We start from the raw sequence: 113,366 nt of genomic DNA, 5'->3' as shown, positions 1-113,366 counted from the left end.
TTTCTTTCTTTCTCTCTTTCTTTCTTTCTTTTTCTTTCTTTCTTTTCTTTTTCTCTCTCTTTCTTTCTCTCTCTCTTTCTTTCTTCCTTTCTTCCTTTCTTTTTCTATCATTTCTTGCTCATCTTTTATAAATAGAACTTTCTCATATATCTGAATCTCCTAACCTTCCCTTCAAAGTATTAAGTCTCTACTATGTGCTAGGTGGTACAGTGAATAGAGTACCAGGCCTGGAATCAGGAAGACTCCTCTTCCTGAATTCAAATCCATCCCCAGACACTTACTAGCTATGTGACTCTGGGCAAGTCACTTAACCCTGTTTGCCTCAGTTTTCTCATCTGTAAAATGAGCTGGAGAAGGAAATGGCAAACCACTCCAGTATTTTTGCCAAGAAATTCCCAAATGGGGTCACAAAGAGTCGGGCATAATGGAAACAGCTAAATATGTGCCAAGTACGTTGCCTGGTGCTGGGAATACAGGGACAAAAATGAAATAATTCTTTCCATTAAGGAGCTCCCAGATATAAGGGAAAGTTTGATGTCTATCCCTAAGTCTCCATTTATTCATTCATCTATTCGCTGAGCATCTGACTGGTCTGTGCTAAGGAAGCACTACAGTGTTTCAGGGATTATAAAAAGGACTAAGACATGGTCATAGAATCAGAAAATCATATATCAGTCAGAGCTAGAAAAGGAACACAGAATGTTAGGACAGGAAGGGGCCTTAAAGCAGGCAATGCCAGGGTCAGAAGGGACCCTGGAATTGCATTTTTCCCTGGGGTCAATGGCATGACTCCAAGGGGTTTGTGATCAACCAATAGGCAAGTGGGAAGATGTCTCGTTCCCCTACCCCACAATAGTCAATTATGGGGTTTGTCTACAACACAACTCCAAATACCTTTCACCATTATAGTGCAACAGTCCTCTACTGCACTCCTTCCCTCTCATCACAGCTCCTGACGTTCCCCCTTCTTAGCTGAGCCTTGGGATGGGGCTGTTAGAACCTAACCCTGATCTGGGCACCCACACCAGCAACTGCTAAAGGGCCATTGGGAAAACTATGCCTTCCCACCCTCAGCATCTTTGCCAGGAAAGAAAAAAATGTGCTGATAGGGGTGCCCAGACCAAAAAAGGTTGGAGATCACAGCCTTAGAACATAGAATGTTAGGGAGAAAGGAGCCTTAGAACATAGAACAGCAGGGAGAAAGGAGCCTTGGAACATAGAATGTCAGGGAGAAAGGAGTCTTAGAATACAGAATGGGAGGGAGAAAGGAGTCTTAGAATATAGAATGGCAGGGAGAAAGGAGTCTTAGAATACAGAATGGGAGGGAGAAAGGAGCCTTAGAACATAGAACAGCAGGGAGAAAGGAGCCTTGGAACATAGAATGGCAGGGAGAAAGGAGTCTTAGAATATAGAATGGCAGGGAGAAACGATCCTTAGAACAGAGAATGGCAGACATAGGAAGAATCTTATAGTTCCGAGGAATCAAAGTAACCCTGAAAGTAACCTTCAAAACTCCGGAGTCAAATGTAATTGGGAAATGTTTAACAAAATAAATAAAATGCAATACAACCGAAAGTTAATTTGTGATTTTCTAAGTCAATATGCTACTGCAAGGAACTGTTTCTATAGTTGGACCCCACTGCTTTAGTCCATCTCCCTCATTTTATACATAAGGAAACCAAGACGACCTGTCCAAGATCCCACAGTGAGTTAACAGCAGAGCCAGGCAGGGCCGTTCAGAGGCTCACCAAGAAGGTCATTTGGCAAGGGCCTCCAGCACAAAGCGAGCTTCCAATTTCGGATAAGAATGCTGGAATGATCTTACCAAGCTGATTTTCAACTCAGACAGTGCATGAAATCGAATGTAATGCCCGGGGTGTCAGTGCTGATATGGAGACAGGAGAGTGAAGCAGATGCTATCCCACAATTCACCACTTTGGCAGTCTCTTTGAGCTTGGCTTTGCAGGCTTCTGGAAGGAGGAAGTCAGAAAAGAGGTTTATCCTCCATCTTGAGAGTCACGAGGAAGCTTGAGGCCAGGTTGTAGGAATGAGAGGGGCATAACCTGGCACAGGGTTCCCTTCTCCATATCCAATGACCTCAGACGCACTGAGACGCTTGCAGACCATTGTTACAGGCTGTGTCCCGAGATACCAAAAGAATTAGCAAGAGCTAAGAGTGATGGTTGTTGAGACAATGCATGAACCAAACCTGCGACAGTTCCTTTCTCTCCTTACCCCCAACCCCCAAGTGAGAGAGTAGCTTCTTGCTAACTGTCCTACTCGTTCCAGTTTTATCTCTCCTTTTTTCTGGAAAAGAGAAGGAATATAAGTAAAGCAAGGTTCATTCTGCCTCTGTAGCTGGTAATACAAGCCACCACCTTCTTTAATAATAACCAGAATATAGATGTATATATGCATATATGCATATATACATATGTGTGCATATCAGCTAGGTTGCATAGTGGATAGAGTGCCGGGCCTGGAATCAGGAAGATTCTTCTTCCTGAGTTCAAATATGGCCTCAGACACCTACTAAGCTGTGTGACCCTGGGCAAGTCACTTCACCCTGTTTGCCTCAGTTTCCTCGCCTGTAAAAATGAGCTGGAGAGGAAATGGCAACCACTTCAGTATCTTTGCTAAGAAAACCGCAAATGGGATCACAAAGAGTCAGACATGACTGAAAAACAGTTGAAGAACAACATTAACATACAAACGTATATGTGTATAAGCACATATATGTACTTTTAAGGTTTACTCTACAAATGTCATCTCATTTTCTCACAATCTTGTTAAGGTATGTCAATTATTATCCCTATTATGCTAACAACTTGGTCTGTTTATGTGTGCCAGTGGTTCTCAAAGTATGGTCTGGGAGTCCCCAGCATCCTTTCAGGGGGGTTGCAAGGTCAGAACTATTTTAAGACATTTTAATTTCTAGTAGGATAAATATTGATAGATATAGCTCACATGAAGACAAGTTTGGAGGGAGGGTCCTTAATAATTTCTAAGAATGTAAAGGGGTCTTGAGATCAAAAAGTTTGAGAATCACTGCACACAAATGCTTAACATATAGGTGACCAGCAAGGTGAACAATAGATTTGCAAAGAAGGAAATTTGACCTCATAGGTATCACTGCAACTTGGTGGGATGAAAGTCATGATTATACAAAAAGTACAGAACTAGTAAAAGGACCAGTGGGGTGTGTGTGTGTGTGTGTGTGTGTGTGTGTGTGTGTGTGTGTGTGTGTACGCTTATGCATATGCATGAGCAAGTACTAGAATATATTAAGAAGATGTATTCAAGGGGCAGCTAGATGGCTCAGTGGATAGAGCACCGGCGCTGGAGTCAGGAGTACCTGAGTTCAAATCCAGCCTCAGATGTATAACACTAGCTGTGTGACCCTGGGCAAGTCACTTAACCCCATTGCCTAGCCCCTCCCCCCAAAAAAGACATATTCATAAGAGGGAATACAAGAACCAGAGTGGGGAAGCATGGTGAAAAACAATTAGGTGAGGATCATCAGAGACAAAAACAGAACTGATCCAGCCATCGGAGTATGCTACAGACCACCTAGACCGAAATAGGAAAAAGATGAGGCATTTGAGAAACAGACCCCAAGTGTGGCATACAGGCATGACATAGAAGTGATGGGATAATCTTGATTATAACCAGCATCTGGCTGGAACTCTCTTTCTGCTAAAAACAGGGCAGTTCTTATTTCTTGACTTGCCCAATGATAATTTCGCTCTTTAAAAGGTAAAGGAACCAACCAGGAGAACTATTCTACATCTGCTTCTCACCAACAAGGAGAAACTAGTTGCTGAGATGAAATGATGGAGAACTAGGAGCACAGTGGCCCCTCAAACCTAGAACTTGCAGCTGATTTTTTATGGCTATGAGATTTATTAAAAACACAACAAAGTTTAAAAAAAGGAAGAAAGGAACCATTAACCCTAAAGAAGTGGTCAGTCTTGATCACCTCCTTAAACCTTTCAATCGTCCTTACCATTCCTAGGGGTAGGGAAGAAGAATCAGGGGAAGAATTGCATGTCTGGGACCTTGGAGTTGAAATTGAGAGGCAAGGACAGAATTGAGAGAAAGGTCTTTGTCCCTGCCCTCTACTTGCCCACCAATCCTCCTGACTCTCCACAAATGAGTGGGCTGTCCCTGGCACTTTGGACCTTGCCCGGACAGATCTCAGCTGTGCAGTGACCCTCCCAGTCACTGCAGACAGTGCCATAGCAGTGGCAGAAATAGTATCAGCTGACAGTCATATTCCACTACCAGCATTTCTCCACCTCTCCTTCTCTTGGTTTTCTGGCACCAGAACCAGCACCTAAATGAGAAAGAATGGAAGACTTGTCACAAAGAAAGAGTCAGATGCGATGGTAGATAGGAACTCTTTCTCAAAGGGGAAGCCTTCATGCAAAGCAGTCAAGGAGAAAGGTCTGAGCCCTGGGAAAGCACACAGTGTCTCACCCTGTCTTCCACCTCACCCTTTCTCCTGACCCCTCGCACAGCTTCATTTAGTTCCTGAATTCATGCTCTGCTGGTCTCACTTTCTGGATGGCTTGTGGGCTCAGTTTCCCCTTTGGCAGGTCTCAGGGCCCCTCAAACTTCCACAGAGATGAAACCCTTTGCAAGCCCAGCTGCCTTTCTAAAAACTATGGAAACAAGGGAAAATAATGAAGAATGAATACTAAAATGTGGCACTGTCTCATAAGAATAGTTTTAAAAATGCTGAAGTTCAAGACAGTTGACAAAAAGGTATTGGGCTTTGTTTTTAAAGTCTTATTGGGGGAAAAGAGGAGGTTCACAGAATGGGCAGGATTACATGTCATCTATGTTTTTATCCAAGTCACTGAGAAAATTTTAAACAGCACCTTTGGGATATTCCATTAGAGACCTCCCAAGCTGATTTGCCAACATTAGGCTCTTAGATCTGGAAGGAACCTCGGAGGTCATATAGTCTAAGACCTTCATTGTACAGATGAGAGACCCAAGGCCCAGGGAGGCTGACAGATTTGCCCAAGGTCATACAGGTAGCATCATCAGTAGGATTTAAACCTGGATCCACTCACTTCCCGCAGCTAGGTGATGCCATAGTGGATAGAGTGCTAGGCCTGGAGTCAGGAAGACTCATCTTCCTGAGTTCAAATCTGACCTCAGACACTTACTAGCTGTGTGAGCCTGGGCAAGTCGCTTAACCATGTTTGCCTCAGTTTCCTCATCTGTAAAATGAACTGGAGAAGGAAATGGCCAACCACTCCAGTATCTCTGCCAAGAAAACCCCAAATGGGATCACAAAAAGTCAGACATGACTGAAACAACAATAATGAAACCTATGACTTCAAAACCAGAGCTCTTTCCACTGTACCACACTGTCTCTGGGCCTGGCCATTGAACCAATTCTGTATCTTCCTAACAGTACTTTAACCAGCCCACGTATCTCCATCCCATCTACCAGAAGAGCATAAAAAACTTTGTCAACTCATTCACTAAAATCTGGGTAAAATTTATCTATAGCATTCTCCCAATCTACTAGTAACTGTCCAAAAATGAAACAAGCATAGTCTGGCATGGCCTGTTCTTGATGAAGCCACGCTGATTCTTTGTGTTCATCAATTTCTTTTCCAGATGTTCACTCACCATCTCCTTTATAATCAGTCAGTCAGTCAGCAAGCATTTATTAAGCACCTCCTGTGTGCCAGATACGAGGCTAAGACAACATGCCAATGAGTAGGTACAAACAACATAAAGACAGGATAAAGTAGAGCTAATCTTAGCAGGGAGGCATTAGCATTAAGGAGATGGGGAAAGGATCTATGAGAAAGTGTAGGCAATGACAGTTACCGACAAACCCTGTTTACCTCAGTTTCCTCATCTGTAAAATGAGCTGGAGAAGGAAATGGCAGAACGCTCTAGTATCTCTGCCAAGAAAACCCCCAATGGAGTCACGAAGAGTCAGACACAACTGAAAAATGACTGAAAAACAACAAAGTTTTGACTTTAAGTCCAACAGTCTTCTCCTAAGTATAGGAATGTACTTAATGCTCCATTCTGCTGTCTGCCTCCGATTGCTGTAGAATATCAGTCCCCTGGAGGGGAGGGTGAGGACTTGGGGGGCAGGAGAGCCCTGGGGGAGGGGATGAAGGGCTAGAAGACAGAGAAAGGGAAGGTTGAGTTTGAGGACCTGGAATACACAAAAAGGATCACCAAGGGGATGAAGCCAGCCAGAGGTGAGGGGGGGGGGGACGAGATAATCTCGAAAAGGCTCTTTCCAGTTTAAACTCTTAGGAGTTTAACATCAATGCTTTTCTTCCCAACCTGCTCTTGTTTGTCCTTAGCTTGATTGGGACTCATCCAGGGCAGAGCTACTGCTGCCACCTGGTGGCGGCATTAACACATAGCATAAAGTACCAAGGGAATATTGGGAGCCTGACAATGGGGGAGTCTGGGCTTGAAGAAACAACGTTATCCTTTAGGTAAAAGAATAAGGAGGATTTTTAAAGTGCTAGAAACCCACAGCCATGGAGATATATTCTGGTTTTTTTGGCTAGACAATGGGGTTGAGGCCCAGGGTCACAGAGCTAGTGCGTGTTATGTGTCTAAAGCTGGATTTGAACTCCAGTCCTCCTGACTCCAGGGCCGGTGTTCTATCCACTGCACCACCTCGCTGCTCCTTTGGGATATGTTCTGGCTTGTGGTTGGTGACCAAGAAGTTATCCACAAAAAAAAAAAGAATATAATTTATAGAGTGCTTTAAGGTTTGCAAAGCACTTTGGGTAGGTTAACTCATTTGCTCACCACAGCAGCCCTGTGAGGTAGGTGCTATTATTAATCTCATCTTACAGACAAGGAAACTGAGGCACAGAGAGTTTAAGTGACTTGCCCAGAGTCACACAGTTAAGTAAGTGTCTGAGTCGGGATTTGAACTTGGTCTCTCCTGATTCCAAGCCCTGTATGCTATCCACTGCACCACTTAGCTGCCTAACCAGTTCATTTATAGACTGTTACAGGTCGAAGGAACTTTAAAATATAGACTATAAAACTGGAAAGGACCTTAAAAGTTTGTGAATGTTCAGCTTTGGAAGAGACAGAGTGTAAAATCACAAACTGTCAGAGTTGGAAGGAATTTCAAAGGATATCTTGCCTGAATCATTTCTCAAAAAGAATTTCCTCTACTACATCCTAACAAAAAATCATATATCTTCTATTTGAATATCTTCTCTGATAAAGAAACTACTATCTATCAAGCTAAACCACTCCACCTTAGTTTTTTAATAGTATTTTATTTTTTTCCAATTACATGTAAAGACAATTTTTGACATTTCATTAAAAAAAATTTTTGAGTTTCAATTTTTCTCCCTCTCTCTTCTCCCTCCCAACTCAGTAAGCAATTTGATATAGATTATCCATGTGCAGTCACGAAAAACATATTTGCATATTAAGTCATGTTGTGAAAGAAAACACAAGACCAAAAAAATAAAGAAAGCAAAGAAAAAGTATGCTTTGACCTGCATTCAGATTCCATCAGTTTTTTCTCTGTGGATAGCACATTTCATTGTGAGTCCTTTGGAATTGTCTTGGATCATTGTGTTGCTAAAAAGAGCTAAGTCATTCATAGTTGATCATTACACAATGTTGCTGTTACTGTGTGCAATGTTTTCCTGGTTCTGCTCATTTTACTTTATACCAGTTCATATATGTATTTCCAGGTTTTTCTGAGAACATCCTGCTCATCATTTCTTATAGCACAGTAATATTCCATCACATTCATATACCACAACTTGTTCAGCCATTCCCCAGTTGATGGGCATCCCCTCAATTTCCAATTCTTCACCACCACAAAAAGAGTTTCTATAAATATTTTTGTACATATGGGTCCTTTTACCTTTTTATGATCTCTTTAGGATAGAGACCTAATGACTCCACCTTTGGAAAGCTCCAGTTGTTCAAAAGATTTTTGGTTTGTTTTTAATGGAGTCCTAAACTGGTGTCTCTGGACCTTCCATCCATTATTTCTGGTCCTCCCTTGGGGGCCAAGCAGAATAAGGCTAATCCTCATGTAACAATTCTTCAAATACCCAAAGACCACTATCTTGCACCTCCCAAGTCTTCTCTTCTTCAGGCAAAATGGGTTCTTTCAACTGATTCTTTTCAAACAACCCTGGTCTTGAGGCTGCTTTCTTCTTCTTCTTCTTCTTCTTCTTCTTCTTCTTCTTCTTCTTCTTCTTCTTCTTCTTCTTCTTCTTCTTCTCCTCCTCCTTCTCCTTCTCCTCCTCCTCCTTCTCCTCCTCTTTCTCCTCCTCCTCCTCTGCCTCTATCATCATCATCATCATCATCATCATCATCCTATTTGCCCTTTTGTAAATGCTTTGCAGTCTATTAATGGGCTGCCCAGAACTGAACACAATTCTCTAGCTGAGGTCTAACCAAGGCAGGGCACAATGGGACCAGCATCTCCTTTGTTCCAGCACAATGCCTGAGATTTCATTAGGTTTTTTTTTTTTGCTGTCATGTCAGTCAACCAGTCAGTCAATGCCATACTTTTGACTCCTGCTAAGCTTTCAGTATATTAAAAATCCCCAGATCTTGTTTACACAAACTGTTTACTTTTGTCATTCTTGTCTTGAACTTGTGTTATTGATTTTTTTGAATCTAAATGTAGGTCTTTACATTTATCCTTATTAAACTTTATCATATTAGCTTTGGTCCATGACTCCAGCCTACTGAAGTCCTTTTAGGTCTGACTGTTATTTAGTGTGTTAGCTAATCTTCCTAGCTTCCCAGATTTGATAAATATTCCATCTACACTTCCATCCATGTCAATGATTCAATTAGATCCAGTTCAAGAAATGTTTAATCACCTACTATGCATAATAATAATAGCTAGCATTTTTAGTGCATTTTAAGGTTTGCTAAAGGCTTTACCAATATCATCTCATTTGATCCTCACAACAACCTGGGAGCTAGATGCCATTATTATCCCCATTTTACAGATGAGGATATTGAGGTAGGCAGAGATTGAGTGATTTTCCCAGGGTCACACAGTTAGTAAGTGTCTGAAGTAGGATTTGAACTCAGGTCTTTCTTATTCCATTGTTCTACATACTTGGCCGCATAACACATTGTCCTAGGTGTTTGGAATACTCAAACTAAAATGACATAGTATCTGACTTCAAGAGGTTGACTTTATACTCTGGGATAGTAGTGGTAGGGTACTTCTCTGTACCTTTGGGACGTGCACATAAATACATATAATACAAGGTAAGGTGTCAACTGGGCAAAGGAAGGAAAGTGACAAAGTGGCCTCAAAAAAAAAGAAAACTCTTTTAGATGGGGGAATCAAAGACTGCTTCAGGGAGATGAAGAGAAAGGTTCTGAAAGGCAGAAATGAGGAGAGAGTGCATCTTGGACATGCAGGAGGGTCTGCTCAAATCCAAGTGGCAAGCGATGGTAAACTAAATTTAGGGAGGAAAGAACTCTAGTAGTATAATTTGGCAGGAATGTAGGGAAAGAAATCATGAAATAAAGCTGGAACCAATCAAACTACCAAAAATTATTTTACAGAGCTAGAAAAATAATAACAAGATTCATTTGGAATAACAAAAGATTCAGAATATCAAGGGAACTGATGAACAGAAATACAGGGGAAGGTGGTCTAGCCATTCCAGATTTTAAATTGTATTATAAAGCAGTAATCATCAAAACTAGTTGGTACTGACTAAGAAATAGAGTAGTGGATCAGTGGAATAGGATAGGTATGCAAGACACAGTAGTCAATGACTCTACTAATCTACTTACTATTTGATAAACCCAAAGACCCCAGCTTCTGGGAGAAGAACTCACTATTTGACAAAAACGCCAGGGAAAACTGGAAAAGAGTATGGCAGAAACTAGGCATAGACCAGAATCTCACACCATATACCAAAATAAAGTCAAAATGACTTCATGATTTAGATATAAGGGCTGATACTATAAGCAGACTGGAAGAGCAAAGAATAGTTTACCTGTCAGATTTATGGAGAATAGAAGAATTTATGACCAAACAGGAGATAGGGAACATTATGAAAGCAAAATGGATAATTCTGGTTACCTTAAATTGAAAAGGTTTTGCACAAACAAAGTCAATGCCACCAAGATTAGGAGGGAAGAGAAAACTGGGAAAGAATTTTTACAAGTGTCTCTGATAAGGGCCTCATTCCTAAAATATATAGAGAACTAAGTCAAATTTGTAAGAATACAAGTCATTTTCCAATTGATAAATGGTAAAAGGATATGAACAGGCAGTTCTTAGATGAAGAAATTAAAGCCATTTACAGTCATATGAAAAAATGCTCTAAATCACTATTGATTAGAGAAATGCAAATCAAAATGACTCTGAGATACTACATCACACCTATCAGATTGGCCAACATGATAGAACAGGTAAATTATAAATATTGGAGAAGATGTGGGAAAATTGGAACACGAATGCATTGTTGGTGGAATTATGAAATGATCCAACCATTTTGGAGAGCAATTTGAAACTATGCCCAAAGGGCCATAAAAATGTGCATACCCTTTGACCCAGCAATAGCAGTTCTAGGGCTGTATCCCAAAGAGATCATAAAAATGGGAAAAGGACCCACATGTACAAAAATATCTATAGCAGCTCTTTTTGTTGTGGCAAAGAATTGGAAATTGAAGGGATGCCCATCAATTGAAGAATGGCTGAAGTTGTAGTATATGAATGTAATGGAATACTATTGTGCTATAAGAAATGATAAGCAGGCAGACTTCAGAAAAACCTAGAAAGACTTGTATGGACTGATGCTGAGTGAAGTGAGCAGAACCAGGAGAATGTTATACATAGTAATAGCCACGTTGTGTGATGACTAACTTTGATAGACTTAGCCCTTCTCAGCAATGCAAGGATCTAAGATAACTCCAAAAGTCTCATGATGGAAAATGCCATCCACATCCAGAGAAAGAACTATGGAGTTTGAATGCAGATTGAAACATACTATTTGCTATTTTTTTCTTTTGTTTTAGTTCCTCTTTCTTGTGGTTCCTCCTATTGGTTCGAATTCTTCCTTACAACATGATTAATGTGAAAGTAAAAATAAAAAAAGAAATAAGGCTGGAAAAGTAGAGTGGAGCCAGACTATAGAGGACTTTGAATGCTAAGTTAAGGTGTTTTATTGTATTATTGATTAATTCCTCCCTGGATAATGCTTCTTGGACCTGAGTCTCAAAGCAACCCTGTGACATAAACATTAGGGTAGTCTCATAAAGCTGGAAGAGACAGCAAAGGCCAATGTTCTTGTTTTACAAATGAGAAAATTCTTAGTCTCATTTTACAGATGAGGAAACTGAGGTACAGAGAAATTAGATAACTTGTCCAGGATCACCCAATTTAAGAACATTGGAGAATGTGATTTGAACACAGCTTTTCCTGACTCCAAGTTCTATACTTTATCCAGTATATCCCATTGCTTCTCCTGCTAATTGTTCTTTGGGGATGTTGTAGAATAAAATAGCCTCTGAGGTCCCTTCTAGTGCAGAAATTCTCTGATTTTGTGAAATGATGTGGTGAGAGAGGCAATGATTTTCTAAGCAACGTCTCCTCCAGCCTCGTGGCATCGGCCAGCTCTCTCTGAGCAGGGCTCCATCTAGGAGGGGCAGTGTGGTGTAATGGAAACAACACTGACCTATAAGTCAGAAGACCTGAGGTCTAGCCTTGACTCTGCTAGGTGGGCAGTAGTCATGTGGCCCTTGGGCAAATAAGTTCATCTCCGTGGGTCTTGATTTCCTCTGTAAGACAGAGAGGCCTAGGTGATCTCTAAAGTTCCTTAGCCCTTCCAGCTCTAATACTTCAATGTTATAGGATTCAGAGCAAGAAGAGGGAAGTGACTTGCCCAGGGTCACACAGCTAATAAGGAGATGTAACTGAATTTGAACCCAGGTCTGCCTCCCCATTCAGTCCTCTCTTTCCACTACTTTGTCCAAACTCTGATATTCTTTGTTTTAAATCCACTTCTAACTCCGTCTTTCTATGTTCTAAGGCCCTTCCCAGCTCTGAAATCTACTATTCTAAGGTTCCTTCCCATTCCAATGTTCTATATTCTTTTTTTTTTTGATGTTCTATATTCTAAGCTTCCCTCTAACTCTGACTTTCTGCATCCAAAAATCTTTCCCAGTTTTAGCTTCCTTTGCTTATCCTATTCTAGAAGGTCATTTCTTTACAATCTGAGTTCCCTTTGAGGTTGGGGAGAGGTGGGTATTTAGGGGTCAAGGTGGGATAAAATGAGATAACATATGTAAAGTGCTTTGTAAACCTTAAATCACTACATAACTGGTAGCTATTATAAGGAAGTCCTTGGGCAGAGAGAGTCCTCAGCATGAAGAAAACTCAGCAAGGACTATTGCATCAGCCTTGGCCATAGTGAAGGACAGTCACTCACAAAGAATTCTGGGTATGCCATCATAGCCAGCCTTGGATGGGAGGTCCGGGGGAGGACAGCACCTGGGCCCTTCCTGGCTCCCATGAACCAGCCCCAGCTGATCAAGGGAGGACAGTGAGGACCAAGCTTTGGGGCTGAGGCTGAGTACTGGTTGGGGATCCCCGGGGTGGCCAGGTGATTGTTTCGGATTCAGTGGCAGAGTCACCCTTAATTTTCAGGGAGCCCCCATAGGAGTTTCAGAAGTTGGGAGTTTGGGGGGAGGAATAAGAGAGCGGACTGACCAGTAGTTTCATCAGTGAAGCAAACACCTTCTGAGATATTAGCAATTTAGAAAGCTGTCTGAGACGCTGAAGTTTAAATGATTTTGCCAAGATAACGTAACTAAGCTAAACCGGAGATGGGACTTGAATCCAGGCCCCTCTAACACAGAAGTCTGCTCCAAGCTAAGCACAACTCCAAAGCTGTCTCTCAACTTCAGAATGCCCCAAAGAAACCCTAGCTCTCCCTCCAGCGAGCGCTGGCTCTTAGAACCATAGATGCAGCTCATTCAACGCCCTCATTTTACTAGACCGTATGTTCTTCAATTACTGGGACAACTGTCACTGCCATTGCCAAGTCAAGGCCCTCTCTTCCCTCTCCTCTCCTGCCTGGTAGTTTCTCCCCCAAAGGGCTTTGCTAGACTTCTCTCTCCTGCCTCTACTGGCTGACCCCTAGGATGTGGCCAAACCTTCGAAGCCAAAGTATCATTGAAGAGGCAGATACCTGTCGAAGGGGACTATTGTTGTTCGTCCTTGAGGACCAATGGCATCGGCCGAGTGATGTCTTGACTTGCGATTGCATTGGATTTAAGTGAGGCAGAGCTGTTCAAAGTCATCAGCCTCACCCTCTCTCTCCTCCAGAGTCATTCGGAGTCCAGTCAAGAGGACTGGCAATGGCTCCCTCAAAGGAATAAAGTCTTGGACTTGGAGTCATGGACCCGTGTTCAAATAGCTTAATAACCATGCCTCAGTGACTTTAAGTTCTGTCAGCCTCAGTTTCTTCATCCGTAAAAAGCGGATAGTAATAGCACCGACCTCACATGACTGTTTTGTTGTGAATTTCAAAAGAGGGAACATATGTAAAGCGTTTGGCGATATATAAATGCTGGCTATTATTTAAGCAGGGTCAACTGACTCAATGATCCGCAACCTTACATTACAGAGGAAGAAACTGAGGACCAGAGAAGGGAAATGATTGGCTCAAGGTCACACAGGGAGCTAATGGCAGAGCCAGGACTAGAAGCCAAATTCTTAGAGAACACTCACTCCCATTCCACTCACTCCACTCCCACTCTTCTGCACTAAAGGTTCCACTTTTTTTTTGGCAGTGTTTCTGAGATTTGATTTGATTTCTTTACCACCACCCCCTACATATGAAGTCATGCAAAACATATTTTTACATTTAGCCATGTTGCAAAAAATAAAAAGCAAGGAAAATTAAGAAAGTGGAAAAATGTGCTTCAGTTAGCATTCAGAGTTCATCAGTTCTTTCTCTGCAGGTGAATATTATGGGTCCTTTGGAGTTGACTTGGATCATTATATTGATGAGAGCAGCTAAGTCTTTCACAGTTTATCATTGTAAAGCATGGCTGTTACTGTGGACAAATTCACTTTGCATTAGTTCTGCTCACTTCACTTTGCATCAGTTCATGTAAGTCTTCCCAGGTTTTTCTGAAAGCATCCTGTTCATCATTTCTTATAGCACAATAGTATTCTAACACAATCATATACCACAATCTGTTCAGCCATTCCTCAACTGATGGGCATTCCCTCAGTTTCCAATTCTTTGCCACCACAAAAAGAGCTGCTATAAGTATTTTTGTACATACAGATCCTTTTCTTTTTTCTTTAATTTCTTTGGGATACAGACTTAGTGGTAGTACTGCTATATCAAAGGGTATGCACGGTTTCATAGCCTTTTGGGCATAGTTCCAAATTGTTCTCCAGAACGGTTGGAACAGTTCACAATTCCATCAGCAGTGCATTAGTGTCCCTACTTTTTCCATATTCCTCTAACATTTGTCATTTTCCTTTTCAGTCATGTTAGCTAGTCTGGTAGGCATGAGGTAGTAGCTCAGAATTCTTTTAATTTTCATTTTTCTAATTATTAGTGATCTAAAGCATTTTTCATATAATTAGTAATAGTTTCAATTTCTCCTGAAAACTGCCTGTTTATGTCCTTTGACCACGTATCAATTGAAGAATGGCTTTTTTTTTTATAAATTTGACTCAGTTCCCTATATATTTGAGAAACTAGACCTTTATCCAAGAAATTTACTGAAAAAATGTTTCCTCCCGTTTCCTACTTTCCTTCCAATTTGGCTGCATTGGTTTTGTTTGTGCAAAACCTTTTTCATTTAATGTAATCAAAATTATCCACTTTTATCTCCTGTGATCCTCTCTATCTCTTGTTTGGTCATGAACTCTTCCCTTATCCATAGATCTGAGAGGTTAATTTTTCCGTGTTCCCCTAATTTACTTATGCTATCATTCTTTTTTTTGGGGGGGGGGCTAGGCAACGGGGTTAAGTGACTTGCCCAGGGTCACACAGCTAGTAAGTTTCGGGTGTCTGAGGCCAGATTTGAATTCAGGTCCCCCTGACTCCAAGGCTGGTGCTCTATCCACGGCACCACCCAGCTGCCCCCTGATATCATTCTTTATGTCTAAATCAGATACCCATTTTGAGCTTCTCTCTGTGTACTTTGTGAGATGTTGTTCTATGCCTAGTTTCTGCCAGACTACTTTCCAGTTTTCCCAGCAATTTTTCTTTCAGACACCATACAGCACTGCATAATTGTCACACCCTGTTTTTTCAGCCCCAAAATTAGTTTATATCCTTTCATCATATAATCGTTGCATGGTAGAATTCTGTTTGTCACCCCGCTTAAAAGGTAAACAGAGCAGCAATGCATTCACCAGTGGCGTATGGATACACATTTATCTCTTGAGCATTTCAAGCCAGGAGCCTAGAATTCTCAGTGCACACACATTGTCAGTAGTACTCCGTGCATCCTAATCTCCCACTGAAGACAGTTTAATAATATTTTTTTCTTTTTGCTAGGCAATTGGGATTAAGTGACTTGCCCAGGGTCACACAGCTAGTACTTGTGTGTCTGAGACCAGATTGAACTCAGGTCCTCCTGATTTCAAGGCCAGAGCTTTATCCACTGGGCCACCTAGTTGCCTCTATAATAAATTATTTTTAAGAAATACCAGCACAGGGGCAGCTAGCTGGCACAGTGGATAAAGCACCGGCCCTGGATTCAGGAGGACCTGAATTCAAATCCGGCCTCAGACACATAACACTTACTAGCTGTGTGACTCTGGGCAAGTCACTTAACCCCATTGCCTAAAATAATAACAACAACAAAAAAAAGGGGCAGCTAGGTGGCTCAGTGGATAGAACACCAGCCTTGAAGTCAGGAGGACCTGAGTTCAAATCTAGCCTCAGACCAAACACTTGACATTTACTAGCTGTGTGACCCTGGGCAAGTCACTTAACCCCAGTTGCCTAAAAGAAAGAAAGAAAAAGAAATACCAGCACGATTTTTAAAAAAGCTTCAGCTAATGGTCACACCCTACTTTTTTTGCAAAAAAAAAAATTGGCATAAAATTTGTGATTAAAAAAAATCTGCAATGATTATGCAGTGAAATACGGTCATGAGTTCTTTTCCCAATAGCTGGGATCTTTGGGTTTATCAAACATTAGGTTGCTATGGTCATATACTTCTGCATACTATGTACTAAATCTATTCCATTGATTAACCACTGTATTTTTTATCCAGTGCCAGACTGTTTTGATGATTACCACTTTGTAGGATAATTTGAAATCTGTTACTGCCAAGCCACCTCCCTTCATTTTCTTTTTTACAGTTTTCCACTAGAATTTTTCCCCAGTTCCCTTGATATTCTTGACTTTTTGTTCATCTACATGAATTTTGTTATTACTTTTTCTAGCTTCATAAAATAACTTTTTGTTGATTTGGTATGGCACTAAATAAGTATTGTCATTTTTATTATATTGGTTCAGCCTACCCATGAGCAATTAATATTTCTCCAGTTGTTTACATCTATCTTTATTTGCATGAAAAGTGTTTTGTAATTGTCCTACAATTCTTGTGTGTGTCTTGGCAGGTAGACTCCCAAGTATTTTATACTCTCTGAAGTCATTTTAAATGGAATTTTTCTTTCTAGCTCTTTCTGCTGGACTTTGTTGGTAATATACAGAAATGGAGATGGTTTATGTACATTCATTTTATATCCTGTAACTTTGCTAAAGCTGTTGTTTCAAGTAGTTTTTTGTTGATTCTCTTGGGTTCTCTAAATATACTATCATATCACCTGCAAAAAGGGATAGCCTTGTTTCCTCACTGCCTGTTTGTACTCCTTCCATTTCTTTTTCTTGTCTTACTGCTATAGCCAGCACTTCTAGTACAATATTGAAAAGCAATGGTGTTAATAGACATCTCTGTTTCATCTCTGATCTTATTGGGAAGGCTTCTAGTTTAACCTCATTATAGATAATCTTTGCTCTTGGTTTTAGATAGATACTACTTATCATTTTAAGAAAAGTTTGGGGGGGCAGCTAGGTGGCACAGTAGATAGAGCACCAGCCCTGGAGTCAGGAGTACCTGAGTTCAAATCTGGCTTCAGACACTTAACAGTTACTAGCTTGTGTGACCCTGGGCAAGTCACTTAACCCCAATTGCCTCATCAAAACAAAAAGTTTCATTTGTTCCTATGTTTTCTAGAGTTTTTAGTAGAAATGAGTGTTGTATTTTATCAAAAGCTCTTTTGAAATTTATTGTTATAATCATATGGTTTTTGTTATTGATATGGTCAATCATTTTTATAGGTTTCCTAATATTGAACAAGCCCTGCTTTCCCGGTGTAAATCCTACCTAGTCATAGTGTATGATCTTTGTGACATATTGCTGTAATCTCTTTGTTAGTATCTTATTTTAAATTTTTGCATCAATATTCATTTGAGAAATTGGTGTATAGTTTTCTTTCTGTATTTTTACTTTTCCTGGTTTATATATCAAAACCATATTTGTGTCACAGAAGGAATTTTCTTTATCCATTTTTCCCCAAATAGTTTATATAGTATTGGGATTCAATATTCTTTAAATGTTTGGTAGAAGTCACTTATAAATCCATCTGGTCCTGGTTGCTTTTTTTTCTTAAGGAGCTCATTTATGGCTTGGTCAATTTCTTTTTCAAAAATAGGGTTATTTCCTCATCTGTTAATCTGGGCAATTTATGTTTTGTAAATATTCATCCATTTCACTTAGATTGTCAGTTCTACTGGCATATAATTGGGCAAAATAGTTCTTAATAATTGCTTTAATTTCATCTTCATTGTGCATTCACCCTTTTCATTTTTGATACTAGTAATTCGGTTTTCTCCTTCTGTTTTAAAATTAAATTAACCAATGGCTTATCCATTTTATTATTTCCCCCCATAAAACCAGTCCCTAGTTTTATTTATTAGTTCAATGGGTTTCTTTTTAAACTTTCAATTTTATTACTCTCCCCTTTGATTTGCAGGATTTCTATTTTGGTGTTTAAATGAGGATTTTTAATTTCCTCTTTTTCTAGTTTTTTTAGTTGCATGCTCAAATCTGCTCTTTCCCTTTTATTAGTGTAAGTATTTAGAGATATAAATTTTATATTAAGTATTGCTTTGTTTGCATTCCACAAATTTTGATGCGTAATAAAGGTTCCTTAATCCTTGCCCTTGTCCTCCCTAAAGCCTTCCCGGCTAGACTGCCTACAAATTCTCAACACCTCAGTCCTCTCCTCCTCTCTGTCCTGGTTCTGTCCTCATTGTATTCCTCTTCTTTTCCCTCCCCCCTTTCTTCCCCATCCTAGGATCACAAATACAGCATCTGGTACATCTGGTATACTGTATCTGAGGTGGCCATAGAAAGCAACATATGCCAGACAAGAGGAACCAGCACTCCCATATTGACCAGCATCTCTCCTCAGACTCTTATGGAAACAGCCCACCCTATACACTCTCTGGATCAAAACAGCCAGCTCTTAGAATGCAAATGTTACCTGGAAGGGTGGTTTTTAACCATTTACAGCCATTGGAAGTTATCAGTTTATCAGATTATCTAATACCCTGACAGGGCACCTATTTGAAAAGGAGTTGGTTGGGGAAGAAAGTTTAAAGCATCGCTGTCTCAGGAGCTGATTGAGGTAGAGTGATACAGTGAGGATTCTGGGTGCCATGGAGCATATGAGGAGTTGTGGTCTCAGCTGATATGATAGCAATGAGGTCTCAGAAACATTTATAGGGCACCTCAAATGTGCCACCTCCTGAGGGATGGAAGCCAGAAGAAGACTTCCAACAGGGGCCCTGTCTGGAGCAAGCACCAGGTGAGGCCAAAGAGAAAGGTTTAGAATGATGGCAGCGTGGATGGAATAAGTGAACAGACTTCAAGTGGACCACTTTGAGAGAGACAATCTGTGTTTGTGGGTTTAAATTCTGGTCTGGTTGTTATAAAAACAGATCTCAGAGGCAGTCTACTGGAGTGGGGGCACGGCGGAGAAGCACAAGACTAGAGACATCTAGATTTTAGTCTTGACTCTGCTGCTAACAGCTGTGTTAGACAAAGACACTGTCCCCTCTCTGGGCTCTCTTTTCTTCTGTAAAATGAGGTTAGAAAAGATAAACCCTAAGGCTCCTCCCAGCCCTGACATTCTGGGTTCTAAGGGCCCTCCCAGCCCTGACATTCTGTGTTCTAAGGGTCCTCCCAGCCCTGACATTCTGGGTTCTAAGGGCCCTCCCAGCTCTGACATTCTGGGTTCTAAGGGCCTTCCCAGTTGTGACATTCTGTGTTCTAAGGGCCCTCCCAGCTCTGACATTCTGTGTTCTGAGGGCCCTCCCAGCTGTAACAATCAATGTTCTGAGGTCCCTCTCAGTTCCTATTTTCTTTAGTTGACATTTATATAGTGATAGGTAGTATACATATTCTCTTTCCCATTTTTAGGTGAGAAAATGGATTCTCAGAGAGGTTCAGTGACTTTCCCAGGGTCATACAGCTTGTGAGTGGCAGAGGTGAGATTCCAATCCAGCTGCTGCCACTGAGTCCAGCAGCCTGGCCACCATCCCTGCCAGACCTAATGTGATCCTAGGCCCTAGACCTTCCTGGGAAGTTGGAGCACAGGATTTTTGGCTGTGATAGGGCTGTGTCATCAGAGAGAAGGAAGGATGGAGATTAGATTAGAGATGAGATGGGTGGAAGTCATTACCCATTGACACTTCACTGGCTTGAGGTTCCTCAACAGGGACAAGTCAGAGACAGACAATGAACTTTTTGGTGAGCAGATTTATTCAGTTTATTCATCCAGAACACTAAGCCCATTTCCTTGCTGGTCAGCAAGGTTCATATGGGCTCTGATTGTCTGGTTAGAGTTACTGGTAGACATCTGCTCCTACTCACCCCCTCATTCTCACATTTCTTTTGGCATATGAAATTCTGATGGACCTCATAGCCAGCCTTGGCTCCCACATCAGGCTGGCATAGTGGTGTTCACCCCAGGCCCTGGAAAACAAGCCCAGAGTTCCCAATGGGGTAAGGAACTCAGAGATGGGGGATCCATTGCTAGGGGCAGAAAGGCCCACCCATGAAGGCCTCCAGGAGAAATGTGAACCTTCTGCTTTAGTAAGAATATTCTTTCATTCCACAGTGAAAGAATGTTATTCATTCTCAGTCTAGTGGACCATATGGCCTCTGAGGGTCCTTCTACCTCAGATTCTATAGTTCTAAGGTGGTACCTTGAAGAGAAACAGAGCTATGGACCCCACAGAGTTCATTCTGGTATACGGAGAGGTAGAGGGGAGAGCCCTAGACTTGAGTTTTCAGTCACAGGTCTTGCCACAATCTGGCTGTGCAACCTCAGGCAATTTACTTCCCTTTTATGGACAATGGATGCAATCCCACTCCTGGGCCTAGAGGGCCCCACTTACCAAGGATGGTATAGGATGGCCACAAGCCCACTGGCTGGCCCAACACCACCATTCATCCCTGCTGATCAGAACTGTCAGTGATGCCCATGCCCAGGGCTGGAAGGCCAAAGGCCAACAACCCTGCAACAAAGAGGAGCTGAGTCAGGTGAGGGGTCCATAGGTGGCGGCATAATGAGGGTGGTCATGGCCTCCATCCCCAACACAGGCATCTCTCATTCAGCAGATCACAGAGGTGAGCCGGGGTGGAAGGGACAAATAACTAGTGATGCAGGACCCAAGTCAGCTTTCAGTTGGAAATGCAAAGCCATTGAATCTGACTCCCTCATTTTACTGCTGAGGAAACTGAGGCAGAGAACAATTAAGTGACTTGCTCAGGATTACACAGCTAAGTACCTAAGTAAAGATTTGAACCCAGGTCTTTCTGAGTCCAAATTAAGTACACTATCCACTATTCTATTCTGTTCCTTGTCTGATTTCCTCCAATAGTCTTATGAAGTGCTACGTAAGTATGAGAAACAAGATGGGGTGGTGGATAGACAGCCAGCTTTGGAGTCAGATGAAAGCAAGTTCACACCTCCTGCCTCTGACCCATCATGGCTGTGTGACCCTAGACAAGTCAATCAACTTAGTGCAATCAGTGATTCCCTTGGACCCTAGGTTTCAAATGACCTGCAGATTTAAAGAAGCGGAGAGTATATATATACTAGGAGTTCCCCAAATCAACCAAATCACTGGCCTGGACCAAAAAATAAATCTGAATTATCATTATGAACCTTACTGTACACACACAGAAGTGGAGCCGTGACCATTGGCAGGACCATCCTGCAACCAAAGGACTAAAGACCTACTGTGCTTGGCTGGCTGGAAGCCATCATACGGATGGTGAGGGGCTGAGGGGAAAGTAAACTATTTCTTCCATCTTACCAACTGGGAGAGAATGATGAGTAGGAGAGGTTACTGCAAATATTTTATGTCTTCTGATTCATTGTGCACATCTTTTCGTCTTAAGATTTTTCTGTGGTGGAAGAAATAAACTTGCCTTATACCTGATACCCATATTATACACTGAATACGTTTTCTAGGTTGAGTGAGCAAGCTAACATAACAAGAGAGCCTGGACTTCCGCTTCCAGGAGCCAAGATGGCAGAGTGAAAAGGTAGTCACTCTCGCCCTCCCCTATCAACCTCGGAAAACCCAGAAAATATCACCCCAGAAAAAACCCTGGAACAGCTGAACTAGAAGAAAGACGGGGAACAGCAGTACAGCAGCCCAGCAAACGGGTCTCCCGGTGCCTCAGCAAAAATAAGGGAAGCAGAACTACAAAGGGCCCCAGGTAGATAAGCACCCTGCAGCATTCATCTAAAAGGAGGTGAAGAAAGCAACCTAAAGTCTTTCCAAAGCCCCAGCCTTGCTGATTTCAACCCAACACCAGGTAAGCTCTCAGAACCCCAGGAAGAGTTCCTAGAGCAGGCAAACACCAACACCTGGACCTCCAAGTGCCTCAGTGAGGGTGGGGGAACCGATGGAGACCAGCTCAGAAAACCACCAGGTGCCTCGGCACTCTAACGCAAAGGAATCTCCCAGTGCATTAGCAGAAATGAGGGAGGCAGCATTGCAAGGGGCCCCAGGCAGATAAACACCCTGCGGCACCCATCTAAAAGGAGCTGAAGAAAGCTAAAGGAAAAGAAAAGCAAGCAACCTAGAATTGCCTGAAAGTTCCAGCCTTGCTGATTCCAGCCCAACACAAGGTAAGCTGCCAGAACCCTACAGCCTCCAATTGCCAACATAAGAGGCCCCAGCACACAAAGCCAGTGACCAAGACCTAGGCTCCCAACATAAGAAGCTTGGGTCAGTGCCCTCTGTTCCCCAGCAGGAGAGCTCAATCTCTTTAAAGGCCAGGGAATAAAGAAACCATGAGTAAAAAGAAACGTACCATAGATTCACATTATGAGAAGAGTAGAGATCAAGACAGAAATTCTGAAGAGGACAACATTGTCAATGAACCCACATCTGCAACAACAAAAGGGAATATGAACTGGTCTGAAGCCCAAAAAATCTTAGAAGAGCTCAAGAAGGATTTTAAAAGTCTAATGAGAGAGGCAGAAGAGTCCTTAAAAAATACAATTGGCCAATTGGAAAAAAAGTACACTGAAGAAAACAAGTCCCTGAAAAATACAATTGGCAAACTGGAAAAAAAGTATACTGAAGAAAACAAATACCTTAAAAATGCAATTGACCAATTGAAGAAGGAAGTACAAAACTAATAGAAGAAAATAATCTGTTAAAAACTAGAATTGGACAAATGGAAACTAATGACTCTACGAGAGAGCAAGAATCAGTCAAACAGAAACAAAAAAATGAAAAAATGATGAAAACATAAAATACCTCATTGGTAAAACAACCAACCTGGAAAATCGATCCAGGGGAGACAATTTAAAAATCATTGGACTACCTGAAAATCATGATGGAAAAAAGAGCCTGGACACTATCTTTCAGGAAATCAGAAAGAAAAACTGCCCAGAAGTCCTAGAACCAGAAGGAATACACCGCTCACCACCTGAAAGAGATCCCAAATTGACAACACCAAAGAATATAATAGCAAAATTCCAAAATTACCAGATGAAAGAGAAGGTGCTGCAAGCAGCCAGAAAGAAACAATTTAAATATCATGGAACCACAGTCAGGATTACACAGGACCTTGCAGCTTCTACATTAAAAGACCAGGGCATGGAACATGATATTCGTAAGGCAAAGGAGCTTGGATTGCAGCCAAGGATCAACTACCCTGCAAAAATGAGCATGATTTTTCAAGGGAGGAGATGGATATTCAACGAAATAGGGACTTCCAAACCTTCCTGATAAAAAGACCAGAGCTCAACAAAAAATTTGATCTTCAAGTACAAGATTCAAGAAAGACATAAAAAGGTAAATGGGACAGAAAGATACAAATGTTGTTAATAGGGTGGACTGTTTACATCCCTACAAGGGAAGATGACACTTGCAACTCTTGAGAACTGTATTGTTATTACACCATGTTAAAGGAGTATACATAAAGGGGGTGGATATTAGTTGACTTTGATGTAATGATAAAAAAAAATCTAATCAAGTGGGTTAAATGGATCCAAGTAAGTGGATTAGTCTGATCTTAGAAAATGTACTGAGAAAGGAGGAGGCAGACAAGGGTAAATTACATTACAGGAAAAGACACAAAATCCTATTACAGCAGAGGGAAAGAAGGGAGTGGGGTGAGCATTGTTTGAACCTTGCTCTCATCAGATTTGGCTCAAGAAGGGAATAACATAATCAGTTAGGTATGGAAATCTAACTTGTCCTATGGGCAGTAAGAGGGAAAAGGGAAAAGAAAAGGGAAGGGGAGATGGAAGGGAGGGAAGACTGAAGGAGGTGGTGGTCAAAAGCAAAGTACTGGTGAGGGGGGGAAGGGAGAGAGGAGAAAGAAAAGCATAAACAGGGGGAAAAAAGGATGGAGAAAAAGACACAGATAATAATCATAACTGTGAAAGTTGAATCACTATCTTTTTTTTTTATCTTCTGTCGAGTTTTGTTTCCTCTTTCTGATGGTTCTTCCTATTGGTTTTAATTTTTTCTTACAACTTCACTAATGTGAAAATACATTTAATAGGAATGTAAATGTATAGCCTATATCAGATTGTACACTGTCTTGGGGAGGGTGGTGGGGAGGAAGGGGGAGAAAAATTTTAAACTCAAAAGCAGATGGAAGTGATTGTTGATAAATCAAAATAAATTAATAAATTTTTAAAAAAAGAGAGAGCCTGGAGGCAGGGGGATGGCCTGGTGGGGTTGATGCCACCTCCCCCTCTCTTTGTGTGTCTATATATGTGTACATGTTATAGGTAGATAAACAGAAATATATAGATATAGATGGACTAATCATCTGTGATTTTAGCAGCATCAGGAATCCTAGGTGAGAACACATCTTGACTTAGGAGCAGCTAGGGGCCACCATAGTGCACAGACTGCTAGACTTGGAGTCAGGAAGACCTGAGTTGAAATACAGCCTCACTTACTAGCTGTGGGACCCTGGGCAAGTCACTTGACCTGTTTGCCTCAGTTTCCTTATCTGTAAAATGGGGATAATAATAATAACACCAACCTGCCAGGGCTTTTATGAGGATCAAATAAGATCATAACTGTAAATCGCTTAGCATAGTGCCTGGCATATAGTCAATGCTGTATAAATGTTAGCTATTTTTAGCCATAGTAAGTTAGTAGGTAAGCCCCAGGCAGTTGCCTGAGGCACAAAAAGGCTGAGTCACTTGCCCAGGATACCATAGCTTGTAAGTGTCAGAGGCAGGATTTCAATTTGACTCTTCCTGACTCCTAGCTTAGACTCTATCCCCTATGACAGCCTTCCTTGTGACAGCATATATTGTAATTTATATTCTATATTATATGTATATTCATGTGTATATAATTTAATTAATAATTATTTTCATAACAATTAATACGATCACATGTTTTTGGTTCCTGGATCTATACCTAATCCTGGTCACCCCTTCCCTCCAGTTTCCACTTTAAACCCCCCCACAGCCCTCACACTGTACCAAAATGAAGGAGCTCTCTTGGCAACCCTTTTAAAGGCTACTGACACCATTGCTTTTCCTCCCAAACCTAAGCTTTTGGAAAAGGGAGAACACACAAACCCTGCTTCCACAGCATCCTCCCTAGATGGTCTCCCCAGGAACCAGCCCACTCAGATCCACCCCCCCCACCCCAAATCACACAGAACTACCTCCTCCTCTCACTATATATGCAAGGGCATCCCAGATCCCCCAACCCTCATTGGATTCATCAGAGTATCTCCTTGATGTCATTGGAAAAGCAGAGGTAAGAACAGGAGCTGAAGCACTGGAATTCCTTCAAAATCCAAAAAACACGTATCTTTCTAGCACTTCTACTTTTTTTTTGGGGGGGAGGCAATGGGAGTTAAGGGACTTAACTATCTGAGGTCACACTTGAACTCAGGTCCTCCTGACTCCGGAGTCAGTACTCTATCCATTGCACCACCTAACTGCCCCTGATCATAGTTAGGGATGTTTGTTTTATCTCCTGCCTCTTAGACTGTGAGCTCTTTGAAAACAGGGACTTTTGCCTTAACTACATGTTGCCTCCCCTCCTTCTTTGCTCTTCCTGCTAAAGGTTTGTTTGTTTTTGCTTTTTTTAGTGAGGCAATCTTGGTTAAGTGACTTGCCCAGGGTCACACAGCTAGTAAGTATCAAGTGCCTGAGGTCACATTTGAACTCAGGTCCTGTTGACTCCATGGCCCAAGTCCTATCCACTGTACCACCTAGCTGCCCCTATTTGTTTTTGTTATTTGTTTGTTTTCTAGCTTTTATACAGAAATATTTATTTCAGAAGGCATAATCACAAATATACAAACTTACTCCTACAACACACAGAAGGCCTAATTCCCCTCCTCCTTTGTACCTCCTCAATACCTGGGGAGAAAAGGGGGACTAGGTTCACAGCTTAGCTTGGTTCCTCTAGAACACACTCTCACTTCCAAGTCCAAAACCCCCAAATCCCAAGCACCCTGGCTTCTCAGGGCTTGCAGGTCATGTCTCTCATGGGCTGTTAATAAACATCTGCAGAATTTGAACTCAGAGAACATCTATTCCAACCCCTTCTTTGTGCATATGAGGAAAGCAAAACATGGTATAATTGATAGAGGGCCAGAATGGAGAAGAGACTCGGGTTCCAATCCTGGCATAGGCTTTCAGAAGCTTTGGTTCTGAGTGGATACAGACCCACAGAGCACCCAGAATAGGAAGCAGCCATGTGGCAAGTGCTACACTTGGATTTTCTCTCATTTTTCTGAATCTTTCTGTATGCCTTATTTCTTATGAAGCAATAACCATCCCTCACTTATTCACATAACCCCAGTTTGTTCAGCCATCCCCCAATTAATAAGCACTCACTTTTGTCTTTTTTTTTTGTTATTACAAAAAGTAAAAGACACAAACTCTTCCACCTATAGCATCCTCCCTAAGTGAATATTGTCATAATAGCTGATAAGATGCTACCTCATTTTAATCTCACTATTCTGGGAGGTAGGTGCCATTTTGGGGACCCCATTTTACAGATGGGGAAACTGAGGCAGATAGGTTAAGTGATTGACCCAGGGTCACACAACTAGTGAGGCAGGATTTGAACTCAGCTCTTCCCGATTCAAGGTCCAGAGCTCTGTCCATTAGGTCGCCTAGGCTTGTTTAACTTAGTCAGTTTCTTATATGATTCTAAATTGTTTTCAAGCATGGTTGGACCAATTCACAGCTCTTCTAACAGTATATTAGTTGGGTTTTTTTTTTTCCCAAAGCCTCTCTAACTTGGGCTACTTCTGTCTTTTCTCATCCTTGCCACTTTGACACTGGTCTTTTTTTCTCTGTGCCAGGTGGTAGAACCAGCTTCACTGCTGGTGTGGTGGGGCACAGTGTCTGGACTGGAAGCAGCAGAATCACAGGTTTAGATGTCATCGAGAACAATGGCCTCATTTCTCAGATGAGGAAACTGAGTCAGAAGGGTGTCAGTCCTGACTCCAACACTCATGAGCTAGCCATGGGATGCAACCTCTCCCTGCTTTAGCTTCCTCTTCTGCATAATGGGGCTAATCCTATTTGCCTCACAAGGTTGTTGAGGGGAAAGTATTTGTTGAACCTCCAAGCTCCCTAGAGATGCCAGCTATTATCATGATGCCTTCCAGAGGCATAGCTCTGCCACTCATTTGCAGAAGCCTGTCGAGACCACTCCTTGTCTTTCAGCCCCAAAGGTACTGGGCCCAGGGAACACACTCTGCACCACCCCCAACCTTCAGATCAATAATAGTTAGGGAGGGGTGATCACAGCTTTTCCCGAGGGCACAGAATTTGGAAGGAAAAGACAGCAGCATTTACCCTGCTTCAGTGGCAGAGAAACAGTAGAGTTTAGCACCTGGTTAGCAGGAATAATTAGTCGAAATAGGATACAGATGGTGTTGTGCAAGGAGGGGTGGTTCCATCCATAATCCACTCTCCTCTTCCCCCGCACCCAGTGTTCTGCAGTCTGAGTCTTTTCCCGTGGATTCCTAACCTTCCACTGAGCTGAGGGACTCATTTCATGTCAATTTCCCTGGTACAAACATGACCAGTCAGGGTTCTGCCTGCTTTCCTCCCATGCCAAGCCATTCTTTTTTTTTTTTAATCTTTTATTTTTTCCCCCAATTACATGTTAAAAACAATTTTAAACATTTTTTAAACATTTTACATTTCAAATTCTATGCCTCCTTTCTTGCCTGCCCTCCTTCCTCCCTGAGACGGTAAGTCATACAATATAGGTTATACATGTGCGATCATGTAAAATATTTTCATATTAGTCATTTTGTACAAGAAGACTCCAACAACAAAAAGGATGTGAGAGAGAGAAAGAGAGAGAGAGAGAGAGAGAGAGAGAGAGAGAGAGAGAGAGAGACAGAGAGAGACAGAGAGAGAGAGAGAGAGAGAGAGAGAGAGAGAGACAGAGACACAGAGAGAGAGAGAGAGAGAGAGAGAGAGAGAGAGAGGGAGAGAGAGAGAGAGAGAGAGAGAGAGAGAGAGAGAGAGAGAGAGAGAGAGAGAGAGAGATAGTATGCTTCAGTTTGTATTCAAACACTATCACTTCTTTCTCTGGAGGTGGATAGCATGTTTCATCATGAGTCTTGGATCCTTGTATTGCTGAGAATAGCTAAGTCATTCGCAGTTCTTCATTGTACAATATGGCTGTTACTGTGTACAGCATTCTCTTGGTTTTGCTCACTTCACTTTGCATCAGTCCATGTAAGTCTTTCCAGGTTTTTCTGAAATTATCCTGCTTGTCATTTCTTATAGCACAATAATATTCCATCACAATCATATGCCACAACTTGTTTACCCATTCCCTAATTGATGGGCATCCCCTTGATTTCCAATTTTTTCACACCACAAAAAGAGCTGCTATAAATATTTTTGTGCAAATAGGTCCTTCCCCCCTGCCTTTTTTTAATCTCTTTGGGACACAGACCTAGCAGTCATATTTCTGGATCAAAGGGTATGCACAGTTTTATATAGCCCTGTGGGCATAGTTCCAAATTGTTCACCAAAATATTGGATCAGTTCACAACTCCACCAACAGTGCATTAGTATCCTAGTTTTCTCACATCCCCTCCAACATTTATCATTTTCCTTTTTTGTCATATTAGCCAATCTGATAAGTGTGAGATGGTAGCTCAGAGTTGTTTTAATTTGCATTTCCCAAATCAATAGTGATTTAGCACATTTTTTTCATGTGACTATAGATAGTTTTGATTTGTCTGTAAACTGTCTATTCATATCCTCTGACCATTTATCAATTGGGGAATGACTTGTATTCTTATAAATTTGACTCAGCTGTCTATATATTTGAGAAATGAGGCCTTTATCAGAGACACTTGTAAAACTTTCCCCCAGTTTTCTGCTTTCCTTCTAATTTTGTTTGCAGTGGTTTTGTTTGAGTTTTTAATTTTATGTAATCAAAATTATCTATTTTGTATTTCATAATGTTCTCTATATTTTATTGGTTGCTAAATTCTTCCCTTATCCATTGCTCTGACAGATAAACTATTCCATGTTCTCCTAATTTATTTATAGTATCACTCTTTATGTGTAAATCATGCACCCATTTTGACCTTATCTTGGTATACAGTCTGAGATGTTGGTCTGTACCTAGTTTCTACCATACTGTTTTCCACTTTTCCCAGCAGTTTTTGTAAAATAATGAGTTTTTATCTCCAAAGTTTGGATCTTTGGGTTTATCTTATCTTAGATTACAATGATCATTTACTATACTGTATTGTATACTTAATCTATTTCACTAATCCACCACTTTATTTCTTCACCAATACTAGATTGTTTTGATAGTTATCATTTTACAATACAGTTTGAGATCTGGTATGGCTAGACTACCTTCCTTCACATTTTTTTCATTGATTCCCTTGATGTTCTTGAACTTTTATTCTTCTACATGAATTTTGTTATTATTTTTTCTAGCTCTATAAAATATTTTTGGTTGTTTGATTGGTATGGCACTAAATAAATAGATTAATGTAGGTAGAATTGTCATTTTTGTTATATTGACTTAGCCTACCCATAAGCAATTAATATTTTTCCATTTGTTTAGACCTGACTTTATTTGTATGAAAAGTGTTTTGTAAAATATGTTCATATAGTTCCTGGGTTTGTCTTGTCAGGTAGACTCCCAAATATTTTATATTGTCTAATTTTATTTTAAATGGAATTTCTCCTTCTATCTCTTGCTGTTGGACTTTGTTGGTAATATATGGATTTATTTTGTATCCTGCAACTTTGCTAAAGTTAATATTTCCAATAATTTTTTAATTGATTCTCTAAGTATACCATCATAATCATCTGCAAAGGGTGATAGTTTTGTTTCCTCACTGCCTATTCTAATTCCTTCAATTTCTTTTACTTTTCATATTGCAATAGCTAGCATTTTCAGTACAATATTGAATAACAGAGGTGATAATGGGCATCCTTACTTCACCCCTGATTGTATTGGGAAGGCTTCTAGCTCATCTCCATTACAGATAATGCCTGCTGATTGTTTTAGATAAATATTACTTATTATTTTAAGGTAAGCTGCAATTATTCCTTTCTAGTGTTTTAAATAGGAATGGGTATTGTGTGGTCAAAGGCTTTTTCTGCATCTATTGAGATAATTATGATTTCTGTTGGTCTTGTTATTGATATGGTCAATTATGTTGATAGTTTTCCTAATATTGAACCAGCCCTGCATTCTTGGTATAAACCCCAGTAGGTCATAGTGCGTGATCCTGCCCCCAGGATTCGTACCAGCATCCACACAGCAGTTAAACAGCGCTCTGGCTCTTACTAATTGGCCAACAATTGGTCGGAGCACAAGCCTCATTTAATCATTGTTTGGGTTCTGATGGTTCAGAGTGAGTGGAAATAGCAATTGTTCTGTTTGGTCAGAAACCCTGAGGGTCTTCCCCTCTCAGATAGCCATTGCCCTACTAGTATGGGGCTCATGGGACTTGGACCCAGGATGGTAGCATGGGGAAGGCATGTTTCCTCTCCATAGCTTCCCTTGCAGCTCTCTGGTAGGTGACACGTGACACAGCCATCACCAGGACCCTATTGCAGTGGCCCCTTCCCCCCCAGGGTCTCCCTTCCCTGGGTCTTCTTGTGTTCTGGCATAACTATACCATTGGCCTGTCTTCTGTGCTGATAACAACATCCCCCTTCCTCCCTCTTGCAACTGAATTTACCCCCAAATGCAAGAATTCTTACATGGAGATCATCCTTTGTGGCCTAATGACAATCCCACGATATAAAAGGCAGTGTTGGAACCATCCTTAGACAGAGAAGTCTCTGGTTGGATTAGACTTTAGAAGTAGGTCCCTTGCAGTTGTGGGCTCCTTTGCTCTACCAAGCTATCTCAGAGCTGCTGGGGAGCCTGCCTCCTGAACTCTGCTTGGAGATGGTTCAAACTAGAAGGGGCTTTTAGAGACCACTGAGTCCAACCACCCCCAAAGAGTCCAACCCCTTTTTTTAGAGAGGGAGAAACAGATGCCTAGAGAAGGTTAGAAGGTTTCTTTAAGTCACCCAGCCCGTTAGTGGTGAGATGGGGACTAGAACTCTGTTCCCTTCCGTGCCCAATCCAACTCCCACAACTATCCCAGAATCTAAAGGGCTGCAATGGACCTAAGAAGTCCAGCCTCAGTTGCTGCCCTCACCCTTGGGACTCCCTGCATGATTCATTCCCTTCTCTGGCATCCCTGACTGATAACCATCTGGCCATTTGTAACACTCCTCTCAAAAGAATTCCAAAAAACCAAAACTCCCACTAAATCAAATTCATTAGAGTGGAGAATTTAAAGGGGAGAAAAAGCCATTTTCCTTTTACCTTGGCGTGAGAAGCCCTGTTGAAAGAGCCTTGGCTGGTCAGATAGGACACCACCTGGAGAAGTGCTCTGCGTGGCCACTGGTCCCCATTTGATAATAATCCTTTCCTTTGGCTCTCCTCCAGTGATGCTCGGTCAGTTTCTGTTTCCCTGGTAAGGCTCAGTTTCATTTTCTCTGCTCTGCAGCACACAACAGTAATCCACTGGAGGCATTCATTGTGGAAAAGGAAACAGTGGCAAGTGGAGCTGGGAGTGGGTGTGCTGGCGCCAAGGAGAGAGTTTGGTGGTCAACAGCATCTAAGTGGGGCTATATTCAGGAGAAGCTGTGATGGCCCCTGCTGCTGCTGCGGAACAGAAATCTAAGAGTTGGAGGGAGTGTGCTTTGGCAGGATGAGTATGGGCTCCAGAGTCAGACGACCTGGGCTTACATTTGAGCTTTGCCACTTACTGCATAGCAAGTCTCATTTCTCTGTGCTTCTGTTTCCTCATCTGTAAAATGAGGGCTTCTAAGGTTTCCTTGCAGCTGTGAATCTATGGTTCTGTGAAAGTAAAAATTAGAGCCAGAGAAAGAAGGGAGGCAGGAAAGAAGCATTCATTAAGCACCTACCATGTGCCAGGCACCATGCCAGGTTCTGTACAAATATTATCTCATTATATGTAATTGAGGAAAAAAATAAAATAGAAATTAAATGTACAGATATTATCTTATTTGATCCTTTCAACAACTGTGGGAGGTAGGTTCTATTCATTAGCCTCATTTTACAGATGAGGAAACTGAGGTAAACACGTTAAATGACTTGCTCAGGGTCATGTGGCTAGATAGGAACTCAAGTCTTCCTATCTCCATGTCCAATGCACTATCCACTGTGCCACCTAGTAGCTGTGAGGCTTTACGGATCATCCAATCCAACCTTTTCTTTTTTACAGATAGGGAAACTGAGACCCAGAGAGACTAAATAGGTCACCCAAGATTACACCGTAAAAAGTAACAATGCTGCCAGGACTCAAACTTAGGTCCAAATTAAATTTTTTTTCCAGGCAATTAGAGTTAAATGACTTACCCAGGGTAACACAGCTAGTAAGTGTCAAGTGTTCGGATTGAGGGCGGATTTGAACTCAGGTCCTCCTGACTTCTGGGCTGGTGCCCTGTCCACTGCACCTCCTAGCTGCCCCCCAATTTAGTTTTGCCTGGAGAAGGGAAGACTTAGCAGAGCAGGAAGACCCATGCTTGCTGCCTCCAGATAGGATCAAATCTCCAGATCCTGCTGTACTTCAGAGTTTACAAAGTGCTTTCCTTATGATAGCTACATAAGGCAGGTGGTATATAAGTACTGTTATTCCCATTTTATAAAGGAGGAAACTGAGTCACTCTCTGAGTTTAAATGATTTGCCCAAGGTCACAGAGCCAGGACCCAAACCCAGATCTCCTGATGCCAAATCCAAGGTTCTCCCTAGTGTACTAAGGTTTGTCCTGTGGAAGGGGCAGCAGACATAGCTTGCGTTGCTCCCAAGTCCAGAAATGCGAGATGATGGTTTTCCAGTTCTCTGCTCTGGTCATTCAGTACCTAGAGTATTGTTTTCAGTTCTGGATGCCACAGTTTCAGAAGGATGCTGGAGAAGGGGTATGCTGGAGCCAGCCTGAATCACCTCCAGAGAGCTGGTTGTTAAATTTTCAGTTTGAGTTTTGACACTTTGGAAATGGCAAATTGATACAAATCAGGGCTTGATCTGTCGTTGTATTGATTGGAGACCTAAGAAAGTGTAGGAGACAATGTTAACAATGAAGTTCAAATGGGGCAGCTAGTGGATACAGTGCTGGACCTGAAGTCAGGAAGACTCATCTTCCTGAGTTCAAATTTGACCTCAGACACTTACTAGCTGTGTGGCCCTGGGCAAGTCACTTAACCCTGTTTGCCTCAGTCTCCTCATCTGTAAAATGAGCTGGAGAAAGAAATGGCAAACCACTCTAGTATCTTTGCCAAGAAAACCCTAAATGGGGTCACAAAGAGTTAAGACACAACTGAAAAAATAACTGGACAACAACCAAAACTCTAATAGTGTTTCAAAACATCCCCCTGCCCTCCACCAGCCAGCTGTTAAACATTTATAAGCACTCCACTGAATGCCGACAAGATAGAGCATGTCTAGTGGAGGGTGGGCAAGAAAACTTAAAAGCTGGTCCCTATATAAAATAAGCACTTAACATTGCACATTATATTGTACAAGCATATGTTGAAGGAAGTAGGATATTTCACATGAAGAAAAGATCTGAGGGGACATGCTGGTTGTCTTGAAGAATTTGGAGGGCTTAGAGCACTGGCCCTGGCATCGGGAGGACCTGAGTTCAAATCCAGTCTCAGACACATAACACTCACTAGCTGTGTGACTCTGGACAAGTCACTTAACCCCAATTGCCTCACCAAAAAATAAAAAAGAATTTGGAGGGCTGCACTGTGCATGAGGAATCGGACTTTTCCTGTTGGCCCTAATGGAAGCAGTCAATCAGTACTTTTTTTTTTTTAGTGAGGCAACTGGGGTTGAGGGACTTGCCCAGAATCACATAGCTAGGAAGATCTGAACCCAGGTCCTCCTGACTGCAGGGCTGGTGCTCTATCCACTGCAACACCTAGCTGCCCCTCAACAAGCATTTATTAAGCATTTATTAAGCCAGGCACTGTGCCAAGTATTTGAAATACAGAGACCAGAAAGAAAGACAATCCCTGCCTTCCAGGAGCTTACACTCAATCCTAGGAAGACCATGGGATGGGGGGGGTAGTTGAGGGAAGTACCCAATGGTGGGAGCATGGTAGAGAATTCTAGAGTGCAGAAGTGGAGAGAAACGAAGACATGGCTAGCCTGGGTACCTTCCTCAATGGAGGTCTTGGGAGAAGCCATCATGTAGGAGAGAGGGGCTTCAGGGACAGGGTACTCTTCCAAGGTATGAGTTCCAGGATAAAGAGGTTTCTGGGGCATGATGGAGAAGGCCTGAGATATAGCCTGGTTGGCAGCAGGAAGGGGAGCGGGGAGAAGCAGCAATTGCTGCTGGGGATTGGGGTTGCTCACCCTCTACTAGACTCTCTCTACCTTGTCAACATTTGGTGGAGAGCTGGTAAATGATTAACAGCTGGCTGGTGGAGGGCAGGGGGATGTTTGGACCCCTGCTCCAAGAACAGTCCTCAGGAGGCTGAGCTGTTGAGGGAAAAGGAGAAGGAAGCAAGTAGCAAAAGCTGCAGAAATCAGATTTGAGGCCAATATAAGGGAGAAAAATGGGAGGATTTTTGACCTAGAAGTAACCTTAGACAGCATCTGATCCAATATTTCGAGGTGTGCAAAGGCGGAATGGGCTGTCTCACAAAGAAATGAATTCCCCATCTCTGGGGTTCTTCAGGCAGAGGCCAGAGGACCATTAATAAAGAGGGTTATGGACACAATTCCCTGCTTTAGGGACAGTTTTAATAGAAATTCTCCGAGCTCTCTTCTGACTCTGAAATTCTGTAATTCCATGAACTAAAACTTAACAGGCAGAAGTTACAGGGAAGTGGATTTTAGCTTAAAATATGGAAAAAGTTCCCAACAACTCAAGCTGGCTATAAATTGAGTAGTCTGTTTGGGGAGGTGGTGAGATCCCCATAAGTGGTCAAACAAAGTAGCTGGTCAGTAAAGGCCCCCACTTTTTTTGCCATTTTCAGAAATTACTATCCACAGAGAGTATTGCCCCAGGCAGGAATACCTGTTCATATGCTCTGGAACTTTCACTGGTGATGGGGACCCAAGAGAAAGCCCAGTTTGACCAAAATGTCATGTATTTCTCTCTCTGTCTCTGTCTCTGTCTTTCTCTCTGTCTCTGTCTGTCTGTCTGTCTGTCTGTCTGTCTCTCTCTCTCTCTCTCTCTCTCTCTCTCTCTCTCACACACACACACACACACACACACACACCACTTTATAAACTCCGGTGGCTTCCTATTGCCCCCAGGGGCAAATACAAAATGCTCTGTTTGTCATTCAAAACCTAATCCCTTCCTACCTTTTCAGTTTTCTTATACCTTATTCTCTGACACCCACTCTTCCATCCAACCATGCTGGCCTCCTGGATTTTCCATGAACAAGCCAATCCCTCAGCTCCAGGCATGCTCTGGATGTCCCCAGTGCTTGGAATGCTCTCTCTCCTCTCCTTAGACTAATGACTGGCCTCCCAACTAAAACGCCTTCCCTGACCCCCTAGTACTTTCCTTCTGTTAATTATTTCCTATTTGTCTTGTATATAGCTTGCTTTGTATAGAATTGTTTGCATTTTGTATTCCCCATCAGATTGTAAATTTCTCAAGAGTACGGACTGTTTTTTGACTCTTTTTGTTGGCACTTAATAAATATTGATTGAAAATCACAGAGTTGGAAGGGACCTTGAAGCCCTGTTAGTCCCCTGAATATACAGAAATCCCCTGTACCACCTAGCTAACAAATCTTTGCTTGAAGACCTCCAGGATGGAGGACGCCACGGCCTCCTGAGGCAGTTCATGCTACTTTGGATAGTGCTAATTATTAGGAAGGGGTGTGTGTGTGTGTGTGTGTGTGTGTGTGTGTGTGTGTGTGTGTGTGTGTGTGTGTGTGTGTGTGTATGCGCGTGCGCACATATGTGGATAGCATTAGGCTTAAATCTGCTTCTACTTCTGCCTTCAAGAGCCAAACAGAAAAAGCCTCATCTCTTGTCCACCAGACAGCCTTTCACATATAGCTTTTGTAGTACCCCCCCTCAATTAAATTTTCTTCATTTCTTCAACCCCATTGTTCATATGGTAAGGCCTTAATGCCTTTCCCTTTCACCATCCTACTTGTCTTCTAAAGGCTCTGTAGCTCAGCTCTCTAGCTTTTAATCTTGAGTCTGTGAACTTGTTTTATTTTGGTATTTTTACAACTGTTTCAATATAATTGGTTTCCTTTGTCATCTTGCTATTTTATTTTGTACGTTTAAAAACATTATTCCGAGGCAGGATCCACAGGCTTCTCCAGACTGACAAAGGGGTCCAGGACCCCAAAAAGGTTCAGAACCCGTGCTCGAGTTGGTTAACATCCCTGATAAAATGCAGCCCTTGCAACTGAACACACTATTTCAGACATAGCTTTGTCATGGAACAAACATAGCAGATCCCCTCCCTAGTCCTGGACAGCATTCCTCCCTCCCTGCTGCCCCAGTGGAAAAGTAATATCTCAAGATGACAGACAGGGATAGTCTGGTATAGCTGTTTCCAGGATACATATCCCAGAAGGCTGGTCAGAGTATCTATCTCCTAGAGCAGTAGGGAGGATTATTCCAGGCTTAGAGGGTATAGTACCCTAAGGACCAGGGCCAATTTCTGATTAAGATGGCATGGCCTGGGTATGAATAATGATAGCTTATATTTACATAGAGATTCCAGACATTTATTTGGTTGAGGAAAGTGTGGCTTTACTACCTCTACCTACTCTTTTCAATATTGCTCTTTAGATGATTTCCATGGCAACTAGGGGCATCATAGGGTTGAGATGTCTTCACCCCACGGCCATTCAGCATCTTCACAGTTTTTCAAAGTGAGGTTCTTTGGGTGTTTTGAAGGAAGCACAGCTCAGCAAGCCCAGAGATATGATAGGAGGCCAAAGGAACTTTGATTTGGTGTTGATGTTCAGTTCTTTTGGTCACGCTGACTCTTCAATGACCCCGTTTGGGTTTTTTTTTTTTTTGGTAAAGACACTGGAGTAGTTCGCCATTTCCTTCTCCAGCTCATTTTACAGATGAGGAATTAAGGCAAATGAGGTTAAGTGACTTACCCAGGGTCACACAGCTAGTAAGTGTCTGAGGCCAAATTTGAACTCAGGAAGATGTCTTCTTGACTCTAGGACCAGCACTCCATGCAATGAACTTTGATCAAAACTCAATAAAGAGTTTGGACTGAATTTGAGCAGTCACAGAGGCAAGTACAGTTCAGATGACGCTTTTTAAAAAATTAAGCCTTATATCTGAAAGAGATCAAACAAATGGGAAAAGGACCCACATGTACAAAAATATACATAGCAGCTCTTTTTGTGGTGGCAAAGAATTGGAAATTGAGAGGATGCCTATCAATTGGGGAATGGCTGAGCAGGTTGTGGTATATGAATGTAATGGAATACTATTGTGCTATAAGAAATGATGAACAGGCAGACTTCAGAAAAACCTGGAAAGACTTACATGGTCTGCTGCTGACTGAAGTGAGCAGAACCAAGAGGACTTTGTACGCAATAACAGCCACGTTATGCAATGACTAAGATTGTTAAACTGAACTTTTCTCAGCATTATGAGGATCTAACACATTTCCAGAAGCCTCGGGATGGATAATGCTGTTCACATCCAAAGAAAGAACTATGGAAGTCGAATCGCTCTCACTTATTTTTACCTTCTGTTGAGTTTTGTCTCATCTTTCTGATGGTTCCTCCTATTGGTTTTAATTTTTACTTACAACTTCACTAATGTGAAAATATGTTTAATGGGTATGTAAATGTAAAGCCTCTATCAGAATGTGTGCCGTCTTGGGGAGGGTAGGGGGGGAGGAAAAGGGAGAAAAATTTTCAACTCAAAAGCATATGGAAAAAATAAAAAAATTTAAATTTAGAAAAAAAAATTAAGCCTTTATTGATTTTTTTTTACATCACCATTGTTTTCCCTGATATCCCTCCTCCCCTCCCATAGATCCATTCTATGTAACTTTTTTTTAGGATGAAAAGAAAAACAAGGGGGAAAAAATTAGCATAACTGATCAATAAATTGTAAAAGTCTGAAAATAAGGGGTGGGTAGGAGCTAGGTAGCATCCTCAGCTAGCTGGGGTATATATCCCAGAAAGAAATATAGTTCCTGGGACTATAGTCAAGAGCTGAAGGACCACCCCTGCCCAGTAGAAGCCATATCACAGCTGACAACCAGCAGATGGCAGCAGCAGCTTAGTAAAGAAGATGCATTACAGTTCAAAACCAGCAGATGGCAGCAGAGAATAGCAGCAACTCCAAACGCCCAGCGGATGACGTTTGTGGCTCTGCTGCATCCACGAGCCTGTGAACTTTGGTATTTTAATATTTTCATAACTGTGTTTCAATATAATTGGTTTCCTTTGTCATCTTACGTATTTTATTTTGTGCATTTAAAATATTATTCTGAGGCGGGATCTACAGGCTTCTCCAGACTAAGAGGTCCAGGACCCCAAAAAGGTTCAGAACCCCTGCTGGAGTTGGTTAACTTCCCTGATAAAATGCAGCGCCTGGAATCGAACACACTACCTCGGACACAGATTTGTTACGGAAAAACATGGCAGATCCCCTCCCTAGTCCTGGACAGCATTCCTCCCTTAATGCAGCCTGCTGTCCCAGTGGAAAAGTAATATCTCAAGATGACAGAAGGGACAGCCTGGAATAGCAGTTTCTCGGATACATACGCCAGAAGGTTGGTCTCTGTATAATCCATCCATCTATCTATCGATCGCCAAATGCGCTCCTTGGTCACACCTCTGGGAGCAAATACGAAACGGACTCTTTGGTGTTCAAAGCCCTTCACAGCCTACCCCTCCCTTGCAGTCTTCTTCCAACTTACTCCCCCCCATACTCTGCTCCCGTGACCCTGACCTCCTGGCCGCCCCATGAACAAGACCCTCCATCTCTCAGCCCCAGCCGTTCTCTCTGCCTGTCCCCCTATCCCTGGAGCATTCTCCCTCCGCATCTCTGCCTCTTTCAAGTCCCAGCTAAAATTCCACCTTCTACAGGAAACCTTTCTCCCTTCACTCCAGTACTTTCCCTCTGTTAATTATTTCCTATTTTTCCTGCATATAGCTTGCTTGGTATATATGTACTTGCGTGTTGTCTCCCCTATTAGACTGCAGGCTCCTTGTGGGCACTTAGCATAGTGCCTGGCACATAGTAGGAGCTTACTAAATGTTTCCCGATTGACATGCGTAAGGTGACGCCTATATAGCACTTTACACACAACTGTATGTGGTCCTCCCACCACACCAGTCAATCAGTCCATCCATATCTTGGATTGGTCAATCAATGCAAGTATCTTGGGATAGGGCTGGTGAAAGGACTGAAAGAGGCAGATAATCAAGTGTTCACACATCAGACTAAGTGCAGCTACACTGTTATCCCTTGACAAAGTTTGAAAAGGCATCTCTGATTGAATGGAAGTTGGCAAGAGGTGGCTGAAGATTGGCCGTGTGCCTGCTGGGGTTGCAACAGCTAAGCCTGTCAGCCCTGAAAGTAGCCAAGAGCAGACGTGGGAAGTGGGATCCCTGAGCCTTTACCAGACAGCATTTGGGGGTTGGAGGGAGGGAAGTGTTATCACCCTTGACCACGGCACCTTGCAGCAGAGCTGCTCAGCCAGTGTGACGTGCTCAGGGCACCCAGCAGGCAGCACAAACTGACAGAATTGGGAGAAGGACAACTTCAAGGAGCATGACTTCTGGCTGACTATGGCAGGGTTCAAGTCAAGACTAACCCTGGCAGTAGAAATCTGGGCTAAGGAAAGTAGCTGGTCCAGGGAGTCCAGCTGAACCGATCCATCCAGCAAAGATGCCATGTCCAGGGTAGAACAGCAAGTGTGTACCACGAGAAGGGGAGGAATGCTGGGGCCCGGTGCTATAGGAGGCATGAACTACCTTGACTATGCGTCCCCTATGAGCACCTCACTACCACAGTGAGCAAATGCCCACTCTTTCTAGAGATGTCGTATTTGGGGAGAGAGCTCCCAGGTTTATGGGGAGCAGTGTTTTACAGCTACTGCTCTTTCTAAGCTACATTAGATTTTACTTTGAGCTGTGTTTATTGTCTGACTATGAAAGGTAAACAAACTGGTGGGGGGTCCTGAGCTATGATTTTAGGGTGCAGACCCAGAGAGCACCTTTGAATCTGACACCATAGTCAACCTCTTCAGAACCCAATTCGTAAAACTGTGAATGCCAAATTGAGAAGTTAATTCCCAGAGGGGTGTATCTGGTTCCATGTTTTCCCTCCCCATGATGTCGTGATAACCTGTGGGAGAATGTGGCCCTTGTCCACTGATAAGATGTGGGTTCCAAATAGTGGGGAAAAAGAAGGAGGGAATATTTCTTGTCATTTATCATGCCATTGTATTACATTAAATGCCTTTTGTTTTGAACTAACAGGTCCTCTGGTTGGTCTAGTGAAAAATAAATACACGGAGGGTCTGGTTTTATGTTGAGCCAAGAAGAGCCTCAAATCTCGGGCCTTTCTGGGGGCCCATGGCGGGGGACAGGGGAGCCTAGGTGCTTCACTGATATGACTTAAGAGCTCACTAAGTGGGTTCCTCACAACAGTTCTGCATAGCAGATGGTGAAACTTATTAGCACCATATTACAGACCAATTCATTTATTTAACAGACTTTTTGTTAAGGTCAAATTACCACATAAACTACTTCACATCATTACGCTGAATGAAATGTTGGACATGGTTGCTAAACTACTGTCAGTGATATCAGAAAGTTCACAGAGGATGGGACGGGTGCCTCAAAACTGAAGAGCAAATATCTTATTAATTGGGGGGGGGGCAGGGAATGACATCTGCAAACCACAGGCTAGTAAGCTTGACTTAGATTCCTAGAAAAGATTTTGAGTGTATGAGGAAAGGAATAGTTAATGATTATGTGAAAAAAAAAAAGGCAGAGATCACAAAGCGCTAACAGTGTCATCAATAACAGGACACAGCTTCGAATATAAAGAAAAGTGGAAAAGTCATTTTTGGGGTAGAGGAACACTAAAAATCTAAGGAAGGGAACTCCGAAGGAAGCTAGGGATTCTGACTGGGCTGTGAAGTGGCCAAGTGGACAGAGCGCTGGGCTTGGAATCGGGAAGACTCATCTCATCTTCCTGAGACACAAGCTGTGTGACCCTGGGTAAGTCCTTTGCTTCAGTCTCCTCATCTGTAAAATGAGCTAGAGAAGAAAATGGCAAACTGCTCCAGTCTCTCTGCCAAGAAAACCCCAAGCGGGGTCATGGAGAGTCAGACACGACTGAAACGATCAATCAAACAAGAACAAGGAATTCTGAGGGGAAGATGTAAGAAGGGAGAAAAGTCCAGACTTGGAGGGTGGCTAGTGCAGCAGCATGGAGGGGTGAGGAGGCGTCATGGATGGGGAACACCATGAAGGCCAGGAGAGTATGGGAGGGGAAGCAACTGAAAATTATTCCCGAAAAATAGACTGGAACTATATTTCGAAGAATGTCAGAGAAGTTTATACTTTGTCTTGAGTCAGCCTCCTGAGCAGGAGAGTGACAGGGTCAAACCTGTGCTGACTTCATGTGCTTTTTTTTGAGAGGGTTCCAAGATTATTAGATGATGAGAATTCTACCTAGCTTTTAGTAAGGCACCTGACAAAGTCCCTCATATTATTCTTGTGGACAAAAAGGAGGGATGGGGCTCAGATATTTATACAATCAGGTGGATTTAAAATTGGTTAATTTGCCAGACCCAGAGTAGTCATCAATGATGTGATGTCAACTTGGAAGGTCTTTGGTGGAGTTCCTCAGGAAACTATGCTCCTTAACGTTTTTTTTTGAGGACATATCAATAGCATACAAACACACACACAGATACACACCCCAAGCTATATACAGGATAAATAGGAAATAATTAGCAGCAGGAAGGCACTGGAATTGAGGGGCTGGGGAAAGCTTCTCATAGAAGGTAGGATTTTAGTTGGAACTTCAAAGGAAGCCAGGGCAGTCAGTAATTGGAGTGGAGGAGGGAAAGTGGTCCAGGTATGAGAGACAGCTTAGAGCAGAGAGACAGATGGTCTTGTTCACGAATAGCCAGGAGGCCAGGGTCATGGTATTGAAGAGTAGGTGTTGGGCAGTAAGATGTAAGAAGACTGGAAAGGTAGGAGGAGACTAGGTTATAAAGAGTTTTGAATGGCAAACAGAGCATTTTGTATTTGGCCCTGGAGGTAATATGGAGTCACTGGAGTTTATGGGGTGACATGGTCAGATCTGTGTTTTATACTTTAATGGCTGAATGGAGACTAGACTGCAGTGGGGACAGACTTGAGTCAGGCAGACCCACAAGCAACCTATTGCAGTAACTGAGGCATGAGTTGATAAGGGCCTGCACTAAAGTGGTGGAAGTGCCTGGAGAGATGGGGACATATTCAAGAAATGTTACAAAGATGAAATCAGCAGGCCTTGGCAATAGCTTGGAAATGTGGGGTGAGAGGTAGTGAGAAGTCCAGGATGACTCTTAGGTTTCTAACCTGAGGGACTGGGATGATGGTGTTACCCTTTATCGTAATAGGGAAGGTGGAGGTCAGGGGGATTTAGGAAGAAAGATAATGAGTTCTGTTTTGGACAGACTTAGTTTCAGATGTCTACTGGATATTTATGGAGATATCTGAAAGGCAGTTGGAGATGTGAGATTGGAGGGCAACAGAGAGATTAGGAGAGTTAAGGTAGATTTGAGAATCATCAATGTGAAGGTGGTAATTAAATACATGGGAGCTGAGGAGATCAAGTAAATAGGTACAGAAGAAGAGAAGAAGGCCCAGGACAGAACCCCGAGTTACACCTATGGTTAGAGGGGCATGATCTAGAAGAGGATCCAGCAAAGAAGACTAAGGAGGAATGGTCGGATAGGTAGGAGAAAGACCAGAAGAGAGTGGTGTCCCAAAAACCTAGAGAGAAGAGAGTGTCAGGGAGGAGAGTGATCCATAGAGGCTGCAGAGAGGTCAAAGACGATAAGGATGGAAAAAAGGCCAGAATAAAGAGATCACTGATAACTTTGGAGAGGGCAGTTTCAGTGGACTGATGAGGTCAGAAGCCAGATTGTAAAGAGTCAAGAAAAGACTGAGAGGAGAGAAAGTGGAGGTACCTACTGAGGTTTAGCTACAAAGGGCAGAAGAATAATAAGATGATACTTAGGGACAGCAGAATCAAGAGAGAATGGAGGAGAGATATGGGCATGTTTATAGGTAGCAGAAAATGAGCCAACAGATGTGCAAGTGAATTGGATTTTAGTGAGGGAGGGCTATGCAAAGTCACCAGCCTCACCTTCTCCTCCAGGGCCATCTGGGTCCAGTGACAAGTTCTAGATCAGGATGTTGGGCCACAGATTCTCTTGCAGGGATGCTACTGCTCCTCCTCTCCCCTGACTGGTCTCTGTCTCCACCCTTCCTCCCTGCCCTGCCCCCTAGTTACCTCCCCTCTCTTCTAGAGCTCCACCCCTCCCCTCTCCTTCCCAGGCCACGCCCCCTCGTGCCCATCTTCACGCCTCACCAAACCCCGCCCCTTTCCTTGGAGGAGGTGCGGCACTCGCGCAACGCCTTTCAACTTCCCTGGGAGCCACGGCAGAAGACTCTCGCGAGACTTGAGGGTTTGTTTGTTTGTTTGTTTTTTCTCCACCCCCACCCCCCAGGGGTGGTTGGCAACTGCGGGGAGTGGGCGGGCAGAAAAGAAGGCAGTAAAAAGGGTGTAGGCGCAGCCCAAAAGCCAAAAGCTCGTAGGGGCAGAACGAAACCGTCCACCGTGAGCCCCGCCTCTCTCGACCGCCCTCCCGCGTGACCCAGCTTTTACATAACCGCGGTTTCGTTGCGTCACCTACGGCGTCTGTCCGGTCGGCCCAATCGGAACGTCCCAAGCCGCCGGACTCCGCCTCTCCTATTGGGATGGACGTCGGGTCCGGCCAATGAGCGGGCGGGAAACGTCACCGCGCCCGCCCCGCCCCTCCCCGCTGGTGCCGCCGCCGCCTGCGGTGGCTACAGGTTGAGGCTGAATCTGTCAGGGGGGAAGCGAAGCCCGAGGCGAGGCGAGCTCGGAGCGCGGCCAGAGGCTGAGGCCCGGAGCGGGACATGGCGGCGCTCTACGCCTGCACCAAATGCCACCAGCGCTTCCCCTTCGAGGCGCTGTCCCAGGGGCAGCAGCTGTGCAAGGTGAGCGGCGGCGGGCGGCGGGCGGCGGGACGTCCGGGGCGGGGCTGGGCGGCCTCGAGGGGGCGGTGGCCGTTGGCCGCCCGCGCAGCGGGTGGCGACGGGGGTAGGTGGTTCCGCCAGTTCGCGCCTGGCGCGGGGGGGCGGGGGGAGTGAGGAGAGGGGGCGAAAACAAAGAGTGCGGACACCCCGGCCTGGCTTCCGCCCGGCCCCGCCCCGGCGGGGCTTCCCGGAGGCCCCCAAAGGCCCGCCCGCCCCCGGCTTCCTCCGGTGCTTAGCAACGGCCCGGGGCTGGTTCCACGGCCCGGCCTGGGGGGAGCAGGGCACCCGCCCACCGCGATATCTTCGCGGGGGGCCCGCTGCTGGCGTCCGGGGATCGTCTGCTTGGATAGAGCTGGAAGGGTTGGAGACCAGCTCCCTCATTGTGCCCCTGGAGAAACTGAGGCCCAGAGAGGTGGAGGGACTTGTCAGGGCTTCCCCAGCTAGCAAATGACAGGACGCGAGCCCAGGTCTTCCTGACTGCAAGTTCAGCGCGCTCGTCTCTGGCCCCGCTGCCTCCTAAGGGAGGGGCAGGAATCGCCCCTTTTCCGAGGTGGTCTTCTGGGAGGAGCTGATGATGCCCAAGGAGAGCTTCAGTGAGGGACGTACTGGGAATCAGGAAGATCCTTCCAAGCTGCGTGACCCCGAGCCTCTGTTCTCTTTTTTATAATTCAGGAAATAAAAATAGCTTCTGCCTCACTTCAGCAGGTGAATAAAGTGCTTTGTAAACGTTAAAGCACTTCTGCCGATATCAGCTGTTTATCATTATTGATGCTGTTATTAATGGGAATTCAAAGAAGCATCGCTTGCCAGAGGCAACATTGAATAGGGTTTTGGCCGAAAAGCAAGACAAGTGGAAGAAGTCAAAAGATTTTCAGCCTCAAAATTAGCATTCTGTCGCATTTCCCTGCTGCTTTCTGGCATAAGTGGTGTAGTGGGAAAAGCGTTGGATTTGGGAGCAGAGGAATTAGATTTGAATCTGACCTTTACTACTTGAATATTTTGGTGAGTTTGGCAAATTATCAACCCCTTAGGGCCTCACTTTCCTCAGTTAAGGGGTCTGGCCTGGCCTAAATAATCTGTAAGGTCCCTTCCAGCTCTAAATCCTGTAGTGCTTGGTCAATTACTTCATCTCTCTGAGTCTTAATTTCCACATCTCTAAGATGAGGAGATCAAAAAAGATCGTATCTAAGGTTCCTTGCCCTTCTAACTTGCTAATCCTCTGACTGACCAGTTGCTGGTAATTTTCTTAGACTTGCATTACTTTTATATCAAGATTTCCCACCGGGGCAGCTAGGTGGCAGCAGTGGATAGAGCACCGGCCCTGGATGCAGGAGGACCTGAGTTCAAATCCAGCCTCAGACACGTAACACTTACTAGATGTGTGACCCTGGGCAAGTCACTTAACCCCATTGCCTAGCTTAAATAAAAAAAAATTTTTTTAAGGGAAAAAAAAAGATTTCTCATCGATTTCCCATTGTCTCCAGTTTTCAGGTGAATTGAGCATAGAGAAGGGACATCATATTAGTAAGTCACCTAGCCAAGCAGGTATCTTGGTGACTATTTCTGGAGTGTGACACATAAATATTCTAAAGTAAACAATAATCTATCTTTCCTATTTTGGCAGTAAGTTTTTTACATATTACTGCTGAGAGTGAGGCATCTTCCTTCTGCCAGTGTTTATTAGCTATCTGGAGAACTTTGATAATTGAGTGTCTTTTGTGGTCTCATCTCTTTGGGTTCCAAGAAATAGGTATATGTATTCATTTTGGATTATTAGCCCTAGAGATTTCCTAGTCCAGCCCTCTCACTTTACAGATGATCTGACCATGTCACCCCCAACCCCAAGATCCTCCAGAATCAATTATAAAACCCTCTGCCATTTAAAACCCTTCATAACCTGGTTCCTTCCTACCTTTATAGTCTTTTTACACTTCTCCCTTCCGCATACTCTTCTATCCAGTTACGTTGGCTTACTTGCTGTTCCTTAGAGACAACACTAAATTTTCCTCATTCTAGGCCCCCCTGGGAATGTCCCTCATTCCCTTCTCCATTCCTTCAAGGCTGAGCTCAAACTCCACTTTCTTCGGGATGCCTTTCCTGGTTTCCCTTCTGAGATGGCTTTCGATTTACCCTGTATATATCTAATATGTGCATAGTCATTTGCATGATTTCTCTCCTCTAGACTGTGAGCTCCTTGAGAACAGGAACCTTGTTTTTGCCTTTCCTTACCACGTGCCTGGCACATAGTAAATGCTTAACAAATGCTTGTTTACTGAGAAACTGATCCCACAGAGGTGAGGAACTAGCCCAAGTATATGTGTGTGGCAAGTAGCAGAGCCATTATTTAAACCTAGGTTCCCTGGTTCCAAATCCTGTGCTCTTTCCTCTCTATCTGGTATGGTCTCTCAGGAATGGAAAGAGATCTCAACTCATCCTCCTCATTTTGCAGGTGATAAGACTGAGGTAAAAGTAAATGACTTGCTGAAGTTACACAGATAATTTCTAGTGTTCTTTCCAGCATGCAGTGTGGTCTCCGTTTGTGGTTTTTGTTAATAAATGTTTTTTAACACCCAACTTTAACAATTATATTTCGTTACAGGAATGTCGTATTGCCCATCCTATGGTTAAATGCACCTACTGTCGGACTGAATTCCAGCAGGAAAGGTAAAAAGTCTCCATTGATAGTGGTTTTTTTCTTATCTTTCTTAGAAACATATTTCCTTCTAGAAGAAGCCATTGTACTCTTAAAATGCTTAATTTCTTACTCATGCTGCTTATTTTTTAGTCCCTGGCAATTTCATTATTGTAACTTATCTTTTTAAAAATACTGTTCTCTTGAGCCCTTTCTCCCTATCTTTGCATTACAAAGAGGAAATGAGGTACTTTGGGAAACCTGGCAGTCTTGTTCTAAGTTCCAATTACTATCTCTGACCACGTGTGAAACTTATATTCCTACTTCACTTATGTCACCTCGTTAAGAAATTAATATTACCTGAAAGCTTTCTAGAATCAACAAAGAGCCTGTCAGTATGAGCACCCCTCTGGGCCTTCCCTTGCAGATCAGCCTTCTCTGTGAGGCCAGTTGACTAAGTCATGTAGAACCCCAGCATTCAACCTTCGGGTCAGGGTTCTTGTCACACTTGACAAAGGTTCCTTTTTTCTTTCTTGTTTTCTAAGTGTAAGCATGTGCAAACTTATAATTTTGAATATAATGACAGTAAAGAGTTTTTGGTGATAGGCTTATGTGTAATTGAAAAGCTGTTTGAATGAACACATTCACATCTGCCAGCAAGAGCTCTCTCTTATACTAGGGTACCTCAAGAGTTGGGCCTAAAGTTGTGCCTCCAGCACTTACTAAATGTGTGACCTTGCCTGTCTCTTCAGTTCTCTGAGCTTGTTTCCTTATCTGTAAAATAAGGATGATCAAATATTTCCACTACCTATGTGGTACAGGTATTGTTAGCAAAACTCCTTATAAACCTCAAAGCAACATACAAATGAGGAGCTATTGGCAATACCTCCTCAAAGGTCCTCATTTGAATTATTATAGGTTAACTGATACTTCAGAAATAGAAGACAATTGCTCTGGAAAATATTTTAGACGAGTAATTTTTTCAATCTTGTTTAGGTTTCCTTTCTTTTCTTTCTTTCAAAGGATTACTTTAAAGCTGTGTGGTATTTCTCTTTTACAGTTAGCCCGGGAAGATATATAGTCATAACATTTTACAATATATTGGGGTGTTAATATTTTTATATTCTCTTAGAGCCATGGGATTGTTCTAAATATTGTTTCCAGCTGAATGCGACATTAGGCAGAAACTTCGCTGAAGTCAATGGGCCTAGGAGGGGAATCTGATCATTTTTGCAAACCTGGATCATTAGCTCATAGGCACATTTGGTTTGTATTATGGCCCTTAGAATTTCAAAAAGGAAATGAGGGAACGCTTACTTTTTTCATGAGCTTGGACTTTATGGAAAATGAACTATTGCACAAGCTGTAGACAGATATTAAAATCACAGCTTCAACAATTTTCTTCCACATTTGTGATTTTCTTATGCCTTTGCTTATGAAGGAAAATATGAAATAGTAGTTGATTGAGTAAAGCCTTCTAAATTTGTCCTGCATACTTCTCCTAATGTATCTTAATTTCAAACCTCAAAATTCTTTGTTGCTTATTGAGGATTTCTTTTCCTACCAATAATTCCAGTTCTGATTTCATATTTTTTGCTGACCCAGTCTATAACAGAAGTTACCAGTTATACTGGTTGGTGGTATTGGGAATACTAGCAACTACTAAATAATTTAGTCCTCCATATCTGCCAGATTCTTGATTGACATCCTTCTCCCTCCCAAAATAAAATTGCTCCCGGTTGCCAGAAATGAAAGGATAGCCTCTACCTGAAGTAATTTTATTAAATGATTTTTTTCACAGCCCTGTATTCCGTAAGTAGTGGAGTATTAACGGAGTTACTGACCACACAGTAATATTTCAGTTGACATGAATATTATCACTAAAATGCTCTTTGAAAGCCAGTTTCCTATTCTTTAGGGATCGATCGTTTATGAAGACCTTTATGTGTTTTTCCCTTAACAGTAAGACCAATACGATATGCAAGAAATGTGCTCAGAATGTAAAGTTGTACGGAACAGTAAGTAGACTTCCCTCAAGAGTTACTTTTTTAAAAATGCTTTAGTGATATGTTTTGTTTTTACATTGCCTTTATTTCCAAATAGATCCTTTCCCTAGGAGGGCCATTGCTTGTAATGAGGGGGCGGAGGTCAGTCCCGCCAGGCTGGCTGGCTTGTCACCCTCTTTGGCCGGGGCCTGCAGTGTTCCCCTGACCACGTCAGTGACCTCTGCCAAGGAAGGAGGAGGCACATTTCCTCAGCTCTTCTGCAGGGCTGTGTGTGCTCATTGTACAGCGTTTGCTTGGTTTCTGTTGTTGTCGTCATTGTTCCTTCCGCTTTTATTGTTAGTCATTGTGTACGGTATCTGTTCTTCCTGGCTTTGCTTGGCCTCATTTTGCCTGAGTTCTTAGAAGTCTTCCCATGCTTCTCTGTAGTCATCTGTTAGCTCCTTTAAAACTTGCCTGCCACAAACCTTAAGCCTGTCCAGAGCAGCTTATTTAATCTCATGAATGGTCATTTTAGTTCAATTTTCAACTAAACACATAGAATTTTTGAGCACCACAAAGCAAAAGGTGTTTTTTTCAGAAATTTGAAAGAATTTATTGCTTTCTACAGAGGACTGGTTCTGTTGATTTCTTTGAAGTACATTGCACCGAAAAGTGGACGTATTTTTCCTATTGAGCAGATATCTTATTAAGTGCTTATTACATGCAAAGACACTGGTGTTGGTAATATAAAGATGAAAAATCATAGTCTGTGCTCTTCAGACACTTATGATATAGTGGGGAAGTGAGACACTAAGATGAACATTAGAAAATGATGACATACATAGGACAGGTCAGAGTAGCCTGAGAAATTCAAGAAACTGAGGGATCACTTGGAAATAAAGGATCAGGCTGTGGAAGAGGTGATAACTGCACAGGGCCTTGAAAGGAGAGAATGACTTCATTAGGTGGAGAATGGGCTACCATTGGTCAGAGCATACATACACAATGCTGTCACAGTGGGAGAGGGCAGGACAAGCTCAAAAGTCCACCATTCCTGTGTAAAAAGCAACGCACTTTTATTGTTGTGTAGCTGTTGTACTAAGCTTTTATCTAACCCTTCTCTCTTCTTTTTAAGCCCAAGCCTTGTCAGTATTGCAACATTATTGCAGCATTTATTGGCAATAAATGTCAGCGCTGTACAAACTCAGAGAAGAAGTATGGACCACCATACTCTTGTGAACAGTGCAAACAACAGTGTGCCTTTGACAGGAAAGATGACAGGAAGAAGGTGAGTCTTTTTTTTTCCCCACATGCTTTTGTTAAAGAAAACAAATCAGGAATAATTATTATTATTCAGAATTATTAAGTTTTACAGGATCTATTATTTAACATTTTTGCCAGCTTCTTGTGACCAAGTTAAATTTGATGACCTGGTTTTTTTTCAAATTCACACATAGGATCATCTACCCAGTTAGTATTGTCTTGATGGGTAATTGGATATTTACTAGGTATTACTTTAATGGAGAGTAGGCCCTCTTTTTAAATGAGTTAGAAGGGAAGATCCATTTTTTTTTAAACATTTCATTCTTTCAGTGGATTTTGGACTTTAAATTCCATGAATGCAGAAATTTCTATCAGGACAGAATTAAATGTCTTATTTGTTCTTTGTTCTCCACTAATCCTATAGTAGAGCCTACTCTGCTGCCTCATGAGAACGTGGATGTGACTGTGAATTCTCGAAGGCTACTCCAGGGTACATCAGTACAAGTTCTGGCAAGGCCTGCTAAGCGGGGAAGTCTCAGAGGGAGGGGCTAGGACTGGACTCTTGTCTATCATCCAGGGTTCAGCTTCATGAAATATAGGGAAACTCATCACTGTTGGCCACAGGGCAATGAGTGTTTTTGGTTACAGCAGCTGACAAAGGTGTAGGTAGACGGAGTGGTCACACCAATAAAAGCATGCATCCTTGAAGTATTGCACTTTAATAATTCTCTCCTCTACCTTTCCCACTAGTGTTTAACATTGTGCCCTGGATTTAAAGTACTTTTTATTAACATCTTTTTTTTTTTTTACATCTTCATTTCCAAATATGTATCTTTCTGTCCCCTACCCCCAGAGGAATCTCTTGTAACAAAGATTAGAAAAGAAAGAGGAAACAGGCAGTTCAAAATCAATTAACACATCAGCTATATCTGACCATTCATGAAATAGTCCACGTGCACAGTTTTTTCCATCTGTGCACAGAATGGAGGGAAGCACATATTCTCTACTCTTCTGATGGCCAAGCTTGGTCATTATAGTTATAGTGTTCAGTTTCTTCTTTCCATTTCCATTGTCATTGTGTATATTGTTTTTCTGGAGCTGCTTACTTTCCTCTGAATCAGTTCACTATGTATTTATTGAATTACATTGTGCTACTAGGTTAAGTTTCCCAGAGAAAGCCTTACCTTTTTTAATCACACCTTTGGGCTAACATTTTGAGAAATCAGATCATTTCTCCTTTGCATAAAGTAAAAAATAAAATAGGCGTGCTGAATGGACTGACAGGATAATAACAATGATAGCTTAAAATACCAGCTAAATATTAGCTGTTATTATTTTTATATATAATTTCACTGTGTACAAAGCCTTTTCACCTTTATTATCTCATTTGGTTCTCATAAGCCTGTGAGGTAGGCAGATGGTTTTCCCACTTTATAGAAGGGAATACTGAGATGAGAAAAGGTAAAGTGACTCACCTACAGTGATGTATCTAGTAAGTGGCAGAATGCAAGATTTGAACACCTAGCATCATGACTTCTATCCTGGGCTCTTTCCATTGGGTCACATAGGTTTTTTGATAAAGCATAAGAAAAGTCCTTAATGAGATCTAGGCTAGATATAGAATGAAAAATCTCCATCAGAACTGATCTTGGGTTTCCATTTTGGCACAAGCCTAACTGAATGTGTTTCCTATACTTGTGCTGCATTTATGGGTTCATATTTTTAAGGCTTTGTTGAACATTATTTATTTGGTGCTGTTCTCAAGGTAAAACATTGCTTATGATCATGCCTCCTTTTCCTCTCATGTAGGGAGGAAAAGAATTAGCTATCTTAATGTGGGATGATTCCTCTCTGTTATACTTTACTCAGGATATTTTTCATTTTGTAAATTTACCCAGTTTACCACTGTGACACATCAGAGATATTGAAAGAGCTATATAGACTGTATTTCACCCCTTCATCTTTTCCTCTCCCCACTCCCTTTCCTAACTTCCTTCCCAGCTTCAAAGAGACATTTTTGTCACAGAATCTCACAGAATTTGGAAGGGACCCCAGGACCCATCCAGTCCAGGGTTCTTGCCCTGTTAAGGGTCACTGAACCTTTTTGGCAGCCTGATGAAATCTATAGACCCCTTCTCAGAATGATGGTTTTTTAAATGCATAAGATAAGATACAAATGATTTTAAAGGAAACCAAAGATTAGTGAAAATAAAGATACAATTTTTTTCCTTCCAAGTTTATGGACCCTCCTTGAAATCCATCCATGGCCCTTCTGATCTAGTCTAAGTTGTAGTTGATAAAGAATCCCTCTACGTGATATTTAACAATTGATCATGCAGCCTTGGTTAGAAGACCCTTGTGGCAGGAAATTCATTCCCTGTGAAGGCCACTCATTCCATATCTGTGTAGCTCAGAATATTAAGAAGCTTTTCCTTAAATCAAGAGGAGTTTGCCTCTTCACAGCTTAGACCTATTGCGCCTTGTTCCATTTGCCTTTCAAGGCTAAGCAGAATCACACGTGTCCTGTTTCTCCTTGATAACCCCTCTGATTTGAAGGTGATGGTTACTGCAGTCGTGCTCTTCTCTGCTCCCCAGCCCCTACACCCCAGATTCTTCTCTTTTGGAAAATTTCAGCACCAGCCTGTGTTTTCTGAGTTGGGGAGAAAGAGAGTTATAAGCATCTCCATTTTAACTTGTTTTGGTCTTTGAGGTGGATGGGAAGTTGCTGTGTTGGCTGTGTACGTTATCGTACAAACGCGTCCTCCAGAAAACCAGAGAGCAGCGGAAGCACCTGAGCAGCTCGTCCCGAGCAGGCCACCAAGAGAAGGAGCAGTACAGCCGGCTGAGCGCCGGGAGCCATTTTAACAGGTGAGGCAGAGAGCCACTGCCACCGCCACTGCCAGCTTTCTGGCTGAAAAACCAGACTGAGAGATGCTCGCTGCCTGAGGTGGAGGGCTGCTGTTTTGCATCATTCTTTGTATTTTTTACCTTGGTAGTTTTCTTACAGAAGAAGCTCGTTTATAAGACTACCTAATGCAATCAATAGATTTCAGAGGAACAACAGTACATTCAACAAGATATCAGGTTTTAGTGGTGTGGTTTGAATGCTCCTTTAAGGAAATTTTTATAAAGTTTACATGACTATCACACGTAATATTTTTAAGTCCCCTGTAATGAATAGAGTTGTAGCCAAAATTAACTAGTCTTTATGGGGGAAGCTTTGTTATTTTTATTTTGTCTTTTGAGGGAATAAGTTTTGTTTTACTCTTCATTTAAGCAAATGTCTGAACCACATTCCAGACCTTTTCACTTGGAGGACCAAACAGAAGAGGTCCTGTTGTGACTGTGATCACAGACTCCTTTTAAAAATATCCAGCACTGGAGCAGCTAGGTGGCACAGTGGAAAGAGCACCAGCCCTGAAGTCAGCAGGACCTGAGTTCAAATCTGGCCTCAGACCAAACACTTGCCACTAGCTGTGTGACCCTGGGCAAGTCACTTAACCCTAATTGCCTAAAAATTTAAAAAATAAATAAATAAAATGTCCAGCACATTATGGGAAATGCTATTTAAAGTTACTGTAAACATAAAATATTTAGGAGTCTGCCTACCTAAACAAGCCCAGGAATTATATGAACACAATTACAAAACACTTTTCACACAAATAAAGTCAGATCTAAATAATTGGAAAAAACATCAGTTGCTCATGGGTCGGCTGAGCTAATATAATAAAAATGACAATTCTACCTAAGCTAATTTACTTACTCAGTGCCATACCAATCAAACTACAAAAAAATTATTTTATAGAACTAGAAAAAATAACAACAAGATTCGTCTGGAAGAACAAAAGGTCCAAAATATCAAGGGAACTAATGAAGATATGCAGGGGAAGGTGGCCTAGCCATTCCAGATCTTAAATTGTATTATAAAGCAGCAGTCATCAAAATTACTTGGTACTGGCTAAGAAACAGAGTAGTGTATCAGTGGAATAGGTTAAATATGCAAGACACAGTAGTCAATGACTATACTGATCTACTATGTGATAAACCCAAAGACCCCAGCTTCTGGGATAAGAACTCACTATTTGACAAAAACGCCAGGGAAAACTGGAAAAGAGTATGGCAGAAACTAGGCATAGACCAGAATCTCACACCATACACCAAAATAAAGTCAATATGGGTTCACGGGAAGCAGCTAGATGGCACAGTGGATAGAGCACCGGTCTTGGATTCAGGAGGACCTGAGTTCAAATCCAGCCTCAGACACAACACTTACTAGCTGTGTGACCTTGGGTAAGTCACTCAATCCCATTGCCTAGCCAAAAAAAGAAAAAAATGGGTTCATGATTTAGATATAAAGGCTGATACTATAAGCAGATTGGGAGAGCAAGGAATAGTTTACCTGTCAGATTTATGGGGAACAGGAGAATTTATGATCAAACAGGAGATAGAGAACATTATGAAGTGCAAAGTGGATAATTTTGGTTACATCAAATTGAAAAGTTTTTGCAGAAACAAAGCCACTGCCACCAAGATGAGGAGGGAAGCAGAGAGCTGGGAAACAATTTTTACAACCAGGGTCTCTGATAAGGGCCTCATTTCTAAAATATAGAGAGAACTCAGTCAAACTTATAAGAATACAAGTCATTCCCCACTTGATAAATGGTCAAAGGATATGAACAGGCAGTTCTCAGATGAAGAAATTAAAGCCATCTATAGTCATATGAAAAAATGCTCTAAAACATTATTGATTAGAGAAATGCAAATCAAAACAACTCTGAGGTACCACATCACACCTATCAGATTGACCAACGTGACAAAACAGGAAAATGGTAAATGTTGGAGAAGATGTGGGAAAATTGGAACACTAGTGCGTTGTTGGTGGAGTTGTGAAATGATCTCTTTTGGAGAGCAATTTGGAACTATGCCCAAAGGGCTATAAAAATGTGCTTACCCTTTCATCCAGTAATAGCAGTTCTAGGGCTGTATCCCAAAGAGATCATACAAATGGGAAAAGGACCCACATGTACAAAAATATTTATAGCATCTCTTTTTGTGGTGGCAAAGAATTGCAAATTGAGAGGATGCCCATCAATTGGGGGATGGCTGAACAAGTTGTGGTATATGAATGTAATAGAATACTATTGTGCCATAAGAAATGATGAGTGGACAGACCTCAAAAAAACCTGGAAAGACTGAGTAAAGCGAACAGAACCAGGAAAACATTGTAACACAGTAACAGCCACAATGTTCAATGACTAATATTGATAGACTTAGCCCTTCTCAGTAATGCAAACGCTCTCCACATCCAAAGAAAGAACTATGGAGTTTGAGTGCAGATCAAAGCATACTATTTGCTAACTTTTTTCTTCTGTTTTGTTTCCTCTTTCTTGTGGTTCCTCCTATTGGTTCTAATTCTTCTTTACAACATGACTAATGTAAAAATATGTTTAATAGGAATGTATATGTATAGCCTCTCACATTGTGCACCCTCTTGGGGAGGGGGTGGGGAAAAATTTAAAACTCAAAAGCTTATGGAAGTGATTGTTAATAAATCAAAATAAATTAATAAAAAATTTAAAACCAGAGATAGGTTTGAGCTGTATTTCAGCTTTTGATGATTTCAGAAACAGAATAAGGGTGACCCTCATAGGTCTCTAGAGCAGCAGCGTTTTTTTAAATTAATTAATTTATTTTTAGTTTTCAACATTCACTTCCATAGCGCAGCAGTTTTGACACTGCGATGGGCCTCTGTACCTAGCAGATTAAGTAAGATCAAGTCTTTATTGACATGAGTTTCGTGGCCACTAATGCAAGCTAGAAACTTAATGTTGAGGTTGTTTGTGAGGGGCAGCATGATGTGGTGTACAAAATGCTGGCTTTGAAGACTGAAGAACCCAGTCTGGGTTCTGGCTCTGCTGTTTTATTGGCCGGGATGACTTTGGCCAAGTCACTTGACCCTTCTTGGTGTTTTTCTTCATCTGCAAAATGGGAATAACAACACCTATGCTACCTACTTCCCTGGTCATTTTAGGGAAAGTGCCTTGTTAGAACTAAAGTAGGAATGTCGGTTATTGTTATTTTAAATTGTAAAGAACTGTGTCAATGTAAGCTGCTGTTTTAGCTGCTCAGCCACTTACAAACCAAGATCTGCAATTGAAAAGCAGTTTGTTAGTTTTTGTTTTCTGTTTTTTGGTTGGGCTGTGAGGGTTAAGTGACTTGCCCAGGGTCACACAGCTCATAAGTGTTACGTGTCTGAGACCAGATTTGAACTCAGGTCCTTCTGAATCCAGGTCTGGTGCCCTAGCCACCCAGAAAAGCAATTTGTTTGCATGATTCACTTAAATAATATGAAAAGGAGTTCACACATTACATAACTATAACCTGGGCCTTTTGTGGTAGTTACATTGGGAAATGAAACTTCAGCATTTTGTTTATCTGTTTCTAATGTATTCCCCTTTTTGTTGTTTAAAAGCCAAAAAACACTGTCTACATCTTCAATTCAGAATGAAATTCCAAAGAAGAAACCTAAGTTTGATGCTATCACAGCTAATGGAGACAGGTGAGCTAGCTGTGTGTGTGTGTGTGTGTGTGTGTGTGTGTGTGTGTGTGTGTGTGTTATGCACGTGCAGTTTCTATAAGAGGGGCACGTTTCGGAATGTTTTGCTGCTAGTCACAAGTGCTTGTATCCCTGCCTTCGTTTGTTGATATTGGTTTGTATGGTTCTGTTCTCCTCAGTGAATTTATAGCAATTTGAATGATCCTGTAGTCCTTCAATCCCTAGGCCATCAGGCATAGCCTTTCGCGGTAGCAGGAGTAGTTCTAGGTTGGGAACAACTGTGGGCCACCTTGTCCTTGTGGACTATACTGGGAGCAGCCCTTAGTGTATGAGTCTTGTTAGTCTGATAGGCAGAGCAGGCAAGTTAGAGTGAAAACAGATTGGAAGTATGAAGGCTGGTTCAGGTCATGTCATCTTCCTTCTGTTCAGAAAGAAAAGGTGAGGCCTTTCTGTGACCAATTCAGAAGCTGTATAAGGAAAGCATGAGATAGAAATCGATATATAGATGTGTATTTGATTTTAAACTTGTATAAATGCATATTTTTATTCCTCGCTTTCCTCTCTCCTTCTCAGCGTTCCTTCCTCTTACGAGCTGCTTTGTCCTAATATCCAGAGTGCCCCGTCCGTGTTGGTGCAGTGGGCTGCTTCCCAACAGAGTCTTGGTGCCAACCATTATCCTGTTCCTCCAGGCACTGGCATCCTGAAGTGAGATCACCTGACATGCTCTTCCCCTAAATCCTTGGAATTATCTCCGTTCTGGAAAGTGTCCCCCTGAAGGATCTCCCTCCAGAGTAGACTGAAATCGGGAGCAGATCATCGTGCAGGCTCTCCAGGGCTGGCTTTCATTGATTTTAGTGGAATAGAAGGTCTTTTAAATTCACTTATCACTCATTAAGCCATCATTTCAGCTTATTTCAGATCCCTCACAGCTGCTCTTCTGATAGCTGGTCCTTTGGTTCTGGACTTCTTGAATCTGCTTTTTGAAAAAGTCTAATTTAAATATGCAAATTAAGTGGGGGAATGAGCTGTAAGGAATTTCTTCTTTCTAGTCAGATTCAGTGTTCCGGAGAAGCCCCAAACACCCCAGGGCTAGTGGAGTTGATTGTAGTCACCTCCAGCCTGTCTGGTCTGGCCTGCAAGGAAGCATCGGAGCGTCGGTGGCAGCAGCCGGATTTAAACTGAAGGCTGCTAAAACCAGGCAGTGAGGCCAACACTAGGGCCTTCCCAAAACCTTACCTGCCACTTATGTGAGATCCTTACTGTCGCTGGGATGAGGTTAAACTACCTGAAAAAAATGTCCAGTGTACTGTAAAGTTTACTGCAAAGTGATTGATTCTCGGTCATTTTGGGTTTCTTGTATTACTTTATTTTGGCCTTACTTTAGACTCTGCTCCACAGCTAGAGCTAAACTAATCCCTTTCCATTTTGACTGCTGTTCAAGTTATAAACCAGTTACCTAGAATGTCTGCTTTTCTCTAGTGGGACACTGTCCTGCCTAATGAGCAGTAAGACTTAATACTAGAAACGTAAAATTTCAGAATGTCATGTGTAATAATAGATATGCTCTCAACCAAGGGATCAGCATCAATTGTTCCAGATTTTACAAAGACGCTTTCTTCTAAAGAGCTATTCACATGTTTCCTTCTCATAATTTGGTTTTTTTTTAGTAGACTTTGGAAATGCATATAAATATACATTGTTTTAAAAATACACCGATTCTATTCTAAGATTTCTGTATTACAAATCTTTATGCATTTCTTTTCCACTTTACTATAATTGTTCTTTTTAGCAGGAAATTTTTAAGCTTAAATATGAGTGAAAATAAGTTTTCCTTAGTCCCCTTGGACCACTTCTTTCTGCTTCCTATTTTCTTTTTTTAAAATATAGTCTCTCTGACCATTCTGTAACAGTGACAGTCAAATCAGTGTATTTATTGAGCTCCTCTGCTGTATGTAACTAACTCTTCTAGTCCCTATCATTTCTGAACAATCAACTATTACAACTACCCCACAATTCCTTAATTTTCAGTGCATTAATAACACATTCCCTCCTTTGCTGTTATGACTTTTAAAAAATTTGCCCACCCTTTCCTTATGTTTCACCCCTTTGATTTTTGGTATTCATTTGTCTTCTGCAAGTTTCTGAAACTTCCCACTTTTTTTCTTGTACCTTCCTTTTCACAGATCTCCTGAAACTTTACATTTCCCTTATCTAATAGCTTGACCTTGTGTAAACCACATTATTTCATTATTGCATTAACCAGAAATTTCACATTCTTAGGATTTCTTAGCCTTTCATTTCTTTTCCAACTTCCTGTAAAATTTCCTTCTTTACTGCCTCCTTTCACTCCTCTTTGCAGATTTGCCTTGTTGAAATTGTATCAAAAAATATCAAATTTGGAGGGAAAAACCCTCATATTTCCTTCCCATTCTTTTCTCTAGGAAACAAATATAGCAGTTGCTTTTAATCCCATTCATCTAACTCTCTTAAGTCACAGTGGTCTCAACAGGTAACATCCCGTCAGTATTTGGTAGCCAGCCTTGGGACTGACTTTCAAACAAACATTTTGTCCCAGCTTTCTTTTCATTTGATTCTTCTGCTTTCCTCCTTCTGTCTCTCCATTCATCTGGGTTAGCGGAACCAGAAAACCTCGGATTCAGTTCCATGCCTGGCACAGTATTTGTTATACAGTAGGTGCTTAATAAGTGCTTGTTGATTGGTTAGCAGTTGAGGGCAGATCATTGGACCACTTTTTTGTGCCTTATTTACTCATCTAAAATGAGGCTGTTAATATTTGAATGGGATGAAAAGCCATGAATGGCTTAGGATCTGTTTACACAGAGAGCCAGCAGCTTTATGGATTAAATATATGTTAATGCACTTTGCAAAACCTTAAAAGTGCTCTTACAAATGTTAGCTATTACCATCATTGTAGAGAGGTTGAGTTTCTTGTTCAGGGTTAAATGGTCACTTTTGGAATCAGGACTGACTTTCACATGCCTGGTCCTCGGCCTTTCTATGGGATTATGGAACTTGAATAAACAATAGTAAGAGGCTTCCAATTAATTCTCTTCTGTGTATGCCACATATGTGCATTTTGATATTTTGGGCCCTTCCTGGAAAGCTTCTGTGCTGAGTGTGCCTGTGTTCATTTGGGAGGATGGTTGGGGTTTAGCGCTGCCAGAATTGCCACTGATTGGGCCATGATAAGGTCGGGCTGGCAGGGGAGAAATACTCTAACCTGAAGGTATTCTCTGCAGAAACAGTGTCCTCTTGCTTGATGTCTGCAATAGCCCTGGGTCCCACAGTTCCCCTAATCTGGGTCACCAACATAATTTTGAACTATTTCATCACTTTTACTTGTTTTACCTTCTTCCACTGTAGATCCTTTTTGTAAGCTCTCCTTGGAGAGGAGAGCCTTCTCTCCTAAAAAGAATGGCTACTCCTTAGGGTACAAGGCCCAGTGGCTGGGCCAGGATCCTCCCATGTCGCACCACACTCTTAGCTCTGCCTCCTCTGGAGGAGGCATTGCAAGTTAGCCCCTGCATGCCAGCCACTGCTTCCCCACAAGTGTCGAGGGGCACTCTCTGCCCCATTGGTCTTTTTCCTTTGTCTCACCATGTGATTGTAACAAGGAGTGGCTGTTCTGCTTCTGCTCACCCCTTCTTGCATCTTAACTACCTCCGTCTCCAGTTTTTTATTTTTTTGTTTTGTTTTTTTGCATGGGTAGAAACCACCTTCATTTGAGCATGTGCTTTAATGTCACTGAGTTTACTTCACTAAATTCACTTATCCCAGTTTAAGGCTAATTAGGTGAAATTAGAGTTTCATTTGGAAATTAATTGTATAGATGAGAAGAAGTGGGGGAGATAGAATGCTGGATTCATAGATGTAGAGCTGGAAAGGATATTAGGGTCATTTGGTCTAACCCCACTTCGTCTTATGCTAAGGCCCTGAGAGGTTCAGTGCACACAGTTAGTAGGTGGCAAGGACAGTCAGTTCACTGCCATTCTGGCAAAATGGAATCTTCTGAACTCGTCCTACTCCGGTATCCAGGAGGAAACACCAGCACGTGGTCCTGTGGTTTTATCACTTCTCCCCTCTTTTTCCCTTGTGTCTGACAGTCAGAATAAAACAGTAGCCAGATGGTTAAAGCTCTTTAATGCTAAATTACTTAACTGTTTGGGGAAGCCTGCTTTTTCTCCTAATCAAGTCTCTTTTCATGTATTACTCTAAGATGGGATTGCCTCTGGGTTAGAATGCAGCTGTTCCAACAGTTCTACCAAATTATAGCTCTTTCTTTTCTAAAGTACAGAGAGATTAATCTGAAGGGAGACTCTGAGAAGTTAATGCAGAGTCTTCCACATTGTCATTTGTTCAGGAAACTAGTCTGATATTCCATTCAGAACAAAACAATCACATTTTAATATGTTAAGTCAACAAGAGCTTTAAAATAGCACAGACACAAAATCTCTGTAGTGCTGCTAAGGCATTATGTGAGTACTAAATATGAATGAAAAGACTGCAATACTGCAGGTACGCTGTTGGAATGGTTCAGATGCAGTTGTTCAGTGACCCTGACCGGAGCCTGGCTCCAGGGACCACAAACAGAGGAGTCAGGAGTCATCTAATCTCTGGCTCTCCCTCTTTTTTAAAAGCAGCTTTTCACCAGACTTGGCCCTGGACTCTCCAGGCACTGATCACTTTGTTATCATTGCCCAGCTGAAGGAAGAGGTGGCCACGCTTAAGAAGATGCTTCATCAGAAGGATCAGATGATCCTAGAAAAAGAGAAGAAGGTAGAACGTTTGGTTCAGACATTGCTACGTGTCTGTGTGTGTCTGCATGTGCGTACATATGATATGTACATATGATATAGTACGTCTTTGAGGATGGGAAGGTTGCTCTCTAGACAGGTATCTTGTGAAAAGTGTCTAGTTTTTTTTTGCACTCTTTTGCTTTATCATGTCTCTCATGGTTTGCTCTTGTGTGATATTTGGAATCGGCTTCTTTTTTTAAAATAGTATTTTTTTCAGTTACATGTATAGATAATTGTTAGCATTCATTTTTACCAAATATTGAGTTCCAAATTTTTCTCCTTCTCTCCCTCCCTTTCCCCTCTTCCTAAAACCATAAGCAATTTGATATAGGTTATATATGTATAATCCAGATTAGTCTTAGTTGTGAAAGAAGAAACAGAACAAAAGGAAAAAAACCACGAAAAAAATGAAGTGAAAATCGCATTCAGAGTCCATCTATTTTTTTATCTGGAGGTGGATGGCATTTTCCATCATGAGTCCTTCGTGATTGTCTTGGATGATTGTATTGCTGAGAAGAGTGAAGTCATTGGTCATCACACAGTGTTGCTGTTACTGTGAATAGTGTTGTGGATCTGCTCATTTCACTTTGCATCACTTCATATATGTCTTGGAATCAGCTTCTTAATTTGGAAGGTTAATAGTAGAGAGTGGTCCTCACTTCATAAAATTCTTCTTTATGCCTGTATATTCACTGCTATTTTAAACCAAAGTATGTATTTTTTGCTGGGAAGAGAAAGTGGGTGGTTCAACTGTGTTGTCTTTATTAGCTAGAAATTGAACTTGCTGGGGCTGTTGGTTACTAGCTTGTTAATAACATTAGCCTTTCATAGGCCCAGCACTGTTTCTAGCATCTCATTTAGAATAGAAGCTAGGAATGAAATTTAAAATGATTCATAAATCAGAGAAACAGGCAAAAAGTTGAAAATCAGCAGGGACAAATATAAGTTAATGTATTTAAAGAGCAAAAGAATACGGTTGAAATAGAAAAGAGGAAATGTCCGAGCCCCGAAGAAAAATATGTAGGAGTCCTAGGAGCAATGATTTAAGAACTAAAAGGGTGATAGAAGATTTTATTCTAAGAGGGCTTTTAAATGCAACCAGTAGCAAAGTACTCTTCCTCTATTATCGGAATTACGCCCTCCGTCTTGTTTGAGTACCATTCATTGGGAGGGATTTGGAGCAACTGAAGAGGTTCAATAGAATAGTTCTGAAATGCAGTGTAGGAAAATTACTTCCATGAGGAAAGGATGGAGTTGGTCTAAAAAAACCTAAAGAATTAGATTTTGTATACTAACTATATGGAACAGAAATTTTCTGATGGTTGTTATGTTAGTAACATATTACTTAGGGAGCTGATGTCATCTCCTAGAGATCTTTAAGAAAAGGAAAATCAATTGTTGATAATTCAAAATAAATTAAAATTTTTTAGAAAAAGGAAAATCAATTCATAGGTTTTTAGGTGATTTAGATATAGACCTTGAGGTGGAGGGATCATTTTGAGAGGTCATTTAAGTCCTTAGTGCAAAGGAATTCCCTTTGATAGCTCTGTCTCCCTTCAGATTACTGAATTGAAAGCTGATCTGCAGTACCAGGAGTCTCAGATGAGAGCCAAGATGAATCAGATGGAGAAGACCCACAAAGAAGTAACGGAGCAGTTACAGGTGATGCGCTTTCTTTTAATGTAGTGAAATATGAAAACAGAGCTGGCAATATTTTAAAGGATTGAGTGCTTAGAAAACTGTTTTCTCATAGTTTTGATAAATCATCTATAAATCTATAAGTATCTCTTACTCTTAGACCTTTTCAGATTTAATTCATTCAAAAAATATTCATAACTTTATATCTTCTTTGACCACATGTAAGCTAAATATAATTTCAGATAATCAGGATTATCAAGTATTTACCACACAACAATCTCTGTGGTTTGTGAATGTATAATTCCTTGTGCAGCAAGATGATGGTGTTCTTATGATCATGAGGCTTGTTTAAGGGTGATTCCTTTCCCTTCAGGGGCCACACATGCTTGTTGGTAGCTTTTTGCCTCCTTTGCTTTCTCTGTCCTTCCTCCCTGCTTCTTACTCTTCCCACATGTGTCTCTGCCATTGCAGCAATTCCTATCCTGTGTAGGTTACATGTCTCCACCTGTTAAAAGCTCATCCTTGCATTGTATTTCCAGGCCAAAAACCGAGAGCTTTTGAAGCAAGCAGCAGCTTTGTCAAAGGGCAAAAAGTCTGAGAAGTCGGGAGCAATGACTTCTCCATGAAAAATGGCCTGGGAACTTTTTGAACAGCAGCAACATGGAGTCTTGGGCTGGCCTGGAGCCATGGCTGTGCTGGGAGCTGCAAGCTTCCCTGGGAATCTCCTTTTTGTGACACTCATCCCTCTTTATACTCTGGCTATGGGCAGGGTGGAAATACCTGGTGTGTTGCATTAGGATCGCATGCTGGTGGGTGTCATGGTTAAGTGGATATCTCTAATTTTTTGTACTGCTTTTTGTTTTGTTTTGTTTTATAGTGGTAACTGCTCATTGTTTTGTGCAGAAGGAATTATTTTCCCCACCCCTGCATCCTTCAGTTCCCATGAGCAAATAGTTTGGCTTTGGATAAATATTATCACTGCCACCTTTCGAACTCAGAAGCTGCCACCCTAACAGGACTTAACACAATGGAGGTTTCCACTCTCCATTAAAATTGCTGCTTCAGGGGATACTTTTTTTTCCCAGGTATTCTATGAACTTTGTACTATATATAGACAGAGGTTTATTTATTTAAAAAACAAAAAACGAAACCCTTTTTCTTGAGAAAGGGAAATACTCAGACCAGCTAGTTCTCTTTGTGACAAAGCTGTGATAACTATTGGAAAAACCACCCCAATCTCCATTTAGGCTACAGAAAAGGATGCCAATTTCATCTGGTTTAATACCTAGTTGTTATATAATGTTGATGGTTAAGGTGAATGAAACAGTCAGATTGAGAAGTGTGGCATTAGGTGCTTTTTTTTTGTTTAGGACCCCTTGAGAAAAGGGCATCTAAGGAGACATTTTGGGAGGGAACAGGGATTTAAAAAGTCTGTCTTATTAGATAATGGCAGAAAGTTTTGTCCAGGTTGTACTGGACATCCTCACTTTCCTAATCATTTTATGTAATTAATTTTGAACTCTTTCACACTGCCACTTACTTGCTTTTTAAATCCCTTTCTTTTGCAACACCAGTTGTCAGATCATGTCATTGCCAAGGAACATTCTGAATTGGAAAAGCTGCAAATAATGCATGTCTTCAAATGAGACAAGCATCTCAGGATGGGCTGTTTGAGTCATAAGGAAGCACTGAGAGAGAGAGAGTGTGTGTGTGTGTGTGTGTGTGCGTGTGTGAGAGAGTGTGACAGAGAGAGAGACACCATCCTCAAGTATTGATGGAAATAAAATGGAAGGATGTGTGTCTTAGATATAGTCCATCCTTGGTGTGTTGTCCAGGATAACTCAGTGGCTTATCTTCAGTAGGTCATGCACTTTGGGTTATGTTGTTCCATAGTGGGGATGGATTTGCAGTTCCATTTGCATACGGGTAATAAGGCCTACCTTTGTTACCTTTGAAAGAAAGCTGCCTGGGATTAGGGTTTTCAGTGTGGGCCATGAAACATGGTAAGTAACTGTAGGTTACCCATTGCCTTGACCTCATCAATCCATCAGGGTACAATCAATAGAATCAGATGCCAGGCTGGAATTTGAAGTAACAACAATGGAGGGAGGGGTAGGTGTGTGGGGGGATGTGTGTGTGTATACACTCACAAGAAATGAATGATTCTAGATATGAGTTCAGCCTCCTTGCATTTCTTAGAAACAGAGTATTACAGTTAAGAATAGGGCATACTGGTGGCTTAATATTATAGCTATTTCCAGGTCTGTTGACATCTCAGAAATCTCACAGATAGATTAACGAAATTGGAAAAAAACAGGTCTGGAAGTGGATCTCTTTGCCTTATGTCGGAAGAGTATAAATAAACTATGTATGTTGTCCATGCATTGCTGTCATTTGAAATGCTAAATTCCCTTCCAAACAAGGGAGACCAGCAGTACCAGTTAGTTTTGTATGCTTTTGAATCAGAACCTTTGAATAAAGAAGGTCAGACAATACTTTTCAGGTATATTTGCTCTGAGTTTAAAGAAAAGGTTGAAAAAATGTGATACTGTTTTTAAACCTTAGAAATTGAGAAATTGTTACATCAAGTGTGATACTATAAAATTACGGGCTTAGTTTTGTACTAAATCTTTTTTAAAAGGTTTGACATTTAATATGAAGCAAATTCACACATTTTCTAACTTTCCTTAGATTTCAAAAGGGAGGGAGGGGGCCCCTGGATTTTTGGTTTTTAAAATCATGATGCTGTTTTATCATGAAATTGAATAGGTGACTTTTAGTAACACCATTGTTTCTTTGTATGTTTGTAATAATGGAAATTTCAAAATGCAGGAATGTTTTGGTTTGTACAGACTTTGACAGATGTAAGAGTGTAAAAATTCATATTGACTGAAATACAGTTTTTTTTTTCTATTCATTTCTTCTTTGGTCATCATATGAATATATAGTCCCAAGGAAAAGGGACTTTCCTTAAAAGGTTATTTAGTTTATTCCTCCCCTGCATTCATCCATCCAGAACTGTCTGCAACCATCTGTTTTTTAAACAGATGTTTTATAAAATACCCACCATGTATACAAAGCACCGTGCTGGGGATATAAAGATGACGGTGCCCGATCTATAGTCTACTGGCAGGATTAAAACACACTAATAAGTACAAGGTAAAGTAGAGTATGATAATGATGGAATGATAATATTCAGATGAACAGAGCCAGGAATGGAAGGGTATTGATAAATAAAAGTGAAGGGAGTGAGTACTGGGCATGGGGAAACAGTCCTAGTAGTAGTAGCTAGAAGCTAGCATTTATGTATTGCTTTAAGGTTTGCACAACAACCTTGGAAGATAAGTGCTGTTATTATCCCCATTTTACAGGTGAGGAAACTGAAGCAAAGCTTAAGTGACTTGCCCAGGGTCACATAGCTAGTCAGCATCTGAGGCTGGATTTGAATTCATCTTCCAAATTCTAAATCTAGTATTCTATCCACTGTGCCACCAAGGGAAGTAGCAGGTCAGGTCTGAATAAGAATGGGTAGGCCAGTTTGGCTGGAAAATAGCATGAAGTGGAGGTAATAATATTAAAAGAGCGGAAGGGGGGCAGGTAGGTGGCGCAGTGGATAGAGCACTGACATTGGAGTCAGGAAGACCTGACTTCAGATCCAGCCTCAGACACATAACACTCACTAGCTGTGTGACGCAGGGCAAGTCACTTAACCCCAACTGCCTCATTAAAAAAAAAAGAGTAGAAGGGTAAGTTTTGGAGCTGTTTTATGTGTGGCCTTATGTATGAGGAGGCTGGTCTACTTCTAGTGATAAATCTATGATCCTATAATGAATCCAGTACTTTATTTTAATGGGGAACTACTGAAGGTTTTTCAGCAAGGAATGAACATGTGATCAGACCTCGACCTTAAGAAGAGGGTTTAAAGCAACTGTGTGAAGGATAGATTAGGAGGGAAAGGTCAGAGGTAGGGAGAACAAAGGTGAGTGAGGAGAAGATTGAAGAAAAATGGAGTTTAAATCAGTAGGACTTCACAGACTCTGAGTTGGAAGGGTTGTCAGAGTCTACCCAGGCCCATCTTGTAATGTAGAGGTAGGGAGAGGGGTGAGGAAGAAGGAATGGTAAGAAAACATTTAGCTTTTGAGCCCAAGTGGCTGGAGCACTGGAGTAGTAATCATAAGAAATAAGGATCGTGGGAGGAGAGACAGGTTTAGGAGGGGAGGTAATGGAATTCAGTTTGGACATGTCTCTGAGTAATTGACTGGATGTCCCCCAGACAGCTGGAGATGCAGGTTTCATCCTTGATAGCAGTCTAGTTTTGGGAATCATTTGCATAGAGGTGATAACTCAACCTGCTGGAATAGATGAAATCATAAAGGGGATTATAAAAAGAGAAGAAAAGAGGAATAGGGCTGAGCTTTGGGGGTATTCACACTTAAGGAGCAGAAGAAAGGCAGTGAACAACCCACAAGCATTTATTAAAGACCTACTAAAGGATCCGATGCTGTACTGGGTGCTGGGGATACCCAGAAAATAAACAAAACAGTCCCTATTCTCGAGGAGTCTGCATTCTAGTTGGGGAGACAAATACAAGAGGAACTAGTCAGATGAAGAACTAGGAAAGAGAGCAGTATTATGGAAGCCACGAGAGGGGAGAGTATTCAGGAAGAAGTGGGGATAGGAGTGTTGACTGCAGAGAGAGTTAGGGTGAGAACCAAGAAAAGTCCATTGAATTTAGCAGTCAGACATTTATTAAGCACCTACTAGGTACCCGGCACTTTGTGCTAAACACTGGGGATTCAGCAAGAGGCAAAAGATAGTCCCTGCCCTCAAGGAGCTCACAGTCTAGTGGGGGATACAACAGACACAAATAGGTACAAACAAGTTATATCCAAGATTAATTGGGAATAATTAAAAGAGGGAAATCATCCATCTAGAACCCTTTAGATTTTAGAGGGGTTGGGAAAGGCTTCCTGTAGAAGATGGGATTTTAGTTGGGACTTAAAGGAAGCTAGGGGACTTCTGAGTCATGTGAGCAATAAAATGGTGGACTAGATATTTTCTCTGATTCCCATGACCTCTTAAATCTCTCCAAAACAAATTATGCACCCCAGATAAATGAAATTCAGCTGTTGCCATAGTCTAGGACCCCCATATTCCCAAAGAAGGCAAAAAATAAGAAAACTTGAAACGCAGGAACTAAGGCTCACTGACCTTGAGCTCACTTAGCACCCTCCCCCACCCTCTGTGCTTCCAGCAGTGAGGCTGCACTGGCACACCCAAGGACATGGCACAGGCTTGCATCAAAACTCACTGATACACCATGTCCCGTGCTCCCTCTTACCAGTGCTATAAGAAGTTTGCTCAGGCCTCAAGAGCCAACTTGACCACAGCCCTTCAGGAGCAAAAGCCTGCTAGGGACTGTAACCCAGAAGCACCAGTGCTGCAAAGCTCTGAACTACCAGTGTTGGGAAAAACAGGTTCTGAACTGCAGGTATTGGGCCAGAAAACTGCAGAATGGAGGAGATGAGACAGGTCACCAGGACAGGACATTGTGTGTGTGTGTGTGTGTGTGTGTGTGTGTGTGTGTGTGTGTGTGAAGCATTCCACCAAACCTGAAGGAAATAGCACAGCATCCAGCTGGGGCCAGTTCTGACCATGCAAAAGTCAGGGCAGAGGCTGGGGAACCATGAATTGTCTAGTGTGGGAGGGGGCTGACATACTTTGAGATTCAGCCCCCAGATAAACCACCATCATAGGAGAGGCAGTCAGGAAGTGAGTGATCAGGAGGATAAGGAGATGGAGAGAGACTGAAAGTACCAAAGATTTCAAAAAGAAGAGATCTCAAAGACCTTGAACATAAACAGATAAATCAACAGGAAAAACTAATGACAGAAGGTAATATGACCTCCAGATCTAGTAGAGTTCAGGCATCTATGAATAAGTACTGCAAAATGAAATCAAATGACCCAACCCTTGATGAGACAGAAGACCTTGTAGAGTCTGAGGAGAACACGGAAGCACAACACACTGTTCCTAAGTGGTTTCAAAGAGAAATGAGAACTTTGAGAGCGACATTCTTGTCCTGCACAACAAAAATAATGAACAGAATAGAAAAATTTGAACTAAAAATGGCGACCTGCACCAAAGAAACAAAAGGGAATAATAGGTTGGGTGCAAATACAAAAAGTGGAGGACAACACATAAGAAGAGAGGCAGAAAATAACATTAAAAGAAAATATGTTCACTATGCAAGCAAAAACTGATCTCGAAGACAGGATTCGTCAAGGGTCATGTCTTCCAGAAGAATACGACAAGACAAAAATCCTTAATATCATAATGAAGAAAATAATAGGGGATAATTGTCAAGAACTTCTGAACATAGAAAATGGAATTCCAGTTGAAAGAACTGACATATTGTCTCCAAAAATACCCCCTAAAAACTATGCCCAAGGGACTATAAAACTGTACGTGCCTTTTGGTCCAGCAATATTACTATTAGGTCTGTATTCCAAAGAGATCCTAAAACAGGGAAAAGAACCTACACATTTATTTATAGCAGCTCTTTTTTGTGGTGGCAAAGAATTGGACAAGGGTAGGGAGCCTGTGGCCTTGAGGCCACATGTGGCCCTCTAGGTCCTCAAGTGGGCCATTGGACTCAATCTAAACTTCACAGAACAAATCCCCTTAATAAAAATATTTGTTCTGTAAAACTTGGACTCGGTCAAGACAAAGCTGCCCCTGAGCACCTAGAAGGCCACATGTGGCCTCGAGGCCACAGGTTCCCCACCCCTGCTTTAGTGTTTTGCTGAAGTGCTATATGCTAGCTATTAAAGTGAAGTGAGTGGAACCAGGAAAACATCATACACCGTAACATAACATAACATAGTATTGTAACAGGGATCAACCCTGAAAGACTTAGCTACTCTAATCAATAGTGATCCAAGAGCATTCCAAAGAATTCACAATGAAAGATGCTGTCTACCTTTAGAGAGAGAAGTGATGAACGGAGTGCAGATCAATGCATATTTTTTTTCACTTAGTTTTTCTTCTTGTTTTTTTGCAACATGGCAATATGGAAATATGTTTTGCAAGACTTCATGTGTACAACTGATGTCATATTACTTGCTTTCTCAATGGGTGGGAGAGGGCTGGAAGGAGGGAATTTGGAACTCAAAATTTGAGAAAACAGACGTTAAAATAAATAAAATATAAAAATGCTAGCTATTGCATTAATACCAGAGTATAATGGGCATTGTGACTTTGGTCTTCTAGTGTGAATCAGCATCCCCCAAACCACCCTATGTAAACTCATTTGCATAGTAGGGAATGTATTTTAAGGCAGGGAGATCTGCAATATTCATGTTTTAACCTGTTCTAATATTGGGCTCTTTCAAAAGGCATACTTGGTTCCATCAACATGGCAGAATTGAATTAGGTGACCTGGATTTTAGTCCTATCTTTGGTACTTTGTGACCTTGGGCAAGTCATTTCTACTCCTATAAGCTAAATATATTCTTTTTTATTTTCTAACTTTTTAGGCATTTGGGGTTAAGTGACTTGCCCAGGGTCACACACCTAGCAAGTGTCAAGTGTTTGGTCTGAGAGTGAATTTGAACTCAGGTCCTCCTGACTTCAGGCCAATGCTCTATCCACTGCACTACCTAGCAGCCCCATTATATTCTTTTAAAATAGAAAAAAAAATACTCCAAAATTTTTAATAAAATTGCTGGGATTAGATGATCTCTAAGTTTCCAGTTTTGAAATACAAATTTACTAGTGTGTCTGAGGCATCTGGAACAGGGCAAAAAATGGGAAGCAAACTTTCCTGACAGGATCAAAGGTTTGTAATTCTGTATATCGAATACAAATTTGGAACTGAAGGGATTTTAAAGGTCACCAAATCCAACCTCTTCATTTTACAGATAAAAAAACTGAAGTGACTTGTGAATCCAAATCTAGTACTTTCCACTGGACCATGCTGATTGTTCACTAAAGCGGTGGGGACCGACTTCCCCATTCCCCATGTTGCAGCACCAAGGGGCAATTCGATCCCTAATCCACATACAGAATTCGTGTCCTTGGCCACATTTACTATCTAGGTGCGTTGCTTTTTTATAACGTGGATGGCGTGGGATCGGGTTCGTTGAAAGAAAACTATTATGATCAAGAATAGCATATCTACTTCTGCTAGCCAAAGCCTGCGGCTCTGAGGCTATCATTTAATACGGGATGTTAGGAGGGCGGCGAGGTGGCACAGTGCTCAGAGCCCCGGGCCTGAAGTCAGGAAGACATCTTCTGAGTTCAAATCCAGCCTCAGACACTTGTGCTAGCTGGATGACCCTGGGCAAGTCACTTAATCCTGTTTGCCTCAGCTCTTCATCTGTAAAACGGGCTGGAGAAGGAAATGGCAAACCACTGCAGTGTCTCTGCCAAGAAAACCGCAAGAGTCGGCCACGACTGAACACCAAGGGGAGGAGGGGATGGGGGGGGGTACCCTGCCCCGCGTCACACACAGCAAGCATCCGAAGAGGGATTTCCGCCTGCCTGACCGCAGGCCAAGGGGGTGACTGGTCCTCAGTCACTCGGCTCCTTCCCACACACAGTGACACCCGCGGCCACTTCAGCCCGGGCCTGCCTCCCCGCCCGGTACCCCTGGAATGCCGAGCCCCTCCCCGAGGACAATGAGGTCACCGTTTCTGGGGCGGAAACGAAGAGACAGATATTTACATGGGTGGGGAGGGCGAGCGGGGGCTGCCCACACGGGGCTCTCAGGGAAGAGGGGTGCTGGATCGGATACCTTCCCTGTGACGGACCCTTCCCTGCCGAGGCCCCAATTCCGTTTTATGCAAAGTAAACTCGGGAACCATAATGACCCCACAAGCCAAGGCTCTATAAACCTCTCCCAATATCCGCCCCCAACGCACATTCTTACGTTGCGTCACGTGAACCGCAGGGAGGGCGGGGCGCATCGGGCGCATGCGCGCAGCGCGAGGCTTGGGTGCGCACGCAGCTGTCTCCTCCTCCTCTCCCACCGCTGTCCTCCCCCCCACCGCGGCTCTATCTTCCTCCTCCTCCTCCTCCTCCCTGTCACTGGTCGGCGGGTCCTCTTCCTTCTGGAGATCGGTCCAGATCGACCCCGGCCCGGCCAGGCAGCCCTCGCCATGTCGTACGGGCCCCTAGACATGTACCGGGCGGCGGGGCCCTCCGGCCCGCAGGGCCCCCAGCCCCGGGACTTTGACAGCATCTTCAATACTTGCTGCGGCCACATCCAGAGGATCAGCTACGCCAGTGAGTGGGGGCCGAGGGCTGCCAGGCCGGGGACCCGAGGGGGCGGGCCAGGGCCCCTACCTGCGCCCAGACCACAATGGGTGTGGCCGTGGAAGCGGTGAGGGCCAACCCGGGCACCCCGGCCCAGCTCCAGGCCCAGGCTGTCTACCCGGGGGGCGCCGCCCCAAGCCCCCTTCTCACCTACCTGCTCCGCCCTTCCCCCTTCCCCGAGTCCCCCCTCGAGGAAGTGCCGGAGGAGGCCTTCCCTCTGGGCCACACTTAAGGGCTAATTTACAGCTGACTGCTTCTCATTGGTCGGCAGGTCAGAGACCTCATTTTACAGGTGGGGAAACTGAGGCCTAGAGGAGGGAAGGGGCAAGGCCAAAGTTACACCGGGAGTAAGTGTCAGAATCAGCCAGGACTTGGAGCCCGAGTTTTCTCACTCCAAATCCAGGGTTCTGGCCACCACAACCTGCCTTCCTGGGCCCATAGATGCTGTGGCTTTGAGTCTGGTCCTGGGGGCTGCCTCGTTTAACCAAGCACCTAGTTTTTCTCCCAGAGCCACCCTATTTGTCCTTTACGGTCTGTTCGGTTCAGGTTTTGTATAATAGTTTAGCTTCCGATTCTGTATTCTCTATGGTACTGAACCAGTTGGAATTCAACTTAAATGTCAGTTAAGGTGAAGTGAAGGTTGTATGACTTAAAACACCTGGTGAATTTCATAGTCGTAGAACTGGTAGTATGTCCAGGGATACAGAGACTATGGGTTTGTTTTTCGTTTGTTTCTGAAGAGTGCTGAACATGTCTTATTAATTTCCCTTGGCAGCCCAAGATTCAAGGAGTACAGTTTGTCTTATTAATCTACCTTGGCAGCTTAAGATTCAGAGATTTCTTCATAATCAATCTAGCTATTAGACAGCAGCCGCTAGTATTTGGTTTCGATTGGTCTTATTAGCTGTTTCTTGAAATGAATTTAATATACAGAGAAGTTTAGTGACTGACTCCAAACGACATAGGAGTATATGTCAAGCCACAATTAGAGGTGTTGTGCTTGTGACTTGTCTTACTTCCTCATTATGTAATCCATCCGCTATGTAGGGGAAAAAAACCCAACAATTTAAAAGTATGTATCTTACCGACACCAGGTCAAGTAGCGTCATCTTTGTAGGTAAAGGTGGGTGCATTACTTTTATGTGTTTTAGTGATTGGAGCTATATTCCTAGGCTAGTCATTAGTAGTAATTGATCTTGAATGATTATATTTACCAATTAATATTAACAGTATATTTATAATCCTTTAAGATTTGCAAAAAACTTTCCTCACAACAATCTTATAAGGAAATAAAGTATTATCTTCACTTTGTATATGCTGGAACCTTGGTCTCAAACCTGAGTCTTCTGATCCAGAGATCAGTGCTATTTCTACTACCTTATACTGGAGTTTAAAGAACGAACTGTGTCAAACTTTGCTTTGCATTTAATTAGTTGTTTAGAAAACAAGAAGCAGTACGTAGTAGATAGAAATTCTGTGAATCAAATAAAGTTAAAGCTGCTAAACTCACTAGCTGATTTTCCCAGTTGCATTTAGAGATGGCTGTAGTACAAGTTAACCTCAAAGCCCTGTTATAGGGTTCATATATTTCAATATACATAAAGTACAGCTCTCTCACGACTTAGTAGATAGTCCCCAGAAGTTACTGTAGTAGAAAAATCATATTCATAGGCAATAAACCTCACCCAACTTGCCCAAAGTGGTCCTTGGACAATAAAAATATGATCCCTGGGTTTGAGAGACTTCCTTGAGGTTGTATTCCACTAGCCTAGGCTTTGAAAATTCGGGGTCACCTCCATGCCATGATGAGATACTGGAAGATGACTTTAGTGACAGGATGCTATGATAAGCTACTAATAACTCTCATTTATATAGTACTTTACAGTTTCAAAACAACCCTGTGAGGTGTGTAGTGCAAATATTATTCCTGTTTTACTAGTGTTGAAATTGAGACTTGGCTATGTTAAAGGGCTGGCCAACATCACAGAGTTAATAAGTGAAAGAGCTGGGGCTCAGACTTAGGTCTTCTGACATTTAAATCTTGCTCATTTTTATATCATATATTTAATTTCTTGTTCTTTGATTTTAGTATCCCATTTTGTGTCTCGGGGATTTGGTTAAAGTTATGGTAAAACAAAGCTGTGCCGGTATAATTATTGGACTAAAGTCTATTTTAAGTATTACCCAGAGTTAGTTCTCACTGGGGAAGATTGGCAAGCAAGTAGTAACATTGTTATCATTTCTTGATTAACAATGTTAGAGGTCCATAAATGTTACTAATTCAGGTGAATGAGTGGAACTTATTTTTTCTCACTTAAGACAAATTTGAGAATGGGGAACTCTTTTCCACCCAGCTTCTTCTTGCCAACTACCATCCTAGGATCCTTTTACTTTTCTCTTATTCTGACTTTTAACCCTCAGCAGTTCTGTCTGAAGTGTCTGTCCTCCCTTGCAGCTCTTTGTAGAGAATCTGTGATGCTGTTCAGAGATGAAATAGGAAGAATACCTTAACTGTTTGCTCATTTGTCATCTGGCTAAGTTCACGTGTCCCAAACTTCTGCACAGTTCCCTGTCCTACCACACTTACCATATTATGCTTCACTTCACTGAAACCGTGATGCTCAAAAATTTATTTCTTGTCCTTTGAATTTGATAATAGGATAAACAGGAGACATTGTGCCTATGTTGCCTGTTTCTAGTTTTTGTTAGAGCCAGACAGCATCCACATTTAAGATGTTTACAGTTGTAGTAACGCTGCTAACTCTTTTCTTCCTGGTAATTTTAATTGCAGTTTTTTAACTGAAAATGCAATTTTAATTTCCATGCTGGTCTATTTGGGAAGTTGCAGGGTCATAATTACCACATATGTTTTTGTGTCCATAATCTGACTAATGTGCTTCAATTTTTTCTTAAGATACTGAGTCATCTGGTGGTTCAGATGCTGGAGAGCTGTTATCAGTATCTTTCCTGTCAATGGGCTTTATGTTTTGGATGGATCAGAGTTCATTTGGAGACTGTTACTTTCTGAAGCCCTGATGTTGAATTATAGGAAATATATTTATTTTAGAACAGATCCTCATTTGAATCATAGGATGTTAAAACTGAAAATATTCTTAGAGATCATCTAATCTCATCTTACAGATAATGAAACTGAGACATCAGCTGTTGTGACTGCCCGATGATTTTATTCTTAGTCTTTCAAAAGTTTTTAGCCAGTCCTTGCTTTGAATGAGATGTTAGTGATAGAGGAAGTTAAGATGTCCTCATGCCTAAAATATACATAAATAGCTTTAAAAGGAATGTGGCGCAACTGAGGAACTTGCATGTGTATTGGTTTGGACCTTCTGGTTTCTGATTATCAGGGTTTTTTAAAAATAGGAAATCCTGTCACTGGATTGTTTTGGATCATCTGATTTCTGATAATCAGAGTTGGGTTTTTTTTTAAAACAGGAAATCCTGACCATTAGCTTGTAATAAGTAAATCCAGAGTAAAACTTATCCTGCAGAGTGCTTTCAGTTGGGTGGACAATAGTTGTAGCTTTGTACATTTTTTGATTTACAACGGATTAATCAATCAACAGGCTTTTATTAGGGTTTACTATATGCTAAGTACTTTTCTAAGTTTGGGGATTTAAAAAAAATTAGCAAAAAACAGCCCTTTCCCTAAAAGAGCTTGTATTCTAATAGGCAGGGCAACATATACATATGTAGGTGTATACAAGATATATACAAATTAGAAGGGAAGTCACTGGCTGCTAGGACAGTGGGAGCTGAGCCAGGGAGTCTAAGAAGCATTCCTGGCATTGGGAATAGCAGAGGGTAGATGGAGCTCCGTGTGTGAGAAACAGCAGGTAGACTTGGACCATAGATGTGTAAAGTTGAAGACAGAGAAAGAGGCCAGGTCCACTGAGGGTTCTAAGTAGCTGGGTTCTGATCAAGGCTTGTCCATTCTCATGATTTAATATGGGCGAGTGTTTGCTCTGGCTATTCCTCAGGAGTCTGATCATGTTAATCCCCTACTCAGTAAACTCCAGTGGATCCCTGTTGCCTCCAGAAGCAAATAGAGAATGCTCTGTTTGGCATTCAAGCCCTTCCTCTTCCCTTTCCAGTCTTCAGGCACATAGTAAGCACTTAATAAATGCTTATTGAATGAATGACTATATATGTCAAAGGAGAAAGAGTTCTTTCACCCCAACTAGCAAGTGATCCTGTGCATTCTTTTCTATCTAAAGAGCCTAGCACTATCCTTTGCACACACTAGGCACTTAAGAATGTTGAATTGGAGAACAACAAAACCATCCAAACCTACCATAGTTTCTAGAAAGGAATCTAGAAAAGCTCAAGATTTAAAGGAACTCTATAGCCATATGTTCTCACCAAGAACATGCAGAATCGCTGAACATTGTTATCTTCTCCCTGTTCTGTAGCATCGCCAAACAATGAAGCTGTGCATCCCTGCGTGCTTAGTACATGTGAAGTTATTCTAAACCATGTGAGCTATTCGCATGTCTTCTTTGGGCTCTGAAGAAAGCCTGCTTTCTTGCTTTTTTTCTTTTTTTGGAGGCAGTTGGGGTTTTAAGCAACTTGGCCAGGGTCACCCAGTCTTCTTGACTCCAGGACCAGTGCACCACCTAGCTGCCCCGAGCCTGCTTTCTTGGTAGCAGAATTCGACCATATGAAGTCAGTTTTAGGGTCTCAGAGCTGAGGTTTTAGCCTGTGTAGCTCCTGCCCTTTATCATTGGTGAGGAAGCTGTGGGTCAGAGAAAATAAGTGAATGTGTCAGAGGTGAAATTTGAACCCAGTCTTCCTGATACCTTCTATCCACTGCCATGCAGCCTCCCTGTCTATAAAATGGGGACAGTCTCACACACCTCAGAGGGGAATTGCAAGGAAAGCACTTTCTGAATCTCAAGATTTAAATACAAAGGTCAGCCTCTATTTGCTTGACTACTGCCATAGCTCTGATTTCTTATCTTTTGGGTGAGGTGCTTCTCCCTGCATCTGTGCTGATTGTAACCCTTCTTCACTTTTCCATTTTCTGCCATAATTGTAACTTTCTATCAGTACTCAATAGATTTTCTCATCCAGTGTTTTGGAAGCCTTTTTTTTTTTAAATACTGCACAGATATTAGAGCAGCACTCAGGCTGTCTCCCTGTAATCCCTTGCTATATGGAGCACACGTCTTTTTTAGAGTCATACAGGTTCTTGATGTGGGCAGCAAGGTGGTGCAGTGGATAGAACATTGGACCTGGAGTCTGGAAGATCTGAGTTCAAATTGGGCCTCAGACAACTAGCTGTATGACCCAGGCAAGTCACTTTACCCTGTTTGCCTCAGTTTCCTCATCTGTAAAATGAGCTGGAAAAGGAAGTGGAAAACCACTCCAGTATCTTTGCCAAGAAAACCCCATGGACTGTGTTGGTATGCTGTGGTCCATAGAGTCATGAAGAGTTGGACGTGACTGAAAACAGCAGAACAACGAAACACAATGATCTTGATGTGCTTTGTGCTACTTCTGGCATATGTCATTGCTGATAAATATACCTACCATGAATCTTTCCATTACCATTTTATGTCACCTATAATTTTGATTCTTCTGAGATCATCTTGGGCTCAATAGTTTGTAGTCATGTAACATTTCCATTGAAAGCACTACAGTTTCTTAAATGGAATACAGGTGATTCTGTTTTTCCTGTTCAATTCTGGGGGCTAATAATTGTCTTTTGGTAGTACGTGCCCAAGCTGTGTGTACTAATGAGCTTCCTATCTAACCTGTGTCATAATCTGGGCAATTTACATTCATCCTTCAGTTGTTTTTTTCCTACATAAATTGCTAGGCTGATCTCTTTAAAGTGACCATAGACCTCATTGAAGAAGCCCTATAATATGGAAAAGGCTTCAATCAGCATAGTGCTATTCTCAAAAAAAGAGCATCAGAAGAATCTCACCATCTATAGAAACCTTCTTCTACTTGGATTCTGACTAGAATGTTCTCTAAACACTGGTGCTAGCGAACCTCTTTGACGGGCCTATGTGTCCTATTTTATGCCTCACTCAATGGCTGCTTCGTTGAGAGCACCTCTGTCCATCTCCGTGATCATACCTGTCAGAGTACAGTCTTAATATATGCACAGAAGATACTCGTAGAAAGAGAGCCTTTGAGTCTTCTTTTTGTTTGACTGAGTCCATCGATCTTTCATAACGAACGAATAATGAAAAGATGAGATCTCGTGTTCTCTGTACCTGTTGATCAAGTCTGAGACTGTGAAGGTGTGTTCTGCTGTGGAAATGGTTTTACCTTTCTTATGATTTCATCAAGCATACCCTTATACTGGACAGACCATTCTCATAGTTTGTTTGTTTTGTCATGCGTTAGCAGTTAGTTATCTTTTTACGAAAAAGTTTTTTTTGGAATCACATTCATTTCCAAGTGTACTCCTTCCTCTCGGTTTACCTTCCCACCCTCAACTTCCCATCCCTTATAGCAAAGAAAAGCAGTTAAGTCAAACCAATAGAAGTAACCAAAACCATAGTCTCTCAGTTTTCCATTGGAGTGAAGGAAACATTCATTTGTTAAGCCCTACTCTGCACCAGGCACTGTGCCTGGCGCTTTACAAATATTATCTCATTCGATCCTCCCAACAGCCCTGGAAGATAAACGCTATTATTATTCTCCTTTTATGGTTGATGAAACTGAGGCAGATAGAGGTGAAGTGACTTTCCCAGAATGACATAGTTAGTATCCAAAGTCATGCTTGAACTCAAGTTTTTGTGACTCCAGGTCAGGTACTCACTGAGCCACCAGCTGCACCTAGACAGGGTTGGAGGTTTCCTCACCTGTTCCATGGGGCTAGTATTAGTCAATACAATGACAGTGTTCAGTTTTATTTTAGTGTTCACGACATTTACCTTATTGTAGTCATTGTGCACAGTATTTTCTTTGTTCTCCTCACTTCACTGTTTATCAGTTAGTACAAATCTTCTGATCTATTTCATCTTCATTGTTTCTTATAACATAATATTCTATTATATTTTTATACCACATTTGTTCAGCTGTTCCTAGATATTAATTTTCAGTGCATCTCAGAGGGAAGATTTCCCCCTGAAATGAGTCATTGGTGATATTAATGGTTATCATGAGTGATACTGTTACCCAAAAAAGATGATTGAGAAAGATATTAGCAACTACCAATCTGTATGCACACTCTGTCTCTGTTATTAGTGAAGGGATATGAACAACATTCAAAAGAATTGCAAACTATCAACAATATGAAAAATTGCTCCAAATAATAAATGAGGAGGATTCAGAGAGTCCAGAGAAGACTTGTGTGACTGATTTTGGAGGGATCCAACAGAACCAAGAGAGCAGCCTGCACAATTACTACAACAGTGTAGCTAGAAAGAACAAAAAGAAACAAATGAAATGATGATCGCCGAGTTTGGCCCCAGAGTGGAGAAAATGCATCTCTTTCCTTTCATTGCAGGGGTAGGGGATGAGGGGTATAGCTTGCATCTACTGGAAGAGGTGATTGAAATTGGCTAGTTTTGCCAAACTGATTTTTGTTCTTTCTCTTTTAATCTTGATTACTAAAGGGATAGCTCGTTGGGTAAGGAAGGCAGAGGGTTATATACAGAATCTTCTGCAAGGACTTGTTTTCCATTTGCATTCTTGTAGCATTATCAAGTACGACAACACTTTCATTTCTTAATGTTGAATAGTATTTTTTACTGCCTTCTCTCTTCAGTTGAATTTACCAAGTACCAAGGTATATGTCGATCTAGCTGAATCTTGTCAGACTTTTCTTAGTTTGTCCCTTTCATCCTGGGTACTACTTGCAATGAACAGGTGACCCATGAAATGCTATTTCTTCATGCCTTTGGGAGCACAGTGCAAACAACCTCATCAGCTCCTTTATTTGGCCCCCGGGGAGAACCTGGAAACAGTCCTTCCTCTTTGCTTCTGTTTAGAGCAAGAATGGCAATATGATTGCGGGAAGTTCCTCCAGTAATGAATCAGTCATGGACGGACATTTCAACATTAAGCATCAGCAAGTGGCATATCATAGACTCTTTAAAATAACTGGTTCTTTTCTGTCATCTTGGAAAAAAGCCACACAGAACCAGGAGTTGTTTTATATCTTTTGCCTGTTCCATGGGTCACAACGGCCAAATAACTCATCCTTTGTGGTTAGCCTGCTGATGATGGTCATTTTTTGTTTTTTACCTATCTTGGTCTTGGGCCATCAGACAATTTATGGCCTGGGACCATTCTCAGAGCCTTTTCAGCTTACTGTAGAAACTCTCAGAGCTTGCATGCGCTAGCATAGCCTCTAGAAGCCACAAGAAGCATCAAAGGAGAACTTTTGGGGAGGGAGCTATTGGTGCTGTTATAAATAACATTTTATTGACCATAGCAAAGTATTACTCGTTAATGGATATTAATTAGCATGTTTTTGGCAATAGAAGGGAGGGGATTTGGGCACTTCAGCTTGATGACAGTATCAGGTATAAATCAGTGGCCTAGTGACCCCAAATTCTATAAATTTGAAGGATATTGAACTATAAGATGAATTTGTAACAGCAGAAATTTTAATTTAATTCATGAATAATAACTAGCATTTATATTGTACTTTAAGGTTTGCAAAGCACTTTAAAATATTATCTCATTTGATTTTCACAAGAATTCTAGAAGATAAATGCTATCAGTATCCCTGTTTTACAAATGAGGAAATTAAGGCAGACAGAATAAGTTACTTACCCAGGGTCACAAAGATAATAAGTGTGTGCTACAGTTACCCAAAAATAACACTCGGTGATTTTCTAGGTATAAAGTGAAAGATTTATTACGTTCTCCAGAGAAGCGGGTGTCTGCTTCGTCCGGCAGTCCCAGCGAAGCGAGGTGAGGCACAAAGGTCAGAACAAAGGTTATATAGTCCTAACACAGAGACACCCACCCACCACTGGCTGTAAATTCCCATTGCACAGGAATTTCAGCCTTACAATCTAAAACGTGAATATCTACCCCAGAAACAAGGAATCTCATTATAATACTACCAGTCCTAGCTGTTTTATCCTTATTTAGCATTAGCCATTACTTAATACTAATGTAACAGTACAGGTCATGTGTTTTTTAGGAACTTGAAACTTGGGCCTATTCAGGCTAGGGTAACCAACCTTGAGTTTGTAACAGTCTACAAAACTGTTAACACTCAGTCCATCTGAGAGATCTCACACTGTTTACATTGTCTCACTCAAGTACCTCCGCTTTTATCTTACTGAGATCTCTTCAAAATTTTGTAACATCATCTCCTGCACTTTATCTAACTCTCCTTCATTCCTATCAGGATCCTCTTGTTCTGATGCTGCAATAGGTACCCAACCCTATCCCTGCAAAAGCAACATTCTAGTATTATCAGAGGCAGTAGTAATCATTTTAGCAATGCTATCTTTTACTTACTTAGTAACTAATTGAATTATACAAGGTATGTATATAGGAAGTAAAATAATCCAACTAAAAGCTATTAGCACAAACCAGCGGAGTTGTTTCCACCAACTACCCCCAAACCAGGACCACCAAGTGGTGTTAAAGGGATTTGACCATATTTGAACCGGGACATGGGCCAATTTTCTAATTTCTTTGTTAATATTTTTGACTGCCTGTCCTGCATCATCTAGTTTTATACAACATGCTGACAAATTCAGTTTCCCACATACACCTCCTTTTTCAGCTAACAAATAATCCAATACTAGTCTACATGCAGAATAGCCTCCCGGCTCTGCTCGGCATAAGTTGCAAGTAAATCAGTAGTTTTGGTAGTCTGATAAGTTATAATTTCTACAACAGCCTGTAACCTAATTAATCTATTTAATAAATCGGGGTCCTGTACCCCCAACTTCCATCTTGTGCCCAGGTTGCTTGTCCATATTCTTTTGTTATCCTTTCCAGGGGCCAACCATTCCCCAACCATTAGCATTTTCTGTAGATGCTATTGATGAATCGATTGACCTCCAATCTCTTTCAAGGTCATCATATAGTTGTTTCCCTAACTGCTTTTCTTCTTGTTCTAGTAAGAAAAAGAATTTAGGTCTCACTAATCCAATATAACAATTTCCAGTCCAAAAACGTTTTTCAGCAGTCCATTCAGATGAAGGAGGCGCCACTGGTCCTTTTACTCTGGTGTGATGGGTCCAACCCCGCTCCTGGGTGCGAACTGCAGTCTCAGATATTAAAAGTACTTGAAAGGGCCCATCCCAATTCGGGGTTGATTTTTCATCTTTCCAAGATCGAACATATACCCAATCACCTACTTGTAGTTTATGAACAGGAAACCCTAGAGGGGGAATTTGAGCAATTAGTCCCTTTAAAATTCAAAAAAATCTTTTCCTATATAGCTGTCTGGCAGGGGATATCATCAATGATGTCTTCTGGTCGTTAGTGTTTGTTCCAGCCATCTCCAGCACAGCATCTCAGCATCTTGTCTTCTTGTAGGAACCAACTTTCTGTCCATTCTCCTGCAAAAGTGACCTTAGCACAATTTTAAATTACCATTTCTAATCCTTATAACCCTGATCATTTTACAAACTCAAAATTGGAACCATGGTCAATTGTCATGTTTAAGAAATTCACCTCAGAACCCAGTGTCTTATATTTTACATTAATCCATTATTAATTTCCTCACCAGGAGGATGAGATTTCGCTAAGGGGTTAATAACAGGCTCTAGTACATGCATAAATATATTAAATAATCAGTTTTAACACAGTATATATACAAAATCTTAAACTTTTAGTCATGCCATGTTTCTTTGATGGCATTTACAAAATAAAAATTGTCCTAACTCCATACCATTACCAAGAATTAAAGGACCCTAACTCAGATAGGAACACACAGGAGCACTAGTCCCAGTTCTATAGTAATCTAAGATGTTCCATAATCAATTATTTTAGCAACTTTGTTACTGTACTTACAAAATCTTCTGATTATAGAAACTTACTACAGAAGGAAAAAGAGCAGGGACATGTGACATATCAAATATAACAAGATAAAATATCCTTAACTTTGTTTAAATTCAGATAGAGTCACAGTTTCTCCAATCATGCAGTATCTGTTTCTCCTCATAGCCAGATTCAGAAATAGTCAGGTGGGAAACATTCCTTTCCAAAGGAACACAATGGGGAAACTGAGCCAGGAGGATCCCATCCTAGATTGAGGCTAAGATTGTCCCCTCAGCTTTTTCCCAGATGAGTCACATTTACCTCCACCTGTTACCAGTACAGAATCACATTCACTGGCATCTCTCTCAGATACTGATTTTAATGCAGACAACTATATCCAAATTCAAACTCAAAACAAAATTAGTTATAGTCCCAAGAGCCTTTTACCTCAAACAGCAAGTCTCACTAATCACAGCTTAAAGCCAGATAACAGTTAATTTTGCTCTCATAGAATTGCAATAAGCAATAAAAATTTACCAGGACTCACATACATAAGAGATTTTGCTTAATATCTTTCCTTCTCAAATTTAAACTTGTCCTGGTATAAAAGCCAATCATTAAAAATAATTTCTAGACACTTGCAAATTCTCAGCAAGCTAAGTTCATTGTCTAGGAACTGCATAATCCTAACAAGTTCTTTTCTCCTTGTTTCCAGGGACCTTGGCAAGTTTACAAAATAAAGAGAATTGCCACGGCCCTGAGAGAGGGCTGATACTGGTGCCCTTGAATGGGCAGAACCAACCTGATAAGGCTGTACGCTATCTCCTTCTTTCCACATACAGTAATTAATTAACCCTTTTAGGTTTTCGAATGCAAACAGTAACCCCAACTAACTTAGTTAACAATCTTACAAATTTCATAAATGATAGCAAAACAATTTTAACTAAAAATTCCCTTTAAAATAAAAACAAAATTTGGAAATGTTGTACTTTCTTAAATTACAGTGTTTAAAAGGAAATGTTACAAAACAAGATCATATAGAATGCCCCAACAGCCAAGTTCATTCCTTTTTCTCTTTTCTCTGATTTCATAATTAATTTAACATTCCAGATTATAAAAGAAATTGCCCTTCCAGCAACATAACTAATACAACTGCTTACTGGATTACATCACATAAGAAAATTCAGAAATATGTATATATATATATATATGTGTGTGTGTGTGTGTGTGTGTGTGTGTGTGTGTGTGTGTGTGTGGTTTCTTTCAATTTACTTTAATAACATTCAAATTATGAAAAGCCACTTGACATAACAATACCAAAGTTTAACAGTTTGCAGATTCTTACATTTTCCCAATTTATCTTAATACCAAACAATGTAATAAATTATGAACATCACATTTCAGTCAGCACAGCCTCTGGCTGCCCGTAAATTACCTTTTGTTCCTGTTCTGGTGCTCAAAAACTTTTCTCTTTTATATAAGGCAGGGAATGGTTAAAGACTTATTTAGCCTGCCTCCCTTTGATCTGAGCACTCTCCTTTCCTCCTTATCTCTCTCTCTTCCATCCACCTTAGGAAGAGAATATTTTCCAACAACTCTTCAAGAGTTTCCAAACCTTTTTATTTTCAAAACCTCTATTCACACTGTGCAAATAAATTATACCTTCCTTAAGCTTCCTACACATACTCCTCTCTCCTACATGCTTAAACCTTCTTGCCTTCCTTCTACCTAATTATCCCTCTGATGGACTTTGATTAAAGTCCCTTTAAAACTGCACATACCTTGTTTCTTTCTAATTCTGACCTGACACTTTGACGATCCTCCTCAACTTGCTTTTTACCAATCATATAACCTAAATAATAAAGTATATTTTTTTCCCATTCTCTCCCCCATCCACCCGCTACCGGGAATTAGGGAGGGGGGGGGGAAGGGGAGAAAGTTACTAGCAGTATTTCAGAATCCAGTTGCAGCCCTTGGCTGCCTGGCAGTAAAGGATCAACAACTCACAGACATTAATCACAGACCATCATTCACACAGACACAGACAAACATAGAACAAAATGACATGGAGAATCCAAAAGCGAGAAACTTATCAGAAATCCCCTACCAATCATATAACCTAAATAATACAGTATTATTATTATTATTATAATTTTTTTTGGGGGGAAGCTGGAACCGCCGGCCCCTGAGGGGTATTGCATGGGGGGGGAAGAGACGACAATGGATCCCACCCCTTCGGTCCCATTCTCTCATAGCTGCCCCCCTTATTAGTCCCCTTTCTTCTTGGGACAGCAGGGCATTTAAAATTGACATTAATTCACCCCAAGTAAATAGATTTGGTCCCAAAAACTGATCAAATTTATCAGCTAACCCTGTGGGGTCCTCCACTGAGGATTTCATTTCCTTTTTAAAGTGTCTCACCTCTGTGGTACTAAGGGGAGCATTTACATATCCTATTACCCCTTGAGCAGTGGGAACTTCCCTCAAAGGGTATAATTTTGCCTCAGGAATCTTTGGATCTGGAGACCCGAGAGGGAAACTCTCAAGGTCTTTTTGTAACTGCCTTAACTCCCTTCTCAGAGGTGTATGTGGGCCTTGAGAAGGTATCGATTGGATTACCTCTTCCTCCTCCTCCTCCTCCTCCTCCCTCTGTGGAGCTTGGGAAGCCGGAACCGCCGGCCCCTGAGGGGGTATTGCATAGGGGGGGTGGAAGAGCCGACAATGGATCCCCACCCTTCCTGAGACACTACCTCCTCCTCCTTATTATCCTCTTTCTTCTTAGATTTATTTTCACTCAAAAACATCCTGCTCCCTGGAAGCCATAAACCAGCATATATCACTTCCTGCGGGTCCACAGGATCCTTTTCATTCACAAATAAATTTAATTTCTGGCACACCCAGTCTTCGGCCTAGCCATAATAGGGCCAAATCGCGCCACTCCCAATATCCTTATTACCCCAAACAAAACAACAATATTTAATCATTTTTCTTTTATCTTTCCCTTTATCCTATCTGGGGCACCCCTTCCGGAGTCGGTAAATGCTTGACTCAAGGGTCCCCTAGGTGCTTTTATCTTTCCCTTTATACTTTGGCAACTCATTCCAATTACTTAATTTATTTCCCAAGGGACTATTTACCGGTATTCTTTTAATTTCAATCTCTGCGGAGGGCAGCTTGGACTGAGACTGCCCATTTCAATATTGATGGAACCCCCCCTCCCCCCCTTCCTACGCCCAATCACAGGGGAGTCGCCTCCACCTCTCAGTCACCCAAGAGCCTTCCTATCCGGGGCATCCCTTCCAGAGTCGGTAAACGCTTGACTCAAGGGTCCCCTAGGTGCTTACCTTGGGCCATGTGCACACAAGTTACCTGACTGCTCTGTCCACACCAACAGTCGGGATTTGCCACAGAGTCCTCTCCTTTTACTTTCACTACACATCTAGTCTCTCCGCTTAGGGTCACTTCACCTGGTGGAAGGGGAAGAAATTCCAAGCTGCATGGGCTGCCTAAAATAGAGGCAGGGCGCACCACCCCAAGAGGCCCAGAACTCTGTCCTTCCACCTGGTCACGTTTTCCTGGCCAATGCACCAAAGACTGTGTGCTACAGTTACCCAAAAATAACACTCGGAGATTTTCTAGGTATAAAGTGAAAATTTTATTACGTTCTTGAGAGAAGCGGGAGTCTGCTTCGTCTGGTGAGGCACAAAGGTCAGAACAAAGGTTATATAGTCCTAACACAGAGACACCCACCCACCACTGGCTGTAAATTCCCATTGCACAGGAATTTCAGCCTTACAATCTAAAACGCGAAAATCTACCCCAGAAACAAGGAATCTCATTATAATACTACCAATCCTAGCTATTTTATCCTTATTTAGCATTAGCCATTACCTAATACTAATGTAACAGTACAGATCATGTGTGTTTTAGGAACTTGAAACTTGGGCCTATTCAGGCTAGAGTAACCAACCTTGAGTTTGTAACAATCTACAAAACTGAGAGATCTCACACTGTTTACATTGTCTCACTCATAAGTGTCAGAGGCAGGATTTAAATCAGGTCTGCCTGACTCTAGGTCCAGCACTATCCATTGTGCTGTGTAACTCAGTTTGTTGTGTTCAATTCTGCTTTCTTCCAACCACTCCCACAAGTGGCCCATTAAGCCACCTGGAGTTTTAACAATAATCCAGAAAGGATGGGAAAGACTATTTTAAAGTTGTGTTGTAACATGAAGATAAAATATGGTTGATCTGTGCAGAAACTTTTCTTTCTAAGTGTTCTTATATCATGGCCAGCTGTCACTAAATTATACTTTAAGATGCTACCATTTTTCAAAATCCGTGCTTTTATTGGTATGGATACTCCCATGCCATCTGTCAGATTACAACCTCTCTACAACTCAGGAGATTGTCTTTGAGAGTTACTGTGGCCAAAAATTTCATTATCCTGTTGCCAGCTGAGTGATGAGTCTCTTCTTAAGTTAGCTAGACTGGTCCTTGGATGACAGACAAACAGTCTGTCAAATGGGCCTATAGTGAAAAGCCATTTCAGCTTGAATAGGACCTGCCACGGTTTATCCTTCACTTACAAAACCTTTGAGAATTCAAAATCACCATGATATCATGACAAAGCATTGAAGGATTCCACCAATTTTGTGTAGTTGGACTGTACAAAAAAAAATAATCTGAAAATACATACTATTTTGAAAAAAAAATCAAACTCTAGACCCTAGAAATCTAGAGACTTGAGGAGGGTAAATTAAGCCAGGAAAGATAAGTGTAGAAAGAAGGACATAAAAAAAAATAAGAATACTGCATCTAGTCCAGTGCTTCTTAAACTGTGGGTCACGACGTGGGATGGTGAAAAATTTGGCAACAGTAAGAGGTTTCTGAATGCACAGTGACCAAAAATTAATTCGAAATCAAACATGTAATGAATCCGAGGTGTTTCTGGCAATGTTAGCCCATGTTGCATCATACAGCTTCACTGAAGCCTTGAATTTGAACACAACGCGTGCACACTTTGAACTGTGTATACCCTCAGGCCACCCAATGGTCAACAAACACTGTCTAAAAATGAAAAGAAGTCACAAGTGGAAGAAAGTTTAAGAAGCCCCGATTTAGTCAAAACTTGATGAGGAGGGCAAGCTAGTGATGTTTTACTGGTGCTCACTGAAATATGGAATCATAAGGTCCCTGGCAAAGTTGACGTAATCTTCAATCTGTGGTAAAATGAAGTGTAGTGGGTCTGGGAGAGCATTGGTGAAATCTTACTTCATAGCAACAAAACAATGCCCCTCTTGTCTGGGGGATACAATTCATGTCTAGAGAGGATACAGTTATACTATGAGAGAAAAAGCTACCTTGTCATTAGTTTGGGCTAGAATAGATTTTCCCAGGTTTTGATCCCAGCATGCTTCCTCATAAATAAGTATTTGGGAAGGTATGAAGAGATAAATAAGAGAAGCAGAGGGCATCTGTGATGAATGCACGTTCTTCCTTTGCCCATCACTCCATTAAAAATGTTTCTCTTTTTCTTTTTTTCCAGCTGCTCAGATCAAGAATTTGATGAGCCAGCTGGGGACTAAGCAAGATTCTAGCAAACTGCAGGAAGATCTGTGAGTAACTCTGTAAGAACCCTGTGGCTTCTGAGGCCTGTTGGGCCTGCAGGGCTTACTGAAGCTCCAGGCTCTGGAGGTCAGGAGTGGAGCTTGGGGAACATTAAGGTCACAAGCTGGATCTGGTAAAGAAAGCAGCAAAACTTAATGCTAGTTTATCATGAGCTTTGTACTTCAAGTATCTGTGATTTTCAGTGTAGTTGGTACTTCTCCCATTGACTGAAACTCGGAAATCTTCGGTACTGTAAGGTACTGTCTGCTGAACCACCTGATGTCCAAGTTTCTTTGTACCGAGGCCAAGACATATATCTCTAAGCTCCAAACTGAAGTCTTTCTAATTTGATAGCACCTACTGTAGTTTCTCTCCTCTCCCCATCACCCAACAACCTTCAGGAATCTTGAGTCACTTCCATGGTACCAGAGTAGGAATTTAGTGGAAGGTCATAAACTTCCCTAACCTAAAATCCCAAGTATCTGCCTTGCCTTCTTCTTGAGGCAGTTTAGCATAGCTTTTAGGGGAAGCTGGAAAAGGATCTCCTACCATTCCCATATTGTAATTGGGTACAGTGGATAGAGCACTGTCCCTGGAGTCAGGAGTACCTGAGTTCAAATCCAGTCACAGACACTAGCTGTGTGGCCCTGGGCAAGTCACTTCATCCTGTTGCCTCAGTTTCCTCATCTGTAAAATGATCTGTACAAGAATTTGGTAAACTACTCCAGTATCTTTGTCAATAAAACCCCAAATGGAGTCCCAAAAAGTAGGACATGACTGAAAATAACTGAACAACAATGCTTCAACATCACCTTCAGAGGACAAAAAGATTGAAAAATTTCAATGAAGAGCTTAATAAGACTATCTCAATTAAATCATCATATACTTTAAAACTTGCTGCCTTCAGTGTGGAGGTGAGCATAAGGGAGGATGATGAAAAATATGCTGGAAAACATGGTATGAGTTAGGAATGAGAGAGGCCAGAAGCTTGTAGCTTATATATGGAGCATCCCCAAAATCTTAAGAGCTTAAAACTGCATTAAGACTTTGGGACTGCCTTGTAGAAGCCTCTCACCTCTATACTATGAGTACTTTCTTCTAGAAGAGTCAGGATACAATTCAATTCAATTTTTGATGCAATAAACATTTAGTAAGCACTCACTTTGTGCCAGGTACTGTGCTAAGCCCTGGGGATACAAATAAGAAAAAGACTCCCTGCCCTCAAGGATCTTGCAATCTAATGGGGGAAGATAATGCACAAAAGGAAGCTGGAAAGGATGGGGTGTGGCAGGATACCAGGGATTACCTGGAGGAAAGCAAGGCTTAGGGGAGTGGAGTGGTACTGGCATCAAGCATCTTATTCCATGGAGTTGAAACCAGCCATAGCTGCAGATGGGAAATGGAGGGAGCTGGCAGTCCATTTTCTGCCCTCTATAAAGGAAGGCTTTCCAGACCTTCAGTCAGAGGGGAAAGGAATCTGAGGGATATCCAAAGCTTAAAATTAGCAGCCTGGTGATGAAATTAGAAGTGATGGGCTTGTATCTGAGAGGGGCATCTTTGTTCTTTGCAGTTGAAACCAGGCAAGGCTGCAGATGAGAAGTGGAATGAGCGATGGATATGATGAACACCAAACAACATCATAAAGATATTTCAGTAGATGAGAAATTACCAGTTTACCTTTGTAGGAGTCATCTGTGACTCAATTGTGTATAGTTAGACCATCAGCTTATTAGAGCAAAGATCAAAATCAATCCCTTAGATTAGGAGAAAGAATAAAATTAGTTTTGGTACACAATTGAGACCATTCCATCTTATCTAAACAACAGCTCTGAAAATGGGAGATGGATAGACTCACTAGCTAGTACAGTTTAACCATTGTAAATCTGCCCCAACAGAGAAACCAAGAGCCTAGGAATAGCTTCAGCCAGCACACGTTTGATCTCCTTGCCAAAAGAAGAGATAAGACAGTCAAGGGCAAAACCAGTTTAGAATGTAGACTTATTTTCAAAATCTTACATTGGAGGAGGATGGAAAATCACAAGCAGTATTTCCTTGTGAAGTAGTGGAGGGACAAACAGGTTTACAGAAAGCTTGGTAAGGAACTCAACCAAGCCATGTCATTCCAAGAGCATTGAAGGATGGAATTGAAAGGAGGACAATGATCGATTGAAAAATGGAGGGGGAAAAATGCCAACAATTCTCTAACAAAACCTTTTTTTCCATCAGTGGTAATAGAACTACCACATTTGGACTTGAACATCATAGTCCTTGATGTGCCCCATGAGGACTCCTTTTTCTTTTCTTTTCTTTTTTTTTTTTTTGGTGTGTGTATGTCTCCAGCGTTTAGTACAGTTGTTGATTGATTGAAGTAGAAATGACGCTGAAGCAGAAAGACCAAGCAGCTGACCAAGACCAAGTCTGTGCTAGAAGTGAAGGCTCAATTCTTAAGATTGTTGAAAGAGGAAAGATGAGGATGAGGATGAGGAAAAATATCTGACATTACCAAAAAAAAAAAGGCAACCAATTAATTATTACTAATTGCTGATCCCTGTGCCTACTTTCCAATCTCTACAAAATCTTTGAGTAATATACGTACATATAAAGTGTTAGGTTTTTTTTTTCCCAAGGAAACAGGGAGGCTTTCGCAAATGATACTCTACAGCAGACCACATCTTTACTGTCATATAGTTAGTTGATTGAAAGCTCTATAGAATACAGAATCCTCCCATATGCTATATAGGAGGATGAGGATATGAGTTGCTCAGGGTGAGAAAGTGTGGATGGATGACCATCTGTCTTGTAATAAAACCCACACTAATGAGATCACAGATCCATCAAAATATTTTAAATGGCCCAAAGGTGCCAGGGCAGATGTAATGGGAAAGAAAATTGGAATGACCATAGTAATATAAATTACAACATCACTAAAAGACAGTTGACTGTAGATTAATTTCAGTAAATGAACTTGATTCCAGAGAACAGAGTGTAAAATACCCATCCCACTTTGCTTGGTAGAGAGGTAAAACACTACCAGTGCAGAATATCCCATAGCTCTGTTGGCAGACTTATCTGCTTGGTTTGTTGATTATCCAGGTTATGCCTAACTGTATTTCTTTGTTTCTTTGAGGGAAAGATCAATGGGGATGGAGTGAGGAATTATATTGGGAAATAACTGTGATGGAAAACAAAAACAAGAGGCATCAACTTCTCTTTCTTTTTTCTTTTGTTTGGCCATGGGGTTAAATGACCTGCTCAGGGTCATTCAGCTAGTAAGTGTTATATGTCTGAAGCCAGATTTGAACTCAGATCCTCCTGAGTCCAGGGCCGGTGCTCTATCCATTGGGCCACCTAGCTGCCCTGAGGCATCAATTTCTAAAAGAAAAAAAGGAAAGGAAAAACAATGGATTGGCACAGTGAATTCCTGGGTTCTTTTAATCATTTTGTTTTGACTCCATTTCTGCTCTTGGAACTACAATTTCCCCATCTCTAAAATATTTTTAATATTTCCTCTCTCATTTTATTCAGAGGATGAGAAGATGCTTTTCATGTATTTGAACTTCTTTGCAGAAGCCACTAAATAACTACGTGGTATACCACTTTTAGGAAAGTGGGACTTGTTAGTTCTCTCTTTTGGTTACTTCCTCTGGTCTAGAAGCCTCTTTTCAGTGACAAGATTTAATAAATTGGGGGCAGCTAGGTGACGCAGTGGATAGAGCCCCAGCCCTGAAGTCAGAAGGACCTGAATTCAAATCCGGCCTCAGACCAGACACTTGACACTTACTAGCTGTGTGACCCTGGGCAAGTCACTTAACCCCAACTGCCTAAAAATTAAAAAAAAAAGATTTAATAAATTGGAAGCACATGGGGATTTGCTTTACTTGATGCTGCATATTTATTACAAGTATTTTCTTTTTATTTTTTTATTCAGTTATGGTGGACAGGGGGAGGGAGGGAAAAAAATGCTTGTTAATTGAAAAAAGTAAGTTAAACTAAAAAAATAAAAGGAAGTACATGGCCCTACCATTCCTATAGAAGTCTTTAAAAGGGGGGCAGAAAAAAGGAAACCATGAAAAATAAAAGGAAGTACATGGCCCTACCATTCCTATAGAAATCTTTAAAAGGTGGGCAGAAAAAAGGAAACCATGAAGAAAAGAAATTTGTCTCCTATTTCCACTGCCTCTCCAATCTCACCTCACAGATCACGTTTCCTTTACTCTTTCATTCATTCTATTCCATACCCCTTGTAAGTTTTTCCCCCCTTAACTACATAGGTTGAGGGTGAAAATGAGTTTCTGGTGTTCAACAGAATCGAAGCAATGTTGCCAAGGTAATTCTTCCAAGTACACAGCAAAGCGGCATCTGAAGAGTACTAGGAGGCTTTCTGAAGGGACTACAAATTGTTAATTATTTCTTTTATATATATACACATATATATATAAAATTAACCTTGTGTTAGTTAGAAGGGTAGAAGACCCAGGCAGCATCAGAAGTAGAAATGGAGATGGAGGCTTGGATTGAACCAGCCCAGGACCAGAAGCAAGTATGGAGCCAAGGCTAAAGCCAAAATATGGCCAGTGCAAGGCATGAGTCTAGAGATGGGTCCTTAAGGGTAAGAGAACTGTGCTGTCTATTGCACTTTTCATTCAGATGTCTTTGCCTGAGAATCCTGTAGTCAGTGGTCTGTGATCAATACCAGGCATGCAGGACCGTATATCCAGCTCAAAAGCTTGATAATAGCCTAGCTAATCAGATTTTACAAGAAGCAAAAATTGCTCTTCTCCCGTGCCTGTCAAAAGTGGCAGTCACATGCTAAAATTGACAAAGGACAGCTGTTCTTTATTCACTATTCACTCATGTTTTTGTGTATCTTTCTGCTGAAGTAGTTAACATTTTAGTTTGTAGTCCCTTCAGAAAGCCTCATCGAGGTAGGTGCCTAGTATTCTTCAGATGTTGCTTTGCTGTGTACTTGGATGGAGAATTACCTTGGCAACATTGCTTTGATTCTGTTGAGCACCAGAAACTCATTCCTACCCTCAACCTTCAAGTGTCCTTCCCCTCAACTGTGGAATAAAATGATCCATTCTATAAAAGCCCTCCGGGAAATAATGACATTCTTAAAACGGTCCTTTCTCTCTCAGACAACAACTGCAACATTCTACAAATCAGCTCGCTAAGGAGACAAATGAATGCCTGAAAGAGCTGGGATCATTGCCGCTCCCTCTGTCGGCTTCAGAACAGGTTGGTGTTTTCCCCATTTGGAGGAAAGATTATATTCTAAAGGATTTTAGTTGAAGGAAAATCTTGATGCTTACTTCTCTCTGGTGAATATTTAACAGTTGTATATTTGCAAAGCAAGGTTAGATTCATTCCCCAAGATATAGTTCTTTACATAGTATCCCCTTCTCTTTCCCTACCCAAAATGAGTCGTTCATAGGTTGAACTGTTCTCTGAACAGCCTGGTGGACAGCAGTAATAAGGAAAAGGGATTACTGTCTTTAAAATATACCTTTTTTTTTGCCTTTTAAGACTTTTCAAAAAAACAGCATGAGGTTTATTGCCTGGCATGTGGGCTGTGTGATTTCCTGCTTTTGTGCCTTTGTTCATAATATTCACCTATCCTGGATGCCCATTTCCCCATCTGTCCCACTTAAAATTCTGCCTGCTCTTCAAGGCCCAGCTCAATCCCTACTTTCTCCACAAAGTCTTCTCTAATTACCGCAACCCACAGTGAAGTCCTCTTGTGTATCACTCATATGACATTTAACCATATCTTCCATTGTTTGTCAGCCAACGGAACCAGCCTCTAACCTATGGGTGGCCGGAGCCAAACAAAGCAGGTAGAGACAAGAAGTGTCAGGAATCAAATAAAAATTTAATTTCAAAGTGAAGAAAATGTTTGCAAGCAGAAGTCCTCCTGAGAAGGAAGGCTTGCTCACTTGTGGCAGGGGTAAGGTTTTTAAAAATGAAAACCACAAAAAGACAAGACCCAACACAGTCATTCTTAGTTCTTGAGTAAGTAGCTCCCATGGCAGGCAGGAGTGGTTATGCAGCCATTTTGGGGACAATATAGGTGTCCTTGGGTCATGTGGAAATAGTCTCCAAGTTATAAGAATCATGAGCCTTGCAATTGTCTCAGGTCTTAAGGGTCATTGAGCCTTGGGATCCATTCAGCAGGGTACAGAACCAGAGTTAGTATGATGGGAACAAGAGTACAGGACCTGGTTCGGTTCACTTAGTAATTACAAGTGTAAGAATCATTCAGAGTGTCAGGAGATGTGATTGATCACTTTCTGCTGCTGTATGTCAACTGCAGCTCTAGCTTTCAGGTCAGGATCCCCTGGGAAATAGGGAAATCATAAGTCACAATTCTGGGGTTTTGCCATGGCTGAGATCATCCAGAGGGTGAGTGCAAAGGATTGTTGTTATGCCAAGCTCAGGGCACAGCCTGTTTGCTGGGCCTTAGCTCTGGAAAACAGAGTATTTTCTAATATCTTGACATGTTGTTATTATTATTTTAGAACATGTGTACATATAGCTCCTTGGGGTCAGTAAGTAATAGGTATTCAGTAAATGTTTGTTGATACCGTGGGGAAGTAGAAATCACTTTCTGTCTCTCTCAAATAGAAAAATTCAGTACAATAAGTATTGCACACATATAATGTGCAGGCTCTGTGCTTGGTACTTCACAGGGATACAGAGATGAATAATTTGGCAAACAATTCTCAGCTGTGCTGTTCACCCCTTGCACAACTCCCTTTCCTCTTCAGTAAAGTGAGAGGGTTGGATTAGGTAGTCTCTAAGGCCCCTTCCAGCTCTGAAACTATCATTCAATGATTAAATACCTATTATGTCTAGAACATGATGCTAGATCCTAGAAATCTAAAGATCAGATTACATACCATCTCCCGTTGTCAGGTAGTTTGCCATCAATTAGTGGAGATAAGAAATATGCAAACATAATTACATAATACCAAACAGAATGTAACAAATAGAGGGAAAGATCCAGACAAAGTGTTTTGAGAAGTTTTTGGACAGAAGGTTTACTTTTTGTTGAGGAGAAAGAGAAAGGCTTCATGGAGAAGATGGCATTTAAATTGGGGCTTGAAGGGGAGATATTTCAACAGAAGAGATGAGGAAGGTAAATCCATGCCAAGAAATAGGTGAGAGTGTAAGCAATAGCACAGAGACAGGAGAGGGAAGGACTAAAAGAGAGACAGTGAAAAGTATAGTTGGGTTGCTACATAGAGGGCATAAAGCATGTGACAAGAAAGGTCAAGGGGAACCAGATTGTGGATGCTTTTAAATATGTCTCTGCCCTTGTAGGCCTTACACAAAGGGTGCTGTACTCTAAGATCAGCTGTGAATATGCAGTGTGATTGTGAAAGAATGTCCTCAGAGATCAAAAGCGTGATTACATCCCATTTGGAGGATTGATTAGGGAAGGCTTCATAGAAAAGCTGAACCATGGAGAAATTTGGTGACATTAGTTATATTATTTTACAATTTTTTATAAATAAAATTTAATTAAAAATTTTTTTCCATGCAAAACCTTCCAGGGAACTGTGGATCTTTATCCCATAGGCAGCAACCAGACACTGAAAGATAACTTTTAATTTAACTAATGTCAATTTATTTATCACGATATTGTGTGGTGAAGATTGCAGCTCAGTGAAGGGTTGAAAACAGTTATCTTAACAGGCTATTTTTCATTTAATTTTTTTTTCAACTAACAAAAATCTTTTCTTTCCCTCACCTCCACTACACTCCTTGGTTGAAAAAGAAAAACAAAACTTTTGTAATGTGTTCAAGTATAATCAAACAAAACAACTTCCTTTGTTGGCCAGGTGATGATTATTTTATATTTCTGTTGTCCATATTTGGGTAAGGAGGTACTTTGGCACTGGAGGCAGGCACCCTTTCTCAGGGTTGTCTTACCTAACTGCAGGAAGGTCCAAAGTGACCTTCTCTAGTTGTACCATACTCTGGTTGTACCATACATCCCCTTTAAACAGCTAAATTCTGGGAGTAATGAAGAGCTTAACAGTCCGAGGTATTCATCTTCCCCTGTGACAGTGATGATAAAATAAAGTTTTTCTTGATAATTACAAGTTGACTATATTTGCATATAGATTATCTGCTTTTGGGTTACTCATGATGGAGTTTTAATCCTGGACAAACTTCCCCTCCCTACACAAATACATTTCTAGTTTGTCTACACTCTCTGCCCAATTAACATGTGGTCAGGGACCACAAAGTAACTTAACTAATCTAAGCAAAATAGAATTGGTTAAATTTGTTACCCACAAAAATTAAGTAATATGTTCCTAAGTCAAAGAAATCCCTTTTGGATTATCGGTGTTATCATTTTCCTCTCACGGACTCAGATTTGGAGCTTAAAGGGACCAAAAAGGGATCACCACGTCCAGCTTCCTCATTTCATGGATGAGGAAATGACAGCTAACTTTAATAAAGCACTTTAAGTTTACAGAGTGCTTTACATTTATTATCTCATTTGATTCTCACAAAAACTTGGGGAGGTAGGTGCTGCTATTATCCTTTTTTTACAGATGAAGAAACTGAGGCAGAAAGGTGAAGTGATTTGCTCAGGATCACACAGACAGTAAGTGAGAGTGGTGGGATGCAAACTCCGGTGTTTTTACTCCACATCCCATGTCCTTTCCATTGTACCTTGCTACCGTTATCAGCTGGAATAATTACAGATTAGCTATATAGAATAGAAAGTAGAGGTCTGTTATCACAGAAGTACCTCCTTTGTTCAGTTTTTTAATCCTTTACCAGTATGGTACCAATTTACCTTTCCAACCATATTACTCCGCTTTTTCCCCACTCTCTGGTACAGCCACACTGGCCTTCCTTATTCCTCACACAGGACATTCTATTTCCTTACTCTGAATCTTTGCTCTGGCTTTTCTTATGTCTTCCGCCTCACTGTTATCTCTTAGAATCCTGTTTCCTTTGGAACTCTGCTCAAGGGACACCCATAGCCTTTCTCCCAGCTGCTGGTATCTTCCCTATAAAAAAATGTATGTTGTGTTCAGTGTGTGTGTGTGTGTGTGTGTGTGTGTGTGTGTGTGTGTGTGTGTGTGTGTAGATCCTTTTTGATTGATCGAATGTGACCCCATTCATTTTCATTTATCACAACCCTGACTCTGTTATCTTTTTGCCACACTCAGAGATCCTGAAACTCCAAGCAAATCTTTGTAAAGACCTTCTCTGCACTATCCTGCACTTTCTTATGGTCATTTGGTATTTAGCATATACCTCTTGGTGTTAAATCTTTTTAACCCGTAAGTCCCATGTCTCTAATTAGGTTGCAAACTCCTCGAAGGCTGGGTTCTGCACATAGTAGATGCATAATAAGTACGTTTTATGTCACTTTATAATATCTCTAATACCTGTCTCTTTCCATTCGCTTAACATCTTGTATAATATTTTACGTATGCTAGGCACACAATACACAGCCCAGAAAATGAACAGACCTGGGTTCCCAAGGATTAGGTCTATGGAATGAGGAGACTATTTTGTAGTCCCTTTCTTGTTGTTTCCAGCAACCCAAGAGGGTAGTTTGCTCATAGTGGGAAATGCCTATATTTAAACATTCTGATTTAGTGAGAAATAAATAATTGTCGATGAGGACAGGAGCATCCCAGTCTATAGTTTAGGCAAGTACTGCAGCTGGACAGAGCGGCTTTTAGTGTCACCAAGACTCAGCCCTTGAACATTACCATGAAGAAGGTGCCTCCGGGGGTTTCAGGGGAGCTGTGGGTGTGGTCTAAATGAGAGCTTTCTCCTTCTGGCAGAAGTCTATTTGAAGAAAAACATCTATTCTGTGTTTAGAAGTATTGTTTTCCTCCACATCACATTCTTTTGTGAGGAATAAAGATTTGGAATTCCCTTTTGAGTTTCTGGAAGAAAAAAAATGTGTGAAATGATGAGGTTGGTTAGCTTAAAAGAAGGAACAGCCAATTTGACCTAGAAAGTGAACAGATTGGTCTTCCCAAGGACTAAGGGCTTTGGAAGGAGAAAAAAACTGCTTCATAGTCACTTTTTTGTTTTCAGCAGCCTAGGTGTGCATGTAGTTTTGGCCTTAGAATCGAATACTTAAAGAAGTTCAAATTCTAATTTAATATTCCATTTCATCTCCTTAGCGCCTGCAGAAACTTCAGAAGGAGCGTTTGATGAATGACTTCTCTATAGCCTTAAACAACTTCCAGGCGGTTCAGAGGAAAGTGTCTGAGAAGGAGAAGGAGACTGTCGCCCGAGCCAGAGCGGGATCTCGTCTCTCTGTAAGTTTGTTTCCAAGAGGAAAGTCTTTCAATTTTCCGGCTTTTCCTCGTTGGCTTTTGTTTTCCTTGCTGTTAAGCACAAACACAGTCCTCAGAAAACGTCAGGCTGGTTTTGAAGTTGCTCTGTCTTGTGCAAAGCCAATTCCTAATGTAATATTGATGTCCATAGGGGCAGCTAGATGGCGCAGTGGGTAAAGCACCGGCCCTGGATTCAGGAAGATCCGACCTCAGACACATAACACTTACTAGCTGTGTGACACTGAGCAAGTCACTTAACCCCATTACCCAGCAAAAAAAAAAAATATATGTAGAGAGAGAGAGAGAGAGATGTCCATATTTCTAAAACCTGTGTTGCTGACATTTTGTATTCCTGTAAGTTTCCAGCCTTTCCTCTCTAGCCTGGCAGACTGTGGCTCTTGATAATCAGTTCCTCCAATCACATCTGTTTTCTCTGTGGTACCATTCAATCAGTCTTCCTTCATAAGGCTAGACCTGAGAACGGATTTCTCTTTAACCGCTTTACACCCAGCCACTCACTCTTGGCAGAGTGTACTCCTCTTCAGACCATGTCACGGCTGAGAAATGTCTCTTCCTTTCTTATTTAAGCAAAAGCTATCAAGTGTGCTGTGTGTCTCTGGTGTGTTTCTGGATACCAGCAGCAATAATCCCTCCTCTTTCATAGGCGGAGGAGAGGCAGAGAGAGGAGCAGCTTGTTTCATTTGACAGGTAAAGTGTGATTATCTCTCCATCTTGTTAGATGCTGGGAAATGGAATTTAACTGTGTTTTAATTTTTTAAAAATACAGAGCTATATAAAATACAGCAGCTAAAGGCAGATTTAAGATTCTTGCTTTATGGTGGCACCAAGTTCAAGGAAGATATAATTTTCCAAAAAGAAGCTCCACCTTTGCTGTTGGTCACGCTGATGCACTGGACTCAACAATAGTCATCAGACTTAGAGACCAGGAATTTCTATGTGCTTGTTTGCGTACCAGGCTACAGCCTTTTACCTTTTGTTTTTTTTAACCAATATTATCTCATCTGTAAAATGGATGCAATTCCTATTCCAAGGAACATTTGGAATAATATGAAATAAACGAGCAACAAATGCTTGGCACACAGAAAATGTCCAGTGCTAGATTTTTAATGTAGTCTATCTAGAGAAAAACAGAATATGCCTCTTTCTTTATCACCTTTGACATATGAAAATAAACCTGTTGTGTCCTTTAATTTTGCACCAACTTTTCTCCATTAGTGTTAGGTTAAAAAGAAATATCCATTGAAAATTGATTTAGTTAGGTCCTTCGTTATATTCAGAGTGTCCCAAAAGTCTGAGTGCATTTTAAGCTATTAGAGTTTAAGCTTACATTAAGTTATTACAGCTTAAAACTGCACTCAGACTTTTGGACACTCTGTATTTGAAGAGATAAAGGAAGAGCAAGCCCAAACTCTAGTCTAGGCAGGATGTGCACATCATAGACTTAAAGCCAAGAGGAATCTTAGGTGATCTCTGATCTTGTCCAGCCCTATCATTTACAGTTAAAGAAATTGAGATTGGACAGTGTCGTACAGATAATATCGAGCAGAACCGGGCTTCTAGCTTTTTTGTGGTCCTCCAACCACAAATCCAACACTTTTTATATTGTGCTGTTATTTTTAATGGAAGAATTTGAGACTGTAACTTTCTCGAGGAAATTCCTAATGGTCTAATTCCTCTCTGATTCTTCATTTCCTACTCTATTCTCAATTTTGCAATCCTATTTAAATGCCATACTTTTCCTCTTGATAACCATAATTCCCTAGAGAAGGCCTGGTAACTAGCCTTGGAGAGGCTTCTCTGGCAAGCCAGAGATGCCTGTATTATATGTTGTATGCATCTTCTGCTTAGAAGCTTTGGAGTCTCAGTGGCTATCTCTGTTACTCCCTTAGCAATGAAGAGTGGAATCAGATGCAGTCACAGGAAGATGAGTTGGCCATTACAGAGCAAGACCTTGAACTTATCAAGGAGCGAGAAACTGCGATCAGGCAACTGGAGGTAAGAGGAGGGTCCTGGCCTTTGCATTTTGCACTGTCCATGAAGCTATTGAAGTCCTTTTGTTGTATTATTCCCCCAGGAATTTCTCTCAAAACACATGAGTTTATGAAATAGAGCCATAAGTCCTCCGTCTGCCACCCAGTTCCGGTGGGGCCCAAGCTGGCTAAGTCAGTGGGTACAGGTGAGAGGGCGGCCTTAAAGACCTGAGTCTGAGCCTCATTCAGCTTAAGCTGTAGAAAGAATGTTTTTTTATATAGAAAAGTTCACAAATGCAAAAGAGTAGCAAAACACAACTTATACAATAATGTGCATGTGAACTGAGGTAGCTGGTATGTGTTTGAAGCGTGTGCGTTTTGTGCATTCTTTGGTGATTCGTTCAGCTAGGTTTGGGTTTCTATAGTCTTGCCGTTTCTTGCAAGTGAAATTGCACGTCCTAATATATCAGTCACGTTGGAACAAATTCACTTTTTCAAAACTAGTTTTTTAGCAGAAGTCGCTGTGCTCCATAAGTGTCTGTTTGTGGGAATCATGGCAAGGACAGCTGTACTCTAGAAGGGCAAAACCCTCTACAGCAGGCCTGCTCAACATTTGGCCTGCAACCCGTGAAAAATGTAGGGGATGTAAAACAGGCTTGTACAACATATCACCCTGTGGTCATATGTGGTACAGGCCTGCTCTCCAGGCACCCTTAGTCCCATTGTATCCTGTCTTCTCCAGCATAGTGCCATCTCTATCATCCTTGCTCTTTGACTAATCTTCAATCCCTCCCCATCTGCTGGCTGCCTCCCTGCTACTTGCAAACATACATCTCCTTCCTTTAAAAAGAAAAAAATCTTCAGTTGACCCAACCAGACCATCTTTACTATCATCCTACATCTCTCCTCTCTTTCATGGCTAAATTCCTTGAGATAGTCATCTACAGTGCCCTCCACATCCTGTCCTCTTGCTCTTTTCTAAACCCTCTGCCTGTGGCTTCAGTCCTCATCATTCAACTGTTTGACCATCATTAATTACTTCATGTTCTTTGCTCACAATTTGTGGAGAAATAGTCCTGAGTACCTAAGGTTATGTTTATAAATACTTGCAAACATATGCATTCCTCTCATGTTAACAACTGAAGCATGGAACAGGCGTGAGGAAGGAATGGAGAAAATGAATCAAAACATTGCTTAAGATTGTTGTGTCCTACAGGCCGACATTTTGGACGTCAATCAGATATTTAAAGATTTGGCCATGATGATCCATGATCAGGGAGATTTGATTGGTATGTACTGTGGTTGATTTAGCAAAAAACAGAAAGGGGGGGGCCCTGAAAATGCCTCACTGTGTGTTTGCATTTGCGCTGAAAAAGAATACAGTTATACTGTGTGCAAGAGCCTTGTGTATTGTTGGACATATTGAACAGAATTCCCATAATAAATATCCTCTCGTTTTAAAAGTAAGAATCATGGCAGACTTTCTTACATTCTAAACTCCATTCGCCTATTTCTGTCTTAACTCTGTCACCTAAGTGTCTGCCAAGCTGTTTTTTGCCACGGTTGTTGTGCCTAAGCTTCAGCTCCCTAAACTCGGCTCCTAACTCCTCTGCACTGTCAGTATATACAAGCAGCAGAGAGAGGAGCACCAGAGGAACAGCAGGGAGGGCTCTCAGTGTGTGTGTGTGTGTGTGTGTGTGTGTGTGTGTGTGTGTATGACTCTGTGTGACTCTGTGTGTGTTAACAGCCAATGTCTCTTGCTTTTTCAGATAGCATAGAAGCCAATGTGGAGAGCTCTGAGGTGCACGTTGAAAGAGCCACAGACCAGCTACAGCGAGCCGCGTACTATCAGGTGAATGCTGAGGGCCGACTGTCCCGGAGGACGGCCACAGCTGCCTCGTCAGGGCTGTGCTGGAGACAAGCAGCTACGACCAGCTCTTGGTCCTGCTCACTCACTTCTCCCGTAGGCGATGTGGGAAATTGGATTGAATGATAATAGGTCTCTATTTGTATCATCCTTTATAGTGAGAAACAAGAGAACTCTCCAGTGGGTGGGGAAGCATGCTCCCTACTCATGATCTCCTTCTTACAGAAGAGAGAGGGAGGCTCAGGAAAGGGAAGGGGCAAAGCCACGGCTTATGATTCAGATCTCAGGCCTCTTGCTTCTCCGCCACTTTGTGTCCTGGAGGCAAGCGTGACTGAAAAATGAAGGGCTGAGCTGTTGTGTCTCTATTGATTAGAGTGAGAGCAAGCTGGATTGAGGCGGTCTGTGCAGAATCAGTCTTTGGCTGACTCAAAAGCTCTGCAAACAAAAGATGGCGGTTTATGTGAGAGGGCTTCCTCGGGGCTGGGGAGTGGGCCAGCCCATCCTAGCTCTCCTGTCCGGATCTAATAAAGGTTTACACTAGGCCTTGATCACTGTGGGTTTCTCAGGGTTAAGCTGCTTCGGTGTCCTCTCCCTAGAGTTGAGCTTTGTCCCTTTAAGTGCCTGCTGGGTGCGCTTACTGGAGGCAGCACAAAATTTAGATGGGACATTGTGCCGTGGAGCTGTCCTTACGCATATAAAGGGTTTTCTATACGTAATCTCATGTGGATGTTCACAGCATACCTGTCAGATAACACGGGTGAGATTGTCCTCATTTTTAGATGAGACGAGGAAACCGTGGCTCAGAGACCCTGAGAATACTGGAGCTTAGTTTTTGTGAGGGGCATGAGACATACACAGATAGCTTTTTTTCGCTGGATCTGTGATTTCATTGGTGTAGGGAGCTCCCAGCAATAAACTCTCTCTCCAGGCAAACTAACACCTGCTCTGCAGTTTAGGGTCTTAGTTGTCTGGTGGCACCAAGAGCTGACTCACTCAGGATAATACAACCGGGACATGTCAGAGGCAAGACTTGAACTCAGGTCTTTCTGCCTAAGACGCCAGGTGTCTATCTCTTACTTCACCCACCCTCTTATGGGAAACTTGAAAAGTTTGTTACCAGCCTAAGGATAGAGATGAGTGGAAACTATGGAAAGGAAGGTAGTATTGAGTTAAGCCATAAACTGTGAATAGGAATTCAATATGCAAAGAAGGAAAAGGACTTTCTAGGGAAGAAGAAAAGACTTGAGCAAAAACGTGGACGCTGGAAAGGCTGGGAGGGAGGAGAGGGGCGTGTCCTTGTCCAGCATGGTTGGAACATAGAATCCTGACTCTCTCTTGCAGTGTAAGTAGGATGAGTTAAGGCTGGAGAGGTAAGATGGTCCCAGCTCATACTGGGCCTCGAATGCCGAACAAAGAGATTTGAAGTTAGCCTAGTTTGTTCAGTCATGTCAGTCGTGCCTGACTCTTTGGGACCCCGTTTGGGGTTTTTTTGGCAAAGATAATGGAGCAGTTTGCTATTTCCTTCTCTGGCTCATTTTACAAATGAGGAAACTGATGGAGACCAGGGATAAGTGACTTGCCCAGGGTCACACAGCCAGTAAGTGTCTGAAGCCAGATTTGAACTCGGAAAAATGAGTCTTCCTGAGTCCAGGCCCGGTAGTTAGCTGCCCTAATTTCAAAGCTTGAAGGGGCCTTAAAACACAAAGTAGCAAAGCTGGAAGGAGCCTTAATGATAGAATGCCACTTGTTAGGCTGGCATAGGCGCTAAAGGATTTTGGGCAGAGCAGTGATATGACCAAAACTCCAGATGAGGAAAATTAGTCTGGTAGGATTGTGGAGCCACTATGGAGAACAGCTGTTGGGAGGCAAGTTATTGTCCTTCACTCTCGAAGAGGACCAGAATGACATCATGATGTTGGGGTCTAGGTACAGTGTGTCTGACCGCCACTGATCAGACCAATATGAGTCAGGAGGCCCCACCCACAGGTCGGGCACAAATAGTCCTTTTGGGGTGGAGATGTCTCTAAATTTGCACATCTCATGTTTCTTTTAAGCTCTGCAGTTCTGCTATGCTCATAGCACAGCACTTGCTTTGCTGTGGACTCACCATGCTGTGTGGTGCTTTGCCAGCATCCCCCAAGTCACATCATCAATTCCAAAGTTCTTCAGAGAGACCTTGAGGGCCGAGGGCCATTGTCTCCATAGATGTTAGTGAGTCCTTGGGTTCACGTGGTGATATGGGAACAGAGAGTAGTGCACAAAGGTAGGAGGTGCTACCCAGGGGAAATTGGTGCACTTGACAACTCACTGGATATGAGCAGGGAAGGAGAAGGGCGTCTGCTGTCCCAAGCAAGATTCTACATGTTTCCAAGAGCGAATGGAGACAGCACTGACAGAAACAGCAGAGTCAGGAGGAAGAGCAGACGGGAAAGATGCTGGCAGATCCTCTTGGGGACTTGTACTGAACTACTTGACTGTGCTTAAGCACAGTATTGGGAGCATTGACCAAGTATCATACACAGGGCTCCTATCATCACCCCCCCCTCCAACTTGTGCCACCACCTCGAAATTCTCTTTCTTCATATCTTTAGGTTTGGGGGCCTGCAACTGAATTTCATATGAATTCCATTACCCAGTACTTTAAACTAGGCTAGTTGGATTCAGGGGTCCTAAGTTTAGTGCCTTCTGTTCCAGCAAAGTCTGCTACTTTGAGCAGGTCACCATGAATCCCTTTGTATAGCAGTGTTTGTCATTTAGAACTACTAGGAGAAGGCAGATGTTTAAAGCCTTTTGAAGGTGGATTTGGACTGTTGTCTTATCAGTCTTTTAACTGTTCTTCTCCTTAGAAAAAATCCCGGAAGAAGATCTGCATCCTGGTGCTTGTGCTAGCAGTGGCTATGGGAATCTTGATATTCATTATCGTGTGGTTATCCAAATGAAGTGGCTGTTTCCCTCAGAGTCCACTCCTGCCGAACAGCTTCCAAGCAAGAGTGTGTCGGCATCTCCAGAGCAAACCAATCCCCTCAAGAGAGCATCCCTGAGCTCCCTGTTAGTAATGTAGGTAGAAACTAACCGCTGGTGACTAGGACTTGGGATTGGTGAGCCATGAAGATGGTGTTTATCAGTTTATGTACAAATTGTATCAGTTTTGCAAATTAGGAATTTAACTTATGTGGGTTTTTGCTTTCTTTTGTATTCTGATTGCTCTCTGTCCCAAATGTTCACTGATGAGTGAGTCCTCGAAGATTCCGTTCTTGAAATTCTTGTTTGACAGGTAATACACTATATTCTTGTGCTATCGTCTTTTTATGTGTGTGCCAGAACGGCCTTTTTACCAGCAACCGGAACAGAAGGATTTTCTGGCACCCAGTGTAATGGAGGCCATCAGGAACCTTTTATAAGCCAGCAATTTTTCTTACTTGCCATTTTGATTTGGAATTTCCAAGAAAAATATCCTCCATCTGCTTTGGAAGATTTCAGCCCTGTGTTTTCAGCTGAAAGTGCAAACTGGTCAGTCTTAATTAAGGGCACACCTCCTATTTCGAGTTTCATCCTTCAGTTTTCTGCTAAGGTCAGTCCATGGTCGCCTCATTTGGATTGTGTTCAGACAGCACTTTTTGGTTTTCAAATGAGCTTGTTAACCAATATATTTATTAGCACTCCCTGGGGCCCTTCTCTCATGTATCTGTAGAAAGAGGATGACTGAGTGATCACTCCTGTTTCAAAGTGGCATTCTTATAACAAGCTAACTGGGAGCAAACAATCTGTAGTGACTTAAATTTACTGTCATTTAGTTTGTGACTCTGCATTCCTGGTGAATGGTGATTGTTGCTGTCACAAAGTCGAACACCCCCCCTAGGCCCTGCCCCTCAAAAGTTGCTGGGTGTTGAATGGAAGAGAGATTTTTTAAATTAGCCAGAAGTTTTCTTTAATAACTTGTCCTATGAACCTGAGGCTAGAGCAGGTAAAAGGTTCGTTTTGTAAATAATGCTGGTTTGGAATAGTAATGCTAACTCGTGAAGCTAATTTATGAACAGGAGACTCAGCTCTCTCCATATAGTTTAGACTGGCTGAACATGTTTGAAATAAACCCACCCTCATTCCACACACGTGTGGTCTACTTCCCCTATGTGTTGACCTGGAGTGAATGGAGTGAGGAAGACCTTTCCAGCTCTGACCCAACCGTGAACCACACCACCTGAGCTGGCTAGCAAGTGGCCAGTCCAAGTGTATTTACATCCTCTGCCCACCCTCAGCTTCCCTTGGTGTTTTTTTAATCCTCTTTGACTCGTTCAGCTGTGAAAATTAGGAAAAACAAGGCCCCAGAATTGCACACATTTCTTTGCACTATCGCACCACCATTCCATCCACTTAATATCAATAAACATTTTAAAAAGCTTTTCGAGTACATTTATGTGAATCAATGTCCTGATAGAATGAGTGGTGAATCTATACTCTGCTGTCCCTAAAAGCAAGGGTGGTGGTACCAGGTGAATTCTGGGGGTGAGGTTGTGGAGTTAATAGATCCCTTCTTTCTTTAATACTTCTGGGGATGGTGTGGGTACTTGCTGCATCTGCCAGTACAGATCATAGCCAACTCCTCTGTGACTTGGGAGATGGTCTGTCCCATAGGATTGATATGACTGAGAAAACACAAGATACAGTAATGAGCCTCTCTGAGCTCAGCCGCACTGATCCCCAGATAGTAGACATACTATGTCAGTCTGTCACCATGTGTGTACTTGGAGCCTTTCCAGCTTTGGAGGACCTGCCACAGTTTGTGATCCACCGGGACTGCCTTTGAGATCACTACCATGCCTCAGTCATTGGAGGATGTTTCTAGAAGAGGTCTCCTCAAAGCACTAAAATCCTAGGGTTCTCAGTCTATATTAACGTTCTGGGGGATTTGGTTTGTCTATCCAGAGGAATGCCAGATGGATGCCTCATGAGCCTGTTCTTTATCAGTCTCATCATCTCTTCCAAAGATGAGGAGAACCCTAGAATTTGAACAAAACCGGGAACCCCTCTCCTCAGGCAAATCAGAATTGTATAGTGGAATGAAGTTAGAACCCACCTGTCCATTGGGAGGATACTGAGAATGGGAGTCTGCCAGGTCCTAAAATCTCAGGCTAGTGTGGGAGGGAAGGGTAGAGAGAGGAATGTCTCATGACCCACTGGTATCCTGGGCTCTCAAGCAAAAATTTTGAAATGATTGTCTCACATCTAATGCAAAATAGATTATAGAAATAGAAAGAACTGCCTCTCCTCCTCCTTTCATGGCTGTTTCAGAGGCTATTGAGGATGGTATTTGTACTTAGGACCTTCATAGTTCCTTCCTCAAGATAGAACAGGTCTTGGCCACAGTGTGATGAATGAAACTAGGATTCAGTCCCAGCTCCCACAGAATGTACCTTCCCTGACGCCTTTGAGATAGGAGTACAGTCTGTGTCTCTTTAGGTTCCAATAAATGCTCTTTTGTTCATCCTCTGCAACTTCACAAAGCATGGTGCCTTTGAAATCTCCATGACTGTGTGAGCTAGGGAATGGTAGCTCTCACATGTGGCATTTTAAAGTTGGTAAAGTAATTTATACCCATGAAGTATGTGCTAGATTGTCAACATTTTAGAAATGAAACAGGCTTAGAGAGATGAAGGGATTTGCCTAGGGTCTTTCAGTTAATAAGTATCTGAGGCAGGGCTGGAACCCGGGTCTTTCTGACTCCAAGTGCAGGGCTTTAGCCATTCTGTCTGATACCTCACTGGAAAGATACTGAATGAGAGATTCCATTTTAGGTGGGCTTTAAATCCTAATCTAGGCTTTGCCTTCAGATGGCTTGATCGTTTTGTTTGGCTGGGAGGAGGGGGATGAATTGTCATACTTTCCCCTAAAGTGAAATTTGACTAGAAATAACACCTTTATGTGGAACCTTAAGCTCTACAAAGTGATTTAGTACTTTCATCTCCATTTCATAGATTAAGCAATGGAGGCTTAGAAAAGTGAAGAGACTTAACATGATCCTGGCAAATGTGTGTGAGATAGGGTCCCCTGTTCTCGTATTCCCATATTGCCTTCAACTACTAAAATCCATTTGGTGTTGGATAACCCAAGCAAGCTTTCAGATTCCAAATGTGCCTCCGGTATCTTCTGATTTCTAATCCAGGAATTCAATTTCCAAATTTTAGATCAGTTCTCCTTTTCTACCCTTCCCATTGTGGACACATCAGAATGAAAAGGTAACACCCCAGGCTTTACAACTCACAATGTTGAGGACTTAAATGGCTGTATCCCAGTCTGCAAGCCTGTCCTGACATCACTGATGATGTGAGTACTCAAACAAAGAGGTTATTTGCATTTTAAGGGGGCCAGATAGTGCAAGCTGCCCCCCTGTACCAAAAGGGTTGTGTTCACATCCACTGTGCTGGAAACAGAGGAAACATGGCTAGAACAGAAAGGATTATAGGGGTAAGAACGGCATTTGAGGTTTCTTGGGGGAAAGTACACCTGAGTGTATTGAGTATTAAGAAATGGAAAAGCCGAAGAGTCTTCTTCTAGGGTTATGATTGAGAGTGACCAACAGAGCTTAGAGGCCATCTTGTTTAGCTTTTTTTTTTTTTTAATAAATAAGGAAACTGAGGCTTAGGAAGATTCATTCATTTGCTCATGGGTCACATAGGGAGTAAGGAACAGAGTTGGGTTTTCAGTCCAGGTTCTCTACCTTTAAATGCAGCGCTCTTTCCACTATACCACACCTATTGTTAACCAAAAGTTACCACTAAAGTACGGATCAAAAGGACAGAAAGCTTTAAAGATCCCCATAACCCCCGGAAATTAGTACGTGAACCTTGGTCTCCTTTGTTGCTTAAAGCATTTTAAAGATATAATTATTTTTCAGAGATCACTCCCTGAAAAGAAGGTGTGTAAATCATTCCCATCTTCCTGAAGTCATGAGTCACAAAATTAACTGGAGAGAAAGAATGGAGGGTGGGATTCAGCATTCCTATGTAGAACCTAGTTTACAGACTTTCACACGGTTAAGATGATAGATGAAAAGCAGTATTCTAGCCCATTCCTATCTCCACAGCACGATGCTCTTTGAGCTAGCCAAAAACACATTCTGTTTCTGGACAGGAAATATGCCCAGTAAGAGGTGGTCCTACCAATGTCCTGAGCCAACCTGTTCCCCAAGAGTCCATAATTTCTTAAATTCCAACTAAATTTCCTATGTTGTACACCAAGAGCTTCTCACCAGGTGTTTGCCCTAGCTGGTTTAAGATGTCAGATCTCACTGAAATACACAAAGGGGACCATCTCTCTGCTGAGACAGTGTTGTGGGCTGGCTGAGGTGTTTCTGGTAGAATACGGGATCTACCCAGAAGAATGTAAGCAGTCCAAAAATCGAACGGGCTCTTTTGGGGAGGCAATGGTTCCCGGTACTCTTGAGTCTTGGTGTGTCAGGTGGATGGTGTAGAGGGGAATCATTGGGATACAATTTGGACTTGCAGACCTCTGAGGTTCCTTCCACATCTCTGTGATTTATAGGTATGCATCTTATGGTGAAAGCTCTTGAACCTTGCAAAGACAATCAGTTACCTTGATTTGTATTGGAGCATGTTGTTCTTTTGCTGAGGTCACTTTAGCTCTGCCTAGAGGCAGCTAAGCGGCCCTTGTCGATAGAGGGCTGGGCTTGAAATCAGGAAGATCCGGTGTGAACCTAGGCAAGTACCTCAACCTGTATCTCAGTTTCTTCAACTGTAAAATGAGGATGATAATAATAGTACCTACATTCCAGGGTTATTGTGGGGATCAAATGAGAAAATATTTGTAAGTCGCTTAACACTGCCTGGCACATATTAGGCACTTAATAAATGCTTGTTCCCTTCCGTCTTTCTGGATCCAAGAATTTGTTTCCTTTGGGAGAGTCAGGAGGCTGCACTCCCCGTCCAGTAAAAAGAAAAGGAAGAGCTGGACATATCATAAGAGTAAAGATAACCAGCACAACTGAGGCCTGGCTTGATGGGTTTGTCTTTGGCCAACACAACTTGACACTTTGGCCAATGGTCAAACTAGGGAGAAAGGACCACCTCTTTTGCTGCCAACTTCAACTTTGTATTATAAGCTGCTGTGTAAGTTTATCAGATTCTCACAAATAATATTTACTAATTAGGAGCCCTGGATTTCCATTTTGGTTCTCTGTGTAAGGCTGTTCCTTAATTCCTCATCTCTGTGTGTAGCTGCTGCCTTTCTCCAGAACTGATCAGGGCTTTAAGGAATTTGTCTATTAAATCCAGCACCTTCTAGCATGGCATAGCTTTAGGAAAGAAGGACAGAGTAGGTGTCTCTGAATCATCAGTATTGGAAAAAAGAATAGACTTCCAGACTCCTTTGCTCCGTCCCTTCATTGTCCTGCCCCAGGAAAGGCTTTTATCTGTTTTCCACTTCAGGCATACTACTGATGCTTCAGTGGTTCTGGAATCTCATGGACATGTGTACTCATCAGAGCAGATGCATTCTAGGAATCCTTGCTTTCTCATCCCATATACATCTTATCCATGTCATTCCATGTAACTCCTGATTAGCTTAAGTGCTGGGAGCCTTTCTCTGGACCTTTTAAATATTTCATGGACATCAGTTTAAAATTTGGACTGCTAATCCGTCATCACTTATTTTTTATGTGATCAGTCTACTTCACTTCCTGGATACTATATTGGCCTTGATATAATCATTCAAAACAAGTCGTGGCTGGTAATATGTTACAAACCCCCTTAAACCTCTACCAGGTCCCTTTCTTCAGCTGGTTTAAAATGCAAAGTACAATACAATTGAAGTTCATTGCAGAAATATCAGTGGGAGCTGAAGTCTCTTGAATGAAAGTTTATGTGAAAGTTTTGTGAGCCCTGGGTGAAGGGAGAAATTTCTGGTCATTTTTAATCACAAAAGGGACAAAGCTAAGGAATTGGAGTGAGGTAGATAGAAATCAGTCATGGGACTCCTCTACATGCTTTTCAGTTACAATTCAGTTACTAAGCAGGATTCCCTGTTCTGAGCTTGGGGAAAGGCACTGAATGAAGGTGGTGAGTATATGAATCATTTAGGCTCTAAAGCAAGCGGGGACCTTGGGACATCATAATCTCTTTGAATCTTAGATCACAGAATATCAGTTCTGGGAGGGCCCTTAGAATACAGAATGTCAGAAGCAGATGGGAACTTAAAACATGGAACGTCAGAGCTGGCAGCAGCTGTGAAATACAGAATGTCAACAACTGGGCTAGATCATAAAACATAGAATGTCAGATTTGGAAAGATCTCAATACATAGAACACTAGAACACTGAATATGCAGTGTTAGAGCTGGGAGGTACTTTAGAATGTACACCCTCAAAGCTTTATTGTTATTGTTGTTCTGTCATGTCCACCCTTTATGACGCTATTTGAGGTTTTTTTGGCAAAAATACTAGAGGGGTTTGCCATTTCCTTTTCTCGCTCATTTTACAGATGAGGAAACTGAGGCAGACAGGGTGAAATGACTTGCCTAGGGTTACACAGGTAGGAAGTGTCTGAGGCCGGATTTGAACTCAGATCTTCTTGACTTCAGACTCAATGCTCTATATACTGCAGCACCTTGCTGCCCTAATATCAAAGGTAGAAGGGGCCTTAAAATATAAAATGGCAAAGCTGGGAGCAGAATTAATAACAGAGTGCTAGAAGAAATTGTGTGTAGGACAACACACACAGAATATTAGATCTTAAAAGGACCTCAGAGCTGGAAGGGGCTTCAGAACACAGAATGTCAGAACTGGAAGGTACCTTAGAACATAGAGGGTAAAAGTTGAAAAGAGCCATAAAACACAGAATGTCAGACTAAAAGGAACCTTACAATACAAAGTCATCTGGAAGCAGCTGTAGTGCATAAAGTGTCAATGCTGTGAAGGGCTTTAGAACACAGAATATTAGAACTACAAGGAAGGGGGGAAACAAGTATTTATTAAAGATCTACTATGCACCAGGCACTGTGCTAAACACTTTATAAATATCATCTCATTTGATCCTCAC

General features: G+C 41.8%; 2 protein-coding genes and 1 long non-coding RNA gene across 6 annotated transcripts; 2 read left to right on the top strand and 1 right to left on the bottom strand.

Moving 5' to 3' along the window:
• Positions 1–19,807: 19,807 nt before the first annotated feature.
• LOC144454187 (uncharacterized) lies at positions 19,808–32,075 on the bottom strand. Its single transcript, XR_013482491.1, has 3 exons — positions 31,419–32,075; positions 20,469–20,588; positions 19,808–20,043 (listed from the first exon to the last, which is right to left on the bottom strand). It is a non-coding gene; the product is annotated as an uncharacterized LOC144454187 (long non-coding RNA).
• An 11,746-nt stretch (positions 32,076–43,821) lies between these two features.
• On the top strand, positions 43,822–66,192 carry FAM76A (family with sequence similarity 76 member A). Of its 4 annotated transcripts, none has more exons than XM_078145544.1 (10): positions 43,822–44,345; positions 46,984–47,048; positions 48,980–49,034; positions 50,137–50,289; positions 52,975–53,132; positions 56,737–56,823; positions 57,394–57,525; positions 61,479–61,617; positions 63,198–63,299; positions 63,815–66,192. In XM_078145544.1, exons 1-10 carry the CDS (start codon positions 44,265–44,267, stop codon positions 63,899–63,901), a joined length of 1,059 nt encoding a protein of 352 aa, XP_078001670.1. In that variant the 5' UTR covers positions 43,822–44,264; the 3' UTR covers positions 63,902–66,192. The 4 variants fall into 4 exon arrangements, with proteins under 4 accessions (XP_078001670.1, XP_020838932.1, XP_020838933.1 ...); XM_020983273.2 differs by having other exon boundaries at positions 43,824–44,345; positions 61,482–61,617; XM_020983274.2 differs by lacking the exon at positions 57,394–57,525 and having other exon boundaries at positions 43,825–44,345.
• Positions 66,193–72,265: 6,073 nt separating this feature from the next.
• Positions 72,266–107,715, top strand: STX12 (syntaxin 12). Its single transcript, XM_020983277.2, has 9 exons — positions 72,266–72,563; positions 89,073–89,142; positions 94,273–94,372; positions 99,304–99,441; positions 100,124–100,167; positions 101,370–101,475; positions 102,667–102,739; positions 103,220–103,302; positions 106,164–107,715. The coding sequence occupies exons 1-9, from the start codon at positions 72,437–72,439 to the stop codon at positions 106,254–106,256; spliced, it is 834 nt and encodes a 277-aa protein (XP_020838936.1). The 5' UTR covers positions 72,266–72,436; the 3' UTR covers positions 106,257–107,715.
• Positions 107,716–113,366: the final 5,651 nt, after the last annotated feature.

The sequence above is a fragment of the Phascolarctos cinereus genome, unplaced genomic scaffold (assembly GCF_003287225.1).
Source record: "Phascolarctos cinereus isolate Bilbo 61053 unplaced genomic scaffold, phaCin_HiC Scaffold_726;HRSCAF=1367, whole genome shotgun sequence".
NCBI lineage: Eukaryota > Metazoa > Chordata > Mammalia > Diprotodontia > Phascolarctidae > Phascolarctos > Phascolarctos cinereus.
This window is presented reverse-complemented; position numbering and strand designations above follow the sequence as displayed.

Bases quoted from the DNA above. Each gene is read 5' to 3' on its own strand.
- FAM76A (XM_078145544.1), top strand. From the start codon at position 44,265: ATGGCGGCGCTCTACGCCTGCACCAAATGCCACCAGCGCTTCCCCTTC. The intron at 53,133-56,736 runs GTGAGGCAGAGA...GTTGTTTAAAAG, and splicing joins GCCGGGAGCCATTTTAACAG to CCAAAAAACACTGTCTACAT. The intron at 57,526-61,478 runs GTGAGATCACCT...CTTTTTTAAAAG, and splicing joins CCAGGCACTGGCATCCTGAA to CAGCTTTTCACCAGACTTGG.
- STX12 (XM_020983277.2), top strand. From the start codon at position 72,437: ATGTCGTACGGGCCCCTAGACATGTACCGGGCGGCGGGGCCCTCCGGC. The intron at 101,476-102,666 runs GTAAGAGGAGGG...TGTGTCCTACAG, and splicing joins CTGCGATCAGGCAACTGGAG to GCCGACATTTTGGACGTCAA. The intron at 102,740-103,219 runs GTATGTACTGTG...TTGCTTTTTCAG, and splicing joins TGATCAGGGAGATTTGATTG to ATAGCATAGAAGCCAATGTG.